The 144179-nt window shown below is 37.6% G+C and overlaps 1 protein-coding gene across 4 annotated transcripts; it reads right to left on the reverse strand.

Moving 5' to 3' along the window:
- Window positions 1–19930: 19930 nt before the first annotated feature.
- On the reverse strand, window positions 19931–116096 carry BAZ1A (bromodomain adjacent to zinc finger domain 1A). 4 transcript variants are annotated; one of them, XM_030318928.1, is made up of 26 exons: window positions 115956–116091; window positions 102161–102439; window positions 81976–82119; window positions 72298–72399; window positions 70431–70518; window positions 65309–65443; window positions 64211–64310; window positions 63365–63531; window positions 59932–60027; window positions 58965–59103; window positions 57013–57159; window positions 51985–52080; window positions 51635–51859; window positions 50357–50522; window positions 49980–50093; window positions 45461–45585; window positions 40499–41095; window positions 38549–38712; window positions 37677–37831; window positions 36416–36564; window positions 28681–28928; window positions 28363–28589; window positions 26328–26797; window positions 22990–23132; window positions 21700–21787; window positions 19931–20937 (listed from the first exon to the last, which is right to left on the reverse strand). In XM_030318928.1, the coding sequence occupies exons 1-26, from the start codon at window positions 116066–116068 to the stop codon at window positions 20741–20743; spliced, it is 4674 nt and encodes a 1557-aa protein (XP_030174788.1). In that variant the 5' UTR covers window positions 116069–116091; the 3' UTR covers window positions 19931–20740. The 4 variants fall into 4 exon arrangements, with proteins under 4 accessions (XP_030174788.1, XP_030174786.1, XP_030174785.1 ...); XM_030318926.1 differs by having other exon boundaries at window positions 63365–63555; XM_030318925.1 differs by lacking the exon at window positions 51985–52080 and having other exon boundaries at window positions 115956–116096.
- Between the last annotated feature and the right edge of the window lie 28083 nt (window positions 116097–144179).

Raw genomic sequence — 144179 nt, forward strand, 5'->3', positions numbered from 1 at the left:
TTTTCTGTCCTTTCCTTTGTTCTTGGGCAGCCAGGAGTGCCTGACGAATGTCACAATGTCACACAGATCCCACCTGGGCAGGGCGGGAGGGGGTGCTAGGCTGGGGGCAAAACACAAGCTAGGAAGGAAGAAAAGAAGGAAGGAAGGAAGGAAGTGAGGAAGGAAGGAAGGAAGGAAGGAAGGAAGGAAGGAAGGAAGGAAGGAAGGAAGGGCAGGTAAGATTAAATTTCCTTACAATCTGTAGCCCATTGACAAATACTTGAGGCAAATACAGAGTATAACATTTCTCCAGGAACCCCCTACCATCCTAATGTTAATGCCTTACTTGAGGAAGAAAAAAAAAAAAAACAAACCCTTAGTTTGACAATAGCCAGGTCTCAGGTATCTTAGGAGTCCTCTTCAGCATATCAAAGTCCCTTTGAAGCCTCCCTTTTGACTTCACCTCCCCCAAATTCTTGGTACAAAATAAGCCACTTTTCACAACCCTGGTGCAGCTCTTCCTGCCCATGGGTCCTGTCCCTGTGCTCTAATAAAATCACCTTTTTGCACCAAAGACATCTTCAAGAATTCTTTCTTGGCCATCGGCTCCGGACCCCCCACCATCACCCCAAAACCTCATCAATGTCATGGTTCGTGGGATTGAGCCCCGCATGGGCTCTGTGCTGACAGCGTGGAACCTCCTTGGGATTCTCTCTTCCCTCTCCGCCCCTCCCTGCTCGCATGTGTGTGCTCTCTCTCTCACTCTCTCTCTCTGTCTCTCAAAATAAATAAATAAACATTAAAAACAAACAAACACAAGATTCCAAAGGTAAGTCAGGCAAAATAAAGTATATGTGTTATTTTGTTTTGTTTTATTTTATTTTATTTTATTTTAAGTAAGCTCTATGCCCAATGTGAGGCTTGAACTCATAACCCTGAGATCAAGAGTCACATGGCCTGTGGACTGAGCTAGTCAGGTGCCCCAAAATGAGGTATATATGTCATCCTGAACTAAGGAGGTGTAGAACTCTGGAACTTCAAAGGAAAGGAAGACAATTCACAGAAAGAAAGGAAAGAGTAAATATTTGGTAAAATTATTTTTGCTGGGCCATCCGGAAATAATGGGACATAGAGAGGACTTTGATCAAATAGGCCTCGCTATCTCCCATCCCTAGTTCATATTTTAATGCTGTTATCTGTGGTGATAGCTCTCTTCCTAGAGTAGGTTCTCTATCTAAACTCCTTCAGGCGGTTGGAGGGGAAGCTCAGAATTTTTTCTTGAGTCTTTTGGGCCTTGGTTACTTTCATCTCAAAATAATCTGCATGCCAAAGTGGCACATCTTGGGGCTACTCTTTCTGAATGCCTACAAAATCTTTCGCTTTCTTTCTCTCTCTTGAAGTTCCACAGAAATCATGGAGAAAGGATCCCCAGTGCTCTAAACACTTGCTTTGTCTGGGTATCACGAACTCCTCTCCTTACTGGACTCTCCCTCTCAGGGTCTCCCTCCCTCCTTAGCCTTGAAATTTGAAGACAAGAGATTCCACAGAAGCTGCAATCTGACAGAGACCAGGTCTGGGGACACAGGAATCTAGATTAGATATCAGAATGTCTCCCATCAAAACTGGGAATTCCAAAGATGTTAGTCACTCCCAGCTGTGACATCAAACCCTCTCCGAACTCCGCCCCCCACCCAACCACCCCCTTGGCAGAGTTGATATTTTCTATATACTAGGATTCTTTTCCTCAAGATATTTTCATCTTTGCACATATTGTGTTGTAATAGTTTGTTTATGTGTTCTGCCACCCTGCTAGACTATAAATTCCTTAGGGATCTGAGTCCTACTCAATCTTTGAATTTCTGGAATCTGGAATACAGTAGGTGCTCAATTATAATGAAGTAATACATTTAAGATGCTTTAGTGCTAGAAAGAGAACAAAAAGGAAGCTCTTCAAGATCGTGAGGTCTTTCTACGGGCCCTTGTGAGGACTGCATTAGAACCTCAGGGCCAGCAGCAACTCCTCTTCATGCCTATTGATTATAACCAGAACCTACCACCACTTAGTAAAAGAACGGCATTACCAAGCATTGCTACGTGAATTTTGGTCCATGTGTAGTGGAGGGATCTGAGTGTCAGACATCGTGTGTATTAGTTTCCTGTGGCTGCTGTAACAAATTAGCATGAACTTAATGGCTTAAAAAAATATAAGTTTATTGTCCTACAGTTCCAGAGGTCAGAAGTCAGAAATGAGTCCTACAGGGCTAGAATCAAGGTGATGGCAGCACTACTTGCTTTTGAAGGCTATAAGAAGAGAATCTGTTTCCTTGCCTTATCTAGCTTCAAGAGGCTACCCACGTTCCTTGGTTTATGGCCCCCAGACAGCTTCAGTCTTCACATTTCCCTCTCTCTCTTTTTTTTAATGTTTATTTATTTTTGAGAGAAAGAGTGCAAGCAGGGCAGGGGCAGAGAGAGAGGGATACACAGAATCTGAAGCAGGTTCCAGGCTCTGAGCTGTCAGCACAGAGCCTGATGCAGGACTCAAACTCATGAATAGTGAGATCATGACCTGAGCCCAAGTCACATGCTTAACCAACTGAGCCACCCAGGCCCCCAGTCTTCACATCTCTGATTCTCTGAATCTGTCTCCTGCCTCCCTCTTTCACTTCTGAGGACCACTGTGATTATTTTGGACCCAATGGATAATTTAGGATAATCTCCTAGCTCAAAATCATTAACTTAATCACATCTACAAAGTCTCTTTTGCTATGTAAGGTAACATATTCACAGGTTCTGGAACTTCACGTGGGGACATCTTTTGGGGGATATTACAGAAAAAGAAACAGCAAGTCCCAGATGTAGTCATTTGTCCCCCCACCTCCCACGGCAACAAACTAAAATTTATTTACAGTTTCAACCTATCCAGGCATGTGACCTTTGAAAAGCTGATCAGAAATTTTCTGATCAACACTAGTGAGGCAGTCTGCATGATACAAACCCTGCCGTGCCCTTCCCACCCCCTCCTGCCGAAAGAAGATGATCTGGCCTGAAACAAACCTTTCTTTTGCTAATGACTCCCTTGCCCCACTTTCCTTCCAATTAAAAACCTCCCACTTTGTACAACCGCTCTGAACATCTCTGTACTTGCTAGAGGGATGCTGCCCGGTTCATGAATCATTTCACAAAGCCAGTTAGATCTTCAAACTTACTTGATTGAATTTAATTTTTTAACAGGGGCCATTATTCTATCTCCCACACCACATCTGTTCTCTTTAGCAATTTCAAGCCCAAGCAAATAACTAACAGGTGGGACAGAAGAATCCTAACCAATCCAGTACTAGAACTCACATCTAAGCTGTAATTTTCCATTCGCTGGACCGCACGTGGATGGCAGCAACACACAACTGTTAGGAACTAAGTGAGAATGACCTCAGGGACGATGGATCTAAATGGAATCTCAGCTCTGACTCATGGTAGTGGTGCAATCTTGGGCCATTTATTTAACTTCTCTAAGGCTGTTTCCTCATGTGTAAAATGGGGATTATGTTACCTCTCTGAATTATGGTGAGGATCAGGTGAGATTGTGTACGTAAAGCTCCTTCCAGTACAGGCAAAGGAACCCTAAAGGCCATTGTCAGCACCAGTGTGGAGTGCAGGTGGGGAACCCCAATGATGGGGTTCAGGGTAGGCCACCCCAAATTACTCCACTTTAGCACATTGATTATTTAAATTTTTTTTGATGTTTATTTATTTATTATTTAAAAAAATTTTTTTAATGTTTATTTATTTTTGAGACAGAGAGAGACAGAGCATGAACAGGGGAGGGTCAGAGAGAGAGGGAGACACAGAATCTGAAGTAGGCTCCAGGCTCTGAGCTGTCAGCAGAGCCTGACGCAGGGCTCGAACTCACGGACCGTGAGGTCATGACCTGAGCCGAAGTCAGACGCTTAACCGACTGAGCCACCCAGGCGCCCCATGTTTATTTATTTTTAAGAGAGACAGAGTCTGAGCAAGGAAGGGTCAAAGAGAGGGAGACACAGAATCCTGAGGCAGGTTCCAGGCTCTGAGCTGTCAGCACAGATCCCAATGCAGGGCTCAAACTCATGAATAGTGAGATCATGACCTGAGCCAAAGTCGGACACTTAACCGACTGAGCCACTCAGGTACCCCCGCATGTTGATTATTTTAAATTAAAGTGACTTAAGAACATCCAGTACGAACAGCACACTCCGATCCTTCTCTGTGCCCCAAAAGCAGGAAATACATTTCCCATGTGAAAGGTACCCTTCCTGTATGAGAAGGTGAAGAGACATCCTTATCACCAGAGATAGGGAATTCAGGGCCAAGAAAGCTGTATAAACAGCCCTTGTTACTTCCTTACTAGCTTACTACCCAAGCTCAAATTTCTTTGTCTTGTTAATTCCTCACACATTTATTATTTCTTTGTCTAAAAGGGATAAAAGCTGCCTGCTTTGAGCTTCACATTTCTATGAGCTCTTGTGTGTAAGAAATTAAATGTTTTTTTTCTTGTTAATATGTTTTTTTTTTAATGTTTATTTATTTTTGAGAAAGAGAGAGAGAAGATGACCAGTGGAGGGGCAGAGAGAGAGACACAGAATCTGAAGCAGCTCCAGGCTCTGTGCTCTTAGCACAGAGCCTAATGTGGGGCTCGAACCCACGAACTGGACCGTAAAATCATGACCTGAGCCAAAGTCAGATGCTGAAGCAACTGAGCCACCCAGGCACCCCTCTTGTTAATTTATTTTATGTCCATTTAATTATTAGGCCAGCCAAAGAATCTTGAACGGGAGAAAGGAAATTTTGTCCTCTACACCAACTCACAGGCAACAGTCACAAAACAATGCCAGGCTTCATGGGTACTAATTTATAAGGCTCCGCTTAAGTATGTTTATTCAAGATTCCTGAGAAAATTGGAAAAGTGAACATCCCCTACTGCATATTCTCCCAAGAAACAAGCTAGACAGAGTTTCTGTGGTATGTAAATGTTTAGAATAATTTTTTAATTACTATTGAAGCCATTGAATCTGGAAGATTATGCAGCCCCACTCACTGTCAAGACACATCACACTTGTCTCCCACAGCCACTTCCCGACAAAGACAAATGTAAGCATAAAGACGGTCACCACTTCAAAATGTACCTTTCTACCCACATGCCTTCTTTATTCTGACATATCCTTCCTAACCCACGCCTGAGTGAGAAGACTGGTAAGGAGGCAAGTCATGTATTTTTCTAAATTCAAGTTGGAACTTTGAACAAGAAAATAAACACAGTGGGAGATGGTGTGTCAGAGTCCGATCTGTGTGACTCACTCTCTCATCCACAAAACTCATTTTGGGTCTTACATGTCTCATTTCTTGTTCTTTCTAACTTAGGGACATGACCTCACAGTAAAGGAACTTAGCATTAGCTCACGTGAAGAGGCAATGAGGTAGAGTAGCAGCAGTGAAATGCGGGAAGTAGTAAAATATTGTTTGAAGTAGTTGCAAACTCTACATTTATAGATGCTACTTTCAATTTATTAACTCACAGACACATTTATCAGATCCACCTACCAGTGATTTACTATTAATTGGATCATGATAATAAGTAGCAGCTGGTTACCTAAATTATACAACCATACAAAAACAACACCTGAGAAAAACTTGTGGGTAATTTATTTAAGGTGGAAATCCTTTGGTTACAAAAGTTGTAGATTTTTTAATCATAGAAAATCAGACAGACATGAAAAGCATTACATACGAAAACTATATGTTAACAGACATGGATAAGAGTAGGCAAGAGATCAAAAACTAAATCAAGAATGTCAAAAGCTTACTCAGTCACCCATCTCTTTGTTTCATTTACTGAGCACGTCTGCTAGAAGCTGAGAATGCAAAGATAAAAATAACATAATTCCTGCCTTGAAGAGTGAGTTCTGTGAGACTATAGCAAGGAAGCCAATGTCTATGGAACAATTGCACACCATATGCCTTGCATGGGTTGGGAGCACAAAAGTGGACCACCAGCTCAGTCTGGAGTGAGTTGGGTCCAAAGGGACAAGTGAGAGTTCACTATGCAGATAGGGTAAGGGCATTCAAAGCAGAGGGAACCTAATGCACAAAGCCACAGCAGTGTGAGTGAAGCATAAGAAACCCCAGGTAGTTTGCGATACTGGAGCCCCTACACTGGGTAAGGGATGAAGATGGAGTGGTATGGAAGTACCAGCTCTTATGAGCCTTGTGTTCAATCTCACAGTCAGAATTTTATTCTGCAGGCAGTGAGGGAGACAACAAAGATTTTTCAAATATGTTTTTTTAATTTAATTTTTTAAGTGTTTATTCCTTTTGAGAGAGAGAGAGAGAGAGAGAGAAAGAGAGTGTGAACAGGGGAGGGGCAGGGAGAGAGGAAGAGAGAGAGAATCCCAAGCAAGCTCCACACCGTTAGTGCAGAGCCCAATGTAGGGCTCAGTCTCATGAACCATGAGATCATTACCTTAACCAAAAATCAAGAGTCGGATTCTTAACCGACTGAGCCACCCAGGCTCCCCAGTACTTCATTCTTTTTCTATGGTCAACTAATATTTGGTTGCACAGATATACCACATTTCCTTTATCCATTCATTAGCTGATGGCGGCCTTTCAGCTATTTGCACTTTTTGGCTATTGTGAATAATGCTTTCATAAACATTCATGTGCAAATTTTTGTGTGAACATATATTTTCATTTCTATGGGGTATATACCTGAGAGTGGAATTACTGGGTCATATGGTAATTTCACGTTTAAAATTTTGGGGAGCTGCCAAACTTTTCCAAAGTGGCCACACATTTTGCAACCTCATTCCCAATGTTCCAATTTCTCTACATCCTTAACAACAATTGTTACTGTTTGTCTTTTTTAAGTCATCCTACTGAGTGTGAAGTGGTACCTCATTGTGGTTTTGATTTGCATTTCCCTTATGGCTAATCATATTGAGCATCTTTTCATGTGCTTATTGGTCATTTGTATATCTTTGGAGAAATGTCTGTTAATATCATCAGTTCAGTTTTTTAAAATTGGTTATTTGTCTTTTTATTGAGTTGTAAGAGTTCTTTTTTTTTAATTTTTTAAAATGTTTATTTATTTATTTTTGAGAGAGAGAGAGAGAGAGAGAGAGAGAGAGAGAGAGAGAGAGAGACCGCACATGAGCAGGAGAGGAGCAGAGAGAGAGGAAGACACAGAATGTGAAGCAGGCTTCAGGCTCTGAGCTATCAGCACAGAGCCCTACGCGGGGCTTGAACTCATGGACCGTGAGATCATGACCTGAGCTGAAGCCAGATGCCTAACCAACTGAGCCACCCAGGCACCTCGAGAGTTCTATATATATTTTGAATACAAGTGCCTTATAAGATATATGACTTATGAAAAAATTTCTCTCATTCTGTGGGTTGCAGGTTGTCTTTTCGGTTTCTTAATGATGTCCTTGGAAGCAGGAAACTTTGACATTTTGATGAAGTCTAGTTTATCTAGTTCTTTTGTTGCTTGTGCTTTTGTCATTATGTCTAAGAAACCATCACCTCATCTATGTTTATAAAGATTCTCTTCCATTTTTTCCCTAAGAATTTTGTAACTCCTGTTTTAGTTTTTAATTTTATTTTAGAAAGAGAGAGCATGTGACTGGGGAGAGGAGCAGAGAGAATCCTTTTTTTAAATAAATAAATAAATAAATAAATAAATAAATAAATAAATAAATAAATTAGTTTTTAAATTTACATCCAAGTTAGTTAGCATGTAGTGCAATAATGATTTCAGGAGTAGAATCCAGTGATTCATCTCCTACATATAACACCCAGTGCTCATCCCAACAAGTGTCTTCCTTAATGCTCCTCACCCATTTAGCCCATCCCCCTAAACAACCCCTCTAGTAACTCTGTTTGTTCTCTGTATTGAAGAGTCTTGTATGTTTTGTCCCCCTTCTGGTTTTTATATTATTTTTGTTTCCCTTCCCTTATGTTCATCTGTTTTGTCTCTTAAATTCCTCATATGAGTGAAGTCATATGATATTTGTCTTTCTCTGACTGGCAAATTTTGCTTAGCATAATACCCTCTAGTTCTATCCACCTCGCTGCAAATGGCCAAAATTTCATTCCTTTTGATTGCTGAGTAATACTCCATTGTATAAATATACCATTTCTTTAACCATTCATCTGTTGATAGACACTTGGGCTCTTTATTATTTTTTGTTGTTTTTTAAGTATTGAGTTCCTACTATGTGCCAAGGACTGTGCTGGCACTGGATATAAGATGAACGAAACAAACATGGTCCCTGCCTTCATGCAGTTTATAGTCTAGTGCAAAAATAACAGGGATCATATAGATTAGGAGAATTAAAGACTGATTCTCTGGCTGAAGAGCCCTCCAGAGAGAACAGAGAGGGGGGGAAAAAAAGAAGCTTGGCTTTTCAAGGAAAATAAAAGGCCAGTGAAGCTACAGTGTAGCCGACAAGAAGGAAAGCGCTACAAGATGAGGCTGAAGAAGTTAGGGGCCAACTAATGCAGGACCTGTAAACCAATCCCAAACCCCACGTTGAGGCTCCCCTGGTGCCCCAGCAAACTCAACAGGGGCGCTGCGGATGCTTTAAGTTTCAAGGGAAACACAGCGACATCTCTCGGACACCGTGGGAATTTACCAACTCAAACTCATTTACACTTTAATCCCATGTACTTTGGGTGAGTTTTCCGATGTTGGTGTAATAAAAAGCTAGTCCCTGGAGAGCATCCGTGTGGAGCAGGAAATGAAGGTGGCTGTTTCCAATCTGATTCCAAGGTTTAAGAAGTTATGTGGTGTCCAGCAGGCGCTATTGGGACATAAATATTAAGTCGCTTGAACTTAACTAGTTAATAAACAGAACTGTTAGCTATTTCTTTGGGCCCAAGAGCACCTTGAAAAAAAATTACTGAGATACTAAGGGCACCTTGAACTGATAAGTTTGGCAGCTTCTACTTTAAGGATTTTAATTTACTTTATTCCAAGTGTTACAGGAAGCTATTAAAAAGTTTACAGTAGGGAGAGTGACATGGAGGCTTTAATGTTTTCTAGTAAAATGGTGGTTAAAAAAAATCTAGACATTTAGCCTCAAGTGATTTTGCTGCCAATTACTTGCTCAATTATCCCAAAGTCTTCGGTTTAAATTTCGAAATTCTAATTAATTAAGGACTCCAATATTTTCCTCCCTAACAGACAATTTTGCCCCAAGGCTAGAGACCAATCTAGAATCAAAGCAGAAGCAGGTGTCTTTCAATGACTTTTAAATTGTTTATGCCTTCACAAACTGTCTACATCTTTATGCCAGTTCACATACTTTATAACATTTTCTGTAGGGTCATTTTTCCTTTCCTTATTTGTAACTGTTCTTCATATATTCAGTATACCAACTTTTTGTCGGTTATATGCATTGCAAATATCTTCTCCCATTCTCTGGGTGATCTTTTCATTTTGTTTATAGTGTCTCCTAAGTAAAGAAGTTAAAAAAAATCATGTAATAGAATGTATCAAGTTATTCTTTTAGGTTTGTACCTTTTCCTTTATATTTATGGTTTGTCTTCCTTTCCTCTTTCTTCCTGCTTTGATCTTTCGCTCCCACCTTCTTCACCCTACCCTCCTCCTCCTTTTTTTTCCTCCCTACTTTCCATTCTCCCCAACCTATTCTCCTTTCTTTTAAGAAATCCTTCCCCACTAGATATTTGATGAGCTCAAGGAATCAGTATTGAAGTCTTTTTAATGTAATAATGATATTCAGGTCATTTTTGTGTAGAGTGCCTTTCCTTTTAGAGATACATTCGGAAATATTTACAAATGAAATGGTGTGATGAGTGGAATTTTCCTCAAAATAATATGGAGAATGGGGGACAGATAAAGCAAGATTGGCCATTAGTTGTAATTATTGAAGCTGAGTAATAGGTACATAGAAGTTCACTATACTATTCTAACTAATTTGTATATGTTAAAATTTGACCATAATAAAAAGCATATAGAGGCGCAATTGGTTGAGACTCTGACTCTTGATTTCAGCTCAGGTCACGATCCCAGGGTCAGATCAAGCCCCATGTTGCGCTCTGTGCTGAGTGTGGTGCCTGCTTGGGATTTTCTCTCTCTCTCTCTCTCTCTCTCTCTCTCTCTCTCTCTCTCTCAAAATAAAAAAAATAAAAGAAATAAATTTTAAAAAGCATATATATATATATATATATTTGTATATATATATAGGTATATACACAGAGAGAGGTGAAATCCTTTCCAATCTTGATATAAGAATTTTTTTTCCTATATATTCTTCAAATAATTTTAAAGCCGCTCTTTGCACTTAGGCTTCAAATACCTGGGTGACTCTGAAGGAATGCCATAGAAAATCATCAGAGAACAGGCTTTTGTTGAGCTATCCAAAGATGGTTAAGAAGGAATGCTTGTGTGGTTGGCTGTGTCTTATGACAGTTTTTATGCTAGGAAAGCCCTTTCCAAACCAATGAGGACAGTTTGCCTTGGCTATGTGGAAACATACTTTTCAACCCAAATTTGAAGAATGATGCCCATTATTTTCTATAAAATAGGAGTAACCAAAGGGGTATTTTACATTTATGAAAAGATTTTTAAACCTTCTCTTCTTCACCATTTATCCTTTTTGGCCATAAGTCAGAATATTTTTTAAAATGTGATAATTGCATTATTTATCTAAGCAAAATAATTTTGCTAAAGCCTTCATCTCAAAAAGTCAGCTCTTTACGATTCTGCTCTGGAAATTCCTACCTTCAAAGTAACATGGACTTTTAGAGATGACGAGCATCTTTCACATTTGGATAGGGGCACTGGTAGATGTTTTTAGATCTATTAGAAAAGAGTTCAGTCTAAGAGTCTTTGATCTGCTGGGATTTCTAACATATGTGAACTCTCAACACACTTTCTCTAATTCTACCAGATGTAGCCATAGCGAGTCCATGAACTATAACTTGGTGTAGTTACAGATCTCTTGCTTTCTATTATACAGGATGGACTTCCACATGTTCTTTTGCTTTGGAGCTTGCTCATTTCCCTCCAAGAAATTGTCAAGAGATGATCAGTACTGGTGGACCCTTTATCTTTGTCCTAAAAGATGGCATTGTTAGGCCACCCAGTAAGTTAAACAAACACAGTACTTTGCAGACTCTGACATAGTTGGTTTAGACCTTACAGAGAAAAAAGCTGAGTTGAAATGAAAAATTTTAGCCCTGGATATGGTCTATCTTAGTATATGTTCCTTGAGTATGTGAAAAGAATGTATATTCCACTGTTACTGGGTGGAGGGTTCTATGAATGTTGATTAGATCCTTTTGGTTGATGGTGTTTACTTTTATTTACTTGCTGCTTTTCTGCCTAGTTGTTCTACTAATTTTTGAGAGACAAATCTATAACTGTAGATTTGTCTATTTCTCTTTTCAGTTCCATCAGTTTTTGTTCCACATGTTTTGCAGTCCTAAATGCATACACATTTAGAATTACCATTATTGGTGGATTGATCCTTTTATTATCATTAATGTTCCTTTCTGTCTTTGGTAACCTACGTTGTTCTTTTTTTTTTTTTTTTTAACATGTGTTTATTTTTTGAGAGACAGAGAAAGAGTGTGAGGAGGGGAGGGGCAGAGAGAGAGGAAGACACAGATTCCAAAGCAGGTTCCAGGCTCTGAGCTGTCAGCACAGACCCTGACACGGGGCTCGAACCCACCATGAGATCATGACCTGAGCTGAAGTTGGATTTTTTTTTTTTTTCAACGTTTATTTATTTTTGGGACAGAGAGAGACAGAGCATGAACGGGGGAGGGGCAGAGAGAGAGGGAGACACAGAATCGGAAACAGGCTCCAGGCTCTGAGCCATCAGCCCAGAGCCCGACGCGGGGCTCGAACTCACGGACCGCGAGATCGTGACCTGGCTGAAGTCGGACGCTTAACCGACTGCGCCACCCAGGCGCCCCTGAAGTTGGATGTTTTACTGACTGAGCCACCCAGGTGCCCCTAACCTTCATTTTTCTCAAGTACATTTTATGTGATATTGATTTATATAGTCACTCCTGCTTTTCTTTTATCAATGTTTGCATTCTGTCTTTCCCATCGTTTTACTTTCAAGCTACCCATATAGTTAAATTTGAAATGAATTTCTTGTAGACAGCATATAATCTGGTCATGTGTCTTAATTCATTTTGCCAATCTCTCTTTTTGATTGATAGACTATTTGAACACTTTTACATTTACATAAAATAGAGCAGGAAGTATAGAGACTTCTCGTTATACTTCCTAACACCCATCCCATTTTCCCTATGAATAACATCTTCTATACATGTGGTACATTTGTCATAATTGATAAACCAATATTTACATTATTATTGACTAAACCCATAGTTTACATTAGGTTCATTCTTTGTGTTGTACATTCTTTGTGTTTTAACAAATCTATAATGAAATGTAGCCATGATTATAGAATTATACAGAATAGTTTCACTGCTCTAAAAAAGGCCCCTGTGCTCCATTCAGTTCTCTCTCCCTCAGAGCCCTGACCAATTTCTTCCTTTCTTCCTTCCTTCCTTCCTTCCTTCCTTCCTTCCTTCCTTCCTTCCTTCCTTCCTTCCTTCCACTTTTTAAATTGGTGTATGTAGAGCATTTAAGTTGCATATAATTATTGATTTGTTAGGGCTTATGTCTACTTTTCTTTTTTTTTTTTTATGTTTCTTCTCCAAAGATGTCCATGTCCTAATCCCTGGAATCCCTGTGAATATGTTACTTTATCTGGCAAAATAGATTTCTAAAATGTGATTAATATAAGGACCTTGAATAGGGAGATTACCCTGAGTTGTCTAGGCAGGTGTAATATAATCAAAATGGGTTCTTAAAATCAGAGAACCTTCCCTGGCAGGGTCAGAAGCAGATGTGATTATGAAGAAAGGCACAGAGAAATGTCATGTTGGTAGATTTGAAGATGAAGGGGGCCATCAATCAGGGAATGTGGGGACCTCTAGAAGCTGGAAAGAGCATGGAAATAGATTCTTCCCTAGTGACTCCAGAATGGAAAACAGCTCTCTAGAAACTTTATTTTAGCCTCCTGTCAGACTTCTAACCTACAACCAATAAGCTTGCATCATCTAAGCTGCTAAATTTGTGGTAACTTGTTACAGCAGCAATAGAAAACTGAACTTTCTGTTCTTTTGTTTGTTTCAAGTGTGTTTTTAATTGCTTATTGAAGCATTTGTATCATGGCTGCTTTGAAGTCTTTGTTAAATAATTCCTTTTTTTAAGTTTCTTATTTTCAGTGCAGAGCCCGATGGGGGCTTGAATTCATGAACTGTGAAATCATGACCTGAGCTGAAATTGAGTTGGACACTTAACCGACTGAGCCACCCAGATGCCCCTTTGTCAAATAATTCTAACATGTCACGTTGGTGTTGACATCTTTCTCTTTTTCATTCAGTTTGAGATCTTCCTGGTTTGTGGTATGAGTAATTTTTTACTGAAACCTGGACATTTTTGTATTATGAGACTGTGGACCTTATTTAATTTTTTTTAATGTTTATTTATTTTTGAAAGAGAGAGAGAGATAAGAGTGTGAGTGGGGAAGAGAGAGGCAGAGAGAGAGAGGTAGACACAGAATCTGAAGTAGGCTGAGACTCTGGACTTTATTTAAATCTTCTTAGCTACTAGCTTTCTCTGACACCACTGACAGGGAAAGTCTGGGAACTACCTTGTAATTGCCAAATGCAGAAGTCCAAGTTTCCCACTCAGCCTTTGATGACACCAGGAATGGGGTTCCCGTTATTGCTGGTCAGTAGTCAGTAGACACCTCCTGGTCTCCACTGACACTCTAGGGGAGGCGGGAGATACCTCACTACTGGCTGGTGGGGATGAAAGTCCAGGCTCCCTACTTGCTCTTCACTGACACCATTCCAGTGGGGGTGTAGGGGCACCTTATTTTATCCTTATCCTATCCTGGTGGAAGTCTAGGCTCCCCAGTTGATTTTTGGGTGTGGGTAAGGCCAGGTTTTTCTGTGGTGTTTGGCTGGAATGGAATGGTTATTGTCTAAATGTTTTATCTTCCTAGGCTGCTCCTTTTCTCGTTCTTTGGAAAAGCTTTTGTTGTGGCTTTTGTTTTCTTTGTGCTATTTAGAATTTCCAGTTGCCAGCTTCTTCAGTTTCATCTAGATATATGAGCCAAAAAGAAAACCCAGGTAACTCATCATGCTTTCCTCAGATCCCAAGGTCCCGAGTCAGTCTGCCTTCTCAACAACTTTCAGTCTTAAGTTTGCTTTATATATGATATCTAGGGTTTTTGGCTTTTAATTTTATAGCAGGAAGAGTAGGGGAAAGGATGCTTACTTACTTCATTATCCAAGAAGTAGAAGTCTGCCAGGTGCCTGGGTGGCTCAGTCAGTTGAGCGTCTGACTTCAGCTCAGGTCATGATCTTGCAGTTGACGAGTTCGGGCTCTGTGCTGATGGCTCAGAGCCTGGAGCCTGCTTCGGATTCTGTCTCCCTCTCTCTCTGCCTCTCCCCCACTCATGCTCTGTCTCAAAAATAAAGATAAACATTAAAAAAAAGAAAAAAAAAGAAGTAGAAGTCTGCCTGAGGATCATTTTTAAAGTTGTTTTTTTTCTTTGTGGGTTTTTGGATCACATTTTGGCATTTTTTTCCCCAAGTCTACATTTTTAATAAATGTATAGTTCTATGACGGTTTTGGCTTTACGTGGGTTTTCAGTTCAGGTCTAATTTGTAGATTTTATCTCCACCCCCCCCCCCCCCCCCCCCATAGTATTAAGACATTAAGTCCATCAACTTTCCTTTACCAGCTGCCTACCCTCACTGGGATAGCTACAGCTTCAGCTCATGTCACTGTCAGAATGGTTTTTCAACCACTCTCTTGTGCATTCAGCTATGAGTTTAAACAGATGCTCATTGTATCTTAGTTAACATTTATGAATGTTTAAAAAATTTATATATTTTATCATGGTAAAAACACACACACTAAAGTTTCCATTTTATTTAAAAAAAATTTTTTTTTTCAACGTTTATTTATTTTTGGGACAGAGAGAGACAGAGATGAACGGGGGAGGGGCAGAGAGAGAGGGAGACACAGAATCGGAAACAGGCTCCAGGCTCTGAGCCATCAGCCCAGAGCCCGACGCGGGGCTTGAACTCACGGACCGCGAGATCGTGACCTGGCTGAAGTCGGACGCTTAACCGACTGCGCCACCCAGGCGCCCCTCCATTTTATTTTTAAAGTAAGCTCTACCCTCAACGTGGGGCTCAAACTCATGCCCCTGAGATGAAGAATTGCATGCTCTACCAAATTAGCCAGCCAGGTGCCCCTAAACTTTCCAGGTTAACCATTTTTAAAGTTGTGTGTGTTTTTTGTTTGTTTTTCTTTAGAGAGAGAGAGAGAGAGAGAGAGAGAGAGAGAGAGAATCCCAAGCAGGCTGTCAGCACAGAACCCTCTGCAGGGATTGATCCCAGGAACCATGAAATCATGACTTGAGTTGAAATCATGACTTGAGTTGAAATCAAGAGCTGGACACTCAACCAACTGACCCACCCAGGTGCCCCCATTTTAACCATTTTTAAATGTACCATTAAGTACATTCATACTGTCGTGCAATCACCACGACTATCCATTTGCAGAATTTTTCATCATTCCAAACAGAAACTGTATTCTGGATGTTTTCAGGTTATCTGCTTCTGGCTGGTGAAGTGGGAGACATTTCAGGTGGAAGGCAGAGCAAGCGAAAAGGCATGAAGTCTTCAGAGTCCTAATTTCTGAGACACAACAGAGTCTAGTGTGACAGGAACCAATACATAGATGGTGTAGTGGGAAGTGATACATGTGGTTGACAGAATGGTGTCAGCTTGTACAGGCCAAGCTAATCCCATTAGAGGTAACAGGAAAGGAAAATTATAAATAAGAAATTGAGTGGCTTAGTTTTGTTATTTAGGAAGGTAATTCCAGTAATAGGGAGATCTTGCAGAGATAACAGTCCTATACTGATTATTGTGCAATATACGAAAAGTTTGATGTATTTCGTCCAGTTTTCTGTTTACAGCAGGGTATCAAATCCTGTACCCGTTCCTCCTTCATGGCTGGAAGTAGAATCTAGCATGGGGCAGTTGCTAAGTTTCACCATGAAGCAGTATGCAATTGCTCAGGGACTGTATGTAGACCTAAAATAAAAGAGAACCAAAGATGAGATTACAGGTGAATCTTGACTTTTAAGAGTAGCCAGAGCAAGAACTGGTGAAGAAAATTAAAGAGTTCTTTCCATTTGTTAAATACTGTTCTTTGTTTAAATTATGTATTATTTAGTCCAGATTAGGGATCAGAAAACAAAGCCAAATCTGGCCCCACACTTGTTTTTGCAAATAAAGTTTTACAGTAACACAGCCATGCATCAGTTATGCACTGTCTCTAGCTGCTTTTGTGCTACAATCGGCAGAGTTGAATAGTTATAGCAGAGACAGATGACTGGCAGAGCCTTAAATATTTCCTATCTAAAACTTTACAGAAAGTTCACTAAGTCCTATCCTAGAGGATTATGGGGACTGAACAGTGAAAAGTACATGGGATCAGGCAGAAGAAATACCACAAGAAGCCAGGGCAGGAATGAATGAATGAATGAATGAATGAAAGAAAGAAGGAAAGAAAGAAAGAAAAATATTTTTTCAAGTAACCTCCACACCCAGCATGGGGCTTGGAACTCAAGACTGTGAGATCAAGAGTCACACGCCCCACCCACTGAACCAGCTAGGCACCCCCAGGCAGGAAAATATTTAAAATTATATGCCTATAACTCTCTGCTGACAGCTGAGAGCCTGGAGCCTCCTTCTGATTCTGTCTCCCTTTCCCTCTGCCCCTCCCCTGCTCATGCTGTTTCTCTCTCAAAAATAAACATTAAAATTAAAAAAATATATATATGCCTATTAGCTGTAGAAATGCTACACTGCCTCATTATCCATTTTTTAGTTTGTCACTTCTGATCATTAACTCATTTTAAGGCTCTAATAACAGAAACAGCTGTTATATACATGTAAATGGTTACTGAATTAATTGTAGTAGTTAGCCAAAACATCACAAGTAAATTATAATTTTTTATAATTTTTAATTATAATTTTTTATAATTAACTATCAGATACCTGGTTAAGTAAATGCAGGACTGGGTTATCTGAGAGGTTTCCAAACGAGGTGAGCCTTAGATACAGCAGAACACTGAACAGCACATAAAGAACAGAGATATCCACAATGTACGGTACAAAGCGAAAACAGCTGTTTAAAATAGGATTTGTATACCACGATCCATTTTTACTGAAGAAAATAATCTGAGAAATTATACATCAAATTTATTTCTATTTTGCATTTTATTGTTTTCTATTTTTTGGACAATGGCCATTTATTAATTTTGTAACTAGGAGAAGTAAGCTTTTCATATTACTGGGGAAAAGTAATATACGTCTAATATTGACCCAAAGGCTTAAATCACAGCCTCACATTTTAGAGATTTGTTCATCAATACTTTGAATATATTTTCTCAATTTCTTTGACAGTAAGGGTCACTGGCTCTCAAGACAAATTTTTACCTAGAAAGAGAATGAATAGAAAGATTAAAGGTCTGCTCAGTCATTTGTACACCATTAAATTATGAACACACTGATGTTTCTGCATGTTTTTTCTAATCTAGAGGTTTGCTTTGACACCTTTGCTTAATATAGCAAGCTCTCCTGAACTGTGAGCATAAAGGCTAATGCAGAATATGTGGTTTACGCACAATCTTCCTCATGTTGTTAGTGAAATTAACCTAAGCACCATGTCCATTTTTTTTTTGAAATTAAAACAATGAACTCACATGTGTCCAAGCATACCTCCTTTTCTCTTGAGAAAAAGTCCAAGACATTTAAATATTTTAACATTGGAAAAAAATAGCAAACAAATGAGAGAATGAACATATTTGGAAGAACAATGTTCAAAGCATGACATAGCTGTTAAATTTTGGCTTCTCACACATTTCTGATTTTGCTAAAATATTAATAAGGATCCTGTAGCCAATATTAATTAGATCTGTAGCCAAATATGCATGGGAACTAAATCCAAAGTTTGGAAGATAGCAGCTTTTCCTATTCTCATGCTCTCTTTAGTACATATTCTGAGCACATGGCTGAAGAATAGGACAGTGATCCTTAGAAACTACAAATAAAAAAGGAAAATAAGCATATGCTTACAATGAATAACTCTCCAAACATGTGACGTAGACTATTATCTGATATGAATACATGTACATTCTCCATTTTCCTTTCTGCCCACTCTTTTTTACTGTTCAGAGATAAATTTGCATATCCCTCATCTTCCTGGAGGTAGCCTAGCATATTGGAAATAAGGAATTTCGACAGCCCGGTGTCATTTACTCTGTGATCTTGGGCAAGTACTTACAAAAAAATTCATCTGAGTCAAAATCTCACTTGAAAGATGGAGAGAATAACAGCGAAAATCCTTACAGAATTGGCTTAACATACATAGTTATTAGGTATGAAGGATATAAACTTCTAAATTAATAGGCTTGGCATATAACAAGAGGTGTTAATTTCTTTCCCTTCTAGCACCTTCTTACAATTACAAATTAAGTGCTTTTATTTATTTTTAAAAATTTTTTATGTCTTTATTTTGAGACACAGAGTGCAAGCAGAGGGAGGGGCAGAGAGGGAGACACAGAATCTGAAGCAGTCTCCAGACTCTGAGCTATCAGCACAGAGCCTGACGTGGGGCTCGATCTCTAGACTGTGAGATCATGACCTGAGCCGAAGTCAGACGCTCAACTGACTGAGTCACTCAGGCGCCCCACAAATTAAGTGCTTTTACATATATAGTTTATCTGGGGTTGGAAATTGAACTCAGTAAGTGGTGCCTAGCTGACTGAAACGTCTCAACTATCTTGGACTTGAGTTTTCAATTATGTTTCTATTCCACCCATTCCATTTTGTAGTTCTGTCTCCTTGAAGAAAAACATAAACTCAAAATAGGAGTTGGATAACGCTGTTTTCTTGGTCATGTCAACATTACATTCCCAGCCACTACTATGAATGTTATGTATGTATGTTAGCCTTGTTGCTGTGTAAAATTTCAATTACTGCAGGTATGTATGGGTGTAAGTAGTGATTTCTGTATCTAAGAAAATCTGGCTGGGCAGATTAAAAAGCAATGTCTTTAATTTTCACTGAGTCCGAGAAAGGCAACATATAAATTGCCAAGGCTTAAGACTGACTTTCAGACTTAACAGTTATTAGTTGGACAGAATTTTCCTTCTTAGTGTTTATTGTCTAGAAGAAAAGCACATACAAATGTTAGTTGTTATGAACATTAAAAAGTGAAGAATATTAAGTAATAAGATAATTTACTATTGAAGTGTACTTGCATTTTAGAATTCTCTCCTGAATAAATACTGAAGTACAATTTTCTAAGAAATTTGGTTATTGGTATATGAAATGATTACAAATATGTCAAAAGTTACAGTTGTGAACATATGGCAAGATTTTAGATGAGAAAACAGGATGATTCTACTGCCTTCCAAAAAGCCCTAGAGAGGACACCTGCGTTTTGCATTCTAAAAAGGAACAGCTAGTCCTATGAAACTAAGGCCTCTGTACGTCTTCCATCCCTAAGAAATAGCACCTCCTATTTAATTTATAAAATGTTGAGTGGTGTTTCTTAACCAGGTGGGCATATTCCAAACTTTCTTCCTTTTACTGAGAATCCCTATCAGAGACTGCTGCTGTTACTCATGGGAGGTATCTTACCTCTCAAGGGTTGGGGCAGAAAAAGATGCAAATCACTGCCATAGAGACTCAGGTACAATAAAACATTAGTTCCTATGGTCTGTATGTATCACATGCAATAGTCCAATTCTGCTTTGTAAAAATTCCAGATTCCGAATACTTGAAAAACATGTATCATTTTATTTGTACACTTAAAAAAAGTTGTACATAGAAACCTGTAATACAGTTCTGTAAAACTGAAGGAACTGTCAGGGAAAAGGGAGGGGTTACCTTTTACTGATTGTTCATTAAAGAAGTTAGAGAAATAAAACAAAAACACAGTAAAATGTTTAAAAAATTAAAGAACATTTTCCAGGTACAAATTTTATAAATACAAAACAAATTCACAAATTATTTTGAATGCTAAATAAATATCTAGTTAATAAACTCAGACTTAATATCTCCAGCCAGCATTGGTACAGCACTTCAAGGATATAAAATTGGATGCATTCATGTGTAGTGTTGAAAGAATGTGCTTATTAAACATCTTAGACATATATGCTTTTTTTTCCTAGACTGTGCTATAATAGAAGATTTATCTGTATGGACAAATCTCCCTTAATACCACACATCTAAAAAAAAAAATCAATGACAAAATAAATCACAGGTGAGAAAATATTTTCAGAGATATTGGGACACATGAATGACCTCAAAATGTACAAAACCTCTGTAAACCAGTACTGTAACCAATACATCTATCAAACTTATTAGATACTGAACAAAACTGTAGCAAAGGCAATCTTTCCTACATTCTCCTGAGTGCTTAATATTAAAATTGAGAATATAGTGCAGGCCACACTTCAATGTGGTCAATCAGTTGTTATTGCTTTATATATATAAATATATATGTCTGCTTTAGAGCATGATTTAATGTTCCATTTTCATGAACAATTTGTCTTTCTCAAATATATCCTTCAGAAGGACAAAATTAGATTCGCGACTTCTTTGCAGCTGGTGGTGTGCTAACTTGATCCACATTCCCAGGCGTGACATGGAGTCCAAGTTTTTGAGCCTGAATGTGAAAAAATGCTTGAAGCCTAGTTCCAGCTTTTGCTTCACTTGTGTTACGAGGGTTGTACTCAAAGCAGTTCGAAAACATTAACTCAATATCATCGATAAATTCCGCTAGAAAGAAAAAAACAAATGAGATTAGAATAAAAGTACATAAATTATAAATATACATTTTGTTTGTATCACAGCTGGAAATGTCATTAAGAAAACAGAAGCCCACTTTTTTCTTTACATATTGAAGTCTCTGGGACACCTGGGTGGCTCAGTTGGTTAAGCGTCTGACTTTGGCTCAGGTCATGATCTCATGGTTTGTGAGTTTGAGCCCTGCATTGGGCTCTCTGCTGTCAGCACGGAGCTTGCTTCAGATCCTCTGTCTCCCCCCATCCCCCTGCCCCTTCCCTGCTGGTTCTATCTCAAAATAAATAAATAAAAACTTTAAAAAAGGAAGAAAGGAAGAAAAAAGAAACTGAAGCCTCTACTCCATATTGTTTTCATGTAAAAGACAAACAAATGACCTGACTCTACCCTGTTCCCCAAAAAAGAAATTGAAGCCTCTGAAACAAGGTAGTAGAACTAAAACTTAAAATTGTTGAACTATAAATGCTTTAAAATTGATTTGTTGAAACTATGCACTTATGTAATTAGGAATGTTATATAATTACATAGAACTTCTATTAAGATCAGATTCTATAAAATATCTAAAACTCATTTAATCCCTATGCATCTTTTATCTCTGTATACATAGACAAGCATTTTAGGGACCTCTTGGGATGCCATCTATACAACCACATTAATATACATCATTTAAATCACGAGAAAACAGCCTTTAACTCTTTAAACAAAAATAATTATCAGAGAAAAACATAAATTACTTACATGCTAATTTATATTCACATTTGTTCACTTTTTCACGAATTATATTTAAGGCAATGGGCTTTTTGATGATGTCATAATAGTCTGGGACCTGTAAAATAATTCAAATATATCTCCTATAGAAAATTTATCAGAGATAAGTTGTGAAAAGGAAAAGCTTGGGGCACCTGGGTGGCTCAGTCGGTTAAGTATCCAACTCCTGGTTTCAGCTCTGGTCATGGTCTTGTGATTTGTGAGACAGATAGTCTGGCGTCGGGCTCTGTGCTATCAGCTTGGGATTCTCTCTCTCTCCCTTTCTCTCTGCTAAACCCACCTCATGCATGCTGCCTCTCTCTCAAAATATATAAATAAACTTAAAAAAAAAAAAGGAGGGGCTCCTTAGTGGCTCAGTCAGTTGAGCATCTGACTTTGGCTCAGGTCATGATCTCACGGTTTGTGAGTTCGAGCCCCGCATCGGGCTCTGTGCTGACAGCTCGGAGCCTGGAGCCTGCTTTGGATTCTGTGTCTTCCCTCCCCTCTTCTCTGCCCCTCCCCCGCTCATGCTCTGTCTCTCTCAAAAATAAACATAAAAAATTTCTTTTTAAATAAAAAAAAAGGAGAAAAAGCTTATGATTTTGCTTGTGTGCTCTCTCTCTCTATTTCTCTCTACTGTGCCTAACACACCCTTTGTTCCATTCAAACTACCCATCATTTCCCATATTCTCATTTCTGGGTCTCCTTTTCCTAGAATGTCCTTATTCTATTTCTTACTATTGAAATCCTACCTTTCCTTAATGACCAGACCAAACAGTTCTAGTTCTTCTATAAAGAACTAATTCCTGCTATTCCCTCCCTTTGAAATGGTCAAATCAATCTCCTTTTCTTCTCTACTTCTGGAGGACCATTATAACTTCTATTACAGCACTATAACACTGCCCTATCTGCTGCAGCATATCACATAAGGCCTTAAGTATATAAAGAACTCCAGCACCATCTCAAATCCCTCAGTTTAGGCCATCTCTGTTTTCTTAGGGTACCAATAACGATACTCAGTTGAATTAAATCTATTCATATTCATTACACAGAAAAAAAACTTTGAGGTTATTTCAACATACTGTCATCATTCGTTGAGAATCAGTCACAGGATTAGAAAGGACTGAGAACACAATGCGCCCTAACGCCATTTTTTTCAACACAGGAACCAACGTTCCAATATGTAGTGACTAATGGGAGTTCTGACTACCTCAAAGTTGCCAAGAAGACTAAAATCAGATAATATACATGAACACATTTTATCAAATCTAATAATTTTACCTGGATTTTGGAAACGAGTTTCAAAAAAGGCCAGCTGTCATCATGCCGTACCAGTTCCACAACAAGTTGTTCAAAAGCAGACAATTCATGAACTCCTCCTTGTCGGCCTGAACTCCTTCGATTCAGTGTCATAGGAGATGATTCTAAATAAATGATTAAATTAATTTTAGGTGATGACAAAGCAAAATATTTGATCACTACAAGCTAAACAGGGTATTATAAATACACCTAAATTCAAAGAGAAAATTGCCATTCTGTATATATTGAGATAAACTAACTTACATTGTAGATATGAAAATGTGGTTCAAAAGTTACTATTTCCTTTTTTTTTTTTTTTAAAGATTTTATTTTTAAGTAATCCCTACACCCAATGTGGGACTCAAACTTACAACCCTGAGATCAAGAGTCGCATGCTCCACTGACTGAGCCAGCTAGGCACCCCCACTATTTCCTTTTTGATCATAAAATTTCCAAATGAACATTCACTGGGAACATATTGTGTTTTTTCTTTTTCAATTTTTTTTTTATTTTTTTATTTAAAAAAAAAATTTTTTTTTTCAACGTTTATTTATTTTTGGGACAGAGAGAGACAGAGCATGAACGGGGGAGGGTCAGAGAGAGGGAGACACAGAATCGGAAACAGGCTCCAGGCTCTGAGCCATCAGCCCAGAGCCCGACGCGGGGCTCGAACTCACGGACCGCGAGATCATGACCTGGCTGAAGTCGGACGCTTAACCGACTGCGCCACCCAGGCGCCCCTCTTTTTCAATTTTTTAATGTTTATTTATTTTTGAGAGAGGGACAGTGCAAGCAGGGGAGGGGCAGAGAGAGAGGGAGACACAGAATCTGAAGCAGGCTCCAGGCTCTGAGCTGTCAGCACAGAGCCCGATGCAGAGCTCGAACTTGTGAACCGTGAGATGACCTGAGCCGAAGTCAGACGCCTAACTGACCGAGCCACCCAGGTGCCCCATCACTGGGAACATATTGTAACAACAGTGTAATATAAAAGAAAGTTTCTAGAACTTTATACATTTATAAAGTTTATACATTATTTTTTAGCCTGTTTTATTAAAAATACATTTTCAACTATAATAAAATGAAAGTAAGCAATTCTCCAGTATTTCTGAAAACACATCCTCAGGAAGGTAACCTCTTCAGATCTAGCAAGTAGGCCTCTTTTTTTTTTTTTCCAACGTTTTTTATTTATTTTTGGGACAGAGAGAGACAGAGCATGAACGGGGGAGGGGCAGAGAGAGAGGGAGACACAGAATCGGAAACAGGCTCCAGGCTCTGAGCCATCAGCCCAGAGCCCGACGCGGGGCTTGAACTCACGGACCGCGAGATCGTGACCTGGCTGAAGTCGGATGCTTAACCGACTGCGCCACCCAGGCGCCCCGCAAGTAGGCCTCCTTATAGATTACCTTGCATAAAAGAAAAGTAATTCTCAACAATGAAGTAAAAGATTATTCCTATAAGTCTTATTTTTTATATGGAGACTTTCTTAAAATGTTTTCTCATAAAATCTAAGGTGTATATAATGAAATACATTAGGAATGTATGAACTAGAGGAAAAGTGTATGAATGAGTAGAAAAGGGCAGCATAGTTCATATTATGAATTCAGGTGTTTAAATTTTCTACTTAAATGTAAATCCATACATTTTCCCCTTTGTTTGTCCTTGGAGCCAGGACAGTAAATTCATAAATCAATTAACAGCAACAAAATTGTTTTCTTAGCAGAGTTTTTTAGAATGCAAATGCTTCAGGTGTACTATTTTTTCCAAGTAGCTTGAAGTTCAGAATTGGGGAAGAGCAAAACAGATAAGGGGATGGGAAAAGCTAAATTAGATCTCGGTGCCAAGTTACCTGATAGGACCCTCCCAAACCCAACAACCCGGTGACTGCACATACAGACTAATGGGTCTTCCGTTCTTTCATCAATGGATTCCTTAATCCTGTCATAGGTTTGAATAATACAATACAACCTATCTATAATTCTTCAAGGAACAGTAATGCTTTTTATGTTTAATTTTATTTTTTTGGAAATATCAAAGTTTTATTACTATGGACACTAAAGGAAGAAAAGAATAGGATTGAAGAGATAAATAGAGAGATTATATGGGATAGAGATTACTATAAAAATTGATTATCAGAATTAAAAAGACAGCTGATGATTACTCCCTAACAATATTACTCTCCCAGCTCTCCCCTGCCCCCAAATTCAGTATGCCAGATAGGAAACTTAACCAAATAACCCAATGTAGCCTGTGTAGGTTATGATGAATATATGTTTTGTTTTTTTTTTTAATTTTTTTTTTCAACGTTTATTTATTTTTGGGACAGAGAGAGACAGAGCATGAACGGGGGAGGGGCAGAGAGAGAGGGAGACACAGAATCGGAAACAGGCTCCAGGCTCTGAGCCGTCAGCACAGAGCCCGACATGGGGCTCGAACTCACAGACCGCGAGATCGTGACCTGGCTGAAGTCGGACGCTTAACCGACTGCGCCACCCAGGCGCCCCGAATATATGTGTTTTAAAGTAGAAAGGGTGGAAGAGAATGAAATGTTAGAATATGTTATACCAAGACTGTTCAAATGTTGGCCAAATCTCTCCATTAGAAACAGAACACTAAAAATTTTTCACAACTATCTTGCTACACTACTAGAAAAATACTGGCAATATAATTTACCTTACTCCTCAAATGGCTAGCGGCCCCTTCAATGAACATTATGCTTCAGGCTGGGCTGTTCCCTAGTAACTTTGTGTATCTTAGTGACAGCTTTTAAATTTTTTTTTTTCAACGTTTATTTATTTTTTTTGGGACAGAGAGAGACAGAGCATGAACGGGGGAGGGGCAGAGAGAGAGGGAGACACAGAATCGGAAACAGGCTCCAGGCTCTGAGCCATCAGCCCAGAGCCTGATGCAGGGCTCGAACTCACGGACCGCGAGATCGTGACCTGGCTGAAGTCGGACGCTTAACCGACTGTGCCACCCAGGTGCCCTTCTTAGTGACAGCTTTTAAAAAATGATTCAAAGTATCTCAACACTCAATCTTTTTTTAAAAAAAATTTTTTTAATGTTTATTTCTGAGAGAGAGAGAGAGAGAGAGAGAGACAGACAGACAGACAGACAGACATAGAACTCAAAGCAGGCTCCAGGCTCTGAGCCGCCAGCACAGAGTCCGATGCGGGGCTCGAACTCACGAAAGCCAAGATCATGACCTGAGCTGAAGTCGGACGCTCAACCGACTGAGCCACCCAGGCACCCCACAACACTCAATCTTTCAAAATTATTCCATTTTCTTAGGTAAGAATAGTTTAAATTAGACTTCTTCATACCTGTAGATTGTCTTTTCCTTCCTCTTCTCTTGGATTCACTATCTTGGAGAGAAAGTTTTGAAGCAACACTTAGAGATCTTGACTTCTCACTTGACTTTGTGGCAATGACTCTGAAGTTAGGGAAGTTGGGACTATTTTCTGGTGTATTATTAGCACTTTTCCTGCCTCTGCGTTTTCTACGAGGACTAAGTAGTTCCACAAATACATCCGCTTGCAGTGGGCCGTAACTCTGGCGAGTAGAACGACCGGCAATTCTTAAAGACTTAGTTTCTGTTGGAGGAGCAGATTTTATCTTTCTAAGGCTTCTACCAGTGGTTTTAGAGGAAACAGTTGTTTTGGGTGTACTCTGCTGACTCCTTGAAGTATATCTTCCAGGATCTTGTCGTTGGCCACGACTGGAGAAAGAAGAGCTAAGTCTCCCTCTTGTTTTAATTGGCAATCTAACTTGTGGTCTTCCTCGTTTTGGTGGGCTGTAAATATTGTTTGAAAACATAATTATTGTACAGAGAAATGATGCAATTAAGATTATTTCTATTCCCCTTGTTCTACTATTCAGCCAATGAGTTCTATATACATTTCTTTTGTCTCCTTACAGTAACAGTTTTTCATCACTTTTCATTACCACTGATGCTGAGGTAACCTACAGTTTTGGCCAATGACTGCAACTAAAATAGGCCTTAAACTTATGGTTCCTGAATAGTATGTTAAGAATCTCTTTGCCATCTTCTGCTTCTTACTGTAAAATACAGAACTAGGTTGAATCTTCCATTTTATTATTATTATTATTATTATTTTTTAAGTAAACTCTAACCCCAACATGGGGCTAGAACTCACGAACTCATGACCCCAAGATCAAGAGTCACATGCTTCAATGACTGAGCCAGCCAGGCAACTCTAGGTTCACTCTTTTAATTGCCTTTAAGCTGTAGACAAGTATCAAACAACTCCATTAAGCCTTTTTTATCCATCTCCCCATATACCTGGGCTTCCAGTTTACTTAAAATATTTCCAAGAATTTCCCATATCATCTTTATGTTAACACAAATACTGCCCTTATAATCTACCGGGGCGATAGCTCTTGCTAGTTGGAACTATTGTTGGGGCTCTTGGGTGGCTCAGTTGGTTAAGCGTTTGATTTCAGCTCAGATCATGATCTCATGGTTCGTGGGTTCGAGCCCTGCGTCAGACTCTGTGCTGACAGCTCATGGCCTAGAGCCTGCTTTGGATTCTGTGTCTCTGTCTCTCTCTGTCCCTACCCTGCTCGTTTCTCTCAAAAATAAATAAACATTAAAAAAAAATAAAAACAAAACAAACAAACAAAAACAAACAAAAACAACTTGTTTAAAATAGATGGGGCAGCTCTTTCTACTTACCCCTCCTCAGACTGGCCTTTTTGTACTTTGTCAGTTCTAAGTTGCCCTTGCTTCACATTCACTTTCCTGATTCCACATGAATGGGGTTCAAATGTTAAAAAGGGACAAATAAAGGGAGAATGCTCTAGTGCTGCCACGGCTGGAATAGCCAGGCACTTGCTAAGTTGCAGAGTACTTGGCTGTATGGTAGTATATAGAAGTTGACCCCTTCTGGGTGCTAATGTGGTAGAAGTATAACAATATAATGTGCTTCTTGGCATATCTCTTTCTCTCTTGGTTCGAGTATAACTCCTTGAGAAAGCAATAGGGGCACAGGGAAGCTGCATTCATCTTTATCTCATGAATATCCTCTGGAATGCTTATTTGCTGCTTCAGGCATAAAATGAAGTAAAATCAAACTTAATGGAGGTCTGAATTAGTATTCCTGTCCAAACTTGAACTCATATTTGATTTTATGATCTGGGTAGGTTCATATAGCTACTATACTTCCTCAGGAATAATTTCAAATGCTTATAAAACTAAAGCAAGGATAACCTCAGGCCACTTATTATCCACTGGTTTTTAAAAAAAGTCAAGGGCCCCAACCGTTCCATTTGTATTTGCGAGGTCAAGACACTGTGTGAATAAAACTCACAAACTCTCATTTTATTGCATGGACTTACCTGACTTCTTCCTCTTCCTGTGAGTCATCTTCATCTTGTTCTACCTCATATTCTTCCTCCTCACTTTGACCCTCTTCATCATCATCATCAACTTCATCATCCTCACCTCCCATACTGTCTTCCATCTCTTCATCACTCTCCAAGGATGGTCTCTGTCTAGAGGAGAGTCTTCTCGAACGTTGCTTTGGCCGACACTCTGGACAAAACCAATCTCCTTCAGGCACAGTCTGACAAATCACAGAAATGATCATTAATCATCTATCACTCAAAACCTCAATCACTCAATTTAATCTAAGAAGTAGAAGAAGGGAAAAATACCTTTAGCTTTGGCCGAACACAGTAGGTATGATGACCCCGATCACAGCCATCACAAAGCACCATGTTTTCAGCATCACCCTTCTTTCGGCATATCTTGCAACGAGCATTCAGTATAGATTTAGACCATATCACACTACGATCCAAGGTGGAGAGATGAAGAAAGACTTGGGATAGACTAGCAGAAGCAAGAAGAGACTCTCTCCAACGGTCTAGGACTGTTTTATAAGAACGTCCACTGTCACTGGCATCTTAAAAGAAAAGGTAAAATGATTAAAGTTTCTAGGCAAACCTTAGACATCTCCTAGAACTATTTTCTAAGTAGTTTAAACAGATTTGATTTTAAAGTTTTTCTAATACTTAACAAAAAGATGTTAATATTAAAAAGAAAACTTCATGTTAAAGAAAATATTTGCTGAGCCGTATCTTGTTTATGACATAAGGAATTATTTAAACCCGTATATCAAATGCTTGAAGATTTCAATAGTTAAAAGAGAAAAATAACTTAGGCAATGTGTTCTCAATCTAGTCTTTGTTACCAAATCTTGACCTAATTTAGAGGACTGGCTAAATATGATTACAAGTCAGTGACTATTCATTTGAATCAAGAATATTACTTCTTCTTTTCGGATAAAAGATGGACTTCTCTCTAAGTATCAATCATATGAGGTTTCTTTTGCGGCTGATGAAAATTTTCTGAAATTAGATCATGGGGAATGGCTGCTGAATTATACACTTTTTAAAAGGATGAATTTTACATATGTGAATTATATCTTAATAAAACTATTATTAAAAATATCAATTCTGTACAAATGCCAACTCTGTTATCTTCTATCTCTAGGAAAATACATATTTTTTATGTTTATTTATTTTTGACAGTGAGACACAACATGAGCAATGGGCAGAGAGAGAAGGAGACAGAGGATCCAAAGCGGGCTTTGCATTGACAGCTGAGAGCCTGATGCGGGGCTTGAACTCATGAACCATGAGAGCATGACCTAAGCTGAAACTGGTCACTCAACCAACTGACCCACCTAGGCGCCCCTCTAAGAAAATAATTTTTAAATGAGGTAAATAAAAAATGCTAACACCCCATCTCCCAAAAGAACTTTCAGCACCAATATTTATATAGAAACATTTGGAACTTTCTGTCATTAATAACATCATTCCTTTATCTTCTGGACTAAAAAATTTATTAAGTGTCATTTCATTAGATGCCATTAATCTAGTCAGTCTATCATTTTACATTGGTATGTGATTTCCATCTTCAATTATTGCTGGAGCACCTGGGTGGCTCAGTCGGTTTGTGCTCAAGTCATGATTTCACGGTTTGTGAGTTCAAGCCTTGCCACAGGCTTGCTGCTGTCAGTGCAGAGCCCGCTTCAGATCTTCTGCCCTCCCTGTCCCCGCCTCTCCTGGCACATGATCTCTCTCAAAACAAAACATTAAAAAAAATAAGCTTCAATTATTGCTACCACCTTAATTTTCCTAAGATATACTTAATTATGAAGGGACTACCACATAATGTCAAAATTCTACAAGATATATAAGACTCCATACATACTTTGTTCCTATTGTACATATTTCCTACTATTATCTTAAAAAAAAAAAAAAAGTTCTCCTGGGCCATAACATAATGCTTAAAAGAATGTGAGCTCTGCATGGGGCGCCTGGGTGGCTCAGTTGGTTGAGTGTCCGGCTTCGGCTCAGGTCATGATCTCACAGTTTGTGAGTTCAAGCCCCGCGTCGGGCTCTGTGCTGACAGCTCAGAGCCTGGAACCTGTTTCAGATTCTGTGTCTCCCTCTCTCTCTGCTCCTCGCCTGCTCATGGTCTCTCTCTTTCTCTCTCTCTCAAAAATAAATAAAAATTAAAAAAAATTTTTTTTAAGAATGTGAGCTCTGGAGTCAGTCTGCCTTGAGGTGAGTACTAGCTCCCCTATGTGAGCTTGGGCAAATTACTTAACCTCTCTGTGCTTAGGTTCTTCAAGAGTAATATGTGGATACTACCCACCTCTGAGAACTGGTGGGAAGATTAAGTGGGATAATGTACATAAGAAAAATAAAATGCCTGTCATGCATAAGTAAATGCTGTTAATGTTATCATTATTTCTGAATTATACTGTTCCTCCTATGCGCAACAATTTAGAAGATGACACAAGTGTGTTCTATGGTCCCTACCTTTAGGAATTAGGAAACTTTTTATACAGCTGGGAGAGTGAAGATATACACAAGGAGCTGAAATCATAAAGGAACAGACCTGCCAAACACTAGTGAGTCTTGAGCTCTTGTTTGACTGTTAGGGTGAGAGAGACAGGACATGGAATCAAGGGCTCACCCAATGTGTTGAATCCTTTCTGAAAAGCTAGGACACCATAAGGCTATACCTTTAAGTGTAAGGGTGGAAAAGGATACCATGCAGAAAGAAAGATGTAGCAAGGAAATCTGCTCATTTGGACCTTGGTGTTGGGTGGAAAGGGAAAATAAATCTACCATGAGAATATGTAACTATAAGCAATGCCTTAAAACAGTTTAAAACCTGAAAAAAACAAAATTTTTAAAGGGGGTTCAGGTTGGTAGTGACCTCAGGTGAATGGCAGAAACAAGTACAAATCTTTGCACATTCTCTCTGAAGAAATTTCCATGGATCAAGTTCTGAGGAATGAGAGTTTTGTCAAAACCCATAATGCACATGTGGAAACAAAACGTTATAAGCAAGAGCCCGCAGAATCTGACCAAGAAAGACCTGAGATATCAGAATTAGACACAGAATATAACAAAATAACTATTTTAATACGTTTTAAGAAATAAACGTTTGAAAATATAACCAAGGAGTTTGAAAATAATCAGAACCTCCAAAAATAAGAGATTAACAGCTCAATGGGAGAGGGAAAAAAATGAATGGGTCAAACGGCTCTTCAGGCAAAGCTAAAGAGAAATATTAGCCAAGTGGGAAATGCAATAATACAGTCTTTGTTTTATTTCTACCCTCTCATTTTATGTTTTCTATTTACCTTGGTTTTTTGATGTAAGGCTTCATGAAAAATTCTGGCCTGAGCAGAACCTCTAAGGAAGGAGGCAACAAAAATTGCTAGTTCAAAGATCTTGAAGAAATCTTTCTGGGTAAATCAGAGGACATTCTTATTGTTAAGTGTAAGAAATAAGTTTGCATAGGCCAATGTGGAAGAGTGGAAGAAAAAGACAAATTGTGAAGAAACTTTGGAATTTTGGAAGTCTGTTTGATTGTTAACTCAAAGGTTGGTGACACATTATGGGTTTTGATCAAAGATGTGCTTTAATAAAATTAAACCAGTGGTCGGTAGCTCGAGGTCCAATTTTTATCCCATCTACTTTTAAATATTCTATTTTTTCTTTTTAAAAGTTTATTCTCATTTATTTTGAGAGAGACATAGAGAGCAAATAGGGGAGGTGCAGAGAGAGAGAGAGAGAGAGATAGAGAACCCCAGCAGAGCCCAACGGGGGGCTCGAACCCACGAACTGAAGATCATGACCTGAGCCGAAATCAAGAGTTGGATGCTTAACCTACTGAGCCACCCAGGTGCCCCTTACCAACTGAGCCACCAGGTGCCCCTTAAATATTCTGAATACAAAAGGATGTCCATGTTTTTCTACTTTTATATAGTATCAATAAGGATAAAAAGTATATATAATTGATTCCATTTTTTGGTTTATTTTCTTGCTTCTTCTCTTGATTATAAAACTCTCAAGGGGAGATAGATCTTGTTTCTCTTTTATCTTCCATCATGCCAGCATAAGTTCCTCAAGAAATTACTAATTAAAAGTATGTTACTAATATGAAATAATGGTAGAGTTACACTGGGAGACTTCTTATTATTAACTGCCACATACAGTAATTCATGTGACCAAGCTATGTAGGTTTCTCCAGGGGATAAAACAACACAAAAAAACTCCCACCTTCTAGTAAAAAAAAAAAAATTCTATAAATAAATACCATATGCAAAATAAATAAACATACCTTCCATTACTGTTCATCGTTTTCACAGATAAGTAAGTATACTAAAACTCACCAATGTCAACTTTTTATATACCACTTTTTAAAAAAATGTTTTTTCTTTTTGAGAGAGAGAGACAGAGACATAGTGCACAAGCAGGGGAGGTGCAGAGAGAGAGTGGGGCAGAGGATCGGAAGTGGGCTCCAGGCTGACAGCAGAGAGCTCAACTCAGGGCTCAAACTCACGAACCGTGAGATTACGACCTAAGCAGAAGTCAGATACTCAACTGACTGAGCCACCCTATATATCAGTTTTTAAGTTTCATTATCTGAGGTATGAAATGTAGAAAGGAAAATGCTAGGAAGAGGATATTGTTTTATAAGCTTATCCCCAACCCCACTCCTTTCCAAAAAAATTAAACCCACGGTTTTCCTTCAAAAGCTAAATATTCAAACCAGTGCTCAGCAACATAGAAAGTAAATCCATAATTCTTTAAAAAGACAAAATTCTTTAAAAAGTTAAAAATTTACCATCTCTCACACTAGATTGATCTTCCTCTTTTTCTTGTCCTTTTTTTTAAATCTCCCTTTTGATCTTTATTAATTTCTGTGTTACCTAATTTCAAACTGATAAAGTTAGTTTGAGGATTTTTTTCATAGCTTACGGGTGATGACTTTATGAAGTAATGACTTTATAAGGGATGAAATTACCAATCTGAACAAACAATTCTCACATATCTTACCTAAAATAATTCAAATATGAGTATCTTCCTCAAGTTAAAAAAGCCTAGTTTTATTACATTCATAAAGTGGAACCCCCATTTCTCTCCCACATTAAGGTATACTTGATTACCTTGATCTGATGTTTAGATTACCTTAGGGGCACCTGGGTGGCTCAGTCAGTTGGGCGTCCAACTTTGGCCCAGGTCATGATCTCGTGGTTTGTGAATTCGAGCCCTGGGTCTGGCTCTGTGCTGATAGCTCAGAGCCTGAAGCGTGCTTCGGATTCTGTGTCTCCATCTCTCTCTGCCCCTCCCCACTCGTGCTCTGTCTGTCTCTCTCTCTCAAAAATAAATAAACATTAAAAAAAAAACCCAGATTATCTAGGGGTGCCTGGGTGGCTCAGTCAATCGTCTGACTTCACCTCGGGTCGTGATCTCACAGTTTGTGAGTTCGAGTCCCACAGTGAGCTCTGTGTGGGCAGCTCGGAGCCTGGAGCCTGCTTCAAATTCTGTGTCTCCCTCTCTCTGTGCCCCTCCCCCACTCACACTCTCTCAAAAAAATAAATAAACATTAAAAAAAAAAAGATTATCTTAAAAACCCAGAGACAGCTCTATCTCTTGTTGTCCCATTCAAAACAGACCCTCCAAAAGCTTAAATATAATATAAAAAGCTACAGACACCAATTATTCTATTAATTTTTTTAATGTTTATTTACTTTTTTTTTTTTTTAATTTTTTTTTTTTAACATTTATTTACTTTTGAGACAGAGAGACAGAGCATGAATGGGGGAGGGTCAGAGAGAGAGAGGGAGACACAGAATCTGAAACAGGCTCCAGGCTCTGAGCTGTCAGCACAGAGCCCGACGTGGGGCTCAAACTCACGGACCGTGAGATCGTGACCTGAGCCGAAGTCGGACACCTAACCGACTGAGCCACCCAGGCGCCCCTGTTTATTTACTTTTGAGAGAAAGAGACAGAGCGTGAGGGGGAGAGGGACCGAGAGAGAGGGAGACACAGAATTGGAAGCAGGCTCCAGGCTCTAAGCTGTCAGCACAGAGCCCGATGCGGAGCTTGAACTCACAAACCGTGAGATCATGACCTGAGCTGAAGTCAGACGCTCAACCGACTGAGCCACCTAGGTGCCCCTCTATTAATTTTTTATGTGGCAGCAATGGTAGATGATAATATCCATATTATAAATGATTAACATCTAACTTTGATCAATATTTACCACTAAAGTAAGTTAAACTTTTGTTTCACCTATTTTTTAAGACTTCAAATTGAAATTGCTCCTTTTTATCTGTTAGGATGAAATGAATGTTCCAACACTGCTATATACAAACCAGCATAAAGAACACTATAGCTCTCAGCTCTCATATAACCTACTAGATATTAGTTGCAACATTCTCCAGTGTTAACTTTTCCCCTTTGTCTAAGTTTTTAAAAAGATGTACTGATGAAAATATGGACACACTAAGCAATTTGATTTTTTTTCCCTTGAATTTATAAACAACTTTAATTGATGGCAATTTCAGAAATGGAAAAAGCTGAATTGCATCTTATCTCTTTTGGAATCATGGGATTAATGAGTAGTAGTGATATATTTCTAAGAGCTACATAGTTTACAAATAACCGTCAATTGAAATTTTAATTGAAGTAATTGTAGATTCACATGTGCTTGTAAGAAATCTCTTGTACATGTAATTCAATTTAGACACAGAAAATATTAAGAAATATTGAAGACTGGGAAGTAAGAGTGACATAGCAAATACAAACTAATATTTTTGTGAGCTTTGATCACATGTATTTATTTCTACAACTGCTACTTTCCAATCTGAAAAGTAGTTATTAAGCTCATGGTGGAATTATCAATTTATAAAAAATATGAATAGGCTTATTAGAACAATGAGGTACTGGCCATAAACTCTTCAATTTTAAAACAGACATTTAAAAAATATATTCACATTCTGATAGCACCATATATTTATGAAAATTTTGTTCTTAATATTCAACAATATTCACGTAATTTAAAAAGGATTTGGGCGTCTGGGTGGCTCAGTCGGTTAAGCATCCAACTTTGGCTTAGGTCATCATCTTATAGTTTGCGTGTTCGAGCCCTGCATTCGGCTCTGTGCTGAGAGCTTGGAGCCTGGAGCCTGGAGCCTGGAGCCTGCTTCTGTTTCTGTTTCCCTCTCCCTCTGCTCCTCCCCTACTCATGCTCTGTCTCTCTCTGTCTCTCAAAAATAGTATTAAAAATTTTTTTAAATGATTTTAGTCTATTCAAGTTGCTTTTTCAATATGAGACCAAAAAGATATGGCTTTAAAAACTGTTTCTTCTCGCACCCCACTACTGAGATACAAACTATCTTGAATATGATGAGCTATAAATTAATTTAACACTAACCATAGGGAAGTAGAGGCAGTTACGACATGAAAATTGATTTGGAACTTGAAACACACATTTTCCCAAAGACATAGTGATTATATTCCTAGCTTAGTCCCTAAAAGCATATTAATTTAATAAACTGCTAAAACATGATCCAGATAGTATTATTTCTATCATCCTAGCCATAAATTATAGAGAATTTCCTCATTTGTATTTAACACTTGGTATTTCTGATTTAGTGCTTCTTATACAGTGCTCAGGTTAGTGACCCACACTGTTAAACCATACCCCCAGTGGTGGAGATTTAAGTAGCTTCTTTGGGATTCTGTTTTAAATAACAAGAGAAATACTTATCTACAACTTTTGATCATTCGGGATCTGGCTAGTCACAGGTTTTGGTAATCTTTCTTTTGATGAAACTTACACACAAAAGAAAGGATTAACAGATACACTTAAAGAGACAGTCATTAAAGATCAGTATCTACAATAAAAAGTACTTTAGCATTATTTAAAAAAATCTCAGGCTTTTAAGTGAAAATATAATCTCAAGCTTTTCCAATTAGCCAATTTTATTGTGTCAGCCCATAAATTTCTATTAAGAGGCAATTTCAAAATCATTTAAAATATAAATAATATTTTGAAGTAAAAATTGATACTTACCAAGTGGAGCTTTGAGAAAACGCCGCTCAATGCCCTGCTCTATCTGAAAAAGTGCCATTGCCAGATAATGAACCACATTGCTTACTGACTGTGGTGTGCTTGCATTAGTTGAGACAGTACTTGGAGTTTCTGTTTTTATGCCCAAAAGTCTACAATGAAAACATGGAAGAGTTTATGGTACTTAAAAACACTGTTAGGTAAGACTTGAGTCTAACTCCTTCAAATGCTTACTCACACCTGTGTAAGAAATAGTTTCCCCAATCTCAAAGGAGATCACATAAGCTAGCAGGAAAGGGAGATAAATACATGAATCAAGAGCTTAACTAAATACCAATTCCTTTAAGGTCAGAAGGGCAAATATCTGGAGGAGGAAAGGTGGATGAGACACGGGTTAGGGGAAAGGATTTAGGGAGATGACCCAGTGGTGGGCCTTAAGGATAAGCAGACCAGGCAGCTTCCCTCTATTTCTCTTGCTTCAACTTTTACTGGGTGGGACACTTACAGCTGCCTCCTGAATAGTTTCTTAGCCATCAATCTCATTCCCTTTGCAATAAATCTCCATGCCGCAGCTAAAATGATCATTTACACGTACAAACCTATTCGCTCAAAGCCTTTAGTACTATATCTTCCCTCCCAGTACATCTTCCCCACCTTTAGGTCTCAGGTTCTTGGTCACTTCCTCTGGCACTTCCTGTGCTGTCTTCCTTGATCTACAAAGACAAGTAGCCCTCCTATGTACTACATTTGCACTGGGTATCTGCTTCTACCAGAACTCTTATCCTGTTTCATAGCTGCTAGCTTAGTGTCTCTTTTCCATTTCCTTCTAAATAAACTCCTTAAGGAGAGTTATCCAAAAAGAACTCTGAAAAAGTCAAAGCATCTATCTACAGATCTACAGATATAGATTCTGTTTAATAATTCAAATAATATTTAAGCCCAACACAATTTACTAAGATATCCTATAGAAAAATGGACAATATAAAATTACTTTCTGAAATTAATAAAACCCTAGGCTCAAAGACTTTTTATTTTAAATTTGAGCAATTATCATTATCCTAACAAGCTGCCTTTTGTCTGCACTAGCACAAAGTGGAGTAAAAGAGAGTTTGTGGTTGAGGAAAATTATTTCAGTGGTTACAAGTATTAAAAGTCCTCATGGTAAGATTTTAAAACAATTTTTTGAAGAAAAAAACATTTACTAAAAAGAACCATATAGAGTGGCAAGAAAAAGTGAGTTACTTTAGAAAAATCATTTTTGTACCTGTCTTTTACTATGACCTTTGCTTGCTCATCAATTTCCATCTCTTCTATACCTTCATTCACAGTTTTAATGATCCCATTTTCCTTGTTTTCCTCACTTAACAGCTCATATCGTCCACTCTCTAATGCCGATCTCCAGATATGTCGATCTGTAACCTGTAACAAAACCCAGGTTTACCAACATGGGAAAATGGCATATGTTGTTCCTAAGAAGTATGAGGTTCAATGTACATATGAAAAATTCATGAATATTCTAGAAAAGATTGTAAATCAAAAAGGGATCTAAAAATAACGTTACTAAGTGGCCAAAATGGAATTCATATCATTTATAGATGGAAGCTTTAGTACCTCACTTTTTATATAGGGAAATCATAAACAATTCTGAGATTGGTCACCTGATAGTAGCAAAAAAGTGACAGATGATAGCAAAGGAATGAACAGAACACACATATCAAGCATGAATTACTTACAGATTTTAAAAAGGTAACAAAGAAACCAATAAACAAACCAGACTCAGCAGAGCAGGCAGGAGCTAGTCAAGGAAGAAGAAAATATCCTTACACATTTTAACATCTCAGATGAAAATACCGCAAAACAGTTATTTTAAACATACTAAAAATTACTATTAAAAAGGTCAATTATGTTCATTAAATTCTGTTTACGAAAGCAGATAGCCATATAGTACATTTAAGAAAGATTTCTATTCATATATTAGTATTTTGATAGAGGGGAACTAGCTTAGTTTTCATAAAAACTATTATCACTCCCATGTATTTATTCAAAACACACATGCCTTGCCTGTATCAAATAAGTTAACAAAAATGACGAAAACTTTGGTAATTAGGCAAACTAAAAATGGGACCAGGTACTAACCTTGATTGCTCCTAATGTTCCTTGGTAGATTCTGTCTTCAATATCCAAAAGAAAATCTCTCAGCCTCAATTCAAGCTGTCTTTCCGCAGACATCTGAGATGAATCATATGCAGTGGAAGATCTTCCCCGACTATAGGTAGGTTTGCTATCAGTTTGAGGTTTGTCTGAAATAGTTACCAATACCTTTATTATGATTTTCTTATTAAAAACACAATTTTCCCAATGTGACAGTTATGATCATGAGATAATGGATTTATAAAAACACTTAGTAAATTCTAAAGTACAAAAAGGGGGGGGGGCAGAAATGTTTGCACATCAGATATCTGATGAGGAACTTATGTCTAAAATGTATGAAGAACTCTTACAACTCAATAAAAAGACAACCTAGGGGCACCTGGGTGGCTCAGTCGGTTAAGCGGCCGACTTCGGCTCAGGTCACGATCTCGCGGTCCGTGAGTTCGAGCCCCGCGTCGGGCTCTGTGCTGACAGCTCAGAGTCTGGAGCCTGTTTCAGATTCTGTGTCTCCCTCTCTCTGACCCTCCCCTGTTCATGCTCTGTCTCTCCCTGTCTCAAAAATAAATAAAAACGTTAAAAAAAAAATTAAAAAAAAAGACAACCTAATAAAAAGAATGGGCAATAGGGATTTGAATAGACTTTTCTTTAAGGAAGATATACAAATGGTCAATTAAGACCATGAAAAGATGCTCAACATTACTGGTCATGAAGTACTACTTCATACCTCTAAAATGGTTAGAATCTAAAAGTCAGATAGTAACAAGAGTTGACACGAACATGGAAAAAATTTAACCCTCATACACTGTTGGTAGAAATATATAATGGTGCAGCTGCTTTGGAAAACAGTATGGCAGTTCCTCAAATGATTAAACAGAATTACCATATGACCCAATAATTGCACTCTTAGATATACACTCAAGAGAAATAAAAACATGTCGACACAAAAACTTGTACACAAACATTTACAGCAGCATTATTCATAACAGCCAAAATGTGGAAAAAACAGAAACATCCATCAACTAACAGTTAAGTAAAATGTGGTGTTTACCTACATAATGAAACATCATTTGGTTATGAGAAGGTATGAAGTACTGACACATGCTACTACTTGGATGCACCCTGAAAACATTGTGCTAAGTGAAAGAAGCCAGTTACAAAAAACCATATATAGTATATGATACCATTCATATAAGATGTTCAGACAGGGACATTTCCAGAGAAGGAAAACAAATATGGGGTTTCTTTTCGAAGTGATAAAAATGTTCTAAAATTGACTGTGTGATGGCTGCACATCTGTGAATATTAATGAAAACCACTGACTGTACACTTGACATGAGTGAACTGCATAGCATATGAACTAATCTCAATAAAGCTGTTAAAGAATTGTGATCTGAAGTTTTTAATTCTGAAGAGAACTAAAGTAGACATGACAGTATGCCCCTAAATTTAAGAGTTCTTTACCTAGAGAAACTCAGTAATATGAAAACGCCAAAAACGCCTTATTACCTTCTTTTACCTGTTATCAATGAACCAGCCATCGTATGTTGCTACCCTATCTGCCCTTGCAGCCAATCTCCAAAGGTGTGATCACTAATGGAAACTGTCCCTGGGACCCTCAGCCAAAACCCCTAGTGAATGAACTATCATGTCTATTGTCTAAAACTAATGGCAACCTTAGTGCCTTGGGTATTCAGAGTCTACTGATCAGGGAATGGGACTGGGAAGAATATGAATCTTCCTATACGGCCATTCCTCATAATCTAAACGGAACCTTGTCTAACTGGAAAACATTCTCTAACTTGCCAACTTTCATGGTCCAAATGAAAGAGAAGACAGAAGATGTTTTAAATATAGCTCTAATAGCTTGACAGATGTTTAATCCTGAACCAAAGATTATGGGGAGAGAAAAAGAAATAGTTTTCAATGAAAACTTACCTGAAAAATGAAATTTCTCTTCAGAAAAATGGGCTAGCTGTGCACATATTCTGCTTTTCTCTTGCAACAAAGTTTCTTTTAAGGCACTTTCTCTATGTCCTCTAGAATTTAGAGCTTCAATAAGCTGGTCTAGCTGTTCACAAGAACTGTAAAAGCACCACCGATTCGGCTTATGCACTGGTTTTGGCAGCTGCACAGAATCATCACATGGACCTTGGTCAATGTTGGAGGTAGATTCAGACATCAAAGACTCTCCAGTTTTAGTGGATACCTGAGGATCCTGAGACTGTACATTATTCTGAAATGATGAAGGTCTAGGCAACAGCATGTCTTCAGTGAGACCAGAATAATCCTCTTCAATAAATAATCCAGGAATAGAAGGGAAAATCCAATATCGCCTATACATGCGGTCTCGGCCCAAGGGAAAGATATTGGTACACGCTATGGCACTTTGGATTTTTTCCAAGAGCTCTTTCTCTTTTCGTTCATGTTCCTGTTTTAAAGCTGCTTCTTCATCAGCAGTAAGAGGCTCTCTCGTTACACAGCTGACTTCTTCCTGTCTTGTAAATTCTTTAAACCCATTTTGTCCCCTTTTCCCTATAATTGAAACATTTGATAATCATCACATTTTAAATTTTCATCAGAAAAATATACAAAGCCATCCCAAGTTACTATGTATTATGGACCAAACCGAATGCCCAACAAATTCATAGGTTGAAATCCTAAACCCCAATGTAACTATATTTGGAGACAGGGCCCTTAAGGAGGTAACTGAGGTTAAATGAGTCCAGAGAGCGGGACCCTAATTCAGGACTGGGGTACTTATAAGAGGAGAAAAGAAAGAAACCAGAGTGCTCACTCACTTCACTTCTGGGCACAGAAGACAAGTCATGTGAGGACACAATGACAAGGTGCAATAGCAAGCTGAGAGAGGCCTCACCTGCTTGTACCTTGATCTTGGACTTCCAGCCTCCATAACTGTGAGAAAATTAATTTCTGTTGTTTAAGCCACCCAGTCTGCGATATTTTATTATGGCGCACAGACTAATACTCTATGCTGATAAGAAACTGGACTTACTTACAATACAAGAGTCACACAAAAAAACTGTAATCTCACACTGGAGAGTGAGGCAGACTCTGTTATGCTGCAACATAGTTCTTTCTTTAAGGCAGGAGTCAGTAAACTAGTTTTATAAAGGTCTAGCTAGTAAATATTTTTAGGTTTTGTGGGCCATATGGTTTCTGCTCACAGCTGCTCAACTGTGCCATTGTAGCATGAAAGCAGCCACAGACAATATGTAAATGAACAAGAATGACTGTGTTCAATTAAAACTATGGTCACTGAAATCTGAATTTCATTTAATTTTCATATCACAAAATATCATTCTTCCTTCCCCAACTACTTAAAAATATAAAAAACCATTTTTAGCTTATGGATTATATAAAAACGGGCAAGGCAGATTTGGCCAATGGGCTGTAGTTTACAAACCAATGATTTTAGGTAACAGAACCCCTAATGCTTAGTTGGGTACCTAGCAATTCAAACGAAGGACATTTTCCAGCAAGAAATGTTTCTCGGGGGCGCCTGGGTGGCGCAGTCGGTTAAGCGTCCGACTTCAGCCAGGTCACGATCTCGCGGTCCGTGAGTTCGAGCCCCGCGTCAGGCTCTGGGCTGATGGCTCAGAGCCTGGAGCCTGTTTCAGATTCTGTGTCTCCCTCTCTCTCTGCCCCTCCCCCGTTCATGCTCTGTCCCTCTCTGTCCCAAACATAAAATAAACGTTGAAAAAAAAAATTAAAAAAAAGAAATGCTTCTCCAGGGGGCATGGCTACATGAGAAACTTCTGGCCAAAGAGATGGGAGCAGAAACATTAAATGTAACCTCTGGGTTGTACCTCTCTGCATTTCCCATCTTTCAACTAGCCAGAATGGAGACATGGGGATAAATCATTTTTGAACATGAGAATGGCAGCAAACCCTATGGATGGCAGTACCAACAAGACAGGAAGAGACTGGATTCCTGGTGACCTGCCAGGCCTTTTATGGTGTGTTGAAGAATTAAACTTCTCTTCTTTCAGTCACTGTCAGATTGCTTAGATGGGTGGGGAGTTACTTCTATTTCTTTGCTTGAAAGTGTTTGTATATAAGATTATAATTATCTGCTTCTTTGGGGCACCTGGGTGGCTCAGCTGGTTGAGCGTCTGATTCTTGATTTTGGCTCAGGTCATGATCTCATGGTTCATGAGATTGGGCCCTGTGTTGGGCTATGCACTGACCGCGTGAGGAGACTGCCTGCAATTCTCTCTCTGACCCTCCCCTGCTTGCTCTCAAAATAAATAAAGATTAAAAAAAATTATCTGCTTCTTTAAAATTTTGCAAAATTCACCTATAAAGTTGTCTAGGACTGACATTTTCTTTGTAGGAAGACTTTTAATACTGATTCAAGACCTAAAGGTTTAGGACCAGTCACCTTTTAAATTTTTTCATGCATTTTTATAATGTGTGTTTTTCTAGGATTTTGCTTTATTTTTGCCTCCATTTTCCTTTTATTTATTTAAAAAAAATTTTTTTTTCAACGTTTTTTATTTATTTTTGGAACAGAGAGAGACAGAGCATGAACGGGGGAGGGGCAGAGAGAGAGGGAGACACAGAATCGGAAACAGGCTCCAGGCTCTGAGCCATCAGCCCAGAGCCCGACGCGGGGCTCGAACTCACGGACCGGTAGATCGTGACCTGGCTGAAGTCGGACGCTTAACCGACTGCGCCACCCAGGCGCCCCTCCATTTTCCTTTAAAAAAAAAAATTTTTTTTTGAAGGAGAGAGAGACAGAGCATGCACAGGGGTGGGGCAAAGAGAGAGCGAGACACAGAATCTGAAGCAGGCTCCAGGCTCCGAGCTGTCAGCACAGAGTCCGATGCTGGGCTCGAACTCACAAACTGTGAGATTATGACCTGAGCCAAAGACGGACGCTTAACCGACTGAGCCACCCAGACACCCCTAAACATTTTTTTTTTAATTTTTTTTTTTCAACGTTTTTTATTTATTTTTGGGACAGAGAGAGACAGAGCATGAACGGGGAAGGGGCAGAGAGAGAGGGAGACACAGAATCTGAAACAGGCTCCAGGCTCTGAGCCATCAGCCCAGAGCCTGACACGGGGCTCGAACCCACGGACCGTGAGATCGTGACCAGGCTGAAGTCGGACGCTTAACCGACTGCGCCACCCAGGCGCCCCTCCTAAACATTTTTTTTAAAGCTTTATTTATTTTATTTTTGTGAGAGTCAGAGATGACACGAGTTGGGGAGGGGCAGAGAGAGAGGGAGACAGAATCTCAAGCAGGTTCCGCATGAATGCGGGGCTTGAACTCACGAACTGTGAGATCATGACCTGAGCCAAAACAAAGAGTCAGATGCTTAACCAACTGAGCAACACAGGTGCCCCCTTTTTGCCTCCATTTTCAAAGTTATTTCCATAAAACTGTATATGCTGTTTCCTTACCTTTAAATTTCTACTCTTATCTGTAGTTATGTTTACCTTTTCAGTCCTAACCTTATTGTGACTTTCCCCCCAAATCAATTTCAACAAAGGTTTGTCTAGTTTGTATCTTTTTCAAACAACTAATTTTTGGCTTTGCTGTTCTCCTGTATTACAGTTTACTTTTTATTAATTTCTATTTGTATCCATTGTTTCCTTTTCTCTGGAAGGATTATTCTATCTTCTACCGCTAACTTTTTTTTTTAATTTAAAAAAAAAAAATTTTTTTTTTCAATGTTTATTTATTTTTTTTGGGACAGAGAGAGACAGAGCATGAACGGGGGAGGGGCAGAGAGAGAGGGAGACACAGAACCGGAAACAGGCTCCAGGTTCTGAGCCATCAGCCCAGAGCCCGACTCGGGGCTCGAACTCACGGACCGTGAGATCGTGACCTGGCTGAAGTCAGACGCTTAACCGACTGCGTCACCCAGGCGCCCCTACCGCTAACTTCTTAAATGAATGCCTAGGTCAATTTGCCTTTCTTCTTTCCTAATATGTATTAAAACTATAAATTTTCCACTAAGTAGAGGGACTGTATCCAACAAGTTATTAATGTGCAGTATTGATTAGCTTTTTTTCAGTATTGAGTAGTTTTAAACATTTTCTAGTTTCTATTTATGGTTTCTACTTTGACCTATTACTTAGAAGTGTGTTTTAAATGAGGTGTTTAAACCTCTAATCAAATGAGGTTTTTTTTTTTTTTGTTTTGGATTTCTAAATCAATTGCATTGTAATCAGAAAATATAGCCTTCATGATACAGGAGATTTTCTGTCTACTTATAATAGCCATTTTAGAAAATAATGTAGAAAAAAAAAGATACCATCAAAATTATAAACACAGAATAAACTTACAAATCTCCTTCAGTAGTTGTCAAATGAAGATGGTTAAAGATCCTCAGAAGTAAATTATATCAACAACTTTAAAAAAATGTGTTCCCTTTGATCTAAATTTATAAAATTATTTTAAGGTAGTAGGTTTCCATTCTCAATCATTTGGTACCAATTATAAGCATTACTGACCTTTGTATTTCTAGCATCTAAAAGGTACTCAATGAATGTTGAGTAGGCTATAGAATAAAAATTTCTATTTCGCCTAATATCAAGTAGTCAATACCAAACTCAACAAAACTCGCTAACCAGAAGTTGAAGTTATGTGAAACTGATCTGTTAAAAGAATATGAATATTGTCTCTCTTCCCTAAAGTATAAATGACATGAGAATAAAGACAGAATGTAACTTCTAACACCATTTTTTAACAAAATGGTCACCATCTAAGGAACTTATCACTGCTATGAGTTGGGCATTTAAAAACAAACACACCTAGGAATAATAAATGGAAGTAATCTAATACATATTTCAGTATAGCTGATTTATAATGTGCCTTAATTAATTAAAAACAAGTAAGCATGCCCTTAAGAAATTTCTGTATTACCCCTTCTGCCTCTTTTATGTGATCTGGGGTCATCTTCATCTTCAGTGATGGTATCTTGATCAAGTTCCTTTTGCTCCATTTCTTTGCTCTCAGTGCTAGTATCAAAATCTTCCCTTTCTTCCTCCCTTAAGGAAAAAAAAAAAAGATTACTTTCATTAAAGAATATATAAAATTCCATTCATGAGATATTCATTGCCTGCTTATGAAGGGCTAGCCATTATGTTTAGGAAGTAGTGGACAAAATGATATTCTTGCAGAGGAAACAGATAACACAAACAATTATAAAATTAAAATATGTAATAACTATTAAAAAAGGAGAAGTTCAAGGTGTTATGAAAACTTTTCAAGGTGAACTGAAATCTAGTCTCAGGGATCAAGAAAGGTTTGCTTGAGGGGCGCCTGGGTGGCTCAGTCGGTTAAGCGTCTGACTTCGGCTCAGGTCATGATCTCACGGTCCGTGAGTTCAAGCCCCGCGTCGGGCTCTGTGCTGACAGCTCAGAGCCTGGAGCCTGTTTCGGATTCTGTGTCTCCCTCTCTCTCTGCCTCTCCCCTGTTCATGCTCTGTCTCTCTCTGTCTCAAAAATAAATAAACGTTAAAAAAAAAAAAATTAAAAAAAAAAAAAAAGAAAGGCTTGCTTGAAGAAGTGATATTTAAACTGTGAGACTAGGGAGACCAGGGAGGGGTAAGGCAGCAGGTGAGAAGAAATCTCCATTTCTAGCAGAGGGGAAAATGTGTGCAATGGCATTGAGCTGAAGAGAAAAGGAAAGAGCTTTTTTCTCTATTATTTTGAGAAAAATATAAAACAAAGAAGTCGTCCTAGATATAGATGAGACAAGGGCAGAGTTAGGTCATACTGGGCCTTGTAGGGAATTATTCAATAAGCAATGGGGGAAAAAGTAGAATTTAGAAAACAGAAATGATTAAAAGGCACTTTGGCTGCTATGTGGAAAAGGATCTGGGAGAGAAAGTAGATGAAGGGAGAAAAGGGGCCACTGTTAACAGTCTAGGTACCTGGCTGGGAGGTGATGGTCGGCTCAGAGTAGAAAGTAGGTGGTAAGTAGACCAATAGTGGAGAAGAGAAGATACATTTCTGATACAGTTAACAGGCTGAATAAATACAATATGGATATTTAATTCATTATACTATCCAAATTAAAACTAAAATTGTATGGGGCACCTGGTGGCTCAGTTGGTTAAGCATCTGACTTTGACTCAGGTCATGATCTCACGGTTTGTGGGTTTGAGCCCCGCGTCCAGTTCTGTGCTGACAGCTCGGAGCCTGGAGCCTGCTTCGGATTCTGTGTCTCCCTCTCTCTCTGCCCCTCCCCTGTTCCTGCTCTCTCTCTCTCAAAAATAAATAAACATTAAAAAAAAATTTTTTTTAAGTTTAAAATTGTATGAACCTTGAAATAAGTTCCACCATATTTTATTTATTCAGAGAGACAGAGTGTGTGCCTGAACACAAGTGGGGGAGGGGCAGAGAAAATCCCAAGCAGGCTCTCTAATGTCAATGCAGAGCTCACAAACTGAACTGTGAGATCCTGACCTGAGGCAGAATCAAGAGTTGGATGCCGACTGAGCCACCCAGGCGCCCCAATAAGTTCCACCATTTATGGTCTTTATCCAAAGCAAGGTTTGCAAACTCAAATGTGTTTAGGAGCCAGAGGGATAATGTAAACGAGGGGAGGCTAGATGAGTATAAAAATATATGAAATGGTGGAATCTGTAACGTTTATTTTTATTTTTTCTAAGTTTGTTTATTTTTGAGAAAGAGAGACAGAGAGAGAGAACCAGCAGGGGAGGAACAGAGAGAGAGGAGATAGAGGATCTGAAATAGGCTCTGTGCTGACAGCAGTGAGCCCAATACAGGGCTCGATCCCACCAACCGTGAGATCATGACCTGAGCTGAAGTTGGACGCTTAACCAACTGAGCCACCCAGGTGCCCTTCTTTTGTTTTTAAATTAAGATATCAGAAAGAAAAAAATTCAGGTGATGAATAGTAACTCAGCTTATTCTGGTAATTATTTTGCAACATATGCATGTATCAAATCATTGTGTCGTATACCCTAAATGATTAATACAATGTTATAAGTCACTTATATCTCAATAAAACTGGAAAGGGTTTATAAAATGTGAAAAAAAATTGAGATATAACTCACATACCCTAAAACCACCATTTTAAAGTATACAAATTCAGTGGTTTTTAGTATATTACAAGGTTATGCAATCATTACACCCATCTAATTCTAGAACAGTATCATCATCCCCAAAGAAAAAGCCTATAGCCATTAGTAGTCACTTTCCATTTCCTCTTCCCCACTGTCCTGGTACCCACTCATCTACTTTTTGCTGTGTATTGTATTTGCCCATTCCGGACTACTTATATAAGTGAGATCATACAACACATGGTCTTTTATGACTGGTTTCTTTTACTCAGCACTGTTTTCAAAGTTTATCTACATTGTAGCATGTATGAGAATTCCATTCTTCTTTATTGCTGAATAACCTTCTGCTATATGGATATACCACTGAAGAAATACATCGTTTTGTTTAACCATTCGTCAACTGATGGACATTCGGGTTATTTCCATTTCTTTGGCTATTAAGAATAATGATGCTATGAACTTTTGTATATAGATTTCTGGGTGAACGTATGCTCTTAATTTTCTGAGTATATACCTAGGAGTGGAATCGCTGGGTCATATGGCAACAAATGTTTTAACTGTTTGAGGGACTGCCAAATTTATCCAGAGCAGCCGCACCATTTTACATCTCCACCTGCAATGCATGAGAGTTCCGATTTCTCCACAGTCTCACCAACACTTCTTATTGTCCCTTCATTGGATTACAGCCATCCTAGTGAGTATGAGGTAATATCTCATTGTGATTTCAATGTGTGTTTCCCTAATGACTAAAGATGTTGAATATCTTCTGTGCTTCTTGTATATCTTCTTTGGAGAAATGCCTATTAAAATCCTTTTCCCATTTTTTAAACCGGTTGTTCTTTTATTGTTGAGTTGTACGAGTTCTTTACATATTCTGGATATTATGCCATTATTATTATTATTATTTTTAATGTTTGTTTACTTTTGAAACAGAGAGAGAGACAGAGTGCAAGCAGAGGAGGGGCAGACACACACACACACACACACACACACACACACACACACACACACACAGAATCCGAAGCAGGCTCCAGGCTCTGAGCTGTCAGCACACAGCCAGACGTGGGGCTCAAACCCACGAACCATGAGATCATCACCTGAGCTGAGGTTGGATGCTTAACTGAGCCATCTAGGCATCCCTGGATATTATACCATTATTAGAGATATGATTTGCAAATATTTTTTCCCATCTACTGAGCTGTCTTTTTACCTTTTTTTTCCCCCTTAGAGAGTGAGTGCACATGGGTGCAAGCAGGGGAGAGAGACAGAGAGAGCAAATCCCAAGCAGGCTCCACACCCAGTGCAGAGCCTGACACAGGACTCGATCCCACAATCCTGGGATCATGATAGAAGCTGAAGTCAAGAGTCAGATGCGCAACCAACTGAGCCACCCAGACACCTCTTTCTACTTTCTTGACAGTGCTCTTTGAAGCATGAAAGTTTTTAACTTTGATGAAATCAAAGTATTCGTTTTTTTTCTTTGATCGCTTATTATTTAGGTATCAGATTAACTTTCCTAAGCTAAATTCTATTTCTTTAAAAAAAAATTTTTTTTTTTAAACGTTTATTTATTTTTGAGACGGAGAGAGACAGAGCATGAACAGGGGAGGGGCAGAGAGAGAGGGAGACGCAGAATCTGACACAGGCTCCAGGCTCTGAGCTGTCAGCACAGAGCCCGATGCGGGGCTCAAACTCACGGACCGCGAGATCATGACCTGAGCCAAAGTCGGACGTTTAACCGACTGAGCCACCCAGGCGCCCCCTAAATTCTATTTCTTAAAGTATTGTTGATGGCCATATAAAATACAGCTGTTGCAAGTTTGTGACTTACAGGTATTTTTATATGAAAGTATAACTAAAAGTCAATACATTAATTTCGGAATACTGAGATTTTTGGAGCCTTCCTTTGCAGATTTTATAAAAAAAATTCTGGTAAATTTGAATACAGTTTGCCATGTACAATATGAAAAAATTCCCACTTGTATTCATAGCCAATTATCACCCCAAATATTTTCAAATGAAAAAGAGTACCTAAGTCACTAAATTACTTAAGGGGCTTTCATCTTCTCCCTATACCATCTATTAACACCTCCAACTTCATCCCCACTCCTCAATAAACTCAGAGGAGCTTTGTGAAACATAATGCACAATGGTGATGGTGGTGGAGATGGGAGATACCACTATTAATACATTACTGGTTAAAAAGAGGCTACAGGCCCACTGGCACAATTGTTATGTACCTATGAATAAGAAACTAGAAAGCTAGTTTTTAAAACTTTTGAAAGCATTTTAGAGTTTAAAGTGCTGATTTTTGTTCTTATGTAAGAATGAGCAGTGTAATTCAAACCATACCCAACAGATATATCTACAGCTGAATTTCTTTGCTCATCTTCCTTCAGTTTCTCTTGTTTCTCTTTCATTTTTTGTTCTTGTTCCTTCAGTTTTTCCTCCTTCCTTTTGCGAATTCTGAAAGTTAAAATAAAATACTACAGTCTATTTGATGGAAGATAATTTCAACTTTTAGCATCTTGTCTTCAACCATAAAATTATGGAAAGTGATCCAAATGTTATCACAAAACCATAAGGTAGTATTCATTCATAACCTCTTAGGTAAGCCATCAAACACCAGTGTGAACCAAGGTCATATTACAGCCCATTGTCAAGTATGGTTTTAGATGTAAAGGAATAAGCAGCCTTCGTTGGCACAACTGACTATAATCATCTCTCACCTAGCAGCTGCTTCTTCCCTCTCTTTCCGATGTTGTTCTGCTTTTAACTCCCGGAACTCCTGCTTTGCCTGTCGTAATATATCAACATAATCTTCAATGAAATCCCTAGTAGAAACTAGGGTCAGTAGTTTCCCACAGAGAGCATGAAGTATCTTCATTTTTTCTCCTGTCAAAAATTGGTAAATAAATTCTGTATCATCAATGACAAAACGGAATTGTTTGAAAAATCTTAATTTGTGGCTCAATGTGAAAATGCTTAAAAAAAAATAGGAAAAAGTCTCAAGATCAAACATGCCAATGGCATGTCTTCAAAAAAAGCAACTGAGTCCAAATTAATAGTTATGTAATATGCAAGGCATTTCAAATACTAGTAACTACTTTATATACCAGTTAAATACACATGAAAAATTTTCTAATGACAATTTTTTTCAAGTTTTAATTTTTGGGCTCATTTATGAAGTTCAAATAAAGTCTAAATTATAACCACATGGATTTTTAAAAAATGGCAACAGGCAAATTGCTACTCTGAAAATACTGCACACACACACAAAAAAAACCCCACCATAAATTATAAAAACTATATGGATGTTAGGAATGAATGCACTCTACTTTTATTAGATGTTCTCTGAAATAAGCATATTATTATTTTTGTGTGTGTGAAATTTATTGTCAAATTGGTTTCCATACAACACCCAGTGCTCATCCCAAAAGATGCCCTCTTCAATACCCATCACCTACCCTCCCCCTCCCTTCCCTCCCACCCCCCATCAACCCTCAGTTTGTTCTCAGTTTTTAAGAGTCTCTTATGATAAATAATCATATTAAAGTTGGTATGTTTGTACACTGTAATTTTTTATTTAAAAAAGGAAGTGAAAAGAAACTTCACCTTCATACACCATTTCTCATACCTCAAACACTATTCAAGCAAATGTTAGAATTTAGCTGCTCCGGCTTAAATTTCTGATATACTGATAAATAAAAGTGAAAGCCAGCTAATTGTCACTTATCCTTCTAAATTTAGTAGATGTAGTAGATTTGCCACCAGGAAAGTCCAAATAAAAAAGAAAAGAAAATCAGAAACAGTTAAAGCTAATAGGAAAACAACAGTAGTTTCCATCTGGGCCACTATTTGTAGTCCAACAATTTTTTTAAGACTGCTCTTTCTTTTAAACCTGGTATCATCTAAAATTTCTCATCAGCACCTAGTTTTCTGGCCTAAAGAGATAAAAGAGGGTAGGAAGGGGGCAGGTTATACAAATTCCAACTTGCAAAGTTTACCTGGTGTCAAATCATATACTGAAGTGCTTGACAGTTTCTTCACTAGACTGGGATTGCTCAAACGAAGCTCCATACAGGCATCATCTGTAGCATCAAATCCTCCTCGTTTCTGGTATCTGTACTTTGCATTTGCTGACGTTACATCAGCACCTGAAGCTAAGATGTGGAGTCTGAGGATTTCAGAAAGAGTGCAGCTATCAAGATCCAAGCTTTTCAAACTGCAGCCTATAGTTGTTAAAAAATGAAACAGTCATTTAGAATATAAGCAAGGAATCCTTAGCAATGTAAAATGCACCTTAATAAAATTATCAATAAAAATCCAATTAAAAATAAATAAAACCCACACATACCCTGGTGCAACTGCGGCCATGCAGCTGCCAAAGATGCAACTGCAGACAGTGCAGATTTTGTGGGGTCTGCATCTTCATCCAAAGCCTCTGTTAAATCTTTAAGGAAATAAATACTTTATTCTAGTGCAGATCAAAGCTGGAATATTTGGGAATAATGCCCTTTTAAAATGATGAAAGAAACAGCAAACAGCTTAACATTCGGGAACCTCAAAAGAGCCAACACTAGGTAAAACAAGCATCATTCACATCCCGCCTCGTGTCCACCTCAGACTATAAATCCTAAGACATGTACTGCACACTAATATCTTCCTTAGTTAACACAGAGAAGACAATTTCCAAGTTACCAACAAGGTGCACATACACATTCCAAAAAACATGATAAAATGCATAGAATTAAAAACAAATCTCCTCACTCAATACAACTTTAGAAAAGTCTACTTTGAAAATCAGAATCTACTTGAAGATCCCCCAATCTTTAATAAATATTTTAGGATTGAATCATAACAAAGTATGGTTTGTGATCATCAAAAATCAGCACAGAACAGAAAAAGAACGAAAACAAGTGAAAGATAGCACTACTGTCACTTAACCATTGATTTATCCTCTTCATTAAATTTCCTATATTTTGAAAACTCTGCAATCTAAGAAACCACAGGGAGATTTCCCTGTATTTTCTAAGTAAATTGCTTTAACTTTGAAAACCATCCCTAGCTTACAAACAAGACTAGAGTAAATCTACTAGCTCAAATGTATTTAAAGTATTAGCATATGCAATTATTCCTAATTATAATACATTGTTGATAAAAAAATTTAAAGTGTCAACTATGAAAAAACTCTAAGCTTACAAAAACCTCTTGTTATATCATAGTACAGTGGGCATAGCTTCAGACTGAGTCAGATCATATATATTCTAGTCTTGGCTCTGCCAGTCCCCTAGTTCCTAGTTACAGAACCTTTACACAAGTCACTTAATTGCCTTCATTTTTCCTAAAGGAGTGAATCTAGATCAATGGTTTTCAAATTCTTCAAATATTTCTTGGGGAATCCAATAGAAAAGAGATAAAAGTTCCTTTGTTAAGTGGGTATGGAGATGATAATCCTGCCCATTCATCTTTTCCAACTCTCCTGCAGTGGCACCAAGGAATCCCTGTACAACTCATAGTATTCCATGGGTTAGAGTTAAAAATCACTGGGCTAAACTGTCTGTGGTTCCTTATCTTTCTACTATGTTTTCCTTCCAAAAATTCACAAGCTAACAAAATGAACCTCAGAGAACAGAATTGCTGTCCTTTACTAAAAGGAAAAAGGCAACTCTGGGATCATGTTTGATTACAATCATTGACAATTTCATGGCATTAAAGCATAGACAATGCCACACAGGAGAAGTTATTTGACTAAACATTGCAAATATGCAGGAGTTATTCCTACCAGGCCAAGAATCCAGTCCAAATGAGACATTATAATCTTCCTTACCAGAGAAATACGAGAGCTAAAATTTCCTCAATTTTCATTTTACATGTAAAGTCAAACAAAATTAATAGGCACTCTAATATTAATAACAGTCCCAGTAAAAGTGAACTGATCCTCTTCCTTCGCAGCAATTACCATGTTCAACCTATTTTATCTGTAGTCAGTTTTAATATCCTAGGACAAAATTACAAAGGCCTTAGGAAATGAACAACCAAAAACATGACAGATTACCTTTTTTTGATTAAAAAATTATTTTTGTTATTTTTATTTTATTATTTTTAGTGTTTATTTTTTTATTTTTGAGAGAGAGAGAAGGGGGGAGAGAGACACACACACACACACACACACACACACACACACACACACACACAGAGCGTGAGCAGGGGAAGGGCAGAGAGAGGGGGAGACACAGAACCTGAAGCAGGCTCCAGGCTCTGAGCTGTCAGCACAGAGCCCGAAGCAGGGCTGGAACTCATGAACTGTGAGACCATCAGACCTGGGAGATCATGACCTGAGCTGAAGTCAGACGCTTAACGGACTGAGCCACCCAGGCGCCCCAACAGTTTACTTTTAATTGTGTTCACGTAGCATGTTAAAATATGTAGGGGTGCCTGGCTGGCTCAGTCGGTAAAGCACGTGACTCTTAATCTCAGGGTTGTGAGTTCAAGCCCCATGTTGGGCATGGAGCCTACTTAAAAAAAAGTAAAATGTATTCTTTAACTCAATTATTTGCCAAATGACACTCTCAAGAAACTGTATTATTACTCTAGGATTCGCTTAGAGACAGTCAGTTGGGTATATCATACCAAGAGAATACAGTTGACCTTTGAACAACATGTGTTTGAATTCTGTGGGGCCACTTATAAGTGGATTTTTTATAGAACAATACTATAAATGTATTTTCTCTATAACATTTTCTTTTTTCCACCTTACTTTATTATAAGAACACAGCATTTAATACATATAATATACAAAACATGTATTGATGAACTGTTTCTATTATCAGTAAGGCTGCCAGTCAACAGTAGGCTATTAGTAGTTAAGTTTGGGGGGCAGCCAAAAGTTATATGTGCATTTTTCAGCTACGGGTGGGGAGAGCTGTCATTCCTAACCCCTGTGTTCTTCAAGGCTCCACTGTACAGTTGAACTGTGTCTGTTATGATTATCTTAAAGTTACATTTATCATCAGAGTAATCTAGAATCTACAGTTCCAACAATGATATCTTAGCAAATACACAAAACTATGCTATGTAAGGAGGATGCTCTTGTTCCCATACTTTGAAGGGCTTCCAAGTTCATGATGTAAGACTAAAGAGAGGAATTGAAAATTTTAATGTAAGATTTTAAAAATTGCCCAAATTTCCAAGATTTGACATAAAAAGAGGGAGCCTAAAGGCCAAAGGATTTAAATCTTTTTGAAGACAGATAATTTTATAGGCAATGCTAGGGAAACAAATATTCAAATTTTCAACATCTCTGCCATATCATGAAGCAATATAGTATAGGCATTATGAGGCTTCAGAGCAGACTTCCTGAATCTCTATCCCATCACTTTCTTATGAGCCATGTGTCTTTGGGCAAGTTAATTAAACTCCTTAAGACTAAATTTCTTTATAAGTAAAGGCAGAAAATAATTAATAATGATCTGCCTATTATACCTACCTATCTATACCACAAGGGGGTATGAGAATTAAATGAAATAATGCATATACAGTATCTTATGTCACTTGTTTTCAGGAGAACTGTGGAAAAGCTTTTTTGTTACAGAGATAGGAGGAACATGTGGAAAATACCTGGGAGAACAGCCTAGGGTACTTACTGAAACTGTAATAATTATATAAAATGTAGTCAATACAACAGGAAGTAGACAAGGGTGTTAAAATTCCAAAGCATGTTTTTTCCACTCCCTAACATTTAAATAAATATCTTCAAAAGGTGCATTAAAACCTTTATTTAATGGCCAATACTTATTCTGGGGTATAATAAGTATTATTTTAATACTTATTCTTGTATTATTTAATACAAATTATTAATTTGTATTAGTATTTATCTGCAATCCTGTACAGGACTAGAGTTATAAAAATTACAGATCAAACAAATCATGGAAAGAAAATACAATGGCAATACAAACACCAATATCTATATACATTTTTTTTTCTTTACACTAGCTGATTTTCCAACATAATTTCCTTGTCACCCCACTTTTTCCCATCAGTACAAAACTACAAAATTCACCTGCTTCAAATCCTGAGTTAAATACAGACTTATACCTTGTTATTAAGGTCAGAACTTGGTCAACAGCCCTGTGATATTATTGGTCCTTAAGACAATCTAGTGGCTAAAAGAATGAGTATTTGCCACATTTTCTGTCTTAGATAATCCATCTTTAGTGCTGGTACTGGTTATGTTAGAAAAATCTTTAGATTTTTATGAACTGTTTGCCCTTCTATCTTCCCCTTAGTAGAGTCTCATTTTATGGACTAAGTCATCTGAGATGATAAAGGGGACAGCATTGTTAAAATGACCTTGAAAAGGGGCATATGGTGATTAGCACTCAAGTTAGAGAAAATATTTTGCTTGAACTTAGGCTGTAAAAGAAAAACAAAACTAACACTGGATGCATATTGATGATCCTGTTGCTTCATGAATCAGGCATTAAAAAATGAGCTCAAATTATCTAAGGTCAACAATACTATCTGAATGGAAGAATGTCCCATCTTTTTGTATCAAGACTGCTATCAAAATGTCTCCCCAAAATTATCTTATTGTGAATTTTTATGCAATACACTAAAATAGTTTATAGATATTTTAAACAATGTCTAATGTGATATGGCAAAGTTCATGAAGAGTGTAATTCAGGAAGCCAAATCATACAAATGCTTAACAATTCCTCTGATGAAGTCCTAAACAAAATAGTGAACATACTCCATTTTAAAAATAAAAAAGGGTTTCTCTAAGAATTATTCCTACGTTAATATGTACCACATGCTGACCCTAGATATTTAAGTGCATAGCATTTAAACAGCAAAATTTCTAGTTCAAACTGTTGGTGAAATAAAAACTAAATTTTACTTAACTCTCATCTAAAAACTTTCACGTCTCAAATGAAATCAGCAACAGTATTTTCAACTTAAAGTACTGATAACAATAATTAAAGTATTTCCTTAGGTAGAGGCAAAGAAATCAGTGCCATTTAGCAGAATCTCTTGCAATTACAGATACTGGTCAATGAAATCCATAATGTTCCTAAATCATAGGAGAAATCTAAAAGAATAAAAAGCAAGACCGATTGGGGGCAGAGGTAGATATTTTAAGGTCATCAGAAACAGGATACATTAGCTGACTGAGCCACCCAGGCGCCCCAGAAACAGGATACATTAAAACAAAGTTTTTATAAAACAACTGATAATGTATTGTTAGTGTATGACTCAGGAATTGGGTAACTTGGACAGCTATATTTTAGAACTGTAAAAGCGAGGTTAATCTTAAAATAACCTTTAAAAATCAGTTTCAAAGCTACAGAGCTACTATCAATCAACAAGAACACTGAATTCTGACCTTTGGTGTCTGCATCTGTTATTTGCTCTTTGGCTACTTCCTCTTCTTCTTCAGCTATCGCCTGGAAGATGGCAGTCAGGAAGAAAAAAAGCAATTCACATAGTGGGCCTTCACTGTCATTTCCTACAAGAGCTTCCTCTAAAACTTCTGTGAATAAAATGTTTAAAATGAATTTGAAGTTCTGTTCATGCACTGAAAAAACAACTCCATTGGAACAATAAACATTTTAATCGACAACAGCCTGTGCAATTATTTTTTTAAGTGTCCATTTATCAAAGTAGAGTATTATCCAAGGCAAAGTCTAAAAACAATTTATAATGATTACAATAAAATAAAACCATTAAGCCAAAAATCACTATATTCAAGAAAGTCAAGTCAGCCTCAGCAAATCAATACAATATTTCACCTTAAGTTTAAACTTCGGGTGCAAATTAATGCACAAATTAAAAATTATAATTTTATTCTAATTTGAATAACAACGCAAAGATTTGTTACTGTTGCCCCGCTGCTCTCGGGAGCTATGTGGGACATTACCGTTTACCAAACAGTGCATAGGAGAGGTAATCATTAGTATTAGATGTAATCCTTTATTTAAAATTTTAAAATCTAAATTTTTTTATGATCCTAATGTTGTATCCAAGTCACAATTGTTTATCTAATTTATCTTACCTAAACCAGTATTGTTTAGACCTTGATCTCTGAGGCACATGATGCATGCCTCACCCAGCTCATAAAGAGAAATTGAGGGAATGTGAAAGCCCTCCTGAAGAATATACTCTTCTTTTTTTTTTTTTTAATGTTTATTTATTTATTTATTTATTTATTTATTTTTATTTTTTTTTTTCAACGTTTATTTATTTTTGGGACAGAGAGAGACAGAGCATGAACGGGGGAGGGGCAGAGAGAGAGGGAGACACAGAATCGGAAACAGGCTCCAGGCTCTGAGCCATCAGCCCAGAGCCCGACGCGGGGCTCGAACTCACGGACCGCGAGATCGTGACCTGGCTGAAGCCGGACGCTTAACCGACTGCGCCACCCAGGCGCCCCAAATGTTTATTTATTTTTGAGACAGAGAGAGACAGAGCATGAACAGGGGAGGGGCAGAGAGAGAGAGAGAGACACAGAATCTGAAATGGGCTCCAGGCTCTGAGCTGTCAGCACAGAGCCCGACGCGGGGCTCGAACTCACAGACCGCGAGATCATGACCTGAGCCGAAGTCGGACGCTTAACCGACTGAGCCACCCAGGCGCCCCAATATACTCTTCTTAAAATAAGAGTGGCATTATAATTCTGTCTTTGAGGGTCTCTATTTTAAGAAAACTATTTTGGTATTTGACAATTCAAAAGCCAAAATGGGATCCAAAGCCCTCCCCAATCAATGTAGTTATTATAATGTTTACACAAAGTAAAAGTACAGAGTCAATACAGAATCACAAATCCAAGGCAGGCATAACTTATCTCAAAATATGGCTGATGTCAATTCCTTCCTTCCCTACACTTTAACATCCTTCCCTACACTTAACATAAACCATGATACCCTCAAGGAGTCTATTCCTCCACTCCCTTGAATCCCAGCAGGCCTGACCAATGGACTATGACAGAAACAAGGCTTGCCACTTCCAGGCCTAGCCTTTAAGAAGGCTGGCAGTTTCTGTTCTCTTCTTCTGGGAGTCCTTAGCTGCCACATAACAAGTGTAGGCTACTCTGACGGAGTGGGATGCCACGTGGAGGAGCACTGAGTACCAGGCATGTGTGTGAGGAAGCTATCTTGACCATCCAGCCAGGTAAGCCTTCAGAGGACTCCAGTCCCAGTCACTCTCTGTAACCACATGAGAGACTCCAAGAAAGGGTTGGACAGCTAAGTCCACTGACCACAGAATTTTGAGAGATAATAATTTATTACTTTAAGCCACTAATTTTAGGGTGAACTGTGACACAGCAATTGCACTTGCCTAGGGTAACTCCCTCAGGAAACTCATCTTGAAGATCAAAAAGTTCCCCAAAAGCATTAAGAAACTCCAGAACCATCAGAGCATCACCAAAGATTTCAGGAGGTAGTCTAGTCTTCACTGGAGTTGGTTCTGGAAGTTCCTGAAAGATCAAATAATTTATATAACTATTTGAGCCAATTACAGAAAATTATAATAGATACATACTCTTTACCTAGTAAGATTTATTTCATGTAGACTAGTGGTTCTCAACCCTAGATGTTTATCACAATCACCTTTGGAACTTCTTAAAAATTGTTTTACAAGTTTATTTTTGAGAGAGACACAGACAGTGTCAGTGGGGAAGGGGCAGAGAGAGAGAATCCCAAGTAGGCTTCACGTTGTCAGCACAGAGCCTGATGTGGGGCTCAAACCCACGAAACTGCGAGATCATGACCGAGACACCCAGGCGCCCTGGAACTTTTAAAATGATGTGTGTCTTGGCCTTATTCCAGCTTTATTAAATCACAGTCACTAGGGACTTTTTTCTTTATTGAACTAAGAACAACTTTGGGCTAAAGTATATTTCTCACTGCATTTTCTAGTTAAGAGGGACTTTTAACCTAAGACTCTGAGATCAGGCATTCGCTGTGCCAATATTATCTTCAATGCAGGATTTCCTTAGGATATAGAATAGAATTAATCCACTGTCTACTGAACTTAGAAATGGTTCTTTATAAACTGAGATGAATGATAATACTGGATTATCAACGATCACACAAATGACCCATTAAGTCTGCGGAATAAGAAGCATTATCAAAGTTTGTTACAAAATACTAATAATGCTGTTTTGGAACTCTAAATATAGCATTTGTTTAATTGGCTATTCCTCTTAAATATGAAGAAGCCACTATGAAAGAAAAATTTCATCAGCAAAGCCACATAGGGCACACAGAGCATGGGTGTGAAACATCACATAACATACTTATACCTTAAGATCGTCACATTCCATATCTTCTCTAGGTTTACTCCACTGTTTTAAGTATTCCATATATTTTCGTTTTTCTTCACGTAATTTTTCTCTTTCCTAAAACAAAAGGTTCATAAAGTTTCTTATAAGAACTTTGGCTTTTTAAAAAACTTTTTTTAATGTTTATTTATTTTTGAGAGAGATAGACAGACTGTAAGCAGGTGAGGGGCAGAGAGAGGGGAAGACACAGAATCCAAAGCAGCTCCAGGCTCCAAGCTGTTAGCACACAGCCTGATGTGGGGCTCGAGCTCACAAACCCCGAGATCATGACCTGAGCTGAAGTCGGACATTCAACCAACTGAGCCACCCAGGCACCCCACTTCTAAGAACCTTGTAAAGCAGCATCATTATCACCTGAGAACTTGTAAGAATTACAAATAGCTGGGCCCCATCCCATACCTACTGAACAAGGAATTCTGGGGTTGGGACCAAGCGTTGATTTTGTTTGTTTGTGTATTTTTCACTTTTTAAATGTTTATTCATTTTTGAGAGAGAGAGAGAGAGCACGCACGCACGTGTGTGGGGGAGGGGCAGAGATAGAGGTAGACACAGAATCCAAAGCAGGCTCCAGGCTCCAAGCCATCAACACAGAGCCCGACATGGGGCCTGAACCCATGAACAGTGGGATCATGACCTGAGCCAAAGTCGGACACTCAACAGACTGAGCCACTCAGGTGCCCCAACAGTTGATGTTTTCATTAAATCTTTCTGGTGATTCTGATGCACGTTAAAGTGTTAGAACCACTGATCAAAACAACACCTGCCAATACAACTGCTATAAATATGGAAAATGTCTCACACATAGTAGCTCCTGGATAAATATTAATTCAATCTGACTCTGCCTACAGCAGCTCTATTTCAAATTAATTAAATCCTGACAAAGTAAAGTAACAAATTATTAGAGTACCTAAAATAAAACCTCCTCCTATATTTGAAATATAGTTGTTATTTTCAAGATTCATTTAACCCTAACAGCTTAGGGATACACAGAGGGACCAGTAAGTAAAAGCAATTATCAGAACACAGTTGGTGGACTTCTTTTTCTTTTATTCCCGACCATTTCTCTTGCTCACTTGGTCTTTTGATACTTCTTGGTTCTGGTATTTGAAACTGCAAGGTAAATAATGACCCTAGAAAGTCTCCAGTGAAGCAGAGTATAAATAATTTTTATTTATTACATTATATACTTATTTTCCAATAAATGTTTAACGTATGTTAATATTATTCTCTTCCTTTGAAATTTAGGACCACTGAAGGTAATAGATGTGCACTTACCAAATTTTTAACATAAAGTGACTAGAGACAGTTACAGAACTTATTCATTGTGCTTTAAATAGTCTGCTGTACTAAGTCTTCCACTCCCCACCCCAGATAATTCTTGTAGGATGTAATAAGATGGGTGTTCTCAATCATTGTTGCTAAGAATGTAAATAAGCACATGTTTAGCAAACAAATATCCACATATGTTTGTATAGAAAGTTTTTAAAATGTTCTTACCCTTTGACATAAGATTCTACTTCTACAAATTTATCCAGGGACATAATCCAAAAATAGGAAAGACTCTTATTCATAAATTTGAACGGGTATCATCATTTATGAGCAAAAATTATAAAGCACTTACCTGTATCTATTTGATTAACTGTTACACAGTCACTAAAAATTCCACCTTAGTTTATTTATTTAAGCATGAAAGTATGCTTACAACATTTTTAAAAACGTGTTTTTAAAATTTTTATTTATTTTAAGGGGGAGAGAGAGCATATGCATGTGTGCACATGCAAGCAGGAAAGGGGTAGATGGGGAGAAAGAAAGAACCCCAAGTAGGCTCCAGACTGTCAGTGCAGAGCCCAATGTAGGATTTGATCTCATGAAACGAGATAGTGACCGGAGGCAAAATCAAGAGTTGGACACTTAAGACTGAGCTACCCAGCAGCCCTACAATAATGTTAAATAAACAAAAATACAAAATTATAAATGCTGCATCTCTCTTTTTTAGGGCCCAGAATAAAGATTAGAAATAAATTAATCAAAGTGTTAGGAGAAAATGCGATCTCAGGGCACCTGGGTGGCTCAGTCAGGTGTCCGACTTTGGCTTAGTTCATAATCTTGCAACTCGTGGGTTCCAGCTATGCACTGGGCTCTGGGCAGAAAGCTCAGAGCCTGGAGTCTGTTTCGGACGCTGCCTCCCTCTTTGTTTCTGCCCCTCCCCTACTTGTGTTCTCTCTCTTTCCAAAAAAAAAAAAAAAAAAAAAAGCTACCTCTAAACATTACCATTTAGATTACAAGTGGTTTTCTTCTAATATTTTTTTTAAGTGCAGTTGCTTTTCTTTCCTTTTTAAATTGTTTTTAATGTCTATTTATTTTTGAGATAGAGCATGAGCAGGGGAGGGACAGAGAGAGGGAGACACAGAATCTGAAGCAGGCTCCAGGTTCCGAGCTGTCATCACAGAGCCTGATGGCCCAACATGGGGCTTGAACTCATGAACCTCAAGATCATGACCTGAGCTGAAGTGTGATGCTTAACCAACTGAGCCACCCAGGTGCCCCCTTCTAAATTTTCTGGAGTGTACATGTATTAGATACTTCCATCCCCATCCTAACCAATGGCCTATTTGAAACAGTTCAAGAAACTACAGGCAATTTAAATGAGCACAGTGTGTAACAGGATCATCTAGGGCCACTTGTAAATATCCCAGAAAACCAAGGACACTGACTGACTCTGGAAGAAAACAGCTACAGAATTCTCTAGGGAATATCTACTACTAAAGATTATAAGAGATTTGCTGAGCAATCTATTTTTATACAGATACTTTATTCTTCAAGGAGAATAAGAACACTCTTTCTTGTTATTTGCAGATTTTGTTTTTTTGTTTGGAAACAGCAAGAGCGGGGGAGAGAGCAAAGGGGGGAGGGAGGGAGAGAGAGAATGAGAATCTTAAGTAGGCTCCAGGCTCAGTATGGAGCCTGACACGGGGCTTGATCCCACAACTCTGGGATCATGACCTGAACTGAAATCAAGAGTTGGACACTTAACTGACTGAGCCAACCAGGGGTCTTGATCTTATTGTATTTTTTCTAATCACATATTTTACTTTTGCAAGTTTTATGCATATCATTTTCCCTAAATTAGAAAGTCTAAATAATGAAGAAAATCAACTTTAAAATTGTACTTAAGGGGCTTTAGGGTGTAAAGGCCATGTATTTACATGTTGAACCTTAAATTACTAAATTTTCCAAAGCAAAAGAGAGAGAAATTAACAAGTGTTTATCCAGCACTCTATGAACAACTAGAAATGTGAATCAAAGTGGCAAAAGCATTTAAAAATTAACTATGAATTTAAATATGTAAAATACTATTATATAGACAGCATAGCTAAAATACTTGAATGAATACCTTTTCTCTTTCAATTTTAAGTCTCTCTTTTTCTTCTTTCTTCTTCAGTCTCTCTTCTTCAACAATTTTCTTCAATTCTTCCTTCTTTTTCTCTTTATCTTCCTTTTCTTTTTTCTTTGCTTCTAGGGCATCTGCTTTTTCTCTTTTTAATTTAGCCTTTTCAAAAGCTGTAGAGAAGGTCAAACTTAGAACTGTTCACATACAGAAAACAACACATTTTTTAATGTAACAAAAGAATTCCTGAAATAATTTATGGTTAAATGGGATCAGTAGACTCAGGTGTTGTAAACTGCTGGAGGGAGCCAGCAGGTGATTCAAATGGGAAAGCAAGTTGGCTGCATTTAAGACAAACTACTGACCAGGGACAAACATACCTGCTATTTCAAAGCCCTGCTTTGAAGCCCTGGTCCTAAGACCAGGAGCAAAGTATCACCTTTTTAGAAAAGCAGAATCTCTTCTCCCACCCAGACCTACTAATTCAGAATCTTCATTTTAATAAGATTCCCAAGTGATTCATATGTACAGTCACGTCTGGAAAGCACTGTTTTATAAAGCAAAAAAATGGCCCCAAACAGTCTGTAAGCCATGGAAACTCCAATTTGTGCTTAATCTAAGCATTAGCTTGGTTTAACAGGGATATGCTCTCCCTTGAAATATTGTTTTAAGAGATGAACACAGGTTTTATTCATCATAAAAATTTACAGATACCTAAGGGGCAAGAAATATTTATGCTTACAAGGAAAAAAAAAAAAAAAACCCAAATAACAGAAATATGCCATTTCAGAAAGCAAGAGAAATATTCTTTCCAGTACCTAAACAGTTTTTGAAGAGAATGTTAAAACTCACCCAGTGACTTCATTTCTTCTTGCTTCAAAAGTTTGTCTCTTTCTTTAGTAGCTTTGTTCTTATAACCTGCAATTGTTTGTTTATTAACAACATTGTCTTCCTAAAAAACAAACAGAGAAACTAGTTATAGAACACCACAACTTTTCAGACAGATGGTCTGCCTTGTTCTTACAATAAGGTTTTAAAAACTCTCATCAATTATACTTTCCTTATACTACAATGAGGTTTTATTCTAAGCCTAACAAAACTTTAATAACTTTAATCATAGTAACATACAGAATATGAGGTTAGTTCTATAGTTCTACAAATTAGTACAAAAACCTCCCAGGAAAAACAACTGGTAATCTACAAGGACAGCCTTAAATAAATGCATTAGAAAAAACAAGAAATTTTTCTAAGGTACCTTATAAACTAAATGGCGTAGACATCAAATATGAAAGAAGTGCATGTCAAAAATATTCTTGTGGTAAATGTTAATAATGTCAAAAGGTTTTATTTTAATTAAAAAAATTTTTTTTAACATTTATTCACTATTGAGAGACAGACACAGAGCGTGAGCAGGGGAAGGGTAGAGAGAGGGGGAGACACAGAATCTGAAGTAGGCTTCAGGCTCTGAGCTGTCAGCACAGAGCCAACGCAGAGCTTGAGCTCACAAACTGCGAGATCATGACCTGAGCCAAAGTCGGTCACGCAACCAACTGAGCTACCCAGGCGCCCCAAAAGGATTTATTTTTATGGTACTTCTTGTGAGCATAATGGTGTGTAACCTGTTTAGTGTGATATTTTTATTATTTCATATTTTTTAAACGTTCTTCATGTTTTGATTCCATGATTTATTCCCTGTATTTCAGTAACTGCTTATATGCTTGCTTCCACTTTGGTATAAAATCCCTGTGGCATTAAAGCTATGTCTAATTCACACTTGAGACTTCTACAGGCCTCACTGCTAAGTAGTTTTCAACGCACAGTACATACACTGTATATGAAGGAATGTGTTCCTTCCTAAAGCTATGTGGGTGAGGGGAGCCAAACACTGCTCTTGATTATGAATAGTTTTATTAAGAGCTACAATGTAGTTTTTATCCATTCTCTACTTACCTGGCTAATAGATACTCGTTTGGGAGGTCTCCCTCTTCTTCTGTTAGCAGGACTGAAGATAAATGTGGGTGGATCATCAGGAAAGAAATAAGAAAAATCTTGTTCTGCTATTTTATATGTTGAAAGAGATGATGCCTTCATAAAAAAAATATAGGGTACAATAATAACACAATTAGGAAACCATTTATAGATGTACTCTAAAATGTCATGTATGACTGCTGTTAAAGACCAGGTTGAAAAGATTTCGACATAGAATTTCATGTGTTAATATACAGTATTACACATTTTAGCTGATTTACTTGATCTATTAATTAGCTTTACCAGAAGGAAAACCACAATGCAAAGAATTTTTTCACATAAAATACACAAGAATGTTTCAGCAGTTTCTTAAATTCTAAAACCATTACAAAATTACATTTATATAATAATCTTTTGCAGTTTGCTTTGTTTTGACTAATTTTGTATGGAATTTTCTATGTAAATAAATAATCCAATGACTTAACATTTAAAGTCCACTGTGCTCGGGCTGGCTCAGTCAGTGAAGGAGGTGACTCTTGATCTCAGAGTTGTAAGTTTGAGCCCCACTTTGGATGTTAGAGATTACGTAAAAATAAAATCTTTAAAAAAACCCACTGTATCAACCCAATACATTTTTTCTCAACCATTTCTTAACTGCTGTACATTTTAGATTCCCCCCCCCCCCATTCAGGGTGGTAACTTAAAGACTTTTTTTTTTAATTTAAAGACTTTTATCAAATTTTATTTATTTTTTTTACATTTTTTTTTTAACGTTTATTTATTTTTGAGACAGAGAGAGACAGAGCATGAATGGGGGAGGGTCAGAGAGAGAGAGGGAGACACAGAATCTGAAACAGGCTCCAGGCTCTGAGCTGTCAGCACGGAGCCCGACGTGGGGCTCGAACTCACGGACCGCGAGATCGTGACCTGAGCCGAAGTCAGAAGCTCAACCAACTGAGCCACCCAGGAGCCCCAAGACTTTTATCAAATTTTAAAGTTGATGTGGCAGACAGCAGAAATGCTGAAAAATTATCAACTTTCAATAGAGTTTAAGTTCAGAGAAGTCAAACACATTAAAAAAAATTTTTTTTTAATGTTTATTCATTTTTGAGATAAAGCATGACTGGGGGAGGAGCAGCGAGGGAGACACCGAATCCGAAGCAGGCTCCAGGCTCTGAGCCGTCAGCACAGGGCGGGATGTGGGGCTTGAACCCACACGAACCGTGAGATCATGACCTGAGCTGAAGTCGAATGCTTAACTAACTGAGCCCCCCAGGCATCCCGAAGTCAAACTCATCCCTACCAGAAGTGGTGTGGTTCTAGGATAACCGCTAAATCCAAAAAAGTTTCAGAACCTGTTCACCTTTCATTCATGTCCAACTTTAACCTTTTTATTTTTGATTAGTAATTCTGAAGATTACTTTTGGCCTAACAGCCAAGATCATTATTCTTTCTTTCTCTAGAAGAAAACATGCTACTTATAGAAATATCTTTCAGAAAATGTATAAGAAAATGACACAAAAATTTAAATTTTTAACAAAACTGAAACACTTCAACTGGGGATTAAATTTTCTATGTAGTAATTGTAATCTTAGTGGATAGAACATAGCTTTTAACATTTAAAATTCAATTAGTTCTGGCCATCATAAGTCAAGACTCTATTTAAAGATTCTACATTAAAGTCTATTAAGATGGTTGTTGACTATCCCATATATATAACGCCTGAATATACAAATGCCCATATGTATAAAGATATGAGTGGTTTCTTTTCAAATATATATGCTCAAAAAAGGTCAAAATAGGCTTTAATACATTAATTGCCAATGTTCCTTATTTATACACACATAATACACAATAAACTAATATATCTTTGTGTTCTTTTAGCACTCCTAAAAGCAGACTACACTTACCACATCAGGATCAAACTTATTGTCTTTGGGTGTGTGTGTGTGTGTGTATGCATATGTGCTTGCAACATGTATGCAAGTACACTAGAAAACCCACTAATAATCTTTTGTTACTCAAAGAGAAAATTGTTTACTGTCACTTTAACTTTCATTTACTTATTAAAAAAAATTTTTTTATGTTTATTTATTTTGAGAGAGAGAGAAAGCACAAACGGGGGAGCGGCAGAGACAGAATCCCAAGCAGGCTCTCCACCATCAGCATAGAGCCTGATGTGGGGCTCGAACTCATGAACTGCCAGATCATGACCTGAACTGACATCAACAGTTGGACGCTTAACCAATTGAGCCGCCCAGGCACCCCTAATTTTCATGTATTTATTACGCTGAACTTCTGTTCATGTTTATTGACTACTTTCCTTGGTAAAAAACCGCTGATGCTCTTTATCATTTTCTCCCAATTGGGTTGTTTTTGTTAATTGATATTAAGAGATTTTTGTAAATTAGGGAAATTGGTCAACTTGCTATTTATGATACACATACCACAACTAACTATTCACATACTGGCTGACTGCCTCCCTGTGCTAGGTACTGTTCTAGCCACTTCTCACAAGTATTTGATTCATTAGCTTTTTGGAAGCTTCCTTTTAACATGGCTACCTGTGGTTTTAAATGATGCATAGATTGAGCACAATTTAAGCATTTTCTTATTATCAAGACAAATACATAAATATGCTCACATTAAAAAAATTATTTTTCAGATGATTCTATCTTATGTTTTTAAGTTTTTATATTTCATCCATCGTGAAGTTTGATCATGCCTATTTGTCTATTTTTCTACTGGGGTACTTATGTTTTTCTAATTGATTTGAGTTCCTCACTGTATTAACTGAAAGTAGTTTTCTTCTAGCACTTTGCCCTTGAAATGCATTCATTACATTTTTATTTATTTACTTAGTTTTTTGTTTATTTATTTATTCTGAGAGAGAGACAGCATGTGCACAAGTGAGGGAGAGGTAGAGAGAGGGAGAGAGAGCATCCCAAGCAGGCTCCACACCATTCACACAGAGCCTGAAGCCGGCCTCGAACTTATGAACGGTGAGATCATGACCTGAGCCAAAGCCAAGAGTCGGATGCTTAACTGACTAAACCACCCAGGTGCCCCTCATGATGTTTTTAAACCTAAATAAGTTTATATTTCAAATCAGTCTTATCCTTGGTATTTCTTTCCTCTTGTTCTTTAGTATGCATAACATTAAAAATTGTTTCATTTCGGGGCGCCTGGGTGGCGCAGTCGGTTAAGCGTCCGACTTCAGCCAGGTCATGATCTCGCGGTCCGTGAGTTCGAGCCCCGCGTCGGGCTCTGGGCTGATGGCTCAGAGCCTGGAGCCTGTTTCCGATTCTGTGTCTCCTTGTCTCTCTGCCCCTCCCCTGTTCATGCTCTGTCTCTCTCTGTCCCAAAAATAAATAAATGTTGGAAAAAAAAATTAAAAAAAAAAATTGTTTCATTTCATTTCCTTTTTTCCCTCTTTTGTGTTAGATCTAACTTTGTTTTTCCAAAGTTAACCAAGTGTCCCAGTTTTATTTGTTAAATAATCTATCTTGGTCTCTAGAGATCTTAAATGCTATTTTTCACAGAGTAAATTCATATATTCTTTTTTAAACATTTATTTCCTTTTGATATAACACATATTATGAGTTACACAAATCTTAATCATACGGTAGCTGATTTTTGACACATGCATACATCCCTCTACCCATTCCACTGCTTTTTTACGTATTTCTCCCAATATGAGTAAAGTATTTCTCAATTAAAAAAATTAGTTTTTGTTTTACCATTTAACTTTTGTTACACATGTGAGATTTCTAAACTTGATTTTTCCCTTTTAATGTTTCTGAATAAAATATAACCCATCTGCTTAGTATTGGTCTCTGATGTTCTTTTTATTATATATATTGTTTTCTTATCCAGTAGGATCTGTTCTTTGAACTTATTTTTGTTTTTTTTTTAAATATATGAAATTTACTGTCAAATTGGTTTCCATACAACATCCAGTGCTCATCCCAAAAGATGCCCTCTTCAGTACCCATCACCCACCCTCCCCTCCCTCCCACCCCCCATCAGCCCTCAGTTTGTTCTCATTTTTTAAGAGTCTCTTATGCTTTGTCTCTCTCCCACTCTAACCTCTCTTTTTTTTTTTTCCTTGCACTCCCCCATGGGTTCCTGTTAAGTTTCTCAGGATAAGAGTGTTTTCACATAAGAGTGAAAACATATGGTATCTGTCTTTCTCTGTATGGCTTATTTCACTTAGCATAACACTCTCCAGTTCCATCCACGTTGCTACAAAGGGCCATATTTCATCCTTTCTCATTGCCACATAGTACTCCATTGTGTATTGAACTTATTTTTGTAAGCCAGAACCACACTTAGAAAAATATAGTTGCCTCCTTCCCCTATAACATTTTCTTTTTCTAAGTTTTCCATCTATTATCACCTGTCTTCGTTGATTTTTTTTTTTTTTTACAAGGGGAAAAAAAAGTACACTACCTGAGCCACCTAGTAATTCTAGCAATTGCAAAATAGTATTTAATCCTTAAACAGAGAGAAAATTAGTAACAATTGGCTACAGATAAAAAGAACTATTTTCTTTTTTATTTTATTTTATTTTTAATTTTTTTTTTTAATGTTTATTTATTTTTGAGACAGAGAGAGACAAAGCATGAACGGGGGAGGGTCAGAGAGAGGGAGACACAGAATCTGAAACAGGCTCCAGGCTCTGAGCTGTCAGCACAGAGCCTGATGCAGGGCTCGAACTCATGGACTGGGAGATCATGACCCGAGCCGAAGTCAGCTGCTTAACCGACTGAGCCACCCAGGCACCCCAAAAAGAACTATTTTCAATCAACTTTGAAATAACATTTCTGGGGTGCCTGGGTGGCTCAGCTGGTTAAGCATCCAACCCTTGATTTTGGCTCATGTCATGATCTCATGGTTGTGGAATCAAGCCCTGCATTGAGCTCTGTTTTGGGCATGGAGCCTGTTTGGGATTCTCTCTCTGTCTCCCTCTGCCCACTGCCTTTGCCCATGTTCTCTCTTTCTAAAAAAAAAAAAAAAAAATTTCTGCGATGTTTTAACTATGTAACACAGCCCATTTCTCTCTCTTCTTCCTTCCAACAAATAATTTCACTGCTCTGATTACCTTAATTTTAATGACTCCATCTTGTGGTTCACAGTGTTGCTTCAGAAAAAGCTTTAATTTATCACGAGAAAATAGGTGTTTTCTCCGGCTACAGTGGAAAAAGGAGGAGAAAGAGTAAAGTGTTAGCATAAAAGAATTCAGTTTGAACTCTATAATCTCTGTAAACCCATAACCTTCATTTCAAGCCTAGGAAAAGGACAATTCATTTTCCAATGGTATTTATGTAGAAGTTATGAGAAACTTCACAAATATTTATGTAGAATGTTATAATATCTACTCAAGTGGATCTATTACAAATGTCTGTTACAAAAACAGTATATGCATTTGGTGCTTAAGAACCACTTAGAAATCAAATAAACCTCAAGGAAAATATACTACAGAGAGTAAACCAAATTTTTTAAAATTAGATGATCATTCCTCCAAATACCACCATTAAAATTCTTTAAAAAAATTAAAGTCAGTAGATTACCAGATGTCACATAACACTGTCAACATTTAAATGGATATTTTGAACATTCTTGAACACAGGTTTTATCATATTCTAAAATAAATTCATAGGATTAAGTTCTAAAAACAGAGGCACCTGGTGGCTCTATTGGTTAAGCAACCAACTGTTACTTTTGGTTTAGGTCATGATCTCATGGTTGTGAGGATTGAGCCCCGTGTCATGGAGCCTGCTTGAGATTCTCTCTCCCTCTCCCTTTGCCCCTCCCTGGCTCACACATGTGTCTGAGCTCTCTCTCTCTCAAAAAAATATTCTAAAAATTTGCTATTTTTGATTCTCCTTGGCCCCAAATTGAGAAAAACACAAACATAACACCACCAAAAACAAAACAAAACAAACTCCAAACATTCAAATATTTCTGGAAAAGTTCTGGAAGGAAAGTAAACGTTGTTGTTGTTGTTTTAATGTTTACTTATTTATTTTTGAGAGAGAGAGAGAGCACACACAAGGGAGGGGCACAGAAAGAGAGAGAGAGAGAGAAAGAGAGAGAATTCTAAACAGGCTCCACGTAGAGCCCAATAAGGAGCTCAAACCCACGAACAGTGAGACCATGACCTGAGCCAAAGTCAGAGGCTTAACTGACTGAGCCACCCAGGTGCCTCGGAAAGTAAATGTTTTAACTGAATTCAATGTATTCCTTTCAAGAAAAAGTCAAATTAAAAGCTTCTATGAGTGAATGAACAAGACAGAAGTTTTAAAGTAGTAGCCTCCTCAAAATGTATATTCTTTTCATATAGAAAGGATTATAGGAAAGAAAGGATTGGTTTACTGTGCTATCCTAGCACCATACATACAGTACATGACAATAAGAAGGTAATTATCTTTTGACTATTGAATAAATATACTAGTGCTCAAGAATGATATTGTCCTACATGGCACCCACTAGCCACATGTGGTGTTTTTGTTTTTTTAACCTTTTTTTATTTATTTTTGAGAGAGACAGAGTGCAAGTGGGGGAGGGGAAGAGAGAGAGGGAGACACAGAATCTGAAGTAGGCTCCAGGCTCTGAGTTGTCAACACAGAGCCACACGCAGGGCTCGAACTCACCAACCTCGAGAGATCATGACCTGAGCCCAAGTCGGATGCTTAACTGAGTGAGCTACCCAGGCACCCCTTATTTATTTATTTACTTATTTAGGGTGGGGTAGGGGCAGAGAGAGAGGGAGAGAGATAATCCCAAGCAGATTCCACACTGCCAGCATGGAGCCTGAGGCAAGGCTCAAACAATGAGTTCATGACCTGAGCCAAAATCAACAGTCAGACGCTTAACCAACTCAGCCACCCAGGCACCCATATAGTGAATCTTCTTAATCAAACATAATTATTACTTTTAAACCAGCATAGATAGAAACCAAGTTTTACCTGATCTGTGTTGCTTTAACAATAGCACACTCATACAATTCTTTTTTAGTGGGTTGCACCTTGTACTTGAATAATAAGGGGTCAACTGCATCTTTTTTCTTCCTAAAAAGAGCAAAGACACAAATCAGTTAATAATTCGTCTGAAAATATGAGCTTTTAAATGGAAATCTAATTTCTAAGAACATACTGTCACAGAATCTAAGGAGTTTTTAGTTTAGGATTAAAAAAATTTTTTTTAAATATTTATTATTTTTGAGAGAGAGACCGAGTGCGAGTGGGGGAAGAGCAGAGAGAGAGGAGATAGAATCTGAAGCAGGCTCCAGGCTCTGAGCTGTCAGCACATAGCCCGACGCGGGGCTCAAACTCATGAGCCATGAGATCATGACCTGAGCTGACGTCAGACATTTAACCGACTGAGCCACCCAGGCACCCCAGTTTAACTAGAATTTTATAAGTTACTGACATCCCTCACAAGTTTATTAGCCAAAATAGTACAAAGCACTATTTTATCTTAGGTAGGTATTTTACTCATTCAATAAATTTTCCTGTGTGAAGAAATCAACTAGAGATGAGTAAGCACTGAGTACCGAGTTTAGATAAGATAAATTTGTAAACAAAATAGCTCTTGGATTTGCTTTTAAGCTTTCTTCTTCATAGCTATGTAATCCAAGAGCAAAAGTGGAGATAATGTAGTTTACTCTGTTTTAAGACCTGGCAGAGGCTATACCTTTAATCCTTGACTCCACCAACTTCTCATCTTTTCTTCCCTTTGAGGATGCATTCATCCATCTATCCAATAAATAGTTAAAAGCCTATAATGTGCCAAATACTAAACAATAAGGATTAAGTAGTGAACAAAATAGGACTATATTAGGGAGATACAGGCAAACAAACAAAAATACACAACAGAGTAGGTGGTAAGTGCTATCAAGGGAATACACCGCCAGGTAGAGGTACTCTATTTTAGATAGTGACAGTCCTGATAAATTGACCAGATAGGGCTTATAGGAAGTTAACATTTAAGCAGAGATCTGAAAGAAAAGAGGGAGCAACTCATGAGAAAATCTTGAAAATAAGTTTAAAGGAAGAGAGAAAGGAGTGTAAAGGCCCTGGGGTGGATGTAGGCATGGTTTCTACAAGAAGCAGAATAAATAAGGAGAATAAAAGAAGATACAGCCAGAGAGGAAATAGAAGGGCTAGATTATAGGCCACCATTTAGATTTTACTCAGAAAAGACACTAGAGGATACTGAATAATGGGGTGATAATGATTTAACTTATCAGATCAGAAAGATCACTCTGGCTGCCAGACTATGGGGCAAGAGTGCAAACAAGGATATTCTTTAGAAAGCTAATGCAATGAACCAAGTGAGAACTGATGGCACAACAGACTAAGGTGGTAGTGGTGCAGCAGGGAGACAAGTGGTTGGACTCTTAAAAAGCTGCCCCTGTGCACGCAAGTGTATATGTAACGGGGGTGTAAGTAAGGGTTACTGAGAAGAAAATGATATGAAAGGATGACAAAGGAAGCATTCAGCAATGAGGGTCAGATACAGTCAAAGTGATATAAATACAGTAAACACAAAGTGGGGGGTGGGGAGAGACTCCACACAAAAGGGATGCAGGAGACAATCACACAAATAAAACTGAAGTGTTCACCTTTAACAGCATTAAGTTCCTAGTTGGAAGACCAAGGATCTTTACATGGAGACGCAGGATACACAGAAACTAGAAGATATATTTAATCATTCACCCTGACTATATGAAATACAATCTAATATTTTCTATTCTATTAAAGTTCCTCATTAAATTAATTTCACAACATACATGAGGCCATAATCTGCAGTTTGAAAAGCACTGTTCCAAAAGAGCCAAAGAGAGAGAACTCTAAGTGTTCAGAGAACAATACTGATGTGGGTTTCCAATAAAGGAATTTCTTGAAATGAAAAGAGGAGAAAAAAGAAAAACAAGTTTTAACGAATCAGTGGCAGGTGTTCAAGAACAACAGATTTGATTGACTGAGTTTTTAATCTTAATATAGTTTTCTGAAGAGGTGTTAACTTAGCAATTAATCACTACCATTTTATACATATAGGGGATGATCAAGTAGAATTAAAAGATTACTAAAAGTGGCAGTACACAATTTTATTTTAAGTCATAATTATAAATTTGTTTATATATTATTTGTTTATAGAAAACTTGTTTGTGGACTTTATCTTAATGGATTTAAGGCTATAAAAATGTGACTTTTCATGTATAAAATTATTTTTTTGTTTTTTCTTGCTATGTCATGAAATTCATTTGTGAAAATAAAGCATAATAGAATCAAAATCTTTTTTTCCAATCAGTGCAAATATTCTTATGGGGGTTTTGTTGTAACTCTTACACAAAACTCTATACAGGATAAAAATCATAACTGGATTCTTTCCAAAGAAGTACAGTTATTAGAGACCAACAGAAACTGCTTATCATATGGATTCACCTATAAGACAGGAATTAAAAGACAATATTAAAAAGAAACCCCATTTTAATAATTTTTCTTCCTTGCTTCCTAAAGCCTAGGCCTAAACAGCTGGAATACTAAATGGAATGTAGTGACCTTAACCATGACTGTGACTAATGGACTGATTTTATTGCCAACAAGTGCAGATCTGTTACCAGTTCTATATAGCACACTAACACCTAATGTTACATTTATAGAAATCAGATTGCTATTCCAATGATTTGTTCATAAAATTTTATCATTTATTTTATAAATATATTTCAATATGCCCATTATATATGTTAAATTTTAGTTCTACTTTTATTTTCTCAAAATGGAAATTCCATTTGTTGCTATTCCATGGTAATATTGGTAATACAAAAGCAATTAAAATTTTTTCTATAACAGTACAATAGAAATGACAAAAGACCAGATAATTAAGCTTTCAGCACAAATGGTTACTTATGGGTTTTTTTGTTTTAATTTCAAATGCTAACCTTCTCATACATTAAAATTTCATATATGAATTACAATTAGCAAAACAATTAGGTCTACTTCTTTAAAAATAACACTCAGATTCTGTAATCTTACTAACAATTAAGCAGGTTAACAATACAGTCAGATTACACTGCATGAAGAAAGTCAGTACATAAAGAATTTTAAACAGGATATACAATATATTCCTCAAGGTTCCTGGTTTTTCCTTGTGCTCTTGCAAATTACCACTAGGATATAAGATGTTACCAAAAATGTATCTTGTTCATGTACTATTTTCAAGTTAGGATAATGTTTTTATGATATTTTAAAACTTTAAATAATACCTGCCTAGATAGGACTGCATAAAACACTGATCCATCATATAGGGCCTTAAATTTGTAAAGCCTTAAATCACAATAGCAGAGTATATTATTACAAAGTGTTATTTACCTACCAATCTGAGTTGCTACAGATACTGTACTTAGTTTCTTCTACAAACCCTAAAAGCAACTAAACACACTGATGTATACTTGGCATACCTGCCTACTAAAATCAGATGGTAAGCTAGTGAATATTTTCAGGACTTTCAGGACTGTTTTAGTTGGTACTGTCTATCAATTTAGTTCAATTTTCGGAGAATTTGTGATTGCAAAGGAGCAAATTGTACTTGGCTCTTTCATTAAGAAAGGAAATTTGTATCATGTAGTTACAGAGACTGGTCTCAACAAGATGTGAGGGTTTTCAAATATAAATTTTCTTTAAATATTTTAGTAACTTTGAAGGGAGAGGAACAATAGTAGACATAAGTATAACATTACTCAATCCACACTTGATGGGCAAACATGAGATGAGTAAAGGAACACTAAGAGCAGATACACAATATGCATGTTTCAAAGAGCAGGACTAACAGATAAAACCCTAAATCTGTTATGTTCTATATGATGCAAATTAAATTATCTTCTCTAGTCTTAACTTTTATTTACTGCTACAATTGTGAGAGTAGCAAGTCAATTTTTAAAATAAAATTTGCTTATATATACATAAAATAAATGAATAATTTTAAATTTAAACTATTCTTTATATTATATAATCTACACAAAGTATCCTAACTGTATAAAATTAGCCTCATCTCATTCTTAAGTATATTTAGATCCGTACAGCAAAGGCTCTGTCATGAATCCCATGGTAAATAGCTGAAGGAGAAAATGACTTCATAGTGTTATTCTAGAACCCAGTTCTGGCAAAGATGTTGGAGAGTTCTGCAAGAATGTTAAGCTGAGGGTCAAAGAGCACTAAAATGTATAAGGCTGCGATGTCCATGACTTTGTCCATGGCTTTGTGATAAGAAGAGTAACAATTTTCTCAGCCTCTTTCACAAATATAGTTTAAGAAACATATGTTTAAGGTGTTAATACCCATCCTCAAAATAAATAAGTAACCTGCTTCCTAAAACCCTGACTGCTGCCCGCCAACAAAAGCTGACCTACAAAGGTAAATATGTAGTTTACTGTTTAATTCAATCAGATTCTGCAGTCCATGCCCAGACTGAGGAGTAAGCTAATAATGTGTTGTTCTGAGAGGAAGCAACTTTATAAAAAGTCAAGCCTTTAATTTCTTACTTTTACTGATGTAAAACTAACTTTGAAAAAATTAATGAATATGCTCCCCCAAATGTATCAAAATATTCTATTAAAAAAAATCTGATGACTAGAATATATAAAGAACTCATAATTGAACAAAAGGACAAATAAGCCAATGTAAAAATTGGTACAGGACTTGTATATCTTCCAAGGAAGATACACAAGTGACAATAAGCACGTGAAAAGAGGCTCATTATCATTAGTGATTAAGGAAATTCAAGTCAAAATGACAATGAGATACCACTTCATCTCACTAGGATGGCTATAATCAAAACACTCGAAAAATAGTGAGTGCTGGTGAAGATGTGGACAAATTGGAATCCTTATATATTGCTGTTAAGTATGTAAAATAGTGGAGCTGCTGTGAAAAGCAGTTTGGCAGTTCCTCAATAAGTTAAGCAATTGTCATATGACTCAGCAATTCCACTTCTGAGTATATACCCAAAAGAATTTAAAATAGGGACTTGAATATGTGCTGGTACATCAATAATCACTGCAGCATTATTCATAATAGCCAAAAAGTGGAAACTCAAATGTCTATCACTTGAATGGATAAATATAATGTAGTATATACATACAAGGGAATGTTTAGCCCTAAAAAGGAATGATTACAAAAATTAACCTCATCTCATTCTAAAGTATATTTAGACAGGTATACCAAAGGCTCTACCATAAATCTCAACATGCTACAACATGGATGTAATTTGAAAAATAGTACTAACTGAAATAAGCCAGACACAAAAGAACAAATACAGTATGACTCCACTTATATGATATATCTAGAATGAGTAAATTCATAGAGACAGAAAGCAGATTAGAGGTTACTAGGTGATGGAGGGAGAGAAGGGAATGTAGAATTACCACCTAATGGGCACAGAGTTTCTGTTTGGGGTAAAGAAAAGGTTTTGGGAATAGTGGTGATAGAGGTACGACACGGTGAATGCAATTAATGCCATTGAATTATACACTTAAGATGGTTAAAACAGAAAATATTATGTTATATATATATCTTAACCCTTCACTCCCTCAAAAAACGCTGGTGATCATCTTAATGATCTATGTAAATTCTAAATATGTTTAATTCTTTTTTAAAAAAAATTTTTTTAACGTTTATTTATTTTTGAGACAGAGAGAGACAGAGCATGAACAGGGGAGGGGCAGAGAGAGAGGGAGACACAGAATCTGCAACAGGCTCCAGGCTCTGAGCTGTCAGCACAGAGCCTGACGCAGGGCTCAAACTCACGGACTGTGAGATCATGACCTGAGCCGAAGTCGGACGCTTAACCGACCAAGCCACCCAGGCGCCCCTAAATATGTTTAATTCTAAATATGCTGCCTTAGTATGTCTTGCAGATATTATGAACTATGATGCTGGAAAACTTTTCTAACTCTGAACTTCCATTTCTCCTCAATGATATAAGAAAATGATCATCTACCCTTTTAGAATGGTTCTGAGGAATAAAATAAGAGAACTTATGTGGGTGCCTTTATACAGCTCAACTCATGGAAAATGCCAATAACTGTTCCATTCCCATCCCTTCAAGTCCCCTACTGAAACATGAAAAAATTCTATATTATGTTTTATTGTCAGGGAGCAACCAAGACAAGGTAAATTTCTTACTTACTGAATTAATAGAAATAAAAGAACAAAGGTCTAAAGATGACTATGTTTCACCTTTCCTGGTATCTTAGGATACAGTGGTAGCAAATCTACAAACAAGTAGGCATTTTATGATGCTGATGTATAGTGAAGGCTCAGATTTTTTGAGAATCACAAACAAGTTAAAATATCTGTGAATAAAGTAATTGACCAGCTTACTCACTTTTCCTACTGCAAGGGTCTGTCCCAAGTACCTATATTCACGGGATAAGGCACAACATATTTAGATAGGAAATTATGGTCAAATTCAGTACTATTCTGTGATAAGCTTGTTATAAGTGGCACAAGTGCTCTAAATGGCACATATAACAAGCAAAATATTTACTATTACTAACTGGGATTATGAATTAATTTGCTTTGTATAACAAGCAAAATATTTATTATTACTAACTGGGATTATGAATTAATTTGCTTTATACTCAAAGTAACAAATTAGCCACACACTATGCATGTAGTTCATATTCAAATCTATAAGGAAGAGAAAGGACATTAATGAGCTGAATAATAGAGTGCTGAACCTAAGAGTCTAGACATTCCTCATCCTAAGCACCTCACAGCACCTACAAGAATTAGAAGATTAGGTTAAGGGTTACTATAGGGGCACCTGGGTAGTTCAGTTGGTTAAGCATCCAGACTCTTGATTTCGGCTCAGGTCATGATCTCATTATCTGTGAGACTGAGCCCCGTGTCAGGCTTCACCTGCTTGGGATTCTCTCTCTCTCCCTCTTTCTTTGTGCGTGCATGCATGCATGCTCTTTCTCTCTCTCAAAATAGATAAACTAATATATAATTAACTCCACTTAAGGGTTACAATCTTTGATACGCTCCAAACAAAACACATGAACTACTGTCAGAGCTGCTAAAGGATATATATTAACTACATAATCCCCAATAGTTTTGCATCATAAACCCTATATTCAATGAGGGACACAAATGACCTATTAATTTCTTTTTCTGCTTAATTGTAGCAACTCAAAAAATGCGATGTATCAAGACTTAACATATAGGGCCATGTCATGCTTCATTCACTCATCTAAAAATCATTTTTTTCTGTCAGGCAATGTACTAGCTAGGTGACTTTGTGCAAGGCCAATTAACATTTCTAAAGCAGAGGTTCTTCTTGTTAAATAAGGATAACAACATTCTTCTAGGAGTGACTAATGTGCATGTAAAGAACTTAGCACACTGCCTAGACAGCAAATGCTCAAAAGCCAGTTATAGATACAATAGTTCAAAAACATCAGACAAAATAGTTCTAGTCAGAAGTTGAATTACAAGGTTCTGAAGGAATTTGACAGTTACTGATATTTCAGAAGCAAAGGAGATAAAGGAAGTAGGTAAGAGTAGCCTCAGGGAGTTAATATCCAAAATATATAAAGAACTGATACAACTCAACACCAAAACCCCCCAAATAATCTAATTAAAAATGGGCAGAGGACTTGAATAGAAATTTTTCCAAAGAACACATACTAATGGAAAACTGACACATTTTAAAAATGCTCAACATCATTAATAATCAGGGAAATGCAAATCAAAACCTTACACCTGTCAGGATGGCAAAAATCAAAAAGACAAGAAATAAGTATTGGTGAGAATGTGGAGGAAAAGGAACCCTTTGATAGGAATGTTAACTGGTATAGCCACTGTGGAAAACTGTATGGAGGTTCCTCAAAAAATTAAAAATAGAAATACCATATGATCCAATAATTCCTTGTATTGGATATCTACCCAATGAAAACAAAAGAAAATTCAAAAAGATATATTCACCCCATTCCTATGTTTATTTCATTATTTACAACAGCCAAGATATGGAAGCAACCCAAGTGTCCATCCATAGATGAATGAGTAAAGACACACACACACACACACACACACACACACACACACGGGAATATTAGGCAGTCATAAAAAAGGATGAGATCCTGCCATGTGTAACAGCATATATGGAACTAGAGGGTATTATGCTAAATGGAGTAAGCCAGACAAATAACATATAATTTCACTTATATGTGGAATCTAAAATCAAATGAATAAACAAAAAGCAGAATCAGACCTAAGTACAGAGAACAAACTGATGGTTGACAGAGGGAAGAGGGATGAAGGGATGGGCAAAATGGGTAGAGGGGAGTGGAAGATACAGCCTTCCAATTATGGAATAAGTAACAGGAATAAAAAGGTATAGCAGTAGGATTATAGTCAATGGTATTGTAATAGCACTGTATAGTGATAGATAGTAGCTATACTTTGGTGACAGTATAGAGTTACTGAATCACTATGTCATATAATGTAAGTATAGAGAAAGTCGTTCAATCACTAAGTCATATAGCATATATACAGAGAGATGTTGAATTACTTTTTTTTTTTTTTCCTAAATAAGCTTTACGCCCAGTGTGGGGCTTGAACTCATGACCCTGAGAGATCAAGAGCCACATTGCTCTACCAACTGAGCCAGGCTGGCACCCCCAAATTACTATGTCTTAAATCTGAAACTAACGTAACACTGTGTGTCAACTATACTTAAAAGAAAAAAAGCGGCCTCAGGTTTCTTATTGGAATATTATTGCACTGTTCACTGACAACAGGGAAGGAAAAAAACATAAGATAGACTGGAAAAAGAATTTTTAAGTTTGAGATGCCTATAAGGCAGAGAAGGAACAGAATGGAGCAATAAAGATTTAGAATAGGAGGGAGTGGAACGAAAACATGTAAGAAGACTTTTAATCAGTTGAAGACAGCTGCGATTTTTAAATTCACCTGTAGACAATGACAATCTTTTTCTTTTATGTTTATTTTTCAGAGAGAGAGAGCGTGAGCAGGGGAGGGGCAGAAAAAGAGAGAGAGAGAGAGAGAGAGAGAGAGAGAGAGAGAGAGAGAGAGAGAATCCAAAGCAGGCTCCAGGCTCTGAGCTGTCAGCACAGAGCCCAATGCGGGGCTCAAACTCACTAACCACGAGATCATGACCTGAGCCGAAGTCAGATGCTTAACCGACTGAGCCACCCAGGGGCCCCGACATTGCCAATCTACATGTGTTTGTAGGATTTTTCTCCAGGAGCATTCAGCTGACCCATGTTGTCAACTGACTGAATTTCAGAAAGTTAGTGTCTTTACCATATGCACCATAAAGCAATTAAGTATAATAATTAAAGTACAGAATGAATTTTCTCAAGTAAACAAAAACGGAATGTGTTAAGTGCAATTGAATGAGGTGAACTTCAAGTGCTCCTAAGCAGCTGACTACAATTAACAAGGTAGCTTTCAATCTTGAAAATTTTAATGTGTGTTGTTGAACCACATTTCCTAGATGGAATTTATACTGTATGATTACAAAGGAAGAAAGGAAGGATTAAAGAAAAACTTATTTCAATGGGATATCATTAGTCAATCTGATACACAGTTAAAAAATTAACAAAAATCACTTACCCATTTTGAAAAGAACTGTTTTGTGTTTCTGAATCATCACTATCACTGATGATAATAGTTTCTCCATCTACACTGCTGATATGTCCATTAGCAAAGCCATTTTGATGTGATGGAGGAAGGACTTCCAAAATCCTACACTGCAACCTAAAGAAAATTATACATTTAAAAATGCAAATTATTTTATATTTTATAATCAAACATTTCAGAACAATCTAATTATTATGAACAACTGAAAGATATTTGCTTTTGTAGAGACTATGGCTTATTGATGTAACTAAATTAAGAAAAAAGAAAATCTGTAACATCCAATTTAAGAAAAGTTAGCTGCAATTTAAAATAATACAAAGGTCAATTTATCAAGATTCTTAGCAATTATATTCTTTTTTTTTTTTTTTAAATTTTTTTTTTTTTCAACGTTTATTTATTTTTGGGACAGAGAGAGACAGAGCATGAACGGGGGAGGGGCAGAGAGAGAGGGAGACACAGAATCGGAAACAGGCTCCAGGCTCTGAGCCATCAGCCCAGAGCCCGACGCGGGGCTCGAACTCACGGACCGGGAGATCGTGACCTGGCTGAAGTCGGACGCTTAACCGACTGCGCCACCCAGGCGCCCCAGCAATTATATTCTTAAAAAATTTTTTTTTAATGTTTATTTATTTTTGAGTGACAGAGAGACACACACACACACACACACACACACACACACAGAACTAGCAAAGGAAGAGCAGAGAGAGAGACAGAGAGAGAGAGAGCGAGAGCGAGAGAGAGAGAGAGAGACAGAATCCAAAGCAGGCCTCAGGCTCCGAGCTATCAGCACAGAGCCCAACGCGGGGCTCGAACACAGGAACCAGGAGATCATGACCTGAGCTGATGTCGGATGCTCAACCAACTGAGCCACCCAGGCACCCCCTTAGCAATTATATTCTTAACTAAAGTTACTGTTTAGAAAATCAAATACTGGCATAATATGTCATTATACAGGTTGAGTCTTAGTTTTTCAAAACATCCAATATTTTAAATACAGAAATTCTCCAGATCATAACCTGGAGATCATTCTTACTGTAGTTTTTGTTGGGATTTCTGATCGCTATAAAACTTCCTATTCACTAGTTCTACTGCCTCTATTTTGGGTTCCCTTACTTCTGCCCACTCTATCTGGGTTTTATGGGCTGCAATTTCTTTTTAAATTTTTTTTTCAATGTTTATTTATTTTTGGGACAGAGAGAGACAGAGCATGAACGGGGGAGGGGCAGAGAGAGAGGGAGACACAGAATCGGAAACAGGCTCCAGGCTCTGAGCCATCAGCCCAGAGCCCGACGCGGGGCTCGAACTCACGGACCGCGAGATCGTGACCTGGCTGAAGTCGGACGCTTAACCGACTGCGCCACCCAGGCGCCCCTGGGCTGCAATTTCAGACATATTCACCACAACTGAAATATTCCTCAATCCCATTTTCACTATCCCAATTTGCAACTGATAATTAAAATGTAGTATATCCATACAATAGAATATTATTCAGCAAAAAATAAATAAAAATAAAAATGAAGTACAGATGAACCATGAAAACATTATGCTAAATGAAAGAAACCAAACATAACTGCCACATAGTATATGATTCTATTTATATGAAATATCCAGAAGAGGCAAATCCATAGACAGAAAGTGGCTGCCTGGAAGGTGGGGGCAGAAAGGGAAGAAAGTGAGAAAGGACAGCCATGGGCACTGGCTGACAATGGGCATGGGCTTTCTTTTGGAGTATGGAAAATATTCTCAAATTGGTTTATAGTATGGGCTGTACAACTATGAATATATCAAAACCCATTAAGCTGTACATTTCAAATGTGTGAATTTTATGGTGTGTGAAATATGTCTCAAGTTGTTGAAAGAAGACAGAACCGTAAGTAAAAAGGTATATAGTAGGGAGTAACAGAGAGAAAAAGTGCATTGCTGGAATTCTATCTATAGCCTCCCTACAACTCCTGGGCAATCCAGAGGTGGGGGTGGGGGTAGATTTTATTAACTAAGAATATCTTAACTATATATACACCTACCAATGGGGTAAATCCTTTTTCTCTGAGAAAAAGTGACTCAAGATTGGACAATTTTCTCACTACATCATTCATTTGGTCACCCTATATATTACAAGTTTTGATATATTGTGGGCATTCGTAAAACTGCCTATTCACTATCCCCATTCTCCTAGGAACTTCAATATTCCTACATCCCACCTTCTTCCACATGTGGGAGCTGTCATGTTCCTACAAGGGCCTGGCCAGGGTTATTGATACTGGGTAGGCACCTTTTTGCTGAGCCAATACATCTTTTCCAAGATTTTAAAATTTGGAATCTAGAGAGTAAAAATTAGTCCCTCTCCTATCATGGAATCTATACTATAAGGTATGAAATTCTGGTGCTTTTGGCAGCCATGTTTCCTGCCACAACCAACAGGTAACTGTACAAGTAAGAACATAAAGTCTACAAGAGACAAGAAAGGAGAGATGACAAGGGTACTAGAGGCAATCAATTCTTATTCCTGTTCTTCCTTAGACTTAGTTGTGCTTTGCTCATCTCAGGTTTAGCTGTTTAATCTTTCTTTTGATTCAATAAATGGATAATTAACCCTTTTACCTGTTTTTTCAGAATGAATTTTTGTCACAGCCACAACAAAGAGACTCATACAATTCCGGAAAAGAAACAGTATATTCAGAGCAGATTCACTTTGGGAAGCTGGTGAATTTTTATACAATAGCATTTATTCTCATTAGTGTACATTTTATCATGTGCCTATAATTATCCATTAGGAGAACATCTTTAGTATGCCCTACAATATCTGATAGCACTGTTAGGCACTGAGAAAACCAGGACCATGGATCTACTGCTAGGAAATTTTTGCACCCAAATTGAAGAAAGCAACTGGTTTTACAGCACCCCAAGGCTTAAGAATCAACAAAATGGAGACTATGTAGGTGAATCCAGCCCTCAAACCATCTTATCTTCATTCTTTGCTCATTTTCCCTCACTCTGAGTCTAATACAGGTTCAATTAAAAGTATCATATGTGGCTCCTTTACAACTTGCTCTTAAAGAATTGAGAAAAAAGGGAGAAGACTCAAATTACTAAAACCAGAAGCAAAAGTGGGGACATTACTAGAGATTTTTACAGGAACTAAAAAAGATTTTAAGAAAAAATTATGGACAGGGGCGCCTGGGTGGCTCATTCGGTAAGCGCCTGACTTCGGCTCAGGTCATGATTCAGTTCATGAGTTTGAACTCTGCGTCGGGCTCTGTGCTGACAGCTCAGAGCCTGGAGCCTGCTTCAGATTCTGTGTCTCCCTCTCTCTCTGCTCCTCCCCTACTCACACTCTGTCTCTCTCAAAATAAAATAAACATTAAAAAAAATTTTTTTTAAAAAAAAGATTACAGACAATTGTATGCTAACGAATTGGATAACTTAGATAAAATGGACAAATCCTTAGAGACAGAAACTACCAGAACTGACCCAAGAAGAAACACAAAATCTAAACAGATCTATAAGTAGAAAGGTGATTGAATCAGTAATCAACCTTCCAATGAAGAAAAGCCCAGGACCAGATGGCTTCACTGGTGAATTCTACCAAACATTTAAAGAATTAATATCAATTCTCAAAATCTTCCAAAAATTGAAGAGGAGAGAACACTTCTTAATTCATTTTATAACACTAATAATACCCTGATACACAAACCAGAGAAAAACATGGCAGAACATATGAAAAATTCTTGTAACTTAACAAAATACAAACAACTCAATTCAAAACAAGCAAAGGACCAGAACAGACATTTCTCCAAGAAAGATACAAATGGCGGGGCGCCTGGGTGGCGCAGTCGGTTAAGCGTCCGACTTCAGCCAGGTCACGATCTCGCGGTCCGTGAGTTCGAGCCCCGCGTCGGGCTCTGGGCTGATGGCTCAGAGCCTGGAGCCTGTTTCCGATTCTGTGTCTCCCTCTCTCTCTGCCCCTCCCCCGTTCATGCTCTGTCTCTCTCTGTCCCAAAAATAAATAAACGTTGAAAAAAAAAAAATTTAAAAAAAAAAAAAAAGAAAGATACAAATGGCAATAACCACATGAAAAGATGTTCAGCCATCATTAATCATAAGGGAAATGCAAAATCAAAACTGCCATGAGATACCACTTTATACCCACTAAATGCCAATTATTTAAAAAAAAAAAGAAAAGAAAAAGAAGTGTTGGTGAGGAAATAGAGAAATTGGAACCCTTGTGCATTGCTGATGAGAATATAAAATGGTGTAGTTGCTCTGAAAACAATATGGTGGACCCTAAAAAATTAAACACAGAATTACCATATGACCCAGAAATCCTACTTCTAGGTATATACCCAAAAGAATTGAAAACTCAACAGATATTTGTATACCAGTGTTCATAAGGGCATTATTCACAATAAACAAAAGGTGGAAACAGGTGTCTACCGACAGATGAATGCATAAACAAAATATATATGTATGTATACACACACACACACACACACACACACACACATACACGCACAATGAAATATTCAGCAGCCACAAACAGGGATGAAATTCTGATATACGCTACAACATGGATTAACCTTGAAAACATCATACTCAGTGAAATAAGCCAAACATAAAATAACAAATATTGTATGAATTCACTTATATGAAGTATCAGGAAGAGGAAAATTCATGGAGACAGAAAGTAGAATAAAGGTTACCAGGGTCTGGAGGAAGGGAGAAATGGGGAGTTATTGCTTAATGGGTACAGAGTTTCTGTTTGAAATGATGAAAAAGTTCTGGAAATAGTAGTGATGATTACATAACACTGTGAATGTACTTAATGCCACTGAATTACACATTTAAAAATGATTACAATTTAAAAGGATTAAAAAAAAAAAAGAACTTTTTTTCTGTTCTAACAGTAAAGCCTAAGACGGCACAATCACCAAGCTAACTACTTTGGTAGCAAAGGGAAATGGTGTAAAAAAACCTGCAGACTAACTTTCACCATTGGCTGGCAGAAATAAACCAGTGTTTCTAAAGAGGAACAACTACAGGAAATCTTATAAAAAATGTTAATTATGTAATCTAATGATAAAAAAGTTCGGTAATTTAGTGACATGAACTCCACAAAAGTATGCAAGAAATCAAATGGACCCATTTAAAAAAAAATGTATTACTGAGGCATAGTTGACAATATAATGCTACATTCATTTCAGGTATACAACACTGTGATTCAACAATTCTGTACATTATGCAGTACTTACAACGATAAGCACAGTCGCCATCTGTCACCATACAGTGTTATTACAACATTATTGACTATATTCCCTATTCTGTACTTTTCATTTCCATGACTTACTTATTTTGTAACTGAAAGTTTTTCTCTCTTAAACCCCTTCACCTCAAATGGACCCTGGGTATCCTATCCAGGGATGGTTTGCTCAGAGTTCCCCATGGTGGAGGGAAGGGAAGCTCTTCAGTGAACATTTGACAAGGTTCAAGTTACAAAAAGAAATAGTTTTTCACTGGCCGAGCTCAGCTGAGTGCTCCAAAACGGTGATGGTGGTGGTGGTCACGAAGGAAAAACAAAGTAAATGAATCTACTCTGGGCTCAGGTATGGTTGATGTAGTGTCTAAAACAGTTTGACAGTCCACTGAAGGGAACAGCCTATGACCCCCAGTAGGGCCCACAGAGCTCTAATAATTTAACAACAAATTTCTTTAAAACCAACAGAAAAATAACACATAAGAAATATAAATCCCTGACAGAATAAGGGAGAAGCAAACCAGTACAGTACAGAGATAGACATAGCCTAGAATGTAGGAGATATCTTATATATAAATTATACTAGTTATTACCAAAGCTATCAATTTTGCACAAACCACAGATTAAAAATTTTTCTTTCTTCCTTCCTTCCTTTCTCTTCTCTCCTTCCTTCCTTCTTTTCTTTTCTTCCTTCCTTTTTCTTTTTCTTTCTCTCTCTCTCTTTTCTTTCTTCTTTCTCTCTCTTTCCTTCTTTTCTTTTTCTTTCTTTCTTTCTTTCTTTCTTTCTTTCTTTCTTTCTTTCTTTCTTCCTTCCTTCCTTCCTTCTTTCTCTTCCTTTCCTTCCTTTCCTTTCCTTTCCTTTCCTTTCCTTTCCTTTCCTTTCCTTCCTTTCCTTTCCTTTCCTTTCCTTCTTCCTTTCCTTTCCCCCTCTCTCTCTTTCTGCATTTCTGCATTTCTTGCTAATCTAAGCAAGGCCAGGCCTACTCACTGGTGCTTAGCTAAATATCAGTTAACTATTCAAAACGCCAAGTTGACACTTTTTTTTTTTAATGTTTTATTTATTTTTGAGAGAGAGGGAGCACAAGTGGGGGAGGTGTGTGGGCAGGTGGAAAGAGGATCAGAAGCAGGCTCCATGCTGACAGGAACTCACAAACCGTGAGATCATGACCTGAGCTGAAGTTGGGCACTCAACCAACTGAGCCACCCAGGAGCTCCCAAGTCAACACCTTCTAATAGATTTCCAAATAGACTTAGTCTGTGTCTTTCAAATCCACTTTCTACAATTTCTTGGTTCTAGTGAGTCCAAAGAAGATTGGAGTGTAAAAAAGGTGGAAGAATCATGAATTAAGACCTAGCTAATGGGTTTCCAAAGATACAGAACCTTCCTAAATTAAAGTTATGCTCTATTATTTGAGGACAGAGTAGAGGCTGACAATCAAAAGATGGTCCTTATTATTATCAGAGTTCCTGTATGTCAGATTAAGTACACAAGTTACACATAATTCTCTCTTCATACCAACTCTGCAAGTTATAAATTTTGCAGTGTCAGAAAAGTTAAATCATTTGCTCATGGTCATACAGGCTGTAAGGATACAGCCAAAACTTTAGCTTTGACTCTGAATCTTCCACTCTATCACTGGAGTTGAGGGAGAACAGATACACCGTATTGACTCAAGGGTATTTCAGAGCTTTAAGCCTACACAGTCAAGAGGCTCCTCAAGTGCTAACAACTTAAAATACTTTTAAGAGTGAAACCAAGTCTGTGGAACAGCAGCAAGAACAGAATCTGAGGACACAGAAGTTAGCAACAAATCTATAAACAGTAACAAGCTAAGCATGGAAATCGACTTTTATAAGAATATGGTATATCCTCTTCCCTCAAAAAGTTGTTTTTGGGGGCGCCTGGGTGGCGCAGTCGGTTAAGCGTCCGACTTCAGCCAGGTCACGATCTCGCGGTCTGTTGAGTTCGAGCCCCGCGTCAGGCTCTGGGCTGATGGCTCAGAGCCTGGAGCCTGTTTCCGATTCTGTGTCTCCCTCTCTCTCTGCCCCTCCCCCGTTCATGCTCTGTCTCTCTCTGTCCCAAAAAAAAATAAATAAACGTTGAAAAAAAATTTTATTTAAAAAGTTGTTTTTGTTTTAAAAGTAATTCGTTTTATAGCCAAATTATGGGAAGAGACTAAATGTCCATCAACTGACGAATGGATAAAGAAGATGTGGTTTATACATACAATGGAATACTACTTGGCAATGAGAAAGAATGAAATCTGGCCATTTGTAGCAACATGGATGGAACTGGAAAGCATTATGCTAAATGAAATAAGTCAGGCAGAGAAAGACAGATACCATATGTTTTCACTCATATGTGTATCCTGAGAAACTTAACAGAAGACCATGGGGGAGGGGAAGGGGGAAAAAAAAGTTACAGAGAAGGAAGGAGGCAAACCATAAGAGACTTAAATACTGGGAACAAACTGAGGGTTGACGGGGGTAGGGGAAAGGGGAAAGTGGGTGATGGGCACCGAGGAGGGCACCTGTTGGAATGAACACTGCGTGTTGTATGGAAACCAATTTGACAATAAATTATATAAAAAAAAAAAGTAATTTGTTTTAAATAGTCATAGTTCAGGGGCTCCCGGGTGGCTCAGTCAGTTAAGTGTCCGACTTAGGCTCAGGTCATCATCTCGTGGTTCATGAGTTCGAGCTGCATGTGGGACTCTGTGCTGACAGCTCAGAGCCTGGAGCCTGCTTCAGATTCTGTGTCTCCCTCTCTCTCTGTCCCATCCCCACTCATGCTCTGTCTCTGTCTTAAAAAAAAAACCAAAAAAACATTAGAATAGGTTCAGCTAACATCCACCATCACATCTAGATGCAAAAAAAAGAATGAAGAAAAAATTTTCTCCTTGCGATGAGAACTCTTAAGATGTATTTATTTGCTTAACAACTTTCCTATATGTCATACAGTAGTGTTAGCTACAGTCATGTTGTACATCATATCCCTAGTACTTATTCATTTTTTAATCGGAATTTTTTAAAAATATGTATTTTTGAAGATTTATTTGTTTTTGGGAGGGAGAGCACAAGCAGGGAAGGGGCAGAGAGACACGGGGGACAGAAGATCTGAAGCGGGCTCTATGCTAACAGGAACGAGCCTGATGGGGGGCTCGAACTCATGAACTGGGAGACCATGACCAGAAACAAAGTCAGACACTCCATTGACTGAGTCACCCCGGTTCCCCTATTGCTGGAAGTTTGTACCTTTTTGACTACTTTCCTCCAATTCTCCCTCCCTTCTATGTCCTCTTATAGCATTTCTTATCCAATCCTTTATTAATCTTTCATATGTATTTCACTTCTATTTGCCCTGCAAACTCTATCCCTACTACCTGTGTTCTACTTGAGAAAAAAAAAGTACTAGTGCTTTACTCATATTAGATTAACCTGTGGCACCCAACACAGTAGTTTACAGACACAATATTGAATTTAATTGACTAAAAGAAAAAATTATGACTCAAGACTCTATCCCATCAAGTTTTATTTTCTTTACAACATTCATCAGAATCTGAATTATCATGTTGATTCGTGGGTTTCTGTCTCTTGCACTTGAACCTAAGTCCCTAGTCCTTGTCTTAGTCACTACCCTCTTTCCAATACCTACAAAGTGACAACTGAGCACACAATGCTTGTTAATGAATCATAAAATTTGTGTATACTTTTAAGTACTAAATTTAATATTCCCTACCACTTCCAAGAAAAAAGACATAACTGCATTTTTCATTCCTGGGAACTGTGCCAAAAGATAGAAAGTCAATAGGGGCGCCTGGGTGGCTCAGTCGGTTAAGCGTCCGACTTCGGCTCAGGTCACGATCTCGCGGTCCGTGAGTTCGAGCCCCGCGTCGGGCTCTGTGCTGACAGCTCAGAGCCTGGAGCCTGTTTCGGATTCTGAGTATCCCTCTCTCTCTGACCCTCCCCTGTTCATGTTCTGTCTCTCTCTGTCTCAAAAATAAAACATTAAAAAAAAAAAGATAGAAAGTCAATAAATAAAAATTACAGTTTTTCGCCATACTTGCAGTCTCCTTTTGTTGCTACTAGATAGCATCTTTCATCTAAAACAAAATATTTGAAAAGAAGAAAGCTTAAACAGCTCAGACTACAAAAGTAAAATAATTAAAGTACCCTCTGATAAGAACAGTGATTAAGAATTTAACCAGGAAACCTATTTAAATACTGAAGCTTTTTCCCCCTTAGAATCAATGATCAAAAGATGATGATTTTCAGACACTTACAATATGACCTGCATCACTCTTAGAACAAATGATCAAAAGATTAATCTAACCACATATATAAAATCCTGTATCTCTTCCCATTTAGACAAATTATAAAATGTTCAGGTAAAGGGAAAAGTAAATAGTGGACAATGAGTACATTCAACTACAATCTTTTAATTCTATTCTTTAATTTTTTTTTCACTCATCTGTTTCTCTCAAACAGAAGAACACGGATTCTGACACTGCCTGTGCTTGGAAATTATACTACTTGTGACCTTGAGCAAATTTTAGTTAATTAACCTCTGTGTATGAGCTTCTCAACTGCAAAATGGGCAAATGAGCACTTACTACATATGGCTGTTGCAGGAATTAAATAAGATCTTATAAATAAAAAGCTCAGTGTCTGGCATATAGTAAGCTCTCAAAAGTTTATAGGTATGGTCATCATCTCCCTAAAATGACATATAGCAAACTCTCAAGAACAGTGACTATGATGTAAGAAAATTAGGGACTGACTAAAAAAAGGATGAGTCATCACAGCTGGAAGACTCTTCTTCACTGGTCTCTGACAAGTACTGAAAGGAATAAACATTTACTGAGTGCTTTATGTGGCAGGCACTATGCTGGGCTCCTAACAAATACTAACTACTGTGGCAGATGACTGTCACAGTTATGGCCCCATTGAATCATACCACTCTGATTCCCTCCCACTTGATCTCTGGATTTGTTCATGTGACTTGCTTTGGTCAACGGAATACTAGCAATATGTAGCATGCTGAGGCTTGAAATGTGCTTGCACACTGAAGCTTGCCCTCTCTTGCTGCTGGGAACCCTGCTACCACCCTGGGAACGAGTTTGGATTAGTAGCTTCCTGAAGGGTGAAATGAAAGTAGCCACCCAACTCTGAGGCCCCAGATATGTGAGTAAGGCTATTCTAAAGTAGAGGATCTAGACAATCCAGCCCCAGACAGGCCAGCCCAGATCACAGGAACATTTCAGCCAACCAATTGTGAGAATAAGGTTTATCGATTTAGGCCACTTAGTTTTGCAGGCAGTTTGTTATTTGGCAAAAGCTAACACAACCACCCTATGAATATAGACAGTATTTCAGTTTTACAGATTAAGAAAGAAGGTTCCCAGAAACAACAGTTTGGCTCCAAAGGATTTTCTACCAAGCCACTTCTGCATGCCATACTCTGAAGTTCTAAATAAAAAAGGGATCTCTGTAAAGCAGTACCTTTCCTCTATTCCAGGAATCAGCACACTATATGGCCTGTGAGCCAGATCTAACTTATCTCCTGTTTTTGTATGTATGGTCTGCAAGCTAAGAATAATTTATACATATTTAAATAATTTCAAAGTCAGAAGAAGACTTTGTGATATGTGAAAATAACAAGATATTCAAGTTTCAGTATTTATAAATAGAGAACTATTAGAATACACCCGTGCTCATTCATATACTGTCTATGGCTGCTTTTGCACTCCAACAGCAGAGTTGGGTTGCTGCAACTGAAACCATATGAACTACACAGTCTATAATATTTACTATCTGGCCCCTTATTTTAAAAAAAAGTATACCAACATCTGCTCAGAATTATTCTCTTGGCGTATGTTTTTAATTTAAACAACAAAGGATTCTTCCTGGCCTTTAATGATGAGTAGATTTTATTTGTACTTTTGTCACTCCTTTTCCTTTCACCAAAAATTAGTTTAGCTTATGTCATTTTTCCTAGTTCTTCTTAACTTTAATCTTTGGATGGTCTCTGACTTCATCTAAGAAAAAAGATAAACCTCATTTTTAAAATACTAATTGAGAACCATAGGTCAAATGAATTCCACTTACACACCATACTACTGGCCTCCAAGACAGCTTGGAAAATTAACAGACTACAATTTTATCTTATTCTCAACTAATTCAAAGTATCTATGAAGAAAGTTGTTTATTAAGAATTGATCTTATATTGGCCAAATGAAACAGATCCCAAAGGAGGTAAACAAAGATATAGGAGAAAGATTTTATTCAGAAGAGGCTCTAATTTCTCAGACCTAAACCCATGTAATAACCATGTAGAAATGAATTCCCCTTTTATTTCTAACAGGGATTTCAGGACAGAAGTAGCTATACATAGTCTCTCCTTTTTTGTGATATTAGTCACTAATATTCTCTTGCCACAGGGAAATAAGAATTTCAAAACTACTACTGTTCTACTTCACCATCCTGCTACTAACCAAGTTCAATGAGATACAAATTGAAGTAAATATCTGATTTCCTTTTATGTTAGAAAAGAGGTGAACCTCACTTTATTTACCAACTCCCCACTTTTATCATTTTTCTTACCTCCACAGTAATGACTGTAAGTCCTGGGGGGAGATTCAGCTTACTGTTTGTACTTGGCATTAATGCAAAGGATCAGTAAAGAAGTTGCCAGAGACTAACCACCCTCACCCCCAATATTTAACATTCAAAGACTTTTGAGTGGTATTAGACAGATGTTCCTATTGGTTAAAGCAATTTGAATGCCTTTAGAATACTGAAGAAAATGAGTAAGTATGTATGATCAGTCTAAACTTTACTGAACTATTTTGTTAAGTCCATACAGAAATACAACATAATCTTTATAAGTGATTTAAATTAAACTTGCCTAGAAAAAAAAATTTATTTTCATTTATTTTTGTGACTATAGGATTTTTAGAGTATAAAAATAATTTCCCAGGATGGCCTAATTTATTATTATGCAAGTAAATAAGGATTCTAAATTTTAACTCCTGAACTAGCAATGACAATCCAGGAGTCAGTAGGGTTGTAAGTATGGGTCTTTGGTACATACAACAAACACTATATATATCTAAAGAAGGTAGTTTCACTTTAACTTAGAATTCCAAAGAAAGAACAGCTGTTCCAAACAGTCTCCTTTTTTTTCTTTTTTGTATTAAAAATTACATCATCAACATACTAGGGTCACTGAGAACTAAAGATTGAAAACAATTTTTGGATGTTGTTAAAGACTCTCTTTGGCTGAGAACCAGAAATTGTGACCTTAAAAGATCAATAGTGGGGCACCTGCCTGTCTCAGTTGTTAGAGCATGTGACTCTTGATCTTAGAGTTGTGAGTTTTAGCCCTATGTTGGGCGTGGAGCTTACTTAAAATTAAAAAAAAAAAAAAAAGAAAAGATCAGTAGTGTAAGCTGATCAATAGAAAGCCTACTTTCTGAAAGAGTTATGATACGAATTTAACCAATACATGTTGCTAAAAATTCTATACTATCTTTGCATCTAAATAGGAAGCCTTCTTTAATCCTTTCCTACTAATTTATATTTTTCTCTGCCTTCAAAAGATTTCTAGTCAAATAACCTGTTCCCAAAAACTTCTCTTTGATTAATCCCACCTGGATCAATCACTGACATCCAAACATGTATGCTTAAATAAAAATAACTAAATCTGGGGTGCCTGAATGGCTCAGTTGCTTAAGCATCAATTTTGGCTCAGGTTATGATCTCATGGTTCACGAGTTCAAGCCTGCAAAGAGCCCACTTTGGATCCTCTGTTCCCCCACCCCCCGCCCCCACCTCACCTCTCCTCTGCTTGGGCTCTCTCTCAAAAATAAACAAACATTAAAAAAATAACTAGATTTGGTCCTCACATATCTTTTATGTTCATCCTACCTTCTCAATATATTTAGTATTTCTCTTTGTCCTCAATATTAATGCAGTTTAATTAATTTTGCTTCACTAATACCATTTAGGCTAGCAATAAAAAAAAAAAAGAACCCAAAGATTTAAAAGTTCATTTTCGGGGCACCTGGGTGGCTCAGTCGGTTGAGCATACGACTTCGGCTAGGGTATGATCTCATGGCTTGTGAGTTTGAGCCCCGTGTTGGGCTCTGTGCTGACAGCTCAGAGCCTGGAACCTGCTTCGGATTCTGTGTCTCCTTCTCTCTCTGCCCCTCCCTGCTCACCCTGCGTCTCTCTCTCCTTCAAAAATAAATAAACGTTAAAAAAAATAAAATAAAATAAAAGTTCATTTTCTCATTTCCAATTCTAATAAATACGAAGTGTCTACTTTCTATATTATAGGTTTTAATGCTAATTTTCTTTTACTTCATATGACTAAAGCACTTAAAGCATTCCAGCTATAAAGCTATAGGAAATATACTTTAATACAGTTAAAAAGCTCGGGGTGCCTGACTCTCAAATGTCTGACTCTTGATTTCAGCTCAGGTCATGATCTCTTGGTTCACGGGATTGAGCCCCATGCTGGGTTCCACACTGACGGGGGCAGAGGGAGCCTGCTTGGGATTCTCTCTCTCACTCTCTCTCCCTGGTCCTCCCCCTTGCACACGCATGCTCCTTCTCTCTCAAAATAAATAAACTCAAAAAAAAAAAAAAAAATACAGTTAAAAGTTTTAGTTGGTTGGTCAGTATTATAATGCCAAATATCAGTTTCTCAGATTAAAAAGAATTCTGCGATCTTTATTTTACAGAGCAGTTCTAAAAATAATACTGAACAATAGTCTCTTATGCTCCCTAACCAGATAACACTTTGTACATTTTAAATCTAAGTAGTATGGGGATAATATTTGGGAAAATCTGGCTATAAATGAAACTCTTCTGGAAAACAGTGTGGAGGTTCCTCAAAAAATTAAAAATAAATCTAGCCTATGACCCACTGCTAGGGATTTACCCAAGGGATACAGGAGTGCTGATGCATAGGGGCACATGTACCCCAATGTTTATAGCAGCACTTTCAACAATAGCCAAATTATGGAAAGAGTCTAAATGTCCATCGACTGACGAATGGATAAAGAAGATGTGGTTTATACATACAATGGAATACTACTTGGCAATGAGAAAGAATGAAATCTGGCCATTTGTAGCAACGTGGATGGAACTGGAGGGTATTGTGCTAAGTGAAATAAGGCAGAGAAAGACAGATACCATATGTTTTCACTCATATGTGTATCCTGAGAAACTTAACAGAAGACCATGGCGGGGGGGGGGGAGTTACAGAGAGGGAGGGAAGTAAACCATAAGAGACTCTTAAATACTGAGAACAAACTGAGGGTTGATGGGGGTGGGGGAGAGGGGAAAGTGGGTGATGGGCATTGAAGAGGGCACCTGTTGGGATGAGCACTGGGTGTTGCATGGAAACCAATTTAACAATAAATTATTTTTAATATTAAAAAAACAAAAAGAAACTCTTTGGTACAGTTCCAATTTTACTATTTCCACTGATTTATAATTTACATAGGGAAAAAGATCTATCAGTGAAAGGTCAGAGATTATTTGGAAGAAAATACAGTTTATTATTTTCAAAGGGAAAATTCATACAAGGCTAGCAAAGAAATAACTTTCTCCAGCCTCAGAAAAAGTGAATAGCTTTTTAGGAACCAGTAGTTTAACCAGTTTATGCAAAACCAATTAGAAATGATGCACATCTATGTATTTTGATATAAGAAAATATCTAAACCACTACTAAGTGAAAAAGCAGATTGATATATTTTTTTTAATTTAGTGTAGTATAGAAAAAAAGAAAACTATGCACTAATTTTTGACAGTGATTATCTCTGAAAGAGCACTTGGGAAGTGCACTCTAGGCCTTCACCTTTTATAATTTTCTCTGATACATAGGGATCTTTATGGGAGAAAAAGCAGATTTTTAAAAAAATTATAAAGCTCAGTCTTAATAGGCAGAGCACACAATTTTTATAGTTCATGTAAAGACTTTAGTTTTTTACAGAAGTTTTTAAGATTCACAGCAAAACTGAGAGGAAGATATTGAGATTTCCCATATACCCCTTGCTGCCCCACATTCATAGCCTCTCCAATTATCAACATCCCCCTACCAGAGGTACATTTGTTACAAGTGATGAATCTACACTGACACATCATTCTTATTTGAAGTCTGTAGCTTACATTAGAGCTCAATCTTGGTGTTATACATTCTATGGGTGGACAAATGTATATGACATGTATCCATCATTACAGTACACAGACTATTTTCACTGACTTAAACAGCCGCTGTGCACCACCTATTCACCTCTCTCCAGCTCCACCTCAGTCACGGGCAACCACTGATCGTTTTACTGTATCCACAGTTTTGCCTTTTCTAGGTCATAAGTTAGAATCATACCATATGTACCCTTTTCAGATTGGTTTCTATTACACAGTAATAGTCATTTAAGGTTCCTTCTGGTCTTTTCACGACTTGATAGCTCATTTCTTTTTAGCACTGAACAATACTCCATTATGTGGATGTACCACAGTTCATCCATTCACCTAGGAAAGGACGTTTTGGTTGCTTTCAAAATTTGGAAGTTATTAATAAAGCTGCTATACACATTCATCTGTAGGTCTTTGTGGACGTTAGGTTTTCAACTCCTCTGAGTAAATACCAAGGAGCATATAACTTTTGGAAAATTCGGGGTCACCTATCCATATCATGAGAATTAAAATGAAAGCATATGGTACACTGCCTAGCATGCAGGAAAAGTTCAATAAATGCTAGTATACTCTCAACTCTGCAATGCCTTCTAATGCTACCAAACAATATACTAAGCCAGGCCAGTATACTTAACCATTAGCTAGTAGTTAATGTTTATTCCATCTCCTTCTTTCCTGTCAGGTGCCACTTCTTACTGTCAATATACCTACTTTTTAGAGGTACCCCCTCACATCTGTTGCTTCCAACTCCTGTGAACTCCTAGAATATCTTGACTGTACTTATAAAATGTCTGAAAACAAGTTGCTCAAAGTCCACTTTAATTTTAAAAGACAACCAAATACACAATTATATTGATTCAATTTTTCAGATTGTCTCAAACTCTAGCTCTATCCTTCAACTGAAAGATGACTCACAAATCTAAAATGTGTATTTGTTGTGTGGTTTTCACCTTATTTTTCCTGATTTAATTTTCCAATTCCAGGGTAGGGTGGAGAAGATGGGTTTATGCTTAACTTAAATGCTTAAGTTCTAGATCACCATCCTCCCAACGCTTCACTAAACAATGATAATTAGCATTAGCTTGTGTAGCATTTTTTAGAAGACCATGTACAAACGTGGGATGGCTATCTTCAAAACCAAACAACTGTCTTTCTTAGTAAAATTAACTGTGGGGTTTCTTTTCAAAGCTACAACTGAGAAATTTGATTCCTGGTTACAGTGTCCCAGGCAATTATTGTAGCCTCACATCCTCTATGGATATCTCTCATGAAACAATCCCCCTTCCCCCACCAAACTGCATGGTCCCCAATATGCACATTCAAATACTAGTAAGACACTGCTATCAAATGGCAACATTATGTAATACAGATTTAAAAAATTCACATTCATTATATCATTTCATCCTGTGTGGCGAACCTGGGAGGGGCAGGGATCCATTTAATAGATGAAAAAAGACAAAAGCATAAAGAGTTTAAAATACTTGCTCAGAGCAAGTAAATGGCAGAATCCAAAACCAAGGAGGCAATGATACAGTTCCAGTGAAAGAAATTACAGTGATTTTATAAATCAGTTCTATCTGAATTTAAAAAAAAAATTGTTTTTTAAAGTAGGCTCTACGCCCAACACAAGGGCCGAACTCATGATCCTGAGATGGAGAATCACTCAGTCTTTACCGACTGAGCCAGTTAGGCACCCCAGTTCTACCTCAATTTAAATCCTACCACTTACTACTTGTAAGACTGGAATGGAAGCTCCATGACTGTTTTGTTCACTGCTGTATTTCCAGCATCTAGAACAGTGCAAGTACACAGGAGATCAGTATATGTATGATAAACATTATAAAAAAATCGACTTCTTTGGACCTCTGTTTTCCTCATCTGTAAATGGAAACAATAAGGTCTTATCTGCTGGTATAATATGTACATAAAGCATCTGGCAGGTATTTAAAATTAATAGACCTGACTCCTAGTTTAGGGTTCTTTACATAAGACCACCATAACACTCTCACTTCTTCTGTAGGCTCTAAGGAAGTAGCTGAGAACAAATGTCTGTACAACTGGTAGGCAAGCTGGGTGGTAATCAGGATGGAGGAGATAAAGAGCTAAATCCTTCCCTCAGTCAAGTAGTCAGCTGTTCTCTTTACTATTCTGCCATAGCAATGACAAAGATCTTCTAGAAGAATCTGTTAGCTGATTGCTTATTTCAAAACAGAAAGTCTTGTTGATTAGGGAAGCACCTAATCTATACTTATAAAAGGCAACAAGAAAGAGGGGAGGAATACTGAAAGGTAAACGAGACAAGAAGAAAAGAATACTGAGGTGAAAAGATCCAGAATACCTATACTTATTAACTCAACCTAAGAATGGCCTCTGTCCCATTTCTCTGTAACTCAGCATGTCCTTTCCAGTAAATCTAATTCTAGAGGATGAAGCAGTCTTGAAGACCACTAGTAAGTACTACCAGAGACAGAAACAAAAGGTTTATGTCATTAATAAGTAGAAACAAAAGTTAAAAGCAAAGGGAGATGGTACTACAAATGGTACCATCAAGAAAGTGAAAAGACAACTCCTAGAATGGAAGCAAATATTTGCAAATCACATAAAGGACGTGTATCCAAAAACACAAAGAACTCTTACAACTCAGTAATAAAAAAGATAAAGAACTGAATTTAAAAATGGGCAAAGAACCAGAACAGACATTTCTCCAAAGAAGACACATAAATGATCAGTAAGCAGGGGCGCCTGGGTGGCGCAGCCGGTTAAGCGTCCGACTTCAGCCAGGTCACTATCTCGCGGTCTGGGAGTTCGAGCCCCGCGTCAGGCTCTGGGCTGACGGCTCAGAGCCTGGAGCCTGTTTCCGATTCTGTGTCTCCCTCTCTCTCTGCCCCTCCCCCGTTCATGCTCTGTCTCTCTCTGTCTTAAAAATAAATAAACGTTGGAAAAAAAAATTAAAAAAAAAAAAAATGATCAGTAAGCACATGAAACAATGCTTAACATAGTCATTAGGGAAATGCAAATCAAAACTGCCACAAGATACCATTCCACACCCACTAGGATGGCAAAATAAAAGAGATGGACAATAACAGATTGTGCACAGATATGACTTGGTGAAGATGTGGAGAAACTGCAACTCTGATACACTGGTAGTGGGAATGTCAAATGATGCAGTAGCTCTTGAAGTGTGGAGGTTCTTCAAATGCTAAACACAGAGTTACCATACAACTTAGAAATTCTACTTCTAGGTGTATCCCCAAGAGAACTGAGAACATATGTTCACACAAAAACTTGTACATGAATGCCTATAAGAGCATTATTTAGAATAGCCAAAAAGTGCAAACAACCTAACTATCTGTCAACTGATGAATAGACAAAATGTGATAGATCCATACGGTAGAATTTATCATTAAAAATAAAATACTGATACATGCTACAATGTGGATAAACCCTGTACACGTTACACTAGGGGAAAGAAATAAAGTTACAGAAAACTATGTATGATTCCAATATAAAAAGTTTTAATGCAAATAAAGATTACTATGATAAATATTAATGACTAGATAATCACAAATGCTTAAGACTTCAGGAAAGCAGCAATAATTCAATAATTTTTAACTCAGTGCCATAGATAATGTAATTTAAAATTTTTTATATGAAAAAATTCATTCTTTTCTTGAAGAGCTGCGAAAGAGAACTTAGTGGAGTGTATAAAGCTCAATCCTCATATTATCAAAGGAGCTTACTAAAACTCAGGAAGAAATACATGCATATTTTAAGTATTAGGTAACACAATGAGGACAAAGTAGATGATCTTTAAGTTTTGTTTTGTTTTTTTTATTTTTTTTTTTAATTTTTTTTTTTTTCAACGTTTATTTATTTTTGGGACAGAGAGAGACAGAGCATGAACGGGGGAGGGGCAGAGAGAGAGGGAGACACAGAATCGGAAACAGGCTCCAGGCTCTGAGCCGTCAGCCCAGAGCCTGACGTGGGGCTCGAACTCACGGACCGCGAGATCGTGACCTGGCTGAAGTCGGACGCTTAACCGACTGCGCCACCCAGGCGCCCCTATTTTTTTTTTTTTAACATTTATTTATTTTTGAGACAGAGAGGGAGAGAGCACGAATAGGGGAGGGTCAGAGAAAGAGGGAGACACAGAATCCGAAACAGGCTCCAGGCTCTGAGCTGTCAGCCCAGAGCCCGACGCGGGGCTCGAACCCACGGACCGTGAGATCATGACCTGAGCGAAGTCGGACGCTTAACCGACTGAGCCACCCAGGCGCCCCTAAGTTTTTTTTACTCTGAAATAAAGATGGAACTTCCATATAATGGAACATTTTATACAGTAAATAAAAAAGAGAAGAAAGTTGTTTCATAAAGCAATGGACTGATCTTCAAGATATTTTAAATGAAAAAGGTATACAGTATGTTACCTTTTGCATTAAAAAGGGGCAGGAGATTGTGTGTGCTTACGCATATATGTGTACAAGTATCTAGGCAAGCACATGTTTTTGGTGGTTTGTGTAAAAATTAGCTTTGGAAAAATATATAAGAAACTGCTAACACTAGGGCTATATGTGGGGAGGGTAAGAGAGTACTGGGAGGACAGAAGACAGGAAGTTATCCTAAGTTTACCTTTTTGTGTATTCTGAATTTTGAGTAATGTGAATGTATGGGTATCAAAAGGAAAAATTAAAAGTACTTTACCTTGCACCATTGTTCCTAATGACTTCCACAGTTTCTTCAACAAAATATCGATCCTTGACATATGCAAAAATATCATCACAAATTTCATGTAAGCGTGAACGATGGGTAAGGTTGGTCAAGTATAAAACTGGAATAATTAGTGGTTCTGGAAAACTCTGAAGATTCTGTCTTGCTTTTTTCTCTGACTCAAGTGCTTCCTGATAGGTCAGTCCAGGTCTACCCGTCACAGCACAACTCCACACAAGACTGTTGCACAGAATGGTTCGTTCAAAAAAGTCACTGATTAAAAAACAAAAACAAAAATCCATTCATCACCTATCATTTCACAAATTTTACATTAAAAGCTGATAAAGGATTATGCCTTCATTGTAAAATTTTACATAGAATCATAGAACGAGGGTTTAGTAACTGGTCAACTTACACATTAATACAAACCTAAGAAAAAGTATATTTAAACTAGACATTTATATTTTGCAATTTAAAGGTACATTCAGCCAAAACTGAACTTTGATTTCCATCACTTTTGAAATTGGGAGTAAACTGCAAATAAACTCAATCTTTCTTTTTTCTTCTAATATTAAAGGTGTTTGTTCCAAAGCAGCCAAAACTCTAGAGACAATTTAAGCACTTAACCATGAACTTTTAAAAGCTTTAACGTAATAGTGAAAAACTGGCAAATCTAAACATCTAATGATGAGAAAGGTTAGGTAAATTACAGTACTTTATGTAATGAACAATCATAGTCATTAAAGAGTATGAGAAGAGTTCTTAAAAAACATGTTTACCAGAAAAAAAAAAAAAACTTTCCAGTTTGATTCCCTCCTATATTTTTGTAAGTTTTTTAAAATGTTTTATTTATTTTTGAGAGAGAGCACGAGTGGGAAAGGGGTGAAGAGAGATGGGAACAGAAGATCTGAAGTGGGCTCTGTGCTGACAGCAGCAAGCCCATTGGGCTCCAATTCACAAACCCTGAGATCATGACTTGAGCCAAAGTGGGATGCTCAAATGACTGAGGCACCTAGGCACCGCCCCCACCACCTATATTTTTGAAAGTAAAAGCTTACTAAAAATATATATATATGGTCCCACTTGCATCAAAAAGAAAGAAGGCATGCAGGCAGGCAGGCAAAGAAAGATAACCTAAAGAAGCATAAAAGACTTCTAGAATGTTCTACAAAAATCCAGGCAAGAACTACAGAGTAGGGATGGGCCTGGGGGACCATTCTACTGAGTGCTTTTCTGCACTGTTGGAATTTCTTAATATGAGCATTTCTTTTCAAAAATTCTATCAGTCACTTTTAAAATGCGAGAGATCCATAATATGGAAGGATCTCTAAGGTATGTTAAGTAGAAAAAACCCAAATCACTGAATAATCTCATATACGTTAATCAGAATAACAAAAATGTGTATTTATACAAATACTATAAACAGATGTTCATTATGGAGAAAGGGAGGGACTGCAAAGGAAGGAAAAGGAAAATTTGTTATTCTAAATATTTCTATATTGTTTGAATTTTTATAAGAAGCATGTACTTGTATTATTTTTTTATAATCAACACATTTTAGAACAGAGAAGGTTATACATATGTAAAAAGGGTAACAATGGTTGCCTCTAAGTGGTAATATACGAGTAAATGTTTTTCCCTCTCTATACTTTGGTGTACTTTTCAATAATTATTTGTGACTGATACAATTCACTATTCTCTAACTTTTTCTCCTTCCTGAAATCTCCCTTTTCCTTCTGTCATCATTCTAAAAAGTATTAAGACTACTATATGTTTACTTCCTGATTAGTATATCTGTAGAGGTTATCCCTAGTAGTCTGATCTCCAAACAAGATTTGAGGTAATTCCATTAACATGGTTTCATTTGTATATACGTCTGCAGAACAAAATTGAAATCTATGGACATAAAGAGAACTAATCCTATCTTAATATAAATGGGATCTAAAGAGGTTACCTGCATACATCAAGTTACATGATTTTAATTTAGTACAAAAAAGATTCTTTTGAAGTCTGCACCTTTTAGTAGAGGAGATAATGGATACATACCATTAAAATTAAAATTACAAAGTGATTAAAAGACAGAAGCAGATATCTTTTGGGAGTTCAGAGGAAGGGAAGGAGGAGAGATAGGCAAAAAAGATCAAGAAATACCAGAACGGATTTTAGAGGAAATAGTGTTAAAAAGTTAGGTTGTAAAGGAAAAGCAGAGTTGAAGAAAGAAATGTCAGAGAGAACAAAGATGAGTGTAATCTGGTTCTCATAATCAAGAAAATCTATGCCAAATAACGAATTTATTAGCTAAGAAATTGACAACAGATATACCCAATAAGTGGTTATAAATGGTGCAGAACAAAATGAACGAATGGATGGATCTTGAAAGAGCTCTTAAGTTTTACTTCCTAAAACCACAGTTCACTTAGAAAGCTTTATATAAGTTGTCAACTTTTTCCTGTTGGAACAAACATATCTGTAAGACTCAGCTTACCAAGCCAACACACCTGTTGTGTACAACACACCTGTTGTGAATGTGTACAATTAGCACATGATGTACGTAAGGTATACTTTTATTAATTTAAACCATACTTAATACTACCTAAGAAAAACATACTTCAAATCTAGGTATCTTACATTAACTAGTCTCTAAACCAGAGCTAATAGAAACAGAATGCTAGCCACACATATAATTTTAAATTTTCTAGGGGTTGCATTTAAAAAATTTTAAAGAGAAACAATCTTTTTATATATTAATTAATTTTATATATTTAATTTAACCTAATACATCCTCAAATGCTTTATTTCAAATCTGTAATTAATTTTAAATTCTTCAATGTGTAAATATTTTAAATTCTTTTTTTTTTGTACTAAGTCTTCAAAATCCAGTATATATTGTGCCTTTATTGCACATCTTTATTCTGATTATCAAGTTCTTAATAACCCCCATGCCAAGTAATGGCTCCTGTGTTGGACAGCACAGCTCTAGCTATAGTGATTAGGTATTTGGTAGGTCATGGGGTATTTGGTGTCATTGTCAGGGAGACAGGGTACTGAGCTGCAATAAACACTATTTAGATGAGTTGACATTGTTCAAGATACCAAAGAGAGCAATGGCACAAGTGCCACAAACCTCCACTAAACTTGTTACCAGGCAGAAAAATAGGATCGTTAGTAACCATCGTTATACATACAGCTGTCTTTCTATACTCAGGTTTCCACCTCCTCTGGCAAAGTGTTTGTACTATTTGTTGTTCCTGTGTCTATCTACTCTGCAAAGTTGTTATATTACAGTCCCGTTGTGCACAAAGATCTACACTCAGGAAGAGGGAGACCAAGTACACTACACAGTAGCCATTTTAAAGCAAGCAAAAAAAAAAAAAAAAAAAAAAAAAAAAAAGCCCAAGGGCTATTTCTCCCTATTCATCACCCCTTAGCAGCATGGCACCAGCATGGCACCATCTCTGACATTTTACACCTTCACTTTCTCACACTGCTGTAATTCCACTCTTCACTCATTTTTCACACACATTCAAGTATGTAGGATTTTGTTAATAATAGTGAACTCCTGGGGGTAGGTTACAGTGACTCTTTAATTTCTATACTATAAGAACATAAAATCATGAAAATTTTATAGGAAGCACATTTTTCCATTGTGAGCAAAAATTTATAAAGTACAAAATCCTGTTTTATATGAATATGTTTAGGCAAATGTAGATTATTACGTCTCCAATTTATTAGTACATTAGTACATTCCTTCAACAATCTTCTTTACCAGAGATGAGCATACTACTCGCCTGGAGGCCAAACCTAGCTTTCCGACTGTTTTTGTAGTTTTATTGGAACACAACCACACCCATACCTTTAGGTATTGTCTATGACTGCTTTCTCACTAACTCCTATGGAATTGGATAGGTACAACAGACACTATGACCTACAAAGCCTAAAATGTGATTATATCTGGCCCTTTAAGAGTTTGATGACTTCTGCTCTTTTTCTTTCTTTCTTTCTTTCTTTCTTTCTTTCTTTCTTTCTTTCTTTCTTTCTTTCTTTTTTTTTACTGGAAGGAGTGACAAAGAATTATAGTCATCTTCAATGCACCACAATTCCTGCCTGGAGAGCATTTTCATTCTGACGAGTCATTAATAAGAACAAAATCCTCTGCTTACTTTTATAGTACATCTGATGTTGGGAAGAATTTTCCACAGATTACTTCTGGTCCCCATACATTTTTTTTTTTTAATTTACATCCAAGTTAGTTAGCATACAGTGCAATAATGACTTCAGGAATAGAATCCAGTGATTCATCCCCTGCATATAACACCCAGTGCTCATCCCAACAAGTGTCTTCCTTAATGCCCCTTGACTTTTCCATTATTTCTTAAGGAAAACTTGCTTCTGAGTTAGCAGGTCGACTATTGGCAAGAACACACCTCTAATTAATGTAAATTCAACCAATTCTATGGTGAACAAACTAAGGAACAAAGAGCAACATACTGTTAACTTACAAGGTTATTTGGAAAACTAAAAATCTAGTAGAATAAGATTAAGAATGAAGTGACATATAGAATGGCTAAAATTCATAACACAGAAAACAACAGATGTTGGTGAGGATGTGGAGAAAGGGGAGCTCTCTTACACTGTTGGTGGAATGTAAACTGGTACAGCCACTCTGGAAAACAGTATGGAGGTTCCTCAAAAAGTTAAAAATAGACTACCCTATGATCCAGGAATTACACTACTAGGTATATACCTAAAGGATACAAAAATACTGATTTGAAGGAATACATACACCCAGATGTTTATAGCAGGATTACCAACAAAAGCCAAATTATGGAAAGAGCCCAAATGACTCTGATGAATGGATAAAGAAGAGGTAGTATGTATGTATTACACACACACACACACACACACACACACACACACACACACACACAATGGAATATTACTCAGCCATCAAAAAGAATGAAATCTTGCCATTTGCAGTGACATGGATGGGACTAGAGACTATTATGCTAAATGAAATATGTCAATCAGAGAAAGACAAATACCATATGATTTCACTCATATGTGTAATTTAAGAAACAAAGCAAATGAACATAGCCAGGAAAAGAGAGAGACAGGCAAACCCTAAAACACACTCTTAACTCTAGGGAATAAACTGAGGGTTGCTGGAAGGGAGGTGGGCAGGGGATGGGTTAAATAGGTGATAGGTATTAAGGAGAGCACTTGTGACAAGCATTGGGTGTTGTAAGTGATGAATCACTAAATTCTACACCAGAAACTAATATTACACCGTATGTTAACTAACTGGAATTTAAATAAAAACTTGAAACTAAAAAAAATAAAAAATAAAAACAAAAAGAATGAAGTGACATAAAAACCAGAAGCCAAATATAATTTAGAAAAGGTAAACACGAAGTGTACTCTACTTAAGGGACAAAACTGTATCAACTAGACATAAGAAAGACCCAGCACAATACTGCATAAAAGATCTAAAGGACATAAACTCCTCTGTCCATAAAAATAATTAGTATAGCTGAGCAATGCAGCCACAGGTTAAAAACGAACATAATTCCTGATTTAAACAGCATGCAATATACAAGAGATGGAAAAGTACAAATCATAAATTTAGAAAAGTAGTAACTGCTGTTAAGACAGGACAGATTGTTGTATTAATTTCTTCTACTGACAGGGTTACAAAAGCAGGAGATTAAGAGATCTTGGGCATGGCTGACTTAACACGCCTTATGTTATACAGAAAAAAATCAGCTAGATGATTCAGCTAGATGAAAATTACATTTATTACATTTATCCACAAATGGTCAGGGGAAAAATTAGATTAATTAAAAATATAATGTTTACTTTTTTTAAAAAATTTTTTTTTCAGCGTTTATTTATTTTGGGGACAGAGAGAGACAGAGCATGAACGGGGGAGGGGCAGAGAGAGAGGGAGACACAGAATCGGAAACAGGCTCCAGGCTCTGAGCCCTCAGCCCAGAGCCTGACGCGGGGCTCGAACTCACGGACCGTGAGATCGTGACCTGGCTGAAGTCGGACGCTTAACCGACTGCGCCACCCAGGCGCCCCTACTTTTAAAAAACATTTAATGAAATATTACTCTGCAGTTTATTTAGCACTGCCTCAGACTTAGATAATGACACATAAGGCAGACTCCTGAAATCTGCTGATGCACCAAGGTGGGGAACAGCAATAAAGGCTTTTTGTATCTAGAGACTAAAATCTTAAATAGAAATCAACAAAAGTGAAACATTATGGTAGCTTAACAGAAGTCCTAGCTTAACAATAATGAATGTGAAAAAGACAAATTTTAAGTGAACTGCAAATTCATACTTCTAAGAGTTTTTATAGTTTCCTTAGCTTAAAAAGTATCTTTAGAGCACCCTCTGCTAAAAATGTCATTTTTCTCCATTCTGTGTCTTGATAGTTCCATCTTTCAGGACCCAACTCAGATGTTCTCTCCTTATTTGAAGGCTGTTATCAGCTCCATTTTCTATGCTCCCATTACACTGGCTCCATAGCATATATGTGATTTATGCCATTGTGTTATACATTCATTTCTCACTAGAGGGACAAATTATCTCAATATCTCCAGACTCTCCAAAGCGTAGTGTCAAAGAGTAGTAAACAAATGTACTCTCCACTGGCAGTCCACATTTATTTTTGTGTGTATCTAGATAGAGAAAAGTACACACATATGAATGTGAAGGAGAGGAAGAGTGTCTGAATCTCAGCTTACCACTTGCAGAATGTGACTCTGAGTAAGTTACACAACCTTACTGAACCTGGTTCCCCTCTATAAAATGGGGATATCTTCCGTGAACAGTTAATATGAACATTAAATACGATAATAAGATAATACTGGTTGCCCAGCATATTGTATGTACATGCAATAAATAGTATCAATTCTAACTGCTCAGGTACCATATTTGCAAAGAGATTCTAGAAAAATACACAGAACAACTAGTGTGATACAGGAACAATGTCAGAAGAACAAACAAAAGACTTGAGAATCTTTGAAGAAAAAGTTTGGCATTGGTAAGGGTAGGAAGAGGGATTACCTGCAAAAAGATAACCAACGAACTCCCAAAACCCAATTAGGATGACCCAAGCATCATATCTTACCAGCTGCTCCGTGGTAGACTGTCTGCAAAGAGGGTTGAAGGTATGCAGCCTCCTTAGAAATATGACTTGGTACTTGTTTCTCACAAGAGGTGGAGTTTATTTCACCGCCTCTTTAATCTGGGCTAGCCCCTCGAGATTAGCTTTGACCAACATAATACAGAAATGACAATGAGAGACTTCTGCTCTCACCCTGTTGGAACCCTGAGACCAGCACCTAAAGCAGTCCATATTAGTCTATTTTTTTAATTCTAATTTTTTAAACATTTTTTCAAGTTTATTTATTTTGAGAGAGAAGAAGTGCGAGTGGGGGACAGGGGAGAGAGGGAGAAGGAAAGAGAGAGAAAGAGAGAGAGAGAGAGAGAGAAAGAGAGAGAGAGAGAGAGGGAGAGGGAGAGAGAGAGAGAGAGAGAGAGAGAGAGGGAGAGAATGAATCCCAAGCAGGCTCTGTGCTGTCAGCACAGAGCCCGACATGGGGCTCAAACCCTTGATACTGCAAGATCAGGACCTGAGCTGAAACCAAGAGTCTGATGTTTAACAGACTGTGCCACCCAGGCGCCCCCATGTTAGTCTTCTGAAGATGAAAGACCACATGGTCAGAAAAGCCATCCCAGTAGTGATATATCACCACATTGTACACTTTAAATATCTTATAATTCTATTAGTCAATTATATCTCAATAAAGTGAGAAAACACACACACAGGAAAGAAAAGCGATCCCAGCTGAGGTCCCTGACCTATGACTGAGGCTACCTCTTACTCTAACCAGCCTCAGCCTAACCTTCAACTGACTATAGCTAAATGAGCACAGAGACCAGCAGAAACCACACTGGCAATCCACAGAATAGCGAGCAAATAAAATGGACGATTATTTTGGGCCACTAAGTTTTAGGTTGGCTTGTTACACAGTAACTGATAGACATATTCTGCCTGAAAAAAGAATGTATTAACACAAAACATGGTAGCCTACTAAGTGGATGAAAAGTAAAACTCAAGGGTAGCCTGGGTGGCTCAGTCAGTTTAATATCCGACTTTAGCTCAGGTCATGATCTCATGGTTTGTGGGTTTGAGTCCCAAAGCAGGTTTGTGGCTGTCAGTGTGGAATCCGCTTCTGATCCTCTGTCCCCCCACCCTCTTTCTGCCCCTCCCCCACTCGTTCTCTCTCTCTCTCTCTCTCTCAAAAACAAACAAAAAAGTAAAAAAAAGAAAAGCATTTAGGAATCTGTTCTACCATCTAAGAAAAAGACTCCTGGACCCAAATATCTGGAACATGTAGCAGATTTACTTCTAAAGGGGAGCTGAAAATCTAATTTGAAGACAATAGTTATGAAGATTACCCAACTTTCCTTAAAAACTTCATGCTCATGGGGCACCTGCGTGGCTCAGTCAGTTAAGTGTCCAAGTTCAGCTCAGGTCATTATCTGTCATTATCTCATGGTTTGTGGGTTCGAGCCCCACATCAGGCTCTGTGTTGACAGCTCAGAGCCTGGAGCCTACTTAAGATTCTGTCTCCCTCTCTCTCTGCCTGTCTCCTGCTCACACTCTGTCTCTCTCTCTCAAAAATAAATAAAATATTTTTTTAAAAAAAGACTCCATGCTCACTAAAAGGCCTTCAGATAATAATCAGATTCCATGCATAGCTGGTCTGTATGGACATCTTCCCCCCACTGTAAACTAATGGATCCTAGTCTATACATTTAATATCTAAAGCTTAATCACTGGGCATATGGTAAAGAAGTCAAATGTCTGAGCAGACAACAGAAAGTGGTGCCCATGGAAAGATCTAGGCAGCAAGCTTGAATTTGAAGCAGGGCCCTACGTTCTTGGTGCACATTTCTGCAAGCTCAACAAATAATAGGAAGAATTCTCCCTAATATGTATCATGCAGACAGTAAATAAGAATATAAACTCTAGAGTCTTAGGGGAGTGAAAAGTCTAATCTCACCAACTCTTAGATACATGGTTTTTGACACTGATCTTAGACTTACTCTCTTTACCCCAAATCCAGTTTCCTCATCTGTAAAAGAGGGTTGCTGAAAGGACTGAATTAACAAATGAGCTGATGAACCATGAAAATCGGGTGCTTTATAAACCAGTTAAACACCTTTCAATGGAAAGCCAGGTTGAAGCATAAGCTGGTCTGTCACTGACAAAGAGATTCCTACTTTTTGTATGAAAAGTGTAATTCACTCAAAGATGGTAAACACATTCCGATACCAAGGGGCTAAATGGCTTAAAAAAAAAAAAAAAAGTAATTTTATTTAGGAGATTAAGTCATTGGGTAATACAACAAATCATCTTCCTAGCCTACAAATCCAGAATTTCTAGTATCCAGATCTGACTGCTTCATTTTTAACAATCCACAGCCCAAAATAAAAACAAAATTGTCAGCTAACCAAATTACAGAACAAATTTTTATCTTATCTAATAAACCGAAGTACATGCTTTATTCTGTTCTCTGCCTACAAGCTCAGTTTTATTTTTTGTTTTTTGTTTTTTTTGTGTGGTTTGGGGGGATAAAATCTTTTTTTTAAGTATAATTGACACACAATGTTACATTAGTTTCAGGTGTTCAACTTAGTGATTTGACAAATTTATACATTATGCTATATTCACTACAAGTGTAGCTACCATCTGTCCCATAACACTGCTATTACAGTATCACTGTATCGCATAGGTTTTTTTTAACCTATTTTTTGTAGATTCCACATATAAGAAAGATCATTGGTCTGACTTATTTCACTTAAACAAGGTTAATCCATGTTGTCTTCAATGGCAAGATTTCATTCTTTTTATGACTGAGTAATATTCAATTGTGTATATACCACAATTTCTTTATCCATTCATCCACTGATGAACACTTAGGTTGTTTCCATATCTTGGCTATCACAATGCTGCAACGAACATGGGAGTGCATATAGATTTCCAAATTAGTGGGTTTTTAAAATTTGGATAAATATGCAGAAACAGAGTTGTTGATCATTTGGTAGTTCTATTTTTAAGTTTTTGAGGCACTTTCATACTGTCTTCCATAGTGGCTGCACCAATTTGCATTTCTACAAACTGCACAAGGGTTCAGTTTTCTCCACATCCTATCCAGCAACTGTCTAGTTGACAATAGTCTAGTTGATGCTAGTCTTTTTGATAATAGCCATTCTAACAGGTTTGAGGTGGGATCTCACTGTGGTTCTGATTTGCATTTCCCTGATTAAGGGTATATAGTGTCTTTTAATGTACCTGTTAGCCACCTGTAGCTCTCCTTTGGGAAACTATTTATTCAGATATTCTGCCCATTTTTTAGTCAGGTTTTTTTTTTCTTATTAAGTTGTAGGAGTTCTTTATAATTTGAATATTAGCCCCTTATTGGATATATAATTTGCAAATACTTTCTCCCATTCAGTAGGTCACCTTTTTGATGTTTTCCTTCACTGTGCAGAAGCTTTTTAGTTTGATATAGTCCCACTTACTTACATTTGCTCTTGTTGCTTCTGCTTTCAGTGCTGGATTTAAAAAAATCATCGCCAAAAACTATGTCAAGGAGCTCACTGCTTAGGAGCTTTCTTCTAGGAGTTTTATGGTTTCAGGTCTTACTTTCAAGTCTTTAATTCATTTTGAGTTTATTTTTGTATAGAACACAAAAACAATGGTCCAGTTTCATTCTTTTGTACCTTAGCTTATCATTTGCCTACAGTTAATGTGCTATTTTTAATGAGTCTTCTTTACTTATGGAAAGCAGGTCAAACAAGAGTTAGCAATTAGTTAAAGAGCATGTAGTTCAAACAAAAAAAAAAAAAAAAGAGAGAAGGGTTTGTACTGTATAATCGTTAAGGATCCATTCTGGTCACAGTCCCTGACTCAAAAAATTCTTGGTCTAGGAAAAGAGAAAATTTGAGGCAACAAATGTATTATATTAGCATGCAATAATAGATCTTACACTAGATAAAATGGAGGGTGGATCATTGCTGCCTAGGACAAAGGAGAAAATGTTAGACTATTTTATCAAGTAAGATGAAGACAGAAAACTATTTAACAATTAAAAGGTCACTGGGAACCTCTACTAACCAGAGTCAGAGGGAAAAGTTACTTTGCATTGTGTTGCAAAAAAAAAAAAAAAAAGGCAGGGAAGTGTAGAAACTCTCTTTGAGACTGATTAAAACAGAAAAAGTTATACTTAAATCAAAAACCTGAGCAAATAGGTGAGCATAGTGGTCTTTACACAAATACAAAAGACAAATATATTCATTTAATGCACTTAAAGGATAATCTTCAAACAAATTCACATAAGCCAATTGGTGGTTTAATGAATGAGTGAAAACAGGTTTCCTTCTCCAGACTTGCGCCAAGGGTCAGATTATAATACTAAGGATCACCATATACCATACACCATGAATGCAATTTTGGAAAGATCTCTCTGTAATCATCTAAAAGAAAGTATTACAAAATGTAACACAATTAAATGTCAGTCTTCTTCCAATTTTGCCAATTCAAAGTCACAAAGATTAATACCTAAGAACACTAGTAGCTCTGCTTTGTTCAGGGTAAATGATATTAAATATCTTTGCTCCAAAACCAATGGTCTCTCCTGAACTGCTCATAAATTCCAAAAACCCAAACACTTCAGCACAGAGAAAACAACAAAACCCAAAAAATCAGCTATTTAGAAAAATCTGTTAATGTTACAAGGCTACAAAGGACACAGTTCTTATAATATTAGTGGAAGGTAGTAGGTTTGGGATACCAAAAAATGTATTTCAGCATTTCAGATTTCTCCATGATTATAGTAAGTCATCAAGAACCAAAGTATATAAAAAGTTTAATTCAAAAAGGATACAGCCATAGTCATGCTCCCTTCTGAAGTGAGAAAAGCTTCTTAAAAAGAGAAGATTGCTCATATCAAGGGAGAAAAGTTTGAAACTTAAGCCGGTTTTCCATTTTGTTGGCACTTTTAAGTACAATTGTTTTTAATTGGGGATTATTACCAAGGATTTTAACTTAAACTGAAAAAAAAAAGTAAAGAAAGAAAAAGGAAAGAAAGAAGAGAGACATCATCCTTGTCAAGTTACCTAATCCAAATTCACTTAAGTAGTTACAAGAGTGAGTATTTGAGTAACAAAACAAGTCTGTACAGGAGCTGAGTTAAGATGTACACTCCTATATAAAAGTACTGTCTGCTGAAAAACTTCTCTAGATATAACATGTTCATGTGTGACTCTTGCTCTGGAGCCGAAGAAAAAAGAGAAGCCTTACTTAAAATAAAAGCTCAAAGGAACTGACTTTTCTAACTTCACTACTCATTTCTCAGGCAGGTGCAGACTTTGCCTAAAGCCCTCCCTTGATCACAAAGCCCCCACTCCGAAAAGGTGCCTCCTACACACAATTTATTTGGTTGCTATAACACTTGGTTTCTAAGCCACAAAGAGATTCCTTCTGAGTGGAGAGAATAAAGGGAGCATAAGAAAAAGGGAGGATCAGGCTCCTTCATTGACTGACCAATTCAGGTTCTCACTTGGAGATCCTGTTTTAAACACACATCTCTAAAACACCCCGGGTGTTTGGTGTCACAGGACAAGGGGATCTCCTGGGATAAACCGGGCGAGGTACTGAAGATTTAGGAGTTGAAACTACACACGCAGCAGCTCCGGATTCTTATCAAAACAATAGCGAGTGGCACATGTCAGACAGCCCACATGCGCAGGGGGATAAAGAGGAGACTGGCTGAGGCTGGAGTTGAACTTGTCTTAACCCCCTCCCCCAACGCCCACCTCCGCCCTCGGGGCTACGCGAAAAAAGTGATAACTAGGGGTGCCCAGCGCCCGGCTCTATCCCCGCGTCTTTCCTCCCCCCCCCCCGCCCCCGCCCGAACCCGACTTCTTCCTCACCAAGGTCTCCCGGGGGCGGAGACGCTGAGTTCTCCGGGGCCGGGAGTTAGTCACCAAGAAGAGGCGGTGACAGAGCGCTCGGCTCGCGTCGCACACTCCGAGGCCTAGCCTCACCGGGCGAGAGCCCGCCGGTGGAGCCCCTCGTGTCCCGGCTCCCCCCCCCCGCCCCGCCGGGGAGCCCACTCCCTCTCCGAGTCTCAACTCCGCTCCCTCCCTCCCGTCCTCTCCTTTAGGCAGCTAGCTCCAACGTTCAGTCTCCACTCCCGACCGAGGAAACGACGCCCAGTCCGGCCGTTTCCTGCCCCTGGGGGCGGGGATTCCCTCCCCGGGGCCGGGGGACGGCGGCCCCGTGCCGGTGACCCGAGCGGGGATCCCCTCGGCCGCCGGGCGGGGATCCCGGAACTGGCCCCGGAGTGCGCGTGTGGCCGAGGCGGGGAGGGGCGACGCGGGGAGTTTCCGCTGCCCGGCGGCCGGGCGGCAGCGGCGGCTGGAAGCGGTCCCCACCGCCGGCCGAGGACTCCAGCCTTTTCGGCCCCGGCCCGCTCTCCCCACGCGCGCCAACGGCGGGTCGCGCCGCCCGGGAACCCCGCGCAGTCACCGTCGGGCTGGGCGGGGGGGGGGGGGGGTGGTGGGCAGAGAAACGCGGGTCCGCGGCCAGCCGTCACTTTCAAGTCGCCCCGCCAGAAGCCCAAAGCGAGCAAAAGAAGAGACAAAAGGACGCTGGGGAGGGAGTCCCCACACTCCCTCGCACCCCCCGCGCCCGGCCCGGCCCTTACTCGTAGTGGCGGAAGATCTCGTTGGTGACTTTACAGTAGAAAACTTCCTCGTCCGGCCGCAGGTCCGCGGGCGGCTTCTGTCTCACAAACGGCTTTCGGTGTAGCAGCGGCATCTCCTGTCCGCCGGCGGGCTCGCCCGGACCCTCTGCCGCCCGCGTCGGCCCCGCTTCCCTATCAAAATTGGAGGGAAAGGAAAGCCGGTAAGGTGGGGAGCGCTCGGCGGCGGCGTGGGCCGGTCCGCGCGCCGGGGGGGAGCTCGACTGCCTTTTGTGTGACTGACGCGCCGCGGCTGCCACCCGGGCCGAGGTCGCTCCGGCCGCTCCTGGGGTACTGAGCGAGCCGAGCCGCCGCCTCTGCCCTCCCAGCGCGCCCCACCTCCGCACGCCCGGCGGCCGGCTCACAATGGGGCCGCACGCCCCGCCGCGGGCGGGCGGTGCGGGGACGGCGGCGGCCCCCTCCCCCAGCGCCGGCTCCCGGCCCGCCGCCGGGCTCGCAACGTGCTTGGCGCGCAGCCGGCCGGCCCGACGCCGCGAGGAGCTCGCTGCGGGCGGACCCCGGCGCCGCTCCGCTTTGTTCCCCCGCTCGCTTACACTTCCCTGCCGGCGCCGGCCGGCTTGCGAGCGACCACACGGAGCCCCTCACCTGCGAGCACGCCGACTGCCACCTCTCCACCTTTTCAACTACAAGGGCAGCGAGGGGAGGCTCTGTCCTCCCGGGGGGTCGCCTCTCGCCGGCCGCGCCGCGCCGCCGGCCGCCGCTTGTCTCGCTGCCACGGCCTGGCTCCGCGCGGGGGATCGCGTCCCACCGCCACTTCCCCGCCTCTCGGAGCTCCTGGGAAGTTTCTGATCTACTTTCGGCTCAGAAGGAGGAAGAGCTGTTGGGAGGAGCTTTTCACTTCTCGCTTCTACCTTTTTATTGGCTGCTCGATGACTTTTACAGCCTGTCACTGATACAGGAAGAGACGGCGGAGAGCCTGGGAGAGCTACATTATTAATTAATGGAGCAACCCCTTGTGTAGAATCAGAAGCATCCTCCATGTTTGAGATTATCAGCCAAGAGATCTAGGGAAGGCGCTGGGATTTCATAAACACATGGCTAACAAAGTAAAGCCTTCGTCTTCGAGTCTGGCACCGTCGCTTGGTTTCACGGTGGGCAAAGGATTCCAGTTAAGATTTAACTTTTATTTTAAGATGGGAAGAGAGATGAGAAATAAAAAATATAAACTATTTTGATATGTTCTTCAATATTAGAATTTTCATGTCTAAAAAAATATTTTGCTTGTGTAAGCATCCTTCTTGGAAAGAAAATACCTTTTCTTGACAGCATTTCTCTTTAATATTTAAAGAGGGCAATTCAGTCAAAGATCAGAGGAAAAGACCAAAAAGGTATATGTTACAAAATGTCATCATGCCTATGGGACCACCATATATTTAAAACTAAAAGACTCACCTTTAGAAAGTAGTATTTGTAATGCACCGCTGAAAATATTTTGCAAAGTATCAACATTTAATTCAATCATACAGAATTTTAAAGATTATGGATTTGCTAGTGAAATTTACCCGAAAGCAACTTTCCCATATTCAAAATTTCCACTTGTGAAACTAATTTTAATGCACATAATACTTGTGACTCTTGAATTAAAAAGAATTTTTGAAACTACAAATAACTCCAAATGTTTGCCAGTTTTGTTTTAAATCATCTTTTTTGCTACAGCCCTTGACATTTGCTTATTTGCGGATTAACATGTAAGAATGAGTCTAAAAGACAGTAAGTTTGAAGAACAGTCGTTCAACAAAGGACATAACTAAGTACCAGCTATGTGAAATGATCATAGTTATAGAAACAATGTAGGATCATCTTTATATCTTCAAATTAAGTACATGAGTACATTGGAGCAGAAAATGTAAGGAATCTATTCAAATGGCAAGAGTTATAATTTTTTAACTTCTTTCAAGATACTTTTATGGCAGCTAGCAAAATAAAATTTTGTGAAAGACACAATATGCTTGGAGTGTTTTAAAAATCATTAATAAAATTAATGCACCTTACTGTACAAATATAGAAGTCACAGAGGCTTGGAAGTGTTCTCAGTACTAAATATATATATTCTTTAGTCTGGGTAAACTCTTCAAAAAATTTTGCACTCAAACATTTTAACTGGCCTCCAACAAGTACTTGAGTAACAATTTATTATTCCCTACCTAGAAAGTATTTAATTTTCCAGGTGAAAAATTTAGAGCCCACAATGGCTCTCAACGGGGGAACGAGGAGGACGGATAAACTTACAACTGTTAATGAAGCATCATTCTCACAATTCAAATTCCCAACTTAACTGTTAAGCTAAAAACAGGAAATTTTCTCTGTATAATATTTATATTTCTTAGAGCTCACGAAGTTTTTTAAGTTTTTATGTAAATTCAAGTTAACACAGTGTAATTTTAGTTTCAGGTGTACAACATAATGATTCAACACTTGCACATGTCACCTGGTTGGTGTCTATTTGATAAGGTGTTAAAATTTTCTTAAAATCACAATAAGAAAATGTCAATTTTATTTTTATTAAATACAAAATTTTAAACAATTGGATTCTTTTTAGTACTAACTTAAAAGTTAAATTTTATTCTACTTTATCAAAATACTATTTCCCTATTACCATACTCAGATTTCAATACTATCATCCTATATAACTCAGTTCTCTGAATTACATACATAGGATTTATTTTAATGATCTGTGATGTTTAATAAATGTTATATAGCTGTTCATTGTTAATTCACAATAATGTAAGTTTAGTAAGTTATAATTAACATATTAGTTTAGTGGGGGTCTTTTGTTTTCTTAAGTAGGCTTCACATCCAGCACAGAGCCCAGTTTGGGGCTTGAACTCATGACCCTGAGATCAAGACCCTGAGATCAAAACCTGAGCTGAGATCAAAAGTCTGACACTCAACCAACTGAGCCACCCAGGTGCCCCCCATGTTTAGTTTTGATGTATTTATCATACTTGATCAAATTGATAGCCTATCTAAATTACCTCAAAATTATACCTTTTAAATTTATCCTACACATTTACTACTGAAAGCTTACCTAATGTACTTATTTCATATTTTGATATCTATATTAATTACTAGTTTATTAATTACTACTTTATTTATTAATTACTACTTCTAGGCTTTTGAGAATGAAAAGCTTATTGCTATATTCAGGAAGTAGTTAAGAATAATGTCATGAAATAAGATTTTGTGTAAAAAAATGGAAAATATTGTAAAGGAGACTATGAAAATTAAAGTACACGTTTAAAAAGATAGAAAAAAGAAAACAATGAAATTAAAATCATTTAATTTTTTAGCAATTTAAGTAAATATTTATCAGGCTTTTCTTATGTGCTAAGACACTAGCTTATAGTATACACTATAAATGTAACCTGGCCTTAAAAAAATGTACAATCTTGTAGGGAAGAGATGATGTAAAGACAACGAAAACAAGAATGGTGTGAGTCCTAATGATCATGAGTAATATAATGCAAAAAGAGAAGTAGAAAAGATTAGAAGAAAATATAGTAGGAGGACCCATGATCTGTTCCAAATGAAGTTATCCACGGGGCATGATTTGAAAGACAACAGAAAGCTCTGATCCAACATTTCCTCCTGGGTCTCACGATGCAATCCCCTACCCTCCATTAGTTACCCCTCTGGGTGAAGACACAAATTGCCTCCACTTACATGTAAAATGTAAATATGCTAGTTAGGTAGGACGTAATGTTATATTAGTCTAATGTCTTCAAGACATAGTTTAATATTTGAGAAAGCATACTTCCTTATGTATGTAAAAACAACAAATCTATGAAATATGTATTTTTAAAAAGGTTGAGCTTTTCCTGTCTTTTCCTGTCTTCTATTGACTGATCAAGAAAGGCTTTATTTAGGTGGTTTGATGACAGTAATTACTAATTGCTGAAAGAAACCTTTGGGAACCCTTGTTTCTCTCATTTTGCAGCTGAGGAAACTTAAATTCAGGAACTGAAATCTTGGCCTCATGACTCCTCGTCCAGTCTCTTTAGACCACATTGCTCTTTACCTTGGATTCAATAATATCCAATTTTCTTGTATACCCATCTCACACTGTATCTATCAATAAGCTAAAATGCCATTTCAAATCTTTCCCAAACTGCTAAAATTGCGTAAGGGAATAAGATATATTACTCATGATCAGAAATAATAATTTATTTTTGAGAATTACCCAGGAATTTATTTTTGAGAATGAGGATAACGAGAATCCTAAATTTGAAGAGCTGATGAGGCCTATCTTCATGCTTCAGTTAACCCATCTAACAAATATAAACACTTTATATCCCTTACCTCTAAGGAGCAGTTAAGAAAAGTACTTGAAGTATAGCTGCCCTGAGCTCTTCTGAGAAAGATGTCCTAGGTGAATATGCAAGGAATATCTTCAACTTCGTAATTCCTTTCCTCAATATCTATATTCGACATCAGTCTCAACCCTCCTATGTTCTCTTTTCAATGTCTTCCTAACTAATTCATGGCATCTGACTTATAAACAATTTCTATATATTGTTCTTTAGAAACAACATGTTTTCCTTAATATCTGAAGCCACTGGCCCAGTGTTACGTTAATGGTTCTAAACCTTAGCTGCCCATTGAAATCACCAGAGGAGTTTTTGAAGAATACTGATACCTGAGCCATACCCCCAGACCAGTTAAAACAACATCTAGGGGTAGGGACCCAGGCATCTGGAACTGAAAAATCTACTCAGGTGATTATAATGTACTGCCAAGGTTGAGAACTATGCTTAGAGGAGACTGGATTCTTGACACTAAACTGGTAATGTTGGCAAATTTGGGATGCATTTTTTTATTCAACCCCTTGTGATTAAAGCTGTGAAATTATGGGGTGGTAGTAGCAGTTGAAAGAATAGTCTATGGCCATCATCATTATCACAACAGTTTACATTTAATGAATGATTCCAGCTTGTGAAGCATTGTGCTAAGGGCTTTAAATGAATCATCTCCCAATTCTCACAACAAACTAAGTATTATTTATTATTTCCATTTTACAGACAAAGCTGTTGAAGCTAACAGAGGTTAATTAAGCAGCATACCCAAGATCGTACAGCCCAGAAACAGAAAAACCCAAATTATCAACTCCAAAATCCACGCTCCTTACTACTATTCTATATTTCATGGGATTGATTTGGTAATCTAACTTAGATATAAATTGAAACAGGGAACTTGATCTTACGCACTAAACAATTTAGAACTTACAATGATTAAGAACATATGTTAATAATAAAAGTACTAAAGGACTCCATGAAGAACTTTTAAAATTATCTCAGAGGGGGAAAAGCCTAAGTAAAACACAAAGCCCATCTATAAAAATAATTCTATAAACTAAAAGTTAAAATTTTTGCATGACAAAAGCTACTACAAAGTTGTAAGACAATTTTCAAACTGGGAAAAAAAATACATACTTACAACTCACTGACAAAGGCATTTACCTAATATGTAAATTATATACTAAATATATAATATATAAATATATAAATTCTTTTTTTTTTAATTTTTTTTTTTAATGTTTTATTTCTGAGGCAAAGAGAGCGCCTGAGTAGGGGAGGGGTAGAGAGAGAGGGAGACACAGGATCAGAAGCAGGCTCCAGGCTCCAAGCTGTCAGCACCAAGCCTGACGTGGGGCTCGAACTCACAAACCGTGAGATCATGACCTGAGCCGAAGTCAGTTGCTCAACCGACTGAGCCACCCAGGCGCCCCTATAAATTCTTAATAATAACAAATCGCAACCCAAGAGAAACAGAAAAGGAAATACAAATGGCTTTAAAAGACAAAAAGCTCAACCTCACTCATAATAAGAGAAATGCAAATTAAAACTACATTTTTAAGGTAACATTTTTCACCCTTAGGATTTGCACAGATCACCATCATTTGTTGATACGTCTATGGGGAAATAGGCACAACTTCTATGAAGGGCAAATTGACAATATTTATTCAAACTTACAAATACACATAGATGTTCCATCCTCTACGAAGATATCCACAAATATATTTGAGTAGAAGACTATTTGTCTTTGTTAGGAATAGACTAATATTAAAATTAAATATTTTAAAATTAATGGAAATGTCCATAACTAAGTAAATGATATGTCCATACAATAGAATAGTATACAAACATAAGAAAGAATGAGGAAGTTGAAAAAAAAAAGACAAGATGCCTAAAAATATGGGGCACCTGGGTGGCTCAGTCGGTTAAGTGTTTGACTTCAGCTCTGGCGGTCCATGAGTTTGAGCCCCACATGGGGCTCTGTGCTGACACCTCAGAGCCTGGAGCCTGCTTCGGATTCTGTGTCTCCCTCTCTCTCTGCCCCTCCCCTGCTCATACTCTCTCTCTCTCTCTCTGTCTCTCAGATATAAATATATTTTATAAATAAAATATAAAAAATTTTTTAAAGATGCCTAAATGTATGTTTGGGAGTTAAATACATATATGCATTTGCTTGATACATAAAATGCATCTGGAAGGATATACAGAAAAATAACACACTAGTTACCTCTGGGAAAAGATTTGTTAGTGGACAGGGATAAAAGGGAGACTTACTGCAGAAGAAAGATGAATCAAAATTTGTGAGATACACAAATTAGATGTAAAGAGGCCAGTCAGGACAGATAACTGATATAATAAAGTGTTTCCCTCACAAATGGAAATAAGTTTAGAACTGCAAATAATAAGTAAAAATGTCTGTGTTAAATATTTTACAGGGCCTAGGACAGTGCCTTTCCCATGATAGGAGTTCAGCACATTTTTGTTAGATGGATATATAAAGTACAAATTTAATTTGATTACAGTGAAAGAAATAGAGCCAGATGGATGGCTGCTTTCATCTTAACCTGGAGATATAATTTATTTATCTATTTATTCTTTAATTTTTTTAAATGTTTATTTATTTTTGAGAGAGAGAGAGAGAGAGAGAGAACACGAGCAGGGGAGGGGCAGAGAGAGAGACAGAGACACAGAATCTGAAGCAGGCTCCAGGCTCTAAGCTGTCAGCACAGAGCCCTACACGGGGCTTGAATTCAGGGACCGCGAGCTCAAGACCTGAGCTGAAGTCGGAAGCTTAACCAACCGAGCCACCCAGGTGCCCCAAACCTGAAGATTGAATTTAGATTACACATTACCAAATAGTCTTTCTAGGTCGCTTACGTTAATAATTAGTTATATACCAATTTACAGACCAAATTATACTATGTTCAGTCAAATTGTTTGTTAAAAAGACATACAAGGAACAAGTAGAAGATTTTAAAATATGAAATATGGGGTTCTTTTTATTTTTATCAACTGCAAAACTAATTTTTAAGTTTTAGTTTGTAGTAAAATAGCTATCAGATAAAAGTTGCACTAATATTTGCCATCTCATTTATGGACTAATTTCTGTTAATACTGGAGTAGAAACTACTGGAATATATTTCGTTCCTCTTTTACTTTCCTTTTAGTGCTCAAGCTGTAACCTTCTATCAGATATCATTTTAAAAATGATTTTACAGGGTGCCTGGGTGGCTCAGTCGGTTGGGCATCCGACTTCGGCTCAGGTCATGATGTCGCAGTTTGTGGGTTCAAGCCCCACGTTGGGCTCTGTGCTGACAACACAGAGCTTGGAGCCTGCTTCAGATTCTGTGTCTCCTGTATCTCAGCCCCTCCCATGCTCACGCTCTGTCTCTCTCTGTCTCTCAATTAAAAAAAAAAAAAAGTTAAAGAAAACATTATTTCACAATTAAAAAAAATTTTTTTAATATTTTAAAGAGTATATACAACAATGCCTGGAACACACCAGGTACTCAAAACCTAAATAGTAAAGTATTATGATCTTTCATTTTTCTCATATTATTTCGTATATTTAAATAATTAATATTTATAATATTATACTTATAATGTTTATAATTAGGACCATATCTTTTTTAAGATTTAGGACCATATATTTTTCTAACCAACTACTTGTGGTTGAAGCATGATATTAGCATTGTAAATACTGCAAATTTGACACCAATAATGCCATGTATCCATGGACTACCTGGCAATTATGGATGAAGAGAGAGAATTAAGACAGTTAAAATTCAGGGATGCCTGGGTGGCTCAGTTGGTTAAGTGTCTGACTCTTGATTTTGGCTCAGGTCATGATCTGACGGTCATAAGATTGAGCCCATTTCGGGCTCCATGCTGGGCATGGGGCCTGCTTAGGATTCTCTCTCTCCCTCTCTCTCTCTGCTGCTTCCCCACTCATTATCTCTCCCTCTCAAAATAAATAAAATAAAATAAAGTCTTTAAGACAGTTAAAATTCAGAATCCCACTTTTCAGTCCGAAAATATTCTTAATCCTCAGCTGATTTCAATGGCAATAGTGAATGATACCTTTGAACTTTAATGAATGATTTAGCATGTTCAAGCTGGGGTTATTAGTAACTCCTTACATTTTCCAAAATGATTCATCCATTCTACCCCTTCAAGTTGCAAAAATTCATATAGTCATTTCATAATGCATCATCACCTTAATCATATACAACCATAATATATATACAGTCAGAATTAGCATGTATATAGCAAGAGGATGATTATAAATGTACAAAGACTTTTTTCTCATTAGATTGGATCTCCTCAGACCTCCTTGGAGATCTTGCTCAGTCAATCGTCTTCCCTCTATCTAATACCAAGCTCTCCTTCACCACTGAAATCTCTAACCTGAGGCTATGATGTAGTGCAAGTCTCTTTCCTTGGGGGGAAAATTTTAAGTTCATCTCTCTTTATCTGCAGCATTGTTTCTCTTCTTAACCAACATTTTAAAAAGGAAACCTATGCTCCTTATTTCTATTTCTTTATTTCTCAACCCTCCATAGTGTCCCTATAGTCCCCTAAAACTGCTCTTAATTCTGACACCCTAATTACCAAATCTGATGGACTCTTGGCAAGAGTCCACCTTATCAGTCTGTTACTTGACATCCTCTTCTATCTTGGCCTCTGTGAAACACTCTACCCTAGCTCTCTTCCAACCCCTCTAACTTTCCTGAGTCTCCTTGGCATCACCTATTCCTCTTCAACCTATTTCCTAAACCCTGATGTATCTCATCTTTCTGGCATCCATTCTCTTCTCTCATCACTCTTGAGCGAAGCCTTCTCTAAATCAGCATCTCTTCCAGACTATATAAACTGCCCTTTTCTCATTAGAACATAATGTCCTCTAGGGTCTTCTTGTTTCCTTAGGGACTCTACCATAGCTCCTTGAAGGGTTCTGAGATGAGAATGACTCAGAAAATTGACCTTTTATAAAGATTAATCTGGGTGTGGTATGTAAGACTGACTGGATTGAGTAGTGCCTAGAGGGAGGGAAACCAGTTGAAAAGGCACAGAAGTACCACTATGGAATGACAACAGCCTGAATTATTACCTTGACAAAGGAAAGGAAGAAAAGCCAGGAGAAATATTTTGGTGGAAGTATTTAAGGACAATACTTGATGACACATTAAGGAAGGGAGAGGAAATGTCGGAGATGACTCAAATGTCAGACCTGGGAGACTAGACAGGTATTAACATTATTAACAGAAATGGGGTAATCAGTAGAAAAATAGGCTTGGGAGGAAGATAAATCTATTATTTTTTATTCTATTTTATTTTTTAACGTTTATCCATCTTTGAGAGACAGAGAGAGACAGAGCATGAGTGGGGAAGGGGCAAAGAGAGGGAGACACAGAATCCGAAGCAGGCTCCAGGCTCTGAGCTGTCAGCACAGAGCCTGACGCAGGGCTCAAACCCACGAACTGCGGGATCATGACCTGAGCTGAAGTTGGACACTTAACAGACTGAGCCACCCAGGCGCCCCCCCTCTTTAAAAAAATTTTTTTTTTTTAAGGAAAATAAATCATTTAATTGTAGGCATGGAACATTAAAGCAGAGATGCCCTATAGGGGGAAGGCTGGGCTCTGAAATCAAAAGAGAAATCAAGATTGAGGCTATAAGTCAAGGAACTGTTTCCAGAAATAGGATAATAAAAACTACTAAGTTGATGGATACAGTAGTCCCCCTTATCTGCAGTTTTGCTTTCTGGGGTTCAGTTACCCACAGTCAACCATGGCCCAGGAGCAGATGATTCTCCTTCTGATAAATCATCAGTTGCCTAAGTCATAACACATAGGTCATTCACCTCACCTCACCTCACCTCATCTCATCAAGTAGGCATTTTAACTTTTCTCATCATCACAAGAAGGGTGAGTACAGTATAATAAGATATTTTGAGGGAGAGAGACCATATACACATAACTTTTATTGTAATTGTTCTATTTTATTATTACTTATTGCTGTTAATCTCTTACTGTGCCTAATTTATAAGTTAAACTTTATCACAGGTATGCATGTATAGGAAAAAACATAGTATATATAGGGTTCAGTATTATCCACATTTTCAGGCATCCACTGGGGGCCTTGGAACATATCCCCCATGAATAAGGGGGGGATTGCTGTATTACTATATAATATTTGTACACAAATATTAATATGTAAATAATATTTGCTAACTAAATAAATCTCTTGATGTTATCTCTTTTATTCCAGTACCCAGCCGAAGTACCAGGATGCCCAAGACATTCATCAGAGCTCTGAAATATGTCACTGTCCCACCATGAGTAAACCCCAGCATTTGCCTTTTCTGTTGCTTCTCCCTGTCATTGCAAGATATTACAGAACATGGTCTTTGATCTTAGGAGCGTTCACAAACACACTAAATTCCTTTTAAGTCATCTCATGTTGATATTCTATTGAACACTCTACAATAGTCTTTGTAAACCTCTTGTCACTTTTCTCAAGCTGCCAACCTATCTTTCCTTCTTAGCCTTACCTTGCTCTTGGCACTTACCTTGCCTCCTAACTTAAATACAGCAGTCCCCCCCCCACTTATTCATGGGGGATATGTTCCAAGGCCCCTAGTGGATGCCATTCCATATGACTTCTGTTCTCAACCCAAATTTTCTTTTCTTTTTCTTTATGTTTATTTATTTATTTATTTATTTATTTATTTATTTATTTATTTATTTATTTTTGATAGAGAGAGATTGAGTGAGCAAGCATGAGCAGGGGGAGGAGCAGAAAGCCAGGGAGAGAGAATCCCAAGCAGTCTCCACACTGACAGCACAGAGCCCAAGGCAGGGCTTGAACTCATGAAGATTAAGATCATGACCTGAGCTGAAACCAAGAGTCAGACACTTAACTGACTGAGCCATCCAGGCACTCGTCAACTCAAACTTTCTTCTATTTTCACCCCACCCTTCTTTCTTTTCCCATTGTCTTCTCCTTTCCAAGGCTATCTCTGTGTCTTTGATCACATTTCTTTCAACTTCTAGGACCTTATTCCATAACTTCTTTCTCAAGATCTCCCCACTTCACTGGCTCCTTTCTTTTAAAAAAAAATTTTTTTTTTTTAATGTTTATTTATTTTTGAGAGACAGACAGAGTGTGAGCGGGGTAGGGGTAGAGAGAGAGAGAAACACAGAATCTGAAGCAGGCTCCAGACTCTGAGCTGTCAGCACAGGGCCCCAAGCAGGGTTCCAACTCACGAACCACGAGATCATGACCTGAAGTTGGACGCTTAACCAACTGAGCCATCCAGGAGCCCTTCACTTGCTCCTTTTTTCTGGCCTACTAACTTATTCAAGTCCACCTTATCTTTAGAAAATTTTTTTCTTTCACTTTGATTTCCTCAGAGCTACCACCTTATTACTTTTTTTTTTTTTTTTTGGTGCTACTAAGTAAACTTTACAACTACATGTAGTCTTGATACTGGTTTGAATTCTTGCTAGAGCTATTTGTATTAGTATGTCCTATATGTTTACGTCAGAGTCTCCAAAATGTAAGTTTCTGAAGGGCAAAAAGCATATAGTAAATTAATCATAAGATGTTTTCAGCTATAACTAATCAAGAAATGGTTGTGAGATTTGGGATGCTGACTTCTGAGAAACAATAAATAATGTAATACTACTTTACCATTATCTGTTTCCAAGGAGTTAAAATTGTAAATGCACTTAGAGTGGTTTTGGTAATGGTTATCTTAGTCACAAGTCAGGATTTTTCTGATGTCTATAACAATAGCAATTATACCATTTAAGGCCAAAGTAGGAGTCTTGGGGGGCAATCCCTATGGCAACAAATGTAGATGTTCACATGAGAAGCGGGCAGTCAAGTTTTAAACTTAGAAGGCACCATGAAAACACTACTTTTTTCCATTATTAATTTAGATATAATCAATCTTCAGAAAAGTTATTTACTTTATGCTTTAGAATTTTCTATCAGGAAAGTTGACACTGCCTTCCCCTCTATACTCTATATATACACCTACATTTCTCCTTCTATCCTAAAAAGCTGCCTTTTAGCCCTGTTCTACTATAGCTGCCTTCCTAACTGATGAAGTTAGAGAACATGCCAGAATGTAATGCTATGCATTTGAATCTAAGAGCTAAAGAACAAAATATTTTAAAACTTAAAATTTTAAAGAATTGTTTAAAAAATTTATTTATTTTGAGAGAGACCACGCACAAGGTGGGAGAGAGAGAGAGGGAGAGAGAGAATCCCAAACAGGCTCCACACTGTCAGTGCAGAGACTGACATGGGGCTCGATACTGCAAACTGTGAGATCAGACCTGAGCAGAAATCAAGAGTCTACTGCTTAACTGACTGAGCCATCCACGTGCCCAAAACTTAAATTAATTTTTATAACCAACTTTTAGAAAAAGTTATTTTTATAATTTTGCAAAAATATGTCTTTTATGTTATCCTGACAAAATTAAGTCCCCACAGCTAGAAAATATTAAAAAAAAATTAAAGATTGTGATTTGCATTAATGCAAGTTTATTCCTTACAGTTAAGTATAAAAATTCAATTAAAACATCATTCAGAGAGCAACTGCTTGGTATAAAGCACTTTGCCAAGCTCTGAACTTAATATTTAAGTATAATATAATAAAGTCATAACAGCTCAGAGTAAAACTTTGTGTTACATACATGTCTAGAAACACATTCTATACTGTTATTCTCATTTTATAAAATAGTAAGGCTGAGGTTTAGCAGAGTAAAGAAATTGTTCAAGTTCCCACAGAATGCAAGTGGAAGAGCTGGGGCTTAAATTGAGATTGATTAGATGTCAAAGTCTATTCATCCAACAAATATTTCTTAGTGCTTTCTATGTCAGTCACTGTTCTAGAGGCATGGGATACATTAGGGACGAAACAGAAGATCCCTACACTCTTGGTGTTTATACTCATTAGCTGACAACTCCTCTGTCTTCTCTCTTCCCACAGATCTACACACACACACACTCTCTCTCTCTCACTTTCTCTCTCTCTCTGTTACTTTTGCAAGATTAATCCTTCTACCTAGGTTGTTGATTTTATCAACTTTATCATAAGGTCTCCTTGAAGCCTGGCTTAATCAATTATGGCTTCTTCCACTGGATCCATTCAACTACATTAAATATACACAGGTCTCATCTTGAAAATGCCTCTACTTGTCTTACTTCCATTCTTTTTTCTTGTTCCACACCATACCCTAAATTCTACAACACTCATTCTCTCTAACCCTCTGCTACCTGGTTTTCCTTCCACAGATTGTTTGCAGTCCTCATGCCTCTCTGGATTTGTCTACATTTGATGAGGCTGATCACTCCTAGAAACTCCCTCCTTGGTTTCTGAGAAGTCCTATTATGCTGGCTTTAAACGAATGGTGTTTCTACATCCATAAAAGTATCTTTCAGAAGGAAGAGACCTTCTCCTGTGAATAATGTCATCACAGTGATACATTGGATAAGTCATAAAAATTGGGCTAATTTTTTTCTGGAAATCATCTAGAGGAATTTTGTCTCTTTGTGTTTTTAAGATCTTTCTAATATAAACAAGACAATACATATTCATATTGATTGCATCATGTATTTCACTGGAAAGCAGAGATAACTACAACTGACATAAAAGACACAATTTCTACCACTCAGAAGATAATTCAAAACTACTTCTGACTCAGAAGCATATATAAGAATTTTAAAATCCTGGATTTGGAGTAATTAAAGTTAGCACAAAACATCCCACATAAATCACTGTATTACAGTTCCATAGTAACAGTGTTTATTATAGTGCCTCTAGATTATTAAGAAAAGATTAAAATTATGCTCAATATACTATTCAGAGGAGTTTGGAATGTGTATACTGTATATATGTGTACACACACAACATTTTAAACCTTTCCATTGTGAAATACACTGAACAGTACACAAAATAAATATATAGCCTAAAAATTTACAAAAAACACCACCTAGGTAAAGAAAGAGAACACAGTCTATACCCTCATGTTTATTAGATTCATCTATGTTGCTACACATAGCTGTAGTTTATTCATTTTTGTTACAATTGGTATTTTATCCTATGCATTAATAATTTATCACTTTTTCTCTTGATTACAATGGATTATTTGCAGTTTTTGCCTATGAATACTCTTGTATATGCCTCTTGGGACATGTGAATGTATACATAGTAATAGAATTGTTGGGTCATAGGATATACACATTTTTAGCTTTAATAGATAGTTAAATGGTCTTCCAAATTGGCACTCCAATCCACAACATTAGGTAAGTTCCAGTAACTGTCCATCCTCACTAATACTTGGTATTGCCTTTCTTTTTAGCCATTCTGGTGGCTATGTAGTAATACCTCACTGTAGTTTAAATTTGCATTTTCCTGATTGCTTAATGAGGTTAGTTATCTTTTTATATGCTTATTGGCCATTTTGATTTTTTCTTAGAGGATCTGTCCTCTTTACATTTTAAAGGATTTTGATATTAAGTGGTTAAAATAAACAGAATCATCTTTGTTAAGTGGAAGAGGGACAAAGAACAGCTATTAAAGCTCTTTAATTTTGCTCCTGGGCTCTCTGAGCAAGACAAAAAAAGACCAAAAGCTGCTGTACAACCACAGAGAGTCATTGTTTCTATGGAGTGAGCTTGATGCCAGCAGATAGAGGGAGAATATTATTTTCTCAGTAGGCTTTGGAGAAATTTATGTTTCAAAATATAATGGAAAAGTTTTGTGGCGTCTAACAGGACAGGGAGGGTAGAACCAGAGGGACCCTGCTCTATCTCATTTCTTCCTAGGCCTCAGGATCAAGAAGGCTTGAGCTCAAAGAATGGACTTCAATCAGTTTCTAGTGGTTTTTGGTAGCAGCAGAGAGTCTCATAACCAGAAAAAATATTTTTGAGAGACATTGTAAGACTCCCCGTAGTCTAAAAGTGAAGCTGCAGTGGGGGCTGAAACGGGAGGGGCAGCTAACCACTGGGTGATCATATATGGGAAATTCACAAATATAGAAGAGTTTCATTTCCCCTCCATGTCAGATTATTGAAGCTTTTTGTAAATTCTGCTCTGTCACATGAGAAGAACTGCAAGACATCTCTACAATAGTTAGGGATAATTAATCACGCTAGAGGAACAACAGGCTGTTGCAGAAAGCAAATGCCTTTGAAGCCTGGGCTTTTAAATTTCCATTTGGCCCATAAAGCCTTGAGAAACAAAGTTTCCTCATCTATAAAGAGTGGAGATAGATTCCAGTCTCATAACTTTAAGGCATACATAATCCATAATATCCAACCCATCCTAGAAAATAGAATGCTATGGAGAGCCTTATTACTCATTTTACAAAGTTAGCATAACCCTGAGAACAAAATCTGAGATAACTTGTACACAAAAAAAGAAAAATATAGACCAGTATCATTTATCAAAACTGATGCAAAAAAATCCTAAATGAAATATCAGCAATCAAATCCAGTAGTATATTAACAGAATAACACACCCTAACCAAGATGGGCTTATTCTAAGAATGTATAGATGGTTAAACATGAAGAGATCAATAAAGAAGTTTCACCACAAAACTGCATCAGAAGAGTAAAAATCCAAGATCACTATGAGAGAGAACAAAAGAGAACTTGATAAAATTCGATGTCTGTTCCTGGTTTGTAAAAAACAAAAGTATAAATAAAGCCACAATAAAACGTAAGCAGCGAATTTCAAACTTAATGTTAAAACTTCAGTTACATTTTCAACAAAATCAGGAACAATAAAAAATCCCCACTATTGTTGCTATTATTTGTATCTGTTCAGGAAGATAGCTAAGAAATGAGACAAGACGAACAAGATATAGATATTTTTAAATAAGAGAAACTTATCATTATGTGAGGATGATCTAATTGTCTGGAAAACCAAGAGTCAACTAAAAAAACAAGCAAACAATTACCACTAATAAGAGAGCTTCAGAAAGATGTTTGTTTACAAGGTAACCTTTTCCATACAGTAGCAGAAACCGTTTGGAAAATGTAAGAAAGATCCCATTCAAAAAGAGTCCAGACTGAGGCCTTTGACTTGATACTTCTTCTGCTTGAAATATTCCCCCTGATCCTTGTGTGTCTGTCACTCTCTCATCATTCCTGTTTCATCTCAATGTCCTGTCCTTTATAAAGACTGCTCCTCATTCTAGGCCCTAACACTCTTAATCATTTCCAGAGGCAGAGACTGCTGCTCTGTGTGTTCGCATGTGTTTATTTTTTCTCCTGGGTACACAAAATACATTTTCCAGCCTTCCTTGCAGCTAGTTGGGTCCATGTGACTGAATTCTGACCAGTGTAATATGGGAGAAAGCTCCACTTCTGGAACACAGGGGAAAAAACCTTGCAACCGCTTCTCTGCTCCCTGTTCTCTTTTCCCACCAACAAAATGAAAATACTCCAAAGACCTAGAGATGGTGGAGCTACAAGAAAGGAAGTAAGAATTAAGGAGTTTCCGTCCTTGAGTCACAGTTTAGAAGAGAATTGCTCAAGGAAGTCACCTTATCAGGAACACCCACATTGGCCTATTACACGACCAGGAAGTAAGTTTATTTCTTTCAAGTAAGAAGTTTTTGGGTTTTTTATTACAACATTAGACAACCAGACTCACACATTTACTATGTGTCAAATATTATGGCACTTTACAGGCATTAAGTAAGTTAGCTCTCACAAGTCTATTTCCATTTCAGTTTGCTTGCCTAAGGTCACATAGCAACTTGAGTGGTGAAGCCCCAGTTTGTTTTTGGAGCCTTAGCTCTTTATCACTAGGCTATACTGATTCACCAGAGCAAGAACATTCCTGAAAAAGAAGAGGGATGAAGACAACCTTCCTTACCTTACCAGAAGGAAAACGTATTATAAATATCTAAAAACAAAAAAGAATAAACAGGACAGGTGGACACAGAGATCAATACAACAGAACTACAGATAATCCCAACAACATACCCAAATGATTTTTGACAAAGGTGCAAAAGCAAGTCAATGAAGGAAGGAGAGCTTTTTTCGATAGATGGTGCGGGAATAATTGGACAGCTACAGGCAAAATAGAAAACCTCAACCTAAAACACATTATCTTATATAAAAATTAACTCAAAATGGATCATGTTTAAATTTAAAACATAAAAAATATAAAACTTTTAGAAAAAGATAAGGGGCACCTAGGTGGCTCAGTCGGTTAAGTGTCTGATTCTTGATTTTGGCTCAGCTCATGATCTCACAGAGCCTGCTTGGGATTCTCTCTCTCCCTCTTTCTCTGCCCCTCCACCCCCTTTCACAAAAGAAAGAAAAAGAAGAAAATTTTCAGATCCTCTGCCCATTGTTTAATCGGATTTTTTTTTGTTAGTTATATGAGTTCTTTAAATATTTGCTTAAAAAAATTTTTTTTTACTCTTTTTAAGGTAGGCTCCAGGCCTAGTGTAGAGCCCAATGTGAGGCTTGAACTCATGATCCTGAGATGAAGACCTAAGCTGACATCAAGAGTAGGATACTTGGGGCATGTGGGTGGCTCAGTCGGTTAAGGGTTCAACTCTTGATGTTGATCATGCTCTTAAGCCCTGCATCGGGCCCTGTGTTGACTGCAGAGCCTGCTCGAGATTCTCTCTTCCTCTCTTTCTGCCCCTCCCTGCTCTTGCTCTCTCTCAAAATAAATAAATAAACTTTTTTAAAAATTTTAAAAAAAGAGTTGGACGTTGAACTGACTGAGCCACCCAGGTGCACCTAAATATTTTGGATATTTACCTATCAGATGTATGATTGGCAAATATTTTCTCTCATTCAGTAGGTTGCCTTTTCATTTTGTTGATGATTTCTTTACTTTGCAGAGCTTTTTAATTATATATATAGTGTGTGTATATATAACTGTGTGTGCGCGCGCGCGTGTGTGTGTATTATAAGAAGAACTCTCAAAATTCAACAGTTAAGAAAACCCAGTTAGGGAAATGGGCAAATGACATGAACAGACATCTCACTGAAGAGGATAGATAGATGACAGATAAAACACATGAAGAGACGTTCAATATCGTTAGCCATCAGGGAAATGCAAATTAAAACCACAATGAGATATTGCACACACGTATCAGAATGACTAAAATAATGAAAGATGGCAAAAACAAATGCTGGCAAAGAGAAATTGAGATCACTCATACATTTCTGGTTGGAATGTAGAATGGTGCAGTCAGTCACTCTGGAAAATAGTTCGGCAGTTTCTTATAAAACTAAAAATGCATTTAGCAATTGCACTCCTGGGCATTTATCCTAGAGAAATGAAAACTTAAGTTTACACAAAAACCTATAACAGCTTTATTTGTAATAGGCCCAAACTGGAAACAGCCCAGATATCCTTCAACGGGTGAATGGCTAAACAAACTGTGGCACATTCACACCACTAAATATTACTCAATAATAAAAAGGAACAAACCACTGGTCTAACAACTTGGATGGATCTCAAGGGAATTATGTGGAGCAAAAAAAATCTCAAAGGGTTACATACTGTGTGATTCCATTTATATAACAATCTTGAAATAACAAAATTACAGAGATGGAGATTAGTTTAGTGTTGCCAGGAGTTACAAATGGGGGTGACAGGGGTTAGTGTGAGCTTTGTGGTGATGGGACAGTTCTATATTTTGATTGTGGTTGTGATTACATTAATTACATATGACAAAATTTCATAGAACTTTATACACACGCACACGCACACACATGCACACACAAGTGCATATAAAATCTGAATAAGCTCTACGGATTGTACTGATGTCATTTTCCTGCTTTTGACACTGTACCCAGGTTATGAAGATGTTGCCATTGGAGGAAACTGGGTGAAGGGTACATGGGACGTCTCTGCACATTTTTTAAACAACTTCCTGTGAGCCTATTATTATTTCAAAACAAAAAGTTTGAAATGTTGCACAACCCACAGGTGGAAGCTTACAAAATGAAATTTTAGAGTCCATGGTATGCCAGGCCTTTACTTGGACCTCCTTGGAAGCTTTTTACAGGGAAAAACACTCTTTTTTTTTTTTTTTTTTTTTTTTAGTTTTGAAGGAGAGACAGAGCATGAGTGGGGGAGGGGAAGAGAGACAGGGAGACACAGAATCTGAAGCAGGCTCCAGGCTCTGAGCTGTCAACACAGAGCTCAGGTGGGGCTCGAACTCGCCAGCCATGAGATCATGACCTGAGCCGAAGTCAGACACTTAACCAACTGAGTCACCCAGGTGCCCTACAACAGTACTTTTAACATGCACACGTGGGCGCGTACACACACACACACACACACACACATACACACACACACACATATGGATTCATTGTCCAACCCGGAATGCAAGTTTTCAATTCTAAATTGGCATACTATCATGAACTCCGTTTCTATCACAGACAGACCACTCCCACCATTTTCCCCTTTAGTGAATCAGTGAACCATTTTTTAATTTCTTGTTTGTGTTGTCTTGCCCTGGAGGTAAATAAACTCAGTTCCCCTTTAAGAAAAGGGAAGGGGCAACAGACAGACAAATCAATGGAGCAAAAGAAAAAGTCCAGAAATAGCCCTAGTATAGGTAAGAATTCAGAATACAAAAAGGTAGGATTTTGAAGCACTGGAGGAAGATGGATTAGTCAAAATGGTATTGAGTCAACTGGTAAAATATTTAGGAAAAAATTATGTCTATCCTAGGGTAGACATGAAATAAATATTATATGAAAAAGAAAACACAAAAATACAAAGCCATATTATTCTGACTTGAACGTCTACTACTAAGAGAAAAAATTTGTAAGTATTATATAACCTTGGTGTGAAAAAAGACTGCCTAAGCATGATACAATAGGTAGAAATAAAATGGAAGAGACTGATACACTTAACTATATAAAAATAAATTTTTTTACCAAAAAATAAAAATAAAGAGCAAATGGAAAACTTACAGAAATATTTATGATAATTATGACAGGTAAAGGTTTAGTATCTTTTATAGGTAAAGAGCCCTTAGAAAGAAAAGGAAAAAAACCAATAGAAAAATGGGCAAAGGACATAAAACCCCTTATAAAAGAAAAAATACAAATGACCAGGCATTAGGAGAAAGATGTCTCATTAAACATTAGAGATATGGACACCAATTTTCATTTTTTAATCCTCAAGGAATAAATTTTGCCCACTTTTTTTTACTAAAATTATATTCCCCAGAAATTTTGAGTACTGTTGGCAAAGATTTATATATAAGTGTCCATCAAAGTTCTATTTATAGTAAAAAGAAAACAGTTCAAATATTTAGTAAGAAGGGATTAAATAATTATGGTAAATCCAAACAGACTACTGTACTGACATTAGACATGATGTTAAAGAAGTGGGTTTTATTTCCATGGAAAGATATTTTTAATATATGATTCAAACGAAAAAAGAAGTTACAAAACAGTATGCATGATACGTCTTAAAGGTATATCAAAATTTTAACTGGCCAGCGTTTATTTCTGGATTGATGGGTTAATTGGTTCTTTTAATTTTTATTTTAAACATTTTCTTTATTGTTTTGACTTTTCTGTAATAGGCATATATTGTTTCTATTATAAAAATAAAAAGTAAGGTTGGCTGGGTTCTGTTTGTCATTAACTACTGCAACTCAGTAATTTTTATGACAACCAGAAGACAATACATCAGTAAAACTTAAAAAAAATTTTTTTAAATGTTTATTTTTGAAAGAGACAGAGAGTCACAGTGTGAGGCGGGTAGAGGGGCAGAAAGAGAGAGGGAGACACAGAATCTGAAGCAGGCTCCAGGCTCTGAGCTGTCAGCACAGAGCCTGACATGGGGCTTGTACCCACAAACCAGGAGATCATGACCTGAGGTGAAGTCGGATGCTTAACTGACTGTGGGTCACCCAGGCACCCCATCACTAAAACTTTATGTTAGGTCTGTGAAAAAGTGTTGTTTACAATAGGCACAATGAAATAGTTTGTTTTTGGCAATATTGTAACATACAAAGAATACAAAATGCAAGTATGGATCCCCCTCAAACACCACCATCCCAGTCCCTAAAGTTTGGTTGATTGCACCTGTCTCCACACTGCTCTTGTAGCTACTGCAAACACAACTGAACATCACATTCTTCCTGCTTTCCCAATTCTCTCTGTTGAAGATATTGGCAATTTCATACACAACAACACAAGGGGAAATGGATTCAGAAAAATCATTGCTGTAGTAAATCAACTTGATCATTATATCTATTGTCTAGCAAAGGTCAGATGACCCTAGGTATTGATAATTTCTCAGTTGCTTATTTCTAATTGCTTATTTTGAATGAGATAAGTTGTTACCTTTCACAGAAAGTAGTAAGCACAGTGTCTGCCCGCAACAGGCATTTGGTATTGTTCTCTCTTCCCTTTCAGCAGTATTCCTACTTATAACAAGAGTCTTTCTACACAGCAGCAAAATCAAAATTAAAGTGGTCAGTGTTGTCATTCACTCTCCCACTGAGAGTCGGACTGATCATGCCTTATCCATATAACCTGACAGACCACTTTTCTACTTCTAGGATTTGATGTTCATTTAACTTGATTTTATCTTTTTTTAAATGCTGGGTGCACATTCAGTGTAATGTGATATGGGCCCAACAGTCTCTAGAAAAATGTCCCAGCGGCCTCCCCTGAAAGTTACAGCCCCACTCACATATTTCACCTCTATTCCTATGTTGTTTCTGTTCTTCCCCAGAGCTCATGTAGGCCTTCTGACCAAATTCACTAAAGAAAACTCCCTCTGAGGCCTGTATGCTACAGCAACAGCAACACTGGGGCAACACGCAGCTTTTCTAGGAAGGTCCTGCATCATATGGTGGCTCAATCCCACTCACTTTGAAAGTAAGGCTGTCTGGGACTTGCTATCTATGGAGTGTTTAGTCTCTGTCCTTTCTATGATTCAGCTTCCCAGTAAAAAGCATATTCTGTCTGTTGTAACAAAGTAGTAAGTTTTGTTTTAGCCTGAATATTGCTGCTCTGGATTTTGAATGGCTCTGGGCTTACAAATTATCTGTTCGAAGCATATAACTTTCTATGCATGTTCTCAAAGATAGCCTAAAATTTAATTATGCTGTAACTCTGTTCTTCATAATAATGGGGTTACACAACTGGGTACACCCCTGTACCTTCTGGAGTTCACCCCATTGCATGATTGGACCTTGGGAAATATATTCAAACGTTAAGATTCCTGACGGGCAATCAACACAGAAGGCTTTCTGCAACTTGCACTTATCTGTTTCTTATATTATCTGTGTACAGTTTTAAAGTTTGAAGCAAAGTAGCAGATCTAATAAAAAGCAAATTCTGAACTGTAGCATTTTATGTTTCTGTTTGTCTTTTCATGTTACAAACACATTCCAAGGCTGTTGCAACTAGTCCCTTCAAGAACAAAAGCTCGTTACTGTGTCTCAATAGTCTGAGAAAACAAATTGCAACAAGTAGTGCTAACATGTCCAAAATAAGCAGGACCTGGGAGAATGTGAGGGGTCTAAAAGTTCTTACATAACTGTAATTGGCCAGAATAAAAACTACTATTGCCCTAAAATTATATTTTGCACAAGTCAGATATAAATACGTAGGCCAAGCCATTGTTTTGCAAGATTAAGACTATTCATCTTAAAACATACTAGACTAAGCACATATCTTCTCAAGGAAGCATTTCCTGTACCCTGCACCCAAACACCCATAACCACTGAACACTCTTTCTTGGTTCCCTACCTATAGCTCTTATAACATATTGTACCCATTTGTTTATATGTTAATAATCCTGGGATGGAGGTGGGCAGGGACATTACCTTCCTCCCCTAAAACAATACATGGCACACTGCAGTCTCTTATTTAATATATCCTAAATGAATGAGTAAATGAATATGAATGAATGTGAGGAAGAATCTGGGTTGTATTTTTTCCAACTCCATTGTATAAACCTAAAGGATCTGAAATAGAGTTCTGCTGTTTTGAATCTTGAACAAGGTTGAAATAAAATCATGTTAAAAGTGGGATGGAAAAAAAATGGGATGGAAAGAACATAGCAGCCCCAGGAGGTTTAGTTCCTACCATTATTCACTAAACTTCTGGTGGGGGGTGAAGGGGATCCAGTTTTCATGGTGGTGGGGTTAACATATCTATAAAATAAGAAGTTTCAACTAGATGCCTGCCACAGAGTAGCTTATTTATAGATTTTGCGAGGCCCTTCCTTATTCTATAGCACAGAAGTGTATCTTTGTCTTTAGAAAAATTGGCATTATTAACACAGTGTTTAGAGTGATTGTTATTAATGTAAGATCTTTTGCTTTTCACATGCCATTGTCCTTATGCATCAGCAGGACAGTACTTTTGTAAACACTTCTGTTCTAACACCTGTCACTTTGTATCATGATTATTTGCATCCTAGATGGCTTCTCATTAGATAGCTAGCCCTTCAAGGACAGGTGCCAGCATTGACACATCTTATGTATCATTGTATAACCACCTCTAACACATGTCTGGTGCCCGTGGGCCTCCAAAAATTTTTTTTGAAAATGAATTAATTGTTAATATTTTTAAATTTAGGAGTTTTCATCGCTATTTTAAATTCATTTGTATTTCTCTGTGGCTTATGTCATTATTATTCAAATTTTAAATTTCATTTTAAATGTGTAAGAGAGCCATATTAACTAGGAACTGATTCATATGTCAAGTGGGCAGATCACAGAATTTAATAACCTATAAACTGTTTGTCAGAGGTGTTGTGAATTTTAATGTCTAAAATCTTTTACGATGCTGGGATGAAAGACATTCAAGAGTAATGCATCATCATCAATAGTGCAACCACAATCTAGACACACAAATTTAAAGGTACATCTAAAATGCCATTTCAAATTTTCTAAGAAGACATGCAAATTTGCCATATCATGCTACAAACAAAATTAGAAATAGTTTTAATTTTATTAGTGTTTATTTTTAGTCCATTATTTCTAGCTAAATGTTTCATCTTTGTTAATAGAACTTAGTCTTCAACTACATTTTAGGAGGATCTTGTTTTGTTTTATTGTTGTGGTGGTTGTTCATATAATTAGCTTTCAAATTACTTTACCTCAAAAACATGACTAGGGGTGCCTAGGTGGCTCAGTAGGTTAAGCATTTGACTTTGGCTCAGGTCATGATCTCACAGTTTGTGAGTTTGAGCCCCATGTCAGCTCTGTGTTGACAGCTCAGAGCCGGGAGCCTGCTTTCGAGTCTGTGTTTCCCCCCTCTCCTCTGCCCCTCCCCTACTCATGCTCTGTCTCTCAAAAACAAATAAACGTTACAATTTTTTTTAAATAAAAAATAAAACATGACTATACTTCATGGTAAAATAACTTAATTTTTTCTTAATTCCCATTACCTAATTCATAAAAATCCCTTTAAAATTTTTTTTTAACGTGTTATTTATTTTTGAGACAGAGAGAGACAGAGCATGAACGGAGGAGGGTCAGAGAGAGGGAGACACAGAATCTGAAACAGGCTCCATCCAGGCTGTCAGCACAGAGCCCGACGCAGGGCTCGAACTCACGAACCGCGAGATCACAACCTGAGCCGAAGTCGGACGCTTAACCGACTGAGCCACCCAGGTGCCCCAAAAATCCCTTTTTTAAAACAATCACTCAAATCAGTTTAATTTTCCGACTATCACCACAATTACCATACACATCCATGGTTTGTTGTTGTTGTTGTTTAGTAAGATCTACTCATGTCACTTTCAACTTTAAAACATTTCAATGTCTTCCCACTGTTCTTAAAGTCCAAACTCCTTAGCACAGCCTTCAAAACCCTGGACATTCTGATTCCCCACCTATTCTTCTGGTTCCTGTCACAATACCTTCTTCTGGCCTTCTCCACCCACACTGCCCTTCTTTCAATCCCTGGTACTCTTGGATGTCTCCTGGTGCTGTTTTCTCTGCCAGAAATATTCTTTCCACTGTGTTTGGCTGGTTACTGGTACTCATACTTCAGAGATCATCTGTGTCACCCTCTTGGAAGCCTAGTGTGACTTCTTTGAGTAAGCTGAATCCCTACTTGCTATAATCTCTCACAGCACTATGTGCATCTCTCTCATAGCCCTTACCACAAGTACAGCTTTACATTTATTTGTGTAATTATTTCATCATTTTGGCTTCTTCCATGAGAGCACAGACTATTTTTGCTCACCATCAGATCACCATCTCCTAGAACAGTGCCTGGCATGTAGATGCTCAATAAATATTTGTTCATTCTGTTTTATTAATGCTTGTCTAGATTCACCATAGAAACGAAAATATAAAGATTTAAAAGAGAATTTAGAGGGGCGCCTGGGTGGCTCAGTCGGTTAAGCGTCCGACTTCGGCTCAGGTCGTGATCTCACGGTCCGTGAGTTCAAGCCCCGCGTCAGGTTCTGTGCTAACTGCTCAGAGCCTGGAGCCTGTTTCGATTCTGTGTCTCTCTCTCTTTCTGACCCTCCCCCATTCATGCTCTGTCTCTGTCTCAAAAATAAATAAACGTTAAAAAAAAAAAATTTAAAAGAGAATTTAGAAAGTAGGATCATATATAATGAAATCACTACTCAGAAATTATTTTTATTAGTTATTAAATCTGATAATGGAGAATTACATGAGATCAGAAGATATATGTTATAACAATGTTCACCAACAATAACTTTTTACTAGTGTATATCAATGTCACTCTGTCTTTTGAGCTGTCACTATGAAATAATAATAAAAATAACAAAAGGCACTCATTGAACATTTCCCATGTGTAGGCACTGTGTTAAGTACTATACATGCATTATCTCATTCAATCCTCACAAAGGATTAACAAAATTCAGAAGTTAAGGTGACTTGCTTAAAGTCACACAACTACTAAGTGATAGAGATAATGCAGCCAACCCAGATCTGTCTGACTCCTGATTCCCCTCCTCATCCTTTTCTTAACCACAAATATCTGTATGCTAAGAGATACTAGATCATCATAGGCTTTGATGTTAGACCAGCTCTGAGTTTGAGACCCAGCTGTCGCACACACTAGCCATTTGATCTTAGACAAGTTATATAACCACCTCACTTCCACCCTAAACCTCAGCAGAATTCTGTAATACAAAATGGAAATAATAGCACCATCTTGCATGGTTGCTGTAAAAATTAGGTATACTATAAAGTGCCTGACACATAGTACATATTCAATAAATCAGTTTTTATTGTTTTATAGATGTCTATTTTTTTCAAGTAACTTGTATTTGGCAACATTATGTCTTAGATTGTTCAGGATAATCCTCTTTATAATTCAAAAACAGTGTTACAAAGATATATTTGTCAGAGCATGTATCCTATTTTTTTGGTTTAGAAAATAGGATCATTATACTCAAGTATTATTTAGCTGAGTACTAAGCCTGTTAAAGATACTTAACATATCAATGTTAAATAACTGAATGATTATTGTATAGCAAATACATGAAGAATTCACAGGTAAACAGAAAAAAATCTGCTTAAAATAGATCAGAAAGAATAAGCAGCTTTCACAAATGATCTCTGATTAAGTTCTGAAAATATAGTTCCAATTAATTTTTACAATTTGATGCGATAATGAAAAAGCAACATCACTGTGTTTACATTTAAGTCTATAGTTACTGATTAGTTAAAAAGTTATGATTTGCCATTCATACAAGCAAACTAAATGAATGAGCAAATATAATGTTGTAAAATGATAAATAATATTTAATCACGCTCATGTGAAAATAAAAAGAACTATTTAATTGAAAGAAATACATATGATTCAAATTGCCCACAAAAGTACTCGACATTAATTAAGCTATTTGGATAATGGTAAACATGCCCAAGTGCCTTTTCAAACATGATACTGAAAACAGTTCTGGCTTTTAAAGCTATGCCAGTTCTTTTCCCATTCTAAAACCCTTAGGGAGTAAAGCAAACTAAGTAGTATAGATTGAAATAGAATCCATGACGATGCTGCAACGAATAGTATGTGGTTTATACACTGTGTATACATTAAAAATTATAACTCTTTATATTCAGCAGAACCTATAATTGGCACTAATGTAAGGTGTCAATAGTTTTCTTGTTTTATTCTGATTTGCTCATTAGGGACAAATTTCACACACAAAAATTAAATTCTATAGGAAATCCATTTTGAATGTTCAACACTTTCAAAAGTTCCATCCATCTTGATTTAATGTTTATACGAACTGTTTCACTCACTTTTAAATTTATAATGCTATATTTATACCTGTATAATTTTATAAATGGTAATACTGTAGAAAACCACAATATTGTGACTTTAAATATCATAATTATTGTTTACTTTTTTCATAGTTATAATGTAATGAATGATCATTTAGTTCTGTGACATTCCTATAAAATATGAAATTTTGTTCCTATTTTATAAATGATTAATATAGGAATGCATATAGGATATGCAGTAGCAACAAAGCTTGGAAAAAGCTAAGTTTCTGACATATGATTTTAGAATTAATCTCCTAATTCTTACCTTAACTCTGGATGTCAAAAAAAAAAAAAATTCCCACATGGGAGACACAATTAAGCAACAGTCCCCTAAATAAAGAACTATTTTATATTTAAATGATATATTGTTTCCAAATGTACAGTACTTGTCAATTAATTTGTTTAGGAGAAAGACCACACTTGTAGATAAGCTAATTAATCTGTTGCCCAGGTGGGATTTGAAAGCCACAGGGAAAGGCCTTTCTCAAATCTCTTCCCCAAATTCCCAAGATAGCTGTCAGCCATTAACATGTTAGTTTAAATTAGTTTATCGGTTACCAACCTGTGTAAGACTTGTA

Source organism: Lynx canadensis, chromosome B3, assembly GCF_007474595.2.
Source record: "Lynx canadensis isolate LIC74 chromosome B3, mLynCan4.pri.v2, whole genome shotgun sequence".
Lineage (NCBI taxonomy): Eukaryota > Metazoa > Chordata > Mammalia > Carnivora > Felidae > Lynx > Lynx canadensis.

Bases quoted from the DNA above. Each gene is read 5' to 3' on its own strand.
- BAZ1A (XM_030318926.1), bottom strand. From the start codon at position 116,068: ATGCCGCTGCTACACCGAAAGCCGTTTGTGAGACAGAAGCCGCCCGCG. The intron at 65,444-70,430 runs GTAATCAGAGCA...TTTTTTATGAAG, and splicing joins ATGGAGTCATTAAAATTAAG to GCATCATCTCTTTCAACATA. The intron at 28,590-28,680 runs GTATTTTTCCCT...GTGATTTGTCAG, and splicing joins GTGTTCGGCCAAAGCTAAAG to ACTGTGCCTGAAGGAGATTG.